Below are 144,179 nucleotides of genomic sequence, written 5' to 3'. Positions count from 1 at the left end.
AGTTTGCTCTGCTCTCTCGGGAAATATCAAGTCTACTGCCTGCTCCACCATCATGCTCGTGTGTGTGTGTGTGTGTGTGTGTGTGTGTGTGTGTACGCAGTGGGGTATGCACGAGCTAGGGTCCAATTAAATTGTTTATAGGTGTAGTCCCAAAAGTTTTCTTCCACTTTTGTTTTCCTTGTCTTTGGAGACATGTCTTGAAAGAAGTTGCTGTGGCCAGTGTTGAAGAGGTTACTGTCTATGTTCTCCTCTAGGATTTTGGTGGATTTCTGTCTTACACTGAGATCTTTCATCCATTTTGAGTTTATTTTTGTGTGTGGTTGAAGAGAATGGTCGTTTTATTCTTCTGTGTATAGCTTTCCAATTTTCCCAGCACCATTTATTGAACAGACTGTCTTTTTCCATCCGATATTTTTCCTGTTTTTTTTCTAAGATTTTTTTGACCATAGAGTTGAAGGTCCATATCTGGACTCTCTACTCTGTTCCATTGGTCTATGTGTCTGTTTTTGGGCCAGTACCATGCTGTCTTGGTGATCACAGCTTTGTAATATAGCCTGAAATCAGGCAACATGATGCCCCCAACTTTGTGATTCTATTTCAACATTTCCTTGGCAGTTTAGGTTCTTCTCTGGTTCCATACAAATTTTAGCATTGTTTGTTCCAGAACTTTCAAAAATGCCACTGGTATTTTGAGCGGAATGGTGTTGAAAATATAGATTGCTCTAGGCAATATGGACATTTTAACAATGTTTACTCTTCTCATCCATAAGCATGGAATATTTTTCCATCTTTTTGTTTCTTCTTCAATTTCTTTCATAAGTGTTCTGTAGTTTCTAGAGTACAGATCCTTTCCCTCTTTGGTTAGGTTTATTCCAAGGTATCTTATGGTTTTTGGTGCTACTGGAAATGGAATCAATTCCCTAATTTCTCTTTCTACAGTTAACATTGTTCATGCATAGGAAAGAAATTGGTTTCTGTGCATTGATTTTGCATCCTGCCACATTATTGAATTGCTGTATGATTTCTGTAATTTGGGGATGGAGTCTTTTGAGTTTTCTACATAAAATATCACATCATCTGCGAAGAGAGAGAGTTTGACTTCTTTGCCAATTTGAATTTCTTTTATTTCTTTTTGTTATTTGACTTCTGCAGCTAGGACTTCTAGTACTATTCTGAACAATATTGGTGAGAACAGGCATCCTTGTCATATTCCTGATCTTAAGGGAAAGGCTCTCAGCTTTTCCCCATTAAGAATGATATTCGTTGTGGGCTTTACATAGATGGTTTTTATGAAATTGAGGAATGTTCCCTCTATCTCTATACTCTGAAGAGATTTAATCAGGAAAGGATGATGCATTTTGTCAAATGCTTTTTCTACATCAATTGAGAGGACCATATGGTTCTCGTCTCTTCTCTTATTAATGTGTTCTATCACACTGATTGATTTGCAAATGTTGAACCACCCTTGTATCCCAGGGATAAATCCCACCTGGTCCTGATAGATAGTCCTTTTAACGTACTGTTGGACCCCATTAGCCAAGACCTTTTTGAGAATTTTGGCATCTGTGCTCATCAGAGATATTGTTCTGTAATTCTTCTTTTTGATGGGGTCTTTGCCTTGTTTGGGGATCAAGGTAATGCTGGCCTCATAGAATGAGTTTGGAAGTTTTCCTTCTGTTTCTATTTTTTGAAACAGCTTCAGGGGAATAGGTATTATTTCTCTTTGAATGTTTTATAGACTTCCCCTGGGAATCCATCAGGTTCTACTCTTGGTTTTGGCTAGGCTTCTGATCACTGCTTTAATCTTGTTACTGGTTATTGGTCTATTCAGATTGTCAATTTCTTCCTGTTTCAGTCTTGGTAGTTTATAGATTTCTAGAAAGGCATCCATTTCTTCCAGTTGCTTAGTTTATCGGCATATAGTTGTTGATAATAATTTCTAGTAATTGTTTCTATTTCCCTGGTGTTAGTCATGATGTCTCCCTTTTCATTCATACTTTTGGGACTTTATCAAGATAATAAGCTTCTGCTCAGCAAAGGAAATGGTCAACAAAACAAAGAAGCAATCCACCGAATGGGAGAAGATATTTGCAAATGATACTACAGATAAAGGGCTGGTATCCAAGATCTACAAAGAACTTCTCAAACTCAACACCCCAAAAATCGAATAATCAAGTCAAAAAGGGGTAGAAGACAAGAACAGACACTTCTCCAAAGAAGACATATGAATGGCTAACAGACACATTAAAAAATGTTCAATATCAATAGCTATCGGGGAAATTCAAATCAAAACCACTTTAGCAGCAATGTCCACAATAGCCAAACTATGGAAAGAGCCTAGATGTCCATCAACAGATGAATGGATAAAGAAGATGTGGTGTGTATACACACAATGGAATACTATGTAGCCATCAAAAAACTTGAAATCTTGCCATTTGCAATGACAAGGATGGAACTAGAGGGTATTATGCTAAGTGAAATAAGTCAATCAGAGAAAGGGAATTATCATATGATCTCTCTGATATGAGGAATTTGAGAGGCAGGGCAGGGGGTCATGGGGGAAAGGAGGGTAAAAAGAAACAAGATGGGACCAGGGAGGGAGACAAACCAAAAGAGACTCAGTCTCATGAAACAAACTCAGGGTTCTTGGAGGAGAGGGGGATGGGAGGGATAGGGTGGCTGGGGGATGGACACTGGGGAAGGTGTGTGCTATGGTGAGTGATGTGAATTGTGTAAGATTAATGATTCACAGACCTGTGAATAAATAATGCATTATATGTTGATGAAACAAATAAAGCATTATATGTTAATAAAATGCCTAGCAGGGACAAAAACTTTTAAAAGATTAAAAAAATAAAAACCACATTGAGATACCACCTTACACCAGTAAGAATGGCAAAAATTGATAAGGCAAGAAGCAACAAATATTAGGGAGGGTGTGGAAACCCTCTTACACTGTTGGTGGGAATGCAAGTTGGTGCAGCCACACTGGAAAACAGTGTGAAGATTCAAAAAGTTAAAAATAGAGCTACCCTATGACCCAGCAATTGCACTACTACAAAGATACAGATATAGTAAAAAGAAGGGCCACATAAACCCCAATGTTCACAGCAGGTATGTCCACAATAGCCATACTGTGGAAGGAGCCAAGATGCCCTTCAACAGATGAATGGATGAAGAAGATGTGGTCTATGGAATATTACTCAGCCATTAAAAAGGAAGAATACCCAACTTTTGCATCAATAAGGATGGGACTGTAGGAGATTTTGCTGAGTGAAATAAGTCAAGCAGAGAAAGACAAAATTATCATATGGTTTTATTTGTGGAACATAAAGAATAACATGGAGGACATTAGGAGAAGGAAGGAGAAAATGAAGGGGGGAGTCAGAGGGGGAGACAAACCATGAGAGACTGTGGACTCCAGGAAAAAAAACTGAGGGTTTTGAAAGGGAGGAGAGTGGGGGGATGGGTTAGCCCAGTGACGGGTATTATGGAGGGCACATATTGCATGGAGCCCTGGGTATTATACACGATGAATTGTAGAACACTACATCAAAAACTAATGCTGTATTATATAGTGACTAATATAACAATAAAACATAAACAAACAAACAGTTTATAGGTGAATAAGATCTCTCCTTCCCCTCCCTGCTACAACTTTATCTGATCCCTCATAAGGGTAAGGTGTAAACGTATGATGTAAAGAACAAAATCAAGATGCAACTGTCTGTTTTTTTTTAATAATACATTGACACTGTTTAAGAAATTAAATCATTTGTATATTTTGAGCTGTCATTCACAGATGGTTTGCTCAAATAATCTGAGGAATTGATATCAGATAAGCCAGGTTTGAATCTTTGGACTTTAAAACAACTTTATGGGACTGTCCTTTCTTTAAAGTTGTATTTTTAATTATTATGCTATGGAAGGTATTAAAGTTGCATCATACAAGGAGCCTGGGTGACTCAGTGCGTTAAGCATCCAATTCTTGGTTTTGGCTCAGGTCATGATTTCAGGGTCCTGAGATCAAGCCGCATATCACCTAATAATGTGATTATTAAGGACCCCACCCCCCACACTCAGCACGGGGTCTGCTTGTTCCTCTTCCCTGCTCCTCACCCCCCACACACTCTCTCTAGAATAAATAAAATATATATATATATTTTTTTAATTGCATCATACATATGCACACACCATACAGAGATAAAGGATACTGACGTGGTAGAAAAACAGAGCTGGAAGTTTGGGAATTTTACCTAAATCATTTTTCTACTTTCTGTCCTGAAAACGGAAGACAAAACCACATAATTTATGGGTTTGTCATATAGATAATATAAAGTGGCATTACATCTGTCACATCCAGGATACAGCACTTGCTATTTTCTCTGTGTGTAGTGTCTTTGTCTTCTACAACCTTCAATACTAAAGCTCTATCATTTTCTCGAGTACAACTAGTTCTCTCTTGCCTTTGCACATGCTGTTCCTTCAAGCTGGAACAGTCTCTCCCCTTCCCTGTGCACAATTAACTTGTACTCTACCTTCAGGATTGAACTTGGGTATAGATCTTCTGTGACATCTTTCTTGACAGCCCTAGACTAGACTGTACACTTCATTTAAATGCTCATTAAGTCCCAACTTCTCATCTCCTGCCCCATTACCCTGTATTCAAATTGCCAGCTAACCTGAATCTTTAATAGGATGAGCTCCTTAAGAAAAGTATGTATCTTGCTGCTATAAACATATGGACTCTGAAAAACAATCTGAGGGGTTTGAAGTGGCGGGGGGGTGGGAGGTTGGGGTACCATGTGGTGGGTATTATAGAGGGCACGGCTTGCATGGAGCACTGGGTGTGGTGAAAAAATAATGAATACTGTTTTTCTGAAAATAAATAAATTGGGGGAAAAAAAAGTATGTATATTGCTCACTATTGTAACTATGTCTGGCAGCCGTGATCTTTCAAGAGTCAGTGCTGATGAGGGAGCATTTCACACTTTTTTTTTCTTAACGAAAGAGAGAGATTCAGTGCAATAATAACAATAACAATAATGTGATTCCTACGTACCCCCTACACCCACTATCGCACTAAGTGCTTTCATGCATTATCTCATTTAATCATTGCAGGATTCCTTGGGAGCAAGTACTACCAGCAACCGTATTGTACTGACCAAGAAACAAAACCCCTCAAAGTCCACATTACTTGCCCAAGGACATGAAGTTGTAGGTGGTAGAATCAGGAAACAAACTCAGGTCGACCTGCCACTGACAGTATTTTTTCTCAATGACAATGTTCCACTGTGCATGTTTCCTGGAGAGTGATTATATTAGTCACATCTCAATTAATATGGAATAAATAAGCATATAGGTGTGTATACATGGTAGGAGCCATAAATGTTCATCTCTTCTGCAATTTCATCTGTACCCATTTTTCCTTGCTTTCTTTTTCAGTTAATTATTATCTAGTGAGCAGGTAAGAAAGGGTAATTTGATACTAAGTCTATCCTTTATTTTGAACACCAGAAATTCAATGTTCCCATTACATCTTAGGGTGTTTTCCTCTCAGTTAAACTATGTCGCACTCACAGGCTGAGCGATGAAGGTAGAATGATCTGTGCTGTGTGTGACTTAGAACACCTGTGCCTCAAAAGCGGGGGGGGGTGGTTATTCATCTTTGTGTCCCTTGCTGTGGCGCTATCCCCACTGTACACAAAGGATAAACCTTGAGGGAATGGGTTATGAAAGAAATCGTGAACTTGACTGGAAGAATTTGTAAAGGCAGTTTAGAAACTGTAAATATCAGTCATCTCATGGCACTGAAAAACAAAATAGAGGGTCTTTCTAAAGATAATATCTAAAAGAAAGCTTCAGGCCATTCTGGCAATCAGTAAAGTCAACTGTGTGGGTAGAAGTAGATAAACCACGTAAAAACTGGACATTCAAGTCAATCGACAAAGATTTGGTAACTTACTAAATACGAGACATCAGATCAGATTTTTACTTTATATCTAAGAAGAATTTTCGTGTCACAAGACAGAACTCACCTTTTTAGTAACTGAATCATTTGCGTATCAGATCAAGAGAAAATAAAGGTTTGTCTTACGTGAAAAGGACAAAACAGTCTTCAGCTCTAACGAAATCCATTTCCCTACAAAACACAGCCGAGGGCTTCCCATTGCCATCATGTTTACACTTCAAGCCAGTTTCCATGCCATAACTCATTCTTCAAATCTTTTTCCCCACCCTCTCTGACTCCCATTACCTCCTCATGCTCCCATCCCACTAAACTTGATGTTTCTCCTCAAATATTACTTTTTTGTGTGCCTCTAGTCTCCAGATCTGAACTGCCTTGCTTCTAACTAGTGACCCTCCATCCTTCAAGACACAGCTCAAACATCATTGCATCTTCTGGTGCCTTCCAGCAGAGCTAACTGAGTCAGCCAGAGCTCTCCAAAGGCTCCCATTTGGGCATCCCTCAGTCTCAGGCTATAGTCATGCCTCTACCCAAATCACAAAAGCCTCATGTCCAGCCATTCTTTCCCACCTGTGTCTGTACCCTTTAAGCAGCCAAGGAAAGGCCCATTTATGTCACAGGAATGTCTGTTGCTTTGAGGTGTAATATGTCTCCTTCGTATTTCCTCCCGCACTAAGCAATGCAAAGAATGATAGAAACATTTAGTTATTTTACTAAACACTTTCTATGTGCTGAACACTGGTTCAACACTGTATATTATATACATAAAACAGTGGATAAAACTCCTGCCTTCGTGGACACTGTCTTCAATGGGCAAAGCATAGCAAAGAAGTTACAAAAGGAAATTAGTTCTAGTTCATGGTGAATATTGAGATGGAAGAAACCAGAGTGTGTAGGGTGGGGGGAGGGGAGAAGTCATGGGGAAACAATGTGAGGGGAGGAGTTGAGGGAAGTTCTGTCCGAGCTAAAGAACCGTGAGCCGACAGCTGAACGGTGAGGAGTCCAGAACCATGTTCGTGCATAAAGAAGGCTCATTCAGATGTCCTGGCATGTGGACAGGCTCAGCAGGATCTTCAAAGAGCACCAAGTCAGGGTGGCTAGACTGGAGTGAGCAAAGAAACATTCTAGATGAAGCTGGACAAACTGGCAGGGAAGAGACTGTAGAAGGCCTTGTCTGCTGGAATAAAGAGCATCACTTTATTCTAAATGCAGTGGAACCCACTGGACAACTTCAAGCCAAGAATGGACGTGGCTGGAATGATGTAGTATTAATATGTATGTGCTAAGCCATGATGTATAGACATATATATATTTAAAGTTCTGGTTATCTACTTGGACAACACTTGCTCACAGGTTTACTTTTCCCCTTCATTCTCCTCTCCACTGGGGGGCTCCAGAGATTGTCAGAAGTATCTGGTCTGGTTTGTCTCCCAAGTAACTTGGTACGGCAGCCTCCTCAGTGTCTCCAACAGCTACGTTTGAGATAGGAACGCTAGCAAGAGAGAATAAACAACTGAATAAATAGAGAATTAACACACAGTCAGCTCTTGGAAACAGGTCTGCTTTTGACAGAATACACGTGAGACAGTAACGAGAATCACTATTTTTCCGAAAAACCTATGGTACGCCAAGCCTTTACGTGATGAGACTCATTAGAACTGATTAGTTTTATTTTAAGCAAGAGTGACTGTACCAACAGAACTAAGATTTATAGAAGAGATTGGAGAAGTACTGGGGCAGAACCTGCTAGCCTGCTGATTAAAATGACGATGTTAACATTTACCAGTCTCTAAAGGTTTACTCTGTGCTGTCTAGCACCATGTTAATTGCATTAATGTATACATTATCTCATTGAGTCCTCCATCAGTCATAGCCAATATGAATGCCCATGATCCACTTTACTGAAATTTGAAAAGGCTCAGGGCCCTTAAGTGACCTGTCTAATATCTCCAAAATATTAAGTGGTGGAGTTGGCTTTTGGGTAAAAGACTGTCTGACTCCAAAGCCCTTTATACTAACCAGGATACTAAAATGAAGAGGCTTCTGGAGACTTCAGTTCTAGTCTCAGCCAGCTTTCTTGCAATTTCCATTTTCCTGATGATAAAATGGTTATCATTATCTCCCAGGAAGAGGTAATAATACCAGTCCAACAAATCTGTAGGGAATGTCCATGCCATGAAGATACCTCGAGTGTTTTGTAAACTACAAGATACTGCTCATAAACAAAGTATTTTTGGCTGGGTGCCTGATTTTTGCCTTAGGAAGAAAAGCCTCTCCAAAAAATGAATTCCTTAAGATGTAATGCTTTTTTTTTTTCCCCAACTTGGTTGCCCTCTTTCAGAACTTGACTCCAATTCCACTTTCAATGTTCATTTAAAGCATCTGTTCCTCTCTCAGACAGGTTCTTCCTAAGGTGTTGACAACATAAGGGAAGTTTCTACCCAGCTCTGCCACCAACTCACTGTGCAGCTTTGGGCAAATCCCTTCCTCAAGACCCCACATGCAAATGAGAGAGCAGGTTTGTTGGAAGTTCAAGGTTATTCCACAATGACTACGGCAGAATGCAGCCCATGGCTGAGATAAAAGCAAGAGAATAGGGGCTAGCTCATACTAGGGTACCAGACCTCTGAAACGTTTGTTTCATGAGTAAGTCATGGGGCTCTTGACCATAAGATGACCGCTGACTTGTTCAAAAATTTCAGCAGATATTTTAAGATGCAGCGGACACCCTTCTAGGAGCTGCTACTAAAAACCTTGAACAAAGCCAATCTGCTTCCTGCGCACCGCGCAACGCTCCAACTAGATAGACCAAAACAGGAGTCTGGAAAAGCCATTTCAGCCACAGATGCGTTTTGTTTGACCAACACAGTTTTGAACACTTTCTAAACTTGCCAATGTTTTTAAATAATAGGAGATTTCACACAGAAGTTCTCGTTGCTAGCTTCTCTTCTAAAATCTGAATGTTTGGCAACACAGAGCTGGCATTTCCACATGGCAGGGAAATGCTGGAGCTGAAGAGAAGCTGTCCCCAGCCCACCCCAGCCTAGACCTACACCCTCCATCTCCGCCCTGCTCCGCGAACGCCCACGATCCCCACCCTTGCCGCGACAGAAAGCAACCAAGTGCCAGCTCTCTGCTGTCTTACGCATGTGCGACAATTGGGTTGTTGGGAAGACAATAAAAAGTTATTTCGATCTTGTTGATTTACTACAAAGGGGAAGTACAGAGAGCAGCAAAGGGAACAGCACAAAGAAAGTTCCAGTGGGATGGCCTTCGTGTCCGTGTCCTCGTTCCCTGACCCCGCCTCCACACGCAGAGGTCGAGGCTGACAAAGGTGCGTGGAAAACAAACGGGGGAGGGGGCTGCGAGCGGGAGACCTAGGTCTGGAAAGAGTTGTACGTAACACTCGGTGAGAATTTTCTTGTCCGTGCCTCAGTTTCCCCAGCAGTCAAACGAGGAAATGTGCTAGACCAGAAACAAAAGATGCTTCCTGTCGGGCCCTGTGAAATTCTCCACCCTCTCTCGGGTTTCCCGCAATATCCGACTTAGTCTTACAGGAAATCACGTCCTTCTCCATCCCAGTCTACGGGACCGTAGCGCCCCCCGCCCCCAGGTCACCCGTCCTCGGCTACGCTGCCGGGGCGTCTGGGAGGGGAAGAGGGTCGTTTCAGGCCATCTGGGGCTCGGTCTGGGAAGTTGGGGCGCGCTCCGCTCGCGGCTGCTCGGGATCGTGCCAAGGAGCCTCGGGATCCCCGCCACCGGCTCGGAGCCGCGCCCGCGTCGCTGTCCCCCGTCTCGCCCTCCCCCGGCGACGCACCGACCCCAGGGGACTGTCGCTCTCCCAGGCAACTGCCCGGCGGTTTCTGGAGAGGGCGGCGACAGGGGACGCCCGCGGGCTGGCCGCTCCCCGATGCCGGCCCCTCCCGGAGGAGCTGCGAGCTCGGGTGGCGCTCGGAGCCCCGGCAGCCGCAGGTGCCGCTCGCCCTGGGCCAGTCCCGCGCAGCCCCGCGCCCACCGCCGCCCGCCGCCCGCCGCCGCCCGCGCCGCCCGCGCCGGGGTAGGTAGGCGTCTTTTCCTTGCTCTCTCCTCGGCTCCGGGAGCCCCTCTGCTAGCCCCTGTGCCCCGGGGCGGAAGACCAGTCCGAGCTTCTTGAACGAGAGGAGAGAGAACCAAGATCGAGGTGAGCGGTGGTCTAGATTTTTATTTCTTTTAAATAAACCTGCATGGTCAGGGCACTGCTGGGAAGCTAGTAAATTAAAGGGGAAGAGAAATAAGACAAAGGCAGGCGGTCAAGACAGTCCCCCACAACCAGATAGGGTTGGGATGGAGCGCAGCTTCCTAGTTACTGTGTACCCCCTCCTTGCCCACCAGCCTCTCACTGACTCAGGTCCGGACCCACACAGAGACGTCAATAAATATTTGTTGGGTGGAGGTAAGCGCCAGGTGTTTCTGACTGTTCTTTACCAGCAGAAACTTCTAAACCAGCAGAAACTACCTTTGGTGGTTGCCTTCATCTCCACAAGGATGCTTTCCCCAAGCCGGAAGGATATGAACATTTTTACACAGAAAAATAAAATGGAGTGTATTCACACTGTGGACTGCTATGCAGCCCTTAAAAAACAGAAATCAGAGCTTCTGAGACCAGCCTGCCTAGATCACAAAGCTATAAGGGGAAATGATCACAGCAAGATGCGAAGTATACTTACTAGTCCATGTCATTTTTAGGTGACTTATCTTAAAACACACAGCATATTGTAAAATCATAGAAAGGGGACTGTAAACCATATACTAGATTTGCTGTTGTGTCTGTCTTTGGGAAGTGTGCAAGGGAAACTTATTTGGCAGGGGGGTCAGGTAGAAATAATGTTTACCTGTAATTTTACTATATAAAAATGAGGAAGCGAGGTGGATGAAATATAGCCAATATAGTAGAGTGGTGTGTTTTTTCATGACATTTTCTTTCTTTCTTTCTTTTTTTTTTTTTTAAAGATTTTTTATTTATTTGCCAGAGAGAGATTGAGCAAGCGAGTACACACAAGCAGGCAGAGAGGCAGGCAGAGGCAGAGAGAGAAGCAGGCTCCCCGCTGAGCAAGGAGCCCGATGCGGGACTCGATCCCAGGACCCTTGGATCATTTTCTTTCTTAACTGTGTTTCTGTTGTGTTTCTGAGTTTAAGAAATTCTGTATTTCAAATGCAAACTAAGTTCGGTGCTCGAGCTACAGCAGTGAATGGAAGAGTTCCATCAAAGTGGCAACTTTCTCATGTCACAACATAGGTGATTCAGTTCCTAAAAGACCACACCTCTTACTTAAGGGGTCTTAGCAACTTAGAAAAGCTCACCAGTTGACAGCCCCCGAAATGCAGGCCGAAGCTCGTACGTTAGCATGAGAGAATGAGTCTGCGGTGAATAATCTGATAACTGGCCAGGTCAGGGGAAAATCTAAAAATGTTCTGTGTCCTTATAAGACACATTTCTTTCTCTCTTAGATTTTCTATGTTCAGGTTGTTGGTTTGCAGGGGTGGTCACTGTCCTCTAGACATCTTCGGGTGATGCTCGTGTCACCCTACAGACTCTGTGCCAGGAGGTCAGGATGGTGTGGGTTTGGCAGAGTAGAGTACTATAGCTCTGCTTGGTCTAAGCGGCAAAACAGGAAAGACATGTCTCCATTTTCCTGCCAGAGGTCGTTTCTTTCTTTCTGGATATGGGGGGAAATCACCTAACTTGGTTATCCCTATGGGGAGAAAGCTGGAAAGACAGTTCTAAACTGGCTTGGATGCATCAGGTCCAATGGAGAAACCATCACATCCACCTCCCCTTTCCCCAAACAGACACAAAAGTGGTTTCCTGTTGACATATTTACTTCCCCCTAAAAAAAATCACTGGATGTTTGCTGAACAAAATTGTCTGCATGTCAGGATGGAACTCCGAAATGTGGCAAATCGTAATCACATTTCTCTCTCTTTCTCTGTCTCGACAACTTGCGAGGTCAATGCTTGGGACATCTTATGCTACAGGAACACAGGCTACTTGACAAAAGCCTGAGGAGTGAAGGAAAATATAAGAATAACAGGATTGGGGCATGTGTGAAAATATGTCTGTAAGGTTTTACGGACAAAATGAAAGAAACTGTGATCCCAATCTACAGTGTTAAAAATCTCAACTCGTTAAGATCAATGTTCTCTTTAGGACCAGTCCTCTCTAATGTGATCTGTGGTTCTGTCCTCCCACTATTCCCTGCTTATTCTGGGCTCTAAATGCAATAATAAAATACAGAGAGCACCCATTCCCTCTCCCTGGCCCACAGTGAAACACTAAGGGCATCATCCCACTTGCTTCTTCCTCAGCCCCTTTTATACTGAAATTAAAAGCTCTTTCTTTCTTTCTTTCTTTCTTTCAAGGACGCATACAGAGTTGAGGTCTTTCTGTCCTCCTGATGTCAATAATTCCCCGGGGTTACTCCGGCCACCTGTTACCACCTGCCCCTCCCCCATACCATTTAATTGGTTGCTTCCTAATTGCTGACTCTTCCTTTGCTCTCCATTTAATGATTCTTTTTAAAGTCCCTGTGGCATTTAGCCAACTGTTGGCTTTTAGTATGAAAAGTAGCATTTCCTTAATGAGTCTGCCTTCCAAATGCAGGCTTTACTTACATTTTCCTAATGGGAAAATGAGCTTTTCTTCCAGACTTGCCTAGGAGCTTCTCAAGTGCTTTTTCGGTAACTCCCATCCTTCTCCCAGGTTCGCTCGGGACCCTTTCTTCAATTCTATCTCTAATCTCTATTTCCGTCATGTGGAAAAAGTCTGAGAGGAAATTAATGAATAGATGTTTTAAAAAAAATTATATATAAGGAAATACAGCTACTATTAAAATCGTATTCTATTCTTTGCAAATTATGTGCCAGGCATTGTGCTAATTGCCTTATGGACATTATCTCATTAATTATATCTTGGGAGTTGTATTTGTCCCATGAGATTTGCTCAGGCCATATAGCTGAAATGAATTTTTAAACATTGTTTTGTATAAAATCTGAATCTTTAGCCCTTTTTTTGTCAGATCTGTGTTTCCACGTGGCAACAAACTTTTAGATCTGAGAGCAGTGACTTCTTTTAGATGGAGCCTGGTTTCTACAGGTGACCAGAGTCCCCTCCAGGCACTGACATCTTCCACCTGGCCCAGTGCATGCACCTGCATTTGTGCCTGACTTGAATAAGGCATGGGAGCTTGTCATTCCTGAGGAAGGCACTGTGGTTTCTGCCATCTTAGAGACAAGGGGTCAAGTTATTGGCCCAAAGCCATTGTTAAGTGTCGGTTTCAGAACCAGAACTCTGGATGCTGCCTCTCCTGACCAATTTCAGGGGAAGTTTTCCAAATGAACAAAACCATAAACGTACATTTCTTCTTACACACATCCCTTTTTGAAGCTTCAGGGTGGCCAACAATCATGGAACAATCATGGAACACTTGTGCTGTGAAAATGCTTTCAGGTATTGTCCCAAATCAAATCACATTTGATTTGGGACAATACCCAAGTTCAGGGGAAGGGGGAAAAAAAGAACATGTTCAGTGAAATTTAGCAGTTTGCTGGTGAGGTAAAGCCCAAACTCAGACCTTGTTCTTTTTATGTTGTAGTACCTTCCACAGTAGGAGGAAAGAGGTGGGAAATGTATTTTTATGACTAAAAAAATAATAAAGTTGTTGCTCAAACATAAAAAAAATGATAACAGATAATATATTCTTAACAATATAGAGAGTCACAATGAAATATTTTTATTACATACTTTTTAAATACAACACTGTTGGACCAGATTTTAAACTTGTTTTCTTACTTAGAGAAATATTTTGCTCCCTTCCTTCTCTGTAAGTCTAAGACCACTACCCATGAGGCCATGTAGGGGGTTCTTCCAGACACCTGATGTTCTCTGTACTTGTGAAATTATCATTTTCAACACAAAAAATTCTGTTCTAGGGGTACAGATCAGGTGAATATTGCAACCACAGTTCTGTGCTGGGTTCCTAGAGCCCACCATATTGTAAAGATACCATTTCTTTTTCTCTTCCAGATACCGAGCTAAGGCTTCCAAATCTCTGTTGAGTGAAGATGAATGCTTCTGCCAGCAGAGTTTAACTGGAGGATCTGGGTGTGGGCTGACTTGACCATGGGAGCCAACACTTCAAGCAAACCACCAGTGTTTGATGAAAATGAAGATGGTAAGAATATGTGATTACTGTATATAAAGTATAGAATTTTGCAGAATTCAAATATAAATACCTTGTTTCATACGTAAATCATAGTCTAAGACTAAAAGGAAGGAAGGAAAGAAGGAACTACAAGAGTAAGCCAGAAAGAAAGAAAGAGAGAGAGAGAGAAAGAAAGGAAGAAAGAGACTAAAAAAGTAAACCTGAGGATCTTAGATGCTAATAGCTGGCTTTTACCTTCCCCTTTCTATGAGCCCTTGGGCAGTTTTCTTAATTACGACTACACCAGTACCCTTTGTCCAAAGGGAGCTGTGGATGGGCACCTGGTGGATAAAAGACCTTGAAATGAAAGGATTTGTTGTTCTCTTGCGTTTCCCTGACAGCTGAAGTTATCCCTACTGCTAGTTGTTATAGAAGATTTCTTGTATTACCAAATTACATCTGAATGGTAATCAATATTCATTCTATTATAGAATGGAGTCATGCAAGTAGGAGCCGTCTGAGCTGCTAACTGGCATGCTTCAGGGTCCTAGACAAATTTCGCAAGACTAGGTCATAGGAAAATTAATCCGTATTATTGGAGGAAAGGGAAATTTCAAGGTCAGGCTCAGCCAGAAAAGAAATAAAAGCAAGGGTTTTCCTGATTCGTTTGCCATCCCACAGTGAGGCATGTCAGAAGAAGACATCTGCCTCCCCCTCTCACCCTTCGTTCCCAGCAAGGAAGCCAGATCAGCCTTGTCAGTAAAAGCATGGGGCAGCTACTGATAGGCTGGCTGGAAAAAAGGCAGTTCTGGTCCCAGCTAGTAAGCTGTTCAGGCCTCTCAGAGGGAGGGAGTTCTCCTGATTAGACCACAGAGGAAAAGAACAATGAACTGAAATTCCAGAATTCTGAGCACTGGTCCTACTCCAAGCTACCAATGGGGCTCAAGAAGTTTATTTATCCTATCTTCAATTTCCTCAGTTAAGTGAAAAGATAGGGCAAACTTGAAGGTTGTTTTTGTTTGTTTGTTTTTGTTTTTTAAGATTTTATTTATTTGAGAGAGAGCACACATATGCATGAGGAGAGGAAGGGAAAGGAAGGGAATCCCAAGTGAACTCTGCACTGAACAAGGAACCTGCCACAGGGCTTAGTCCCACGGCCCTGAGATCAGGACCTGAGCCAAAACCAAGACTCAGTTGCTTAACCAACTGTATTACCCAGCACCCTTTTGAAGGTTGTTTTCAACTCAAAAAGTTTAGTTTGAAGATCCTAACACCACTGTCCAAAAATTATGAAGCAGCATCTAAATCAGCCACAGACATCTACTGTGTTAGAAAGTGAATCTATTGAAACAGAAATTGCAAATGACCACAGCTCAAGCAAGATGGATACGTTCTTCTTTCTCACATAACAAAATGTGTGGCTCCAGAGGGCTGCTGCTTTTCCTTCTCTCCCTCTCCCTAGTGTCACTCTCATGCTCCTGCCCCAGGACACTCCCCACCATGTAGGCATTCCAGCCACAGGGAAGGGGTCAAGGAGGGAGTCTGAGCCCATGCCTCCCAAGCCTCTGATCTGGCTGTTGCTTATCACTCTGGGGGATAAGCCCAGACCCAGTTACAACTCCCAGACTCCCAGACTCCCAGGAAGACTGGGAAACTAAGTTTATTATCTTAATGTGGCCATGAGCCTTCTAAAAATAAGTTCCGTTTTGTTACAAAAGATGGGAAGAACTAGCTGTTTAACAACTAGAAGCTTGCTACCATCTTGGTCTTTGGTTCTTTGGATGGTCTCTTCTAAACACAAATGTCCAACTGCTCAGGATGCCCTGTCCCCAGTCATTCACTATCAAGTCAAAGGTGCATTGTTATTACCTGTACAAAGTATTACAGGGGAACTCCGAATTACCCATTTAGAAAATGGTCTTGGTCAACCGTTTTTCCCACTCTTGTCGCCTGGCTTAGCTTTATCCAGTCATAAAGGCAAAGATCTAAAGACCAGTGATGTTACTTGAGTTTTACGTCTCTAAAATGAAAAGACGAATAGGCTTGATTTCACTTGTTTGGTTCACTCTACTCCCTGTGGATTCTGAGCCCGTGATGTGTGTGAGGCCAGAGAAGAGAGCAGGAAAGAGAAGCCAGATTTATTTACTTATTTGAGAGAGAGAGAGAGAAAAAACATGCACAAGGAAGGGGGAGGGGCAGAGGGACAAAATCTCAGACTCCCTCCTGAGCATGGAACCCAATGCAGGGGTTGATCTCATGACCCTGAGATCATGACCTGAGCCAAAACCAAGAATTTGATGCCCAACTAACTGAGCCACCCAGATACCCCGCATGTCCTTTGTAACTCCTTGTAGGTCACCACCTTTTAGCTGTTCATCCCCCAGCCTGGTGAGATCAGCATACCAGAGTGCCCATAAAGAGAAGAGCTGTACGTAACAGTACAGTCTGTGCCCCCCCAGAGGTGATGCTGTGAGTCCATCCACACACACAGTTGCCAGGCAGAATAAATGAGACAACTTGAGACAGTGTTGAAGTGCCATCAAGGGAATGACTCAGGGATCTTATGGAGAGGGACAGGATGATGGTGGAGAAACTCCTTGAGATAGAGTGTGGTCAGAGTTGGCCTTTCTGAGGAGGTGACATCTGAGGTGAAGTCTGAAAGATGAGAAGAAGCCACTAATGCAATGACATGAGAAGAACAGTTCAGGTACAGGAAACTCAAGTCCAAAGTCCAAATAATGACAAAATCAGAAATAAACAATAGCCAGTATCTTAACACACTCATGCCTATGAGTTTGCATATTATAAAAAGGGAGTGTATTTAATTCACTGTTTATTTACAAGATCACTGAATTTTTGGAGGGAACATATGACATTCTGAGCATTCATATTGTTTAAAAAAAATTTTTTTAATTTTTTTATTTTTTATAAACATATATTTTTATCCCCAGGGGTACAGGTCTGTGAATCGCCAGGTTTACACACTTCACAGCACTCACCAAAGCACATACCCTCCCCAATGTCCATAACCCCACCCCCCTTCTCCAAACCCCCCTCCCCCCAGCAACCCTCAGTTTGTTTTGTGAGATTAAGAGTCACTTATGGTTTGTCTCCCTCCCAATCCCATCTTGTTTCATTTATTCTTCTCCTACCCACTTAAGCCCCCATGTTGCATCACCACTTCCTCATATCAGGGAGATCATATGATAGTTGTCTTTCTCCGCTTGACTTATTTCGCTGAGCATGATACACTCTAGTTAAGCATTCATATTTTTTGATCAGTAAATCTTATAAAGCTGATTTGACTCCTTTCATAGCTCCAGATTGAGTCAAGGTACAATTTTATTTGACTGCTACAAAGCTTCTGACCAAGAAACAAAAACAACAATAAAGCACTGACTAATCAAAGAACATTAATGCCTGCATCATTTTCTATCTCATTTTTATATAAATAATCAAACCGGGCCAGAATCTAGGGCACTTAAATGAGCCAATTAAAAAAAAAAAAAAAGAAGAGCCAATTTAATTATTTTAAAAATATTACTGAAAAGAATCCCAATAAATGATGAAAAAGTATTTAATATTTCCTTCAAAGTGTTTGCTGTTCCCAGTACATAGATTTGAGGAGAAAATGTGAACCAATTTTCCCAAATAATATTTCAAGATTTCTCCTGGAAAAGTGTTTTGATTCACTTTGAAGGTAATTAAATCCATGAAACAAGATGGGATAGGGAGGGAGACAAACCATAAGTGACTCTTAATCTCACAAAACAAACTGTGGGTTGCTGGGGGGAGGGGGGTTGGAAGAAGGGGGTTAGGGTTATGGACATTGGGGAGGGTATGTGCTTTTAGGTAAATTGGAAGGGGAGGTGAACCATGAGAGACTATGGACTCTGAAAAACAATCTGAGGGGTTTGAAGTGGCAGGGGGGGTGGGAGGTTGGGGTACTAGGTGGTGGGTATTATAGAGGGCACGACTTGCATGGAGCACTGGGTGTGGTGAAAAAATAATGAATGCTGTTTTTCTGAAAATAAATAAATTGGAAAAAAAAAAGAATAAGATATTACCTGGTATCTAGTAAAATAAGCTGTTCTTGCTGAAATTCATCCCGACACTTTGTACTTCATGTTTTTCCATCTGATAGTGAACTTGAAAGCATCATTCTATTAGCTATTTATGCTGATCTTTGTTTGATGAAAACAAAGTGGAAGATTTATAGTGCCATTGAGTAGAATAAAGTCTTCTCTGATTACTGTTACCTTTTACAAAGTGGATCTCAAATTATACTAGTTTTGTTTTGTTTTGCTTTGCTTTGTGGCCTACGTTTCATATTTTAGTACAAATCTCAGTTGTAACCTTTTTTGTTTTGATAAAATATGCATAATAAAGTGTATCATTTTAACCATTTTTAAGTTCAGTGGCAATAAGTATATTCAGATCTGGGCAACTGTCAGCATCATCTATCTCTAGAATTTTTTCATTTTCCCAAACTGAAATCTGGTACCCATTAGACAACAACTCCCCTTGCCCACACCCCCGGCCCCCTGCCACCCCAGTCCTTGGTCACCATCTTTCTACTTTATGACTCCATGAATTTGACTATTCCAGGTACCTGACATAAATGGGATCACGTAATATTTGTCCTTTTCTGTCCGGCTTATTTTACTTAGTGTAATGTTTCCAAGGTTTATCTGTATTATAGCATTTATAACAATTCCATTTCCTTTTTAAGGCTGAATATATTCTACTACATGTATGTATCACATTTTGTTTATCCTTTATCAGTGGACATTTGGTTGTTTCGACCTTTGATTATACTATAAATAATACTGCTGTAAAACAAGTGTACAAATATCTGTTGGAGTCCCTGTTTTCAATTCTTTCAGGTGTATTCTTAGGCGTGGAATTGCTGGATCATATGGTAATTCTTTAATTTTTAAAGGAAACACTGCACTGTCTTCCACCTAATTAGGTTTTGTGTTTTGTAGCCGAAGACTGCTTAGCATGGTGGGTGAAAGCCTGGGCTTTACTATTAGAAACACATATACACGGATTTAAATCTCAGCAGCACCATCATCAAACACAAGAGTCAATTTGACTACGGATAAAGTGTTCTGAGGGGACCTGAAATACCATGGGGAAAAAAGACCCAAACCTAAGTAATTACTAATGAATTAACATGGGGCAGGTGGGATGGGGGACCACCTTTCTATTCTGCAAGTTACTGAACCTCTGTAAAGCCTCAGTTTCTTCCTATATAAAATACAAATGATTATCAGGCATCCTTCCTTGGGTCATTGTGAGGTTCAATTAAACAATGTAAGTAAAACACTTAGTGGGGTGTCCCAAATAAGGAAAGCACCCAATTAATGTTAGTTATACCATTATTTACGAGCAGAGTCTCTTAGCATGAGCTCTTTGCTGTACTTCAGCTTCGAAAGAAACAAAATTGATTAGATGCAGCTCTTGTAGATGCCATAGTTAATATGACCCACTCACAATTCTATCAATGAAATTGAAATGACAGAATGGCAGATTTCTTAGATTCTCTGAAAACCTATATAGAAAGCTCTTTAAAAAGAAGCCAGGTTAATGACCTCACAAAAACATAATTTCATCTGGTTTCTCTTTCCTTGTTCCCCTGGGTGATTGTATTTTCATTTGAGGCAAAATAAAAAACTCAGTAGGTTGAAAAATCAATAAACTTCACTTTTTCTAATTTAAGCTCCAAACGGACTAGTTAAATAATCCCATTTGATCAACAGACACAGTGACAAATGCCCTCCCCTCTAACCAACTACCATATGGATGCTCTAGAGAAATAATTAACGATAAAGACATTGTAAGTTGTCTGAAAGTAAAGATTATGCTTGTGATTTTTTTTTTAATGCTTGTAACTTTTTCTTTAAATCTGCTTTATTTCCTCTGTCTGAACAGTGTTTTTGTTTCGTTTTGCTTGGGGTTTTTTGTTTTGTTTTGTTTTGTTTTGGCTTATTAAAAAAATCAGCATTTGAAAAGGCCAGTCATTGAGGTTTTCAAGGTAATTTAGGCAAAGAAACTCTTGAATAGCAGGAGAAGGTAGCTTGTTTACAATTCAGGGTCTAGCAACAGGAGAGGATCTTGCAATCATTGTTAATAGTGTGTGTTTCTAAGCATATACAAAGAATATAGGGGTGACAGAATTGGTGTAGTTAAGCCAAGAGATAATTTTCTGGGGTGTTGTAGCTAAGAAAAGTTGACTTTAGGTTAAAAGTTGCTACAAAGAGCTCATCAGCGCCCTGAGTTTGCAGAGAGAGCCAAATTATTGCATTATTCTTTGGACTTGCTGGAAACTCAGTGTTCTACTTTGATTTGGCAACACTTGTCTCCTAGGATGTGTGACCAGTGCCAGTTTTCCTACAACTTCTTTGGTGGCAGAGGCAATGTGTCCTTCAAAATGTTGGGCCAAAAAAATTGACCACAGATTTGCAGCCCAAAAGAAATGGGAACTTCCTGAATTGATTCCAGCAAAGGATTTTGAAAATCTCCTTTGTTAAAGTCTATGCATTACGTTTTTGTACCCAGTTGGAAAGGCAAACAAATTTCAGTCTTTCCCCTCTAAAACATGGAGTCCTGTGCTCCTATATTATTTACTATTTTATATTTAAAAGATTGGGAGAGTATAAGGAGAATTTCTCTTGTGAGAACTGGCTTCTTAAAAAATTAAGGCATCTTGGATGGTCTGACATGTAGTTAAAGCATTCATCATAAATAACCTCAGCTCCACTGGTTTATAAAAATGGGTACTTATGAGAGCTTTATCTCCCCCATTCTATGGCTTTGGAAGAATCAGGGAGAAACTAGACAGCCAAGAAAACAGACCTCCCAGACAGAGGTAGTGCTCCCGATATGCATGTTTCCTGAATGTTTCCTGAGAAGTGAGTTATGAAAACATATTTAGAAGAATCCACTCTAGCTAATGCAGTAAAGCTACTTCCTGCCTTCAGAGATTCACAATGCTTATTAGCATGTTAAAGACTCTGAAAAGTCCTAGAATATTGAAATCTTGGGATTCTGATATTTTTCCAACTTACTTCAAAATGAAACCATTTCTGTAGAAAACCTTTTAATGCATCGTGACACATCATATTCTGGGGATTTCATCTTGGGAAATGAAAGGTCTTGATTGTATCTCTTCTTTCTCTGTTGAAAACATGATTTGTTCCCATTGATTTCTTTCCCTCTGGTTTAATGACAGCAGAGTATGACAGGGGAAATCTCTTCTGCTACAGAGTGATTATGTTCTGCAGGGTTTTCTCACCATGAGTTCTTCATGGAGCTCAATTCATGTCTCCTCTGGTTAATGAGTTAAAAGCTAGTTAGCTCTGTTTAACTGTAAGATGCTGTGTGTTGCTGGTCCAAGGAGGAACTGGGTTGAGAGACAGTTCATTTCTTCCTTATTGCTTTTTTTTTTTTAAGATTTTATTTATTTATTTGACAGACATAGATCACAAGTAGGCAGAGAGGCAAGCAGAGAGAGAGGAAGAAGCAGGCTCCCTGCTGAGCAGAGAGCCAGATGCAGGACTCCATTCCAGGACCCTGGGATCATGACCTGAGCCTAAGGCAGAGGCTTTAACCCACTGAGCCACCCAGGTGTCCCTCTTTATTGCTTTTTTTAAGAAAGAACATTTTAGTTCAGAGTGTCTTATGAATAAATTGTGGCGAATAGTTGCTCAGTATTAAATAACACTCAAGGCATACTAACTTTATTTTTATCCAAAGCTAGAGACATTTTTCAGTTTTCATCTTGAAACTACCTAGGTTGAACTCACTAGGTCTATAAGCTGGTTTCAGTGTTCAGAACACGTGTTGGTTCTCCAAGCCTACTGTCTTCAGTGAGAAAGGCAGTGAAGGAGGGTCCAACATCTGCTGAGTGGCCCAAGAGGCCCAAGCTCAGTGACCAGTGCGAGTCATCAGTTGACCACTTGAGGGTCTATGCATGATACAAGGGATTCAACTATGCATTGCTGTGTGACCAATGTCATTTGGAAACAGCTGCAAAAAGCCAATATGGAATAATATTCTTGTTAAACTGGGACAGTGAGCCCTGTTCTATGGTGAAAACACCAAAAAACTGACATTGATAGATTTTGAATTCAATAGACCAGCACTTGCCATATTTTATTCCTCTTGAGCTATTTCTTCTCTTTCTGGAGTCATCTTTACAGTAGAAGAACTCATGTTAACCTTGCTTTATACTGGAGTAGCCAGTATTTTTTATTTCTGAGAATTACTTCATAGAGGGGTTGGCAATTTTTTTGTGTGATGGGCCAAATAATAAAGACTTTATGCTTTGCACTTCAGTCTCTGTCACAGCTACTCAGCTCTGCCATTGTGGCATGAAAGTAGCCACAGATAATGAGAAAACAAAAGAAGGTGGCTCTCTTCCAGTAACATTTTATTTATGGGCCCTGTGATTTGAATTTTACATCATTTTCACTTGTCACAAAATATTCTTTTTATTTTTTTTCTGAACATTTAAAAATACAAAAGCCATTCTTAGTTTATAAGCCGTTTAGAAATAGATGGTGGGTTAGATTTGGCCTGCAGGCCCTCCTTTGCTCACCCTTGACCCACTGCATCCTGCAGACATTTATTCACGTGTTCTGAGGCCCCCTCTCATATCCATCCATAGCCCTCTAGCCTTAAACTGAGAAGCCAGGCAAGGGGAATTGTGTCTCTTCTCCATAGATGCTTAAAGTCATGTCTTTTGGCTCATCATTATGAACCAATGGAGAACTTGGGCCAGATAACCAACTGTTTCAATGGATCAAAGGTATTATGTTTCTAATACATATTATTTGAGGGGCACCTGGATGGCTCAGTGGGTTAAGTAAGCCTCTGCCTTTGGCTCAGGTCATGATCTCAGGGTCCTGGGATCAGGCCCTGCATCAGGCTCTCTGCTCAGTGGGGAGCCTGCTTCCTCCCACCTCTTTGCCTGCCTCTCTCCGTCTGCCTCTCTGCATACTTGTGATCTCTGTCTGTCAAATAAATAAATAATTATATATATATAAATTTGAAAGTTATACTGACTAGGTTCAAATAAAAGGGTCCCAGCCTGTAATTCACCTGAGATATCACAGTGGAACTGATTTCCTACCAGGGGCATTTCTTCAACTGAGGGGCATCAAACAACCAGAGCTGTTGATCACCCCGTTCTACCCCATTGTTCTACTTTCTGCTTTGTTCTAAGGAAATAGCCAGTATATTTTTGACTTCTGAGCATAGTCAGGAATTAGGGTTTAGTCAGCAGGAAAGGAAGCCATTGGTGCCCATTGCTTGGTCTTGGCACCAGTAGTGGTAAATCCCAGATGCCCTGGGGCACAGAGTTTCATAAGAAGGAAGTGCTGACTATGCAAACAGATGCCATCATTTGGCCTTGGAGGCTGCTTCTCTGGAGAAGGTCCAAATATATCCTTAGAGGACCTGCCAAGCTCCACATGTATTGGTGACAACCATTTGCTGCCAACCATTTGTTATGATTAAGGGTTAGTGAGCCAACTAAGTAATTGTCATCAGGGGATCAAAAGTGATATGTTCTAGAGCTGACCTTCAACTTTAGCTAGTATCAAGGTATCCTTTATAGGCTAAACCAGTGGCTCCCAGAAGCCCTCTGTGAACCAACACCAACCTATAGTAAGGCTTTTCTTTGTCTTTGATGAAAGGAGAAAAATGGGGGCAATGCAATTAGCTTCTCTGAAAGCTAATACCAATAAACATCTCAGTTCTAAGATTGCATCCTTTCATGTGTGTGTGTAGTGTGTGTGTTTAGTGGTTAAGTGGAAATAGAAATTTTTCTATTGAGTGGAAATAGAAATTCTTCTCCCCTGTGAGAACTCAGTGAAGTGACTTTCCTCTCTAATCCCCAGTTTCCTTGTCTGTAAATGGGAGCTAAAATTTGATCTGCCTCATACAATTTTTTGTAGGAATAGAAATTGATTATCCCAGGGCTGCCTGGAGCATCTGACTTCTGGTCTCAGTTTGGGTCATGATCTCAGGGTCATGAGACTGGACTCCATGTTGGGCTCCACATTCATTGGGGAGTTCTGCTTGAGATTTTCTCTCTCTCTCTCTCTCTCTCTCTCTCAAATAAATAAATAAATTTTTAAAAAAAAATTTTAAGTGACTATCTATAAAAAGCATATAGCATAGTGCCTGGCACATAATAACTGCTCAATAAACATTAGTAATACCATTATCACATTATCATAATCACCTGAAATTTTAATGCTTTTATGTGGCAAGTAAAAAATAAAACCTACCCAGTGTGTGTTTTCCTTTTCTCCTCCTGTTTTAGGGTGATGGGATTTTCAGATCTGTAAAATTCAACTGTATAATTGTAACTTTCAGTAACTTCTTATAGATCACTTACTTAAGTGGCTGAGATGAAAAAAAAAAAATGACCTATTTCCATCAAGATGATATTTAAGTGAAAAATGGTTCCCCAGGCTAGCAGTCTAGGAAGGGATATGGGAAGCTGAGAATTGAGTCAACATTTATTTTCAGTATAAGATAATTGAGAATCACTGATGGTCTGGATGTGGATTAAGATGGAAAGGACAAAATCAAGAATGAATTCTATCTAGGTGTTGACTTGAGTAGGCAGGAAGATGGCTGTGACACTTGGCTGACATAAATGTAGGGCACTGAGGGGTTGGGGACATGTCCAGGCATAATCACAAGTCCTTGTTAGGGTTTTTAAAGCGACCAAGAGGCTCTACATCGTGATGTTGGTTAGGATCCTGGGACTGAGCAGTCAGAGGTACTGGGAAAGTCAAGGGTAGCAGTCTGAAGGTGTGGTTCTCAATTCTATGGGGACTGAGGAGTCTGGGCTAGGAGAATATGTGGAAACAAAAGAGGAGAGGAAGCCCATTATTGAGAAGTCAGGCAGAGGAAAGTCATCAAGCTAAGAAAAGTGAGAAGCAGCAGACAGTAAAGAACAAGAAATGATTTATCCTGAAATTTAAGAGAGAAGAGTATTTTGGGAATGAGGGAGTAGTCATTTCTGTTGAATGTTCCTGTGGGATAGAGGCCAGTGAGAAATAACTATGGGATCAGGCAAGCAGGAGGAGACTAGGGACATGGATGAAAGCAGTTCAGTGGGGATGTGGGGGTATGAGCCAGACTCTGGGGAGTTGGTGGGTGTAGTGAGGCAAGGACATAGACACAGCAAGTGTCAACTCTTTCAATAAGTGTGGTCTAAAGGGGAGCGGAGAAATGAGCCAATAGCTGAAACTGAATATGATGTGAAGGCAGAAATCGTTTTTTAAGAGGAGATACTCAACTGAGCCTACAAGACTAAGCTTTCTACCAAAATAAAGGGAAAAAACTAGGAAATCACGGGAACAAGAACCAGAGCTGGCTCCACCCAAGTGGGACGAGGGCAGGTACACAGCACCTTGCCTCCAGAAGGCTCCCACACCCGGGCTGGAATGCCCTGCATTGCTGTCTCTGAACTCTGACCAATGTGATATCTGAATTTGTATTTGTGAGGTCTGATGAGACGATGGATCCTGCCGTGAGGGCTTAAGGGCTAGGCTCACATGCTGCCCCCTCCCCAGGAAGAGTTCTAGGTCTGTTGATCCTGGTGCCACTCTCCCCCCTGCCACCCTCCATCTATGACAGAAGTCTGGGTACTGATGCAAGGATAGGTGGGGTGAGCACCCCTGTGACGTAGCCAGATGGGGCATGGTGGTGACTATCATTGCCCCAGGCTGGCAGTTTCTCTGGGAGGTGGCCAGTTAGAAACTCTCTCTTGAAGTCTCACCCATCCCCATCTTCCTCTCCATATACTAAATATGTCATGACGTTCGATTTAGAAGCAAGTGATGTGAAATGCACCCACTACCCAGTAACATTCTTGTTAGGAGTAATGGGAGAGACCAACAACCATTATGTACTTTATCATCGACTCAGTGTGCAGTTTACGCATGGCAGGACCAAGGCGTAGGAAGATGAAAGCACTGACCTAAAATCAGAGAGCCACACAACTAGATCCTGAATTTTTTTAAGGAAGCTCTGGGCCCAATGTGGGGCTTGAACTCATGACCCTGAGATCAAGAGTCACATGCTCTACTTAGACAGCCAGGCACCCCTAGATCCTGAATCATGATGTTAAAAGAATCTCATTTCTTTCAGTTATAGGTATTTACCTAGGATGGCCAATCAGAATGAATTTATAAAATCAAATGAACAAATGGAAGGAGATTCTTCTCAGTGAAAAACAGCAAATGTCCAGGGATGCCTGGGTGGCTAAGTAGCTCAGGTCATGATCCCAGGGTCCTGGGATTGAGCCCCAAGTCTGGCTCCATGAGGAGCCTGCTTCTACCTCTCTCTATTCCTCTTCCTCTGCCCCACCTCCCCTTCATGTTTGCTCCCTCTCGCTCTCTCAAAAAAATAAATAAAATCTTACCAAAAAACCCAGCAAATGTCCATTATGTGTCTACTACTGAATCCTGCTCTCAGAGAGGTGCACCACTGCCCCTCACAGTGACCTCTACCTTCACCTCCGCTGGAACTCACATACATATCCCTTAGACCACAAGGTTACTGAAGGGATAGGGTTTCTGTGTATTAAATCTTTCCTTGTCTGGCCATGATTATGCCGTTAATATCTATTCTTGAGCTTTGCTCGTCTTCCTTTGTTCATCAAAGACAACAATTACAGTGACGTTCATGTCTTTCTCAATTCATTTTACCATCACCGTCACTCATTTTTTGACCTATTTATATCAGCCTAATTTATTTGACACCTGGTGGGATAATTTGGATTTACTTTTACAAAATACTGAAGTCATTACCACTTTGATAACTTTCTCATTTTCTGTCCAGGGTATGTGTAAATTACTGGGGAAAATATTCTAAACTCAGACTTTGTTAAGCGTTAACAAGAATTTGTTTAATTCTTACATTCCTAATTGATAACTAGAATTGGCTTACTTTCCTCAGGGGGTTTCCATCCAAGACTATGATTCCAATATTCCCTGTGGTTCACATTTTGTGGAGGTCTTCAACATAAAGAGAAATGAATGTTATTGCAGCTGTTCTTAGGAAGTGTGTGTTTAAATGTGCATTTAAAACCATGTTTTATAACTGTAAAATTAGCACATTAATTATAGAAAGCTTGGAAAATATAATCAGGAAGAAAAAATTACTCATAATGCCTCAACCCATTGGTAACCACTGATAACATTTCAGGGAGTTTCCTTTTGCAGTCTCCATCCTGCATCCTTTCTGACATCCCTCAGCCCTCTACAGTTTTCTTCCTATTTCTTGTTTTCATTGACTTATTTTTGTTGTTGTTGTTGTTCCTATCACTAGGGGAAATAAAAACTCAGTGAGGACAGGAATTGTGTCTGCTTTGTTCAGTTCTATATCATTAATATCTCCTTGTTGAATAAATGAGTACTTTAATAGTCTCATCTTTTTTACCTGTGTGTGTGTGTAGAAAAGCCTTCTGATATATTTGGAATGATGTACTACATACATCCCTATCTTAATTTTCATTTATGTCATGAGTAGCTTATCCCATTTTGTAAAACTTGCTGACTCTTGAAAGTATAATTTAATTTTTTAAAGATTTTATTTATTTATTTGAGAGAAAGAGAGAGAGCATGAACAGGAGGAGGTAAGAAGGAAAGAGAGAAGCAGACCCCATTGAGCAGCCCAATGCAGGACTTGATCCCAGGACCCTGATATCATGACCTGAGCCCAGACAGATGCTTAACCTACTGAGACACCCAGGTGCCCCTTGAAAGTACAATTTAGTGTTCATGAATTTCTGCAACATGGACATATTATGATTCATTGAAACGTACAGTTTTGAACATACCTAGGTTCTAAAATACAAAAGGAATTCTCAGAGTACAGTTGCTTTTTTGTGACATTGAATAATTGTTTAATCTTGAAAAATATTTGGGTGATCAGAAGGAATAGATACTTATTTTGGAGTATTAAATTGCTATTATATGAAATAATATTCAAAGGAGTTTGGTTAATCTATTTAGATGAAGTTTAAATATGAATATTATATAAAAATTAAATAAATGATAAACTTGAATGAGGTGTGAAGGATTTTGCAGCATTTGTTGCAAACTGACTTTTTGAAAGCATTTTTGGATTCTGAGAAAATATCACATAAATGTTGTAATTTAATATATTTTTAAGTATACAACTCAGTGGCATTAAGTACATTCACGGTATGTACAACCATCACCACTATCCTTTCCAGAACTTGATCCCAAAAAGAAACTCTGTACCCATGAAATACTAAGTCCCCCATTCCTTCTCCCTCTCACCCCTGGTAACTCTATTCTGCTTTCTGACTCTATGAAGTTGACTCTTCCAAGCACATTCTGTAGGTACCATCATATGATATTTGTCATCTCGAGCCTGGCTCATTTCCCTGAGCATGAGGTCTTTGAGGTTCGTCAGTGCTGTAGCACGTGTTAGAATATCATCCATCCTTTTTGGTGGCTGTACACTCTTCTATGGTCCATATATACCACATTTTGTTGATCCATTTATCTGTCGATGAACACTTGGGTTATTTGCACCTCTGCGCTATTATAGATAATACTGCATGAACATTGGTGTGCAGGCATCTGTTCAAGTTCCTGCTCTCCTGTGCTTTGGGGTATATACCTAGAAGCGGAGTTGCTGAGAGAGAGCTCTCTCAGTTCAACAATTACAGGTATCTACCATGAAGGACTGTGCTTACCATTATGCAATGGTGGAGAATGAGCTTTCTGTTACCTCCAACATCCTTTTCAAGAAGGAGCTCTGTAGTCATCTCAGGATTTGACCTATACATCACTACTGGACATACCCGAGCTTTGGCTTATCCATTCTGAAGGAGAGAGTGGCTTAGAAGACCAGGAACTATTATTTTATTTTTGTTCAAAATATGCCAACAGGCAATTTTAAGAGTCAGGAGATTGTGTTATAGGTAGAAATGATGCCCAATGAACGATTTCCTCTTGGTCTCCCTCCTCGAGAGCCAAGCTTGGCACCAGGGAGATACCAGACAGTTATAGACCTCTCCTTCAAGAACCTTCAAAACTGTATTCTTGCCCTGTTCGACAAGCTTCTCAAAGTTGCTTCTTGAACAGTGGGAGTCTACTTCCATCTGTTCATCAAGTTCTTGGAATATGTAATTGGAGTTAGAATTAGCCAATCTTTCTCCTGTTTTAACATGTCATCACATTTTTCTCTCCCTGCGTTTTGAGTTGGACATGGAAGGCATGTGTTTAGTCTAGTGGTAACAAGCTTAGATTTTGGAGTCAGAAGCTCCAAATTAGTTTCCTATTATTAGTTTCCTGGGGCGACTGTAACAAGTACCACAAGCTAGATGGCTTAACGCAATAGAACTTCTGACAGTTCTAGAAGCTATAAGTCCTAAATCGAGGTATTGGCAGGGCCATGGCCCATTGACTCTGCTAGGGGAGGATACCTCCTGTCCAGTTCGTGCACTGGTAGCATCCTTTCAGTCTGTCTTCATGTGTTTCTGTGTGTCTGTGTGCAAACTTCCCTCTTCCTACCCAGACACCAGTCATATTGGATGAAGGGTCCACTCCATACTGGATTCATAACCTCATCCTAACTTAAATAATTATATCTGCAACATCATTCCTAAGTAAGGTCACATTCTCAGGTACTAAGGTAATGACTTCGACAAATATATTGAGATTGATCTACTCAAAACCAATACCCTTGATGTAACTGCTAACTCCAGCTCTTACTAGCTCTTTGACGATGAGCACCTTGCCTACTCTCCTTAAGTCTCAGGGTTTTATTTGTGTTTTGGAGCTCATGAGGATTATATGAAATAATTCAAGTAAAATGCCCTGTACAGTGCTTTGTATGCTGAGCAGTGGAAAGTGCTAGCAGATTATCCTTAGATTTGTGATGGGGATTTCTATGTAGGTTCTATGTTAGGATTCTGGTTTAAAGTTAGCATCTTTCTTTTTCTTTTTCTTTTTAAAGACTTTTTTTTAATTTGACAGAGATAGAGAGATCACAAGTAGGCAGAGAGCGCAAGGGGAGTGGGAAGCAGGCTCCCTCTTGAGCAGAGACCCTGAGATCATGACCTGAGCCGAAGGCAAAGGCCTAATCCCGTGAGCCACCCAGGTGCCCCAAAGGTTAGCATCTTTCATTTAAAAGAGATCTAACTGTTCACGTGGCATCCACCAATAGGATTTTGAGGAACTCCAAATGATACCAACATTAGTTCATGTATTTGCATATTCTTTCCTGGAGAAGGCTCCATGTCATCTAAGAATGTGGTTGCACTGATATTCAGCAATCCATTATGCTCTGCGGGGGTGGAAGGTTTATAGGGAACTTTCAGGACAGGAAACTTAAAGCCAAGTTGGAGAGATGGGTGGCTGCCAGGTGGGCTGAGAGAGATTGGGGCTCCAGAATGCTTCTCCAGTATGGTACTTCTGTGGTTATCCTGTTTCACCATAGACAAAAATGGATGCCAAAATACCAACATGGTGATTTACAGAGCAGAGAACTGAGAGCAAGGTTAGTAAACCTGCCCAAGTTCACACATCCAGAAAGAGGCAGAGCTGAAGCATCACCCCGCTTCTGTCTGCCTCCAAAACCCAAGGACAGTGTTTGACATTTGCAAGGTACTTGCTCATCCTTTTCCAATGTGATACTTAAAGTAATTCTGAGATATGAGTAAGAAAGTGATCATCATCCCCTTATTCAGATAAGAATATGAGTCTAAAAATGGTTTTTTAAAAAACACTAGCCAAAGTCACCAAGCTAGTAAGTAGTAAAGAGATGGCTGTCTCTGGTTCCTAATGTTAAGTTCTTTTTTGGGAAAGAAACAGACAAAGAAATAAACAAAAACCCGAGAAACCCCAAGCTCATAATTATTTATTGAGTGCCTATTATATTCTTGATGTATTCCCAGTGTACATTATCTCATTTAATCCCCACCACAGCCCTATGAGGTAGGAATCATTATATCTACCTCATGAATGAGGAAAGAAAAGGCAAGCAAGGCTTCAGGGTAAGTTGATGAGTCAAATAATTTTCTCTACTTCCATCCCCTAAGAACTGGCAGTATCCTGTGCCTCTAGAAGGACAGGTGAAGGGGGAGGTCTAAAATAAGGATTGTTTGGATGGTTGTATGAAAATTGATCCTGCTCTTCCACCACTTTGTTGAAAGAAAGAAAAAAGAAAAGAGAAGAAAAGAAAAAAGAAACAAACAAACAAACAAACTAGTCCTCTCCACCCCACACCACGGTTTATCCTCTGGAGAGGATGGTCTCCTAACTGTGAAGACCGGGTGTGCCAAGCACAGGGGCACCTTGTAGAAAATGGAGGGACTGATCAGGTACATGAGCACATACTGGGTGCTCAGACCTTCAGTCCTCTTTTCCTATTTGGCTCTGATAACACTGGCAGCAGGGGTCTCAGTCTCCAGACAAAAGGATAATAGAGCGTGTGTTTTTTTGTTTTTGTTTTTCTGAAGACTTTGACCAACCTAAGAAGGAAGATGTACAGTTACCAACATGAGAGTTTTCTGAACACAATGTCCTAGCCATAGCTCTCTAGAGTGAAGCTTACTATCGACAAAACTCCCCCACGGGCTCGTAACTTCCAAACAGGACTCTAGGTCTCCACACTTAAATATGAGCAGATAACTGAGGGTTTTCAGACACACAGGAAAGACTTCTCATAGGACAGATAAAGACTATGTTTTCAACAGAAAAAAAAAAATGCAACTCAAGGAAAACTGTCAGAGAGATGTTAAGAAATAACAACTATTGGGGTGCCTAGGTGGGCTCTATTGGTTGAGTGTCTGGCTCTTGATGTTGGCTCCAGTCAGGATGGGATCCAGCCCTGAGTGGGGCTCTGTGCTGAGTGTGGAGCCTGCTGAAGAGTCTCTCCCTCTGCTCCTGCTTGCATGTGTCTGCACTCTTTCCCTCTCTCTTCATGAAAGAAAGAAAGAAAGACTTTTTTTAATAGAAAAAAATAGGATATCAAGAAAGCAAACTTTAGAGAGCAAAAGTTAGCTTTAGGAAAAAAAATATATAGCATGAGTATAAAGATTCAAAGATTTAAAAGATAAATTTAAGGAAATTTTCCATAATGAGTAAGCAGACAGAGAAAGAAAAAAGCAGGACAAATAAAATTTAAAGCCCAGTCTGAGAGTTCCAGTTTCTAAATAATAGAAGGCTCAAAAAGATGGAAAGAAGAGAAGAAACCATGACCACTTAATTTAAGGGAAAAAAGAAAAGCCCTGAACTTAAGAACACATATTTCCAGAATGAATGAGCTGATTCAATGCTCAGCACAATGAATAAAAAAGCTGTATCATTATGAACTTTCAAAGCATTCAATACAAATATACTAACCTGTAGGGTTCCAGAAAGAAAACTGTTGCATCCAAGGATCTGGAATCAAAATAACTTTAGACTTCTCAGCAGTGACACAAAAAGCTAGAAATTAAGTAGGGCAATGCCTTCAAAATTTTGAAGGAAGGTAATTTCCAACCTAGAATTCAATACCCAGCTGACCTCTCATTGAGTATGAAGAGAAGAAATTATTTTTCATATATGCAGGTTTTCAAAAATTAACCTCCCAAGCAATCTTTCTTACAAAGCTATTGGAGGATGTCCTCCACAAAAACAAGGGAGTAAAATAAGAGGGAGGAAGACCGTGCATGCAACGAGCAGGAAATCCATCATTGTAGAGGAATGAAGGAGATCCCCAAGATGGTGGCCAAGGCGAGTCCAGGATGACACCTATGCAGTGAGATCACCCAGAGGAATGAAGGAGATCCCCAAGATGGTGGCCAAGGCGAGTCCAGGATGACACCTATGCAGTGAGATCACCAGTTCAGATTCGGTTAGGTCAGAGGGCTCTGGGAGAGACATTGTCAGAAATATGGAAATGTGATTGATGCTCTTGAACACATTCAAGGGGAATTTAGACAACTGGAGAAGAGTTGGAAATTGAATTAGGAAAAAGGATATAGGAAAATGAACACATGTATAAACAACACTATTATTAATTGCAAGGAAAACAAAAACTGTTCAAGAAAGGAAAAGCCATCATAGAGTTTACTCTATGGCCTGTATCATTTCCATAGTCATAAGAATGGAAATACTGAATGTTGATCTAATTGAAATTATTCCATCAAATGTAAGTACTTTGGAAAGATGGGCTCACGCTAGGATGAGACCCCAAGAGCTGGAAGGTGAGTTAAATCCTCCCCTGCCATCTTGGAGATTTAATAAGTAATACCCAAAACTGAAAAGAAAAAAGAAAATTATGCTATTTAGAAGATAAGGTAGGAACTAGCAAATTCATTAGCTCGAAGAGGTATTAAGTGTCAGCTTCTTGGCTGGGTGGGAGAGATTGGAGAGAGAGACAAGGGTGTGAGAGGACTAAAATCAGTGTTTTATAATAGCCTTTAGAACTCTTTGGCTTCTCAAATTGTGTAGAAATGTAGAGAGATAAAGATACCTAGCTTTGATAAAATTAAAAAATTTTTAAAGAAAAATTAATCAAAATATTAATTCATACTTATCTTCAAACTATTTTTTCTTCTTTCTCCTTAATTTTGCCTACTTAGTTCTGTATTTTTAATTCCAAAATCACATTCGTTTTATATAAAAATAATCTTCTTTGTGAACAAAGAACTGACGTTCAGAAGTATCACGTAAATCTCCCAATTTTTTTTCATCTTATAAGTGGGAGCTAGGATTTTAAGGCAGTTCTGTCTGACTCAGATTGTTTTTTATCATTGATCAAAATATCTATTAAAAATGAAGCAGCACAATTATCATGTAACTATATTCCTCACCCCGCCCCTGCCCCTGGAAGGTCCACAGAGCCTCTTTCCATACCAAACATCAACACTGAATAGCTTTTATCTGTCTACATATTTGCCTATATATCTATTTATTTATCCCCATCTAATTCCAGAAAGATGGAAGACTGGATTGCTAAGGTACTATCAGAAAATAAAATACAAATGAGACAAGGGGCATTTGATCACACAGGTTACGTGTTCTCACAAATGTGGCTGACTGAGTCATACTCAGTTTCCTGAGGGTGTGACTTAGTCCCAAGCTCCTTCTGTTTTTCCAAGGGTCTAGCAGAGTCATGCACATATAGATCCTCGATGGATATTGGTTGGTTTGACTTGCTAGCAGAACTATAGCATCTGGACAAGTGACCTTAGTTTCTTTCCCACTTTGTTGTGACTGTCTTCAAATGGTATTATGTGAGCCTTTCTTTGTGACTGCCTCCATTTGGGAAGATAGTATGATGACTAAACATTCATCTGATGAATGGGAAATTGCAAAATACACAGGAAGAACTATATTTTTAACCAGAGGTTCATTTTTTTTTCCTGTTCTTTTACTTTCTTTCTTGGCAAACCATGCAATGTCCATCCTAAAAAATGGGCAAAGTGACAACAAAACTTGGAAGAGGGACTGATCCCTCCTCTGTTCTGCGAAGGGCTGTGGCAGTCTTTGGTGTCATGTGGGCGCCTTTCTGGTGACAGTGAAATATTCACACTTCTGTTCAAGGGTCATGCAGATATTCTCTGACTCCTGCTGTTAATTATCCTCTAGTCGCTGGGAGGTTATCAACCATGTCCTCACTTAGGACAGTTGGTGGGTGGAAGGTTGCCAAGGTGGAGAATGGCAGGTCCCAATGCTTTTGAGCTCAAAGACCAAGTAAGTCAATCCTTGTGGTTTTAACATGTAAATATAATGTCTGCTGGGAAATCTCAGCATTCAAGTGGAGACTTATTCTACTGCCTGCCTCATTAAAAAGCATTTTGATTCTAGGTTGTTGGTAACACATTTCTTAAGAGTTACCTGTTGTAAATAATGATGTTTTAGGAAATCTACATGAAAGAATAGATCCTTAAAATTTTTCCTCTAAAGCCATCTATAGTTCATAAAACTTTGATGATCGTGCTTCCTTGTTCCCTTCTTCCACTTAATGTGTATTCAGTAGGCCACTCTCTGTGCCCGCCATGGTTCTAGACAGTGTGCATGTAATGATAGATCAGATGAGCCCAATGTCTCCCTTCACAGAGGTTACATTCTCGGCACTGCTTGTCCTATGTGAACACTCAGCATCATTTTCCTAACGTTATGGCAAAGCAAGCAATGTTCTGGGCTGATACTAAAGTAACTTATCTAGTAACCATAACAAAACCAGGAAGAGTGATGGTACACTTATTGAATTTTTACTGTCTGCTAAAAATACTTGATAAGCACCTTTGATGTGGTTTATTTCACCTAGTCCTCATAGGAACCTCGGGGTAATATACAGGATCAAAATGTTGAGGAGAAATAAAGACTCAGAGAGGTAAACTGACTAATAAGTTCATAACTAGTAAGTAGTACAGCCAAAACCCAGACTCACAGTTTCGTGCTCATAACCGTCATATTGTATCATAAACTTTCTAGGACTTATCTGTAACATTAAAATTATGGAACTTAGAGCCACATGAAGATAAGTTCAAGTCTAAGCCCCAACCCTCAAGACTTAACTTTTTTCAGTCTCTGTAACTCATCTGCAAAATAGAATATTACCACTTCGTAGTGTTTTGGTGATAAAATATCTGGACAGTGCCTAAACATGTATATAGATAATAGATGATGAATTTAATTATCAGCTTTGACCTAAGATGTGGTACAGTGCAGACAACAGAGGCCTATTAATTATTTAGAGACACCATTATTAATCTGCTTCAAATTCATGGCGTTGGGGGCAAAGGTGGAAGGGGGAGTTTAAGGGCCATTGAAATAAAATTAAATAATCAACACACACCTATGGAGAGCATCCTCACCCTAAGGTTTAGGTCACTCAGGAAGTGTGGTGTCCCTATCCTCCTCTGCTTGGTAAGCTGTTGAACTCCTACCCATTCTGCAAGGCCCTGCCAAAATGCTGGCCTTCCCTGAAGCTCTTTTTTTCCCCCCCAGTGTTTCTAGATTCATTGTTTATGCACCGCACCCAGTGCTCCATGCCCTTCATAAAACCCACGTGTCCTCCATAATACCCACCACCAGGCTCACCCAACCCCCCCACTCCCCCACCTCCAAAACCCTCAGTTTGTTTCTCAGAGTCCACAGTCTCTCAGGGTTCATCTCCTTCTCCGATTTCCCCAACTCACTTCTCCTGTCCATCTCCCAATGTTCTTCGTGTTATTCCTTATGCTCCACAAGTAAGTGAAACCATATGATGATTGACTTTCTCTGCTTGACTTATCTCACTCAGCATGATCTCTTCCAGTCCCGTCCATATTGATACAAAAGTTGAGTATGCATCCTTTCTGATGGGGGCATAATACTCCACTGTATATATAGACCATATCTTCTTTATCCGTTCATCTGTTGAAGGGCATCCTGGCTCTTTCCAGAGTTTGGCAATTGTGGCCATTGCTGCTATGAATGTTGGGGTATAGATGCTCTTTTATCTTCTCCAGAAGGAGCCACTCCTGTGGCTTTTACTGTACAGAGTAGGAGTTCCTAAATCAAGACCCACAGTCTGCTCCAGGCAGTTTCCATCAAAATCCCCCAGGAAGTTGACTAAAATACAAATTCCCTGGTTCAGCCTCCAGAGCCTGACTTAGAGGAGGCCCCCGAATCTGCATTTTTGAAAGTGTGTTCTGTGTGATTCTAACAGGAAGACACAGCTGGGAAACACTGTGGAACCATGTATGACTCTTAATACATATATATGACTTTATCATGCAGTTAGGCACATGTGTGTTTCATTTCTTTTCCTGGGAAATTATCTTCTTGATACTCCAATGCAATGCAGGTGTAAAAATGAAGAAAATCTAGAGGAAAAAGTCCTAAGAGCAAGTCCTTTTGCAACACCTTGCTCTTCCTAATCATCTCCCCTAGGATGTTTCGCTATGTCGTCTGGACTAGTTGGCTGTCCCTGCTTTCCATCCCATGACACTGTGATCTCCCTACAGCAGGACTTATTTTAGTTGGAACTTTATTCGTTTGGCTAAAAAAGTAAAAATGAAAAATCAAATTACTGGCAGAATATTTGGGATGCCTAATCAGTAACCAAAGTAGGACCTGTATGAATATAGATCCCTACACTTTAAGCCATCAGGACTCCCCCTTTATCTTGTGAGACTACTATATTCGATGTCAGCTTGATTCTTTATTTCCTTTGACGCACTGACCTGTCTCCCCCCCACATACATTTTTTTTTTTTTTTTAAAACATTTGGCCAGTTCTGATCTCATGTTGGGAAAGCCTGGTAATATAGTGGGAAGCATGCATTTCCACACCAGAAAGTCCTACATGAACATGAATATGTAGATTACAGTCATGCTGGTCACAGTCCCAACACTCAGACGGAAGGTTCTGGCTCACGGTGTGGCACAGGGCAGGTGACTGATAAGTGACACATGCGTTAGGGGAGACCAGTGTTGGGAGAGAGTATCTGTGAAAAAGAGAGATCCCTCCTGAAAAGTATGGACACCGTGGAAAGCCAGGTCTTTCCCTGACTCAGTGTTCTCCATCCTTCTTTCTTGGGCATCATTATCTGTGTTGAATGGGCCTCAGCGGTGAACAGTGTTTGAGGACAGCCCTGGAGTCACGTGAGGGGGACTTCCACCCCGGCCCCCCTCGCCTCCTCCGTGGCCTTGGGAAACCTGCATCATTACTCTGCGCAGCAGTTTGCTCATCTCAAAAAATGGCAATACTACTACTACTATTTCAAAGCACTGAGGAAAACTGAGATAGTGCAGGTAACGTGCTTAGCATAATGCCTGATATTCCTTACATAAATGTTAAATCTTAGCCATTAGTGATGATTCTATTGTCCACTAGACCATAAGCCCCATAAAGAAGGCGGCCTTGGCTTTCTCTCTCCCTGGCACTTAGTACAATGCCTGACTCCCACCAAGTCAGCCATCAGTAAATGTCAGTGAACACAGACTGAGTTCACTGAGCAATTTCTATTTGCATCTCTACGCCGCCTCAGTGTCTCTTCTACTATACTAGGGGGTAACCAAATCTCCACGTTCTTCCAGGACGGGAAGGAAGAAGGGGGACTTGTAGCCAGCTAAGCAAGAACTGTTTTCATGGTGAATTACCTTTGCCTTTAGAGAATCACAGCCCAAAGCAGTGACATGTTTAAGCAGCAAATTTGTACATTAAAGTAGCATACCAAAAAGTCAGGCCAGACTTTGGCTTGACTTTTTTTTTTTTTTTAAGATATATATAGTATTATTCTTTGAAGAATTTATCTTGGTACTCCAGAACGTACTGGCTTAATTTGCCATCAGTTAAAGCCGAACAGTACTGGAATCTAACATTGTTTTACATGAGCAAGGCATTTTACCAGCCTAAGCAAAATATGGAGAGCCTGCTTTATGATGATATTCTCCCAAAGCTCTTCAAAAGGATCCACTTTTTTCCTTTAAGATTTAATTAATTAATTTATTTATTTGACAGACAGAGATCACAAGTAGACAGAGAGGCAGGCAGAGGAGAGGGAAGCAGGCTCCCCGCTGAGCAGAGAGCCCCAACAGGGCTGGATCCCAGAACCCTGGGATCATGACCTGAGCCAAAGGCAGAGGCTTTAACCCAGGCGCCACCCAGGCGCCCCAAAAGGATCCACTTCTTTTTACTCCCACTGGCGTGGCCACATACAAGGAAATTAACAATTGTTTTAACTTTCAACTTAAGCAGAGAAAGGTTGCAGAAACTAAAACAGCAGGACAACAATGCCTCGTCAGAATATAAGTACATGCCTTTAACAGTCTTGAAGTAAAAAAAAGCCCTTCGAGGAAAGACATAAACCCAGGGGGCCCCAAAGGAAAAGAATAATACAGTTGACTACAGAAAATTTGACTACGTGAGACGCAAATGTAACACTGTGGTTTTCTACACTATTAAAAATGTTTAAAGTTAAAAGCCAAATGGACAGCCTGGATGAAATATTCCCAAGATTTGCTCAAGAGAGACTTAATTTATGTAACATTTTAAACACACTTGCAAAGCAAAAAGGCTAATAACTCATTAAAAACAGGCATAAATCTATGAATAGGCAGCTCTCTGGAAACAATACACATACAAAGATATGAGGCTTTACTCATCATTTAAAAAATACAAACTAAATCAATAATTAATTTTTTTCTTCACCTGTCAGCTGGTGGATAGAACGTCACTATTCCATACTATTGGTGTGGAGGAGTTTGGTGCAGCATCTTTGAGAGGCGAAATACAGTGTCTATTAAATTGGAAAATTCACAGACTTTTTTTTTTTTTTAACAGCATTTCTACTTTCACAGAGCTAGCTTACAAGCCTTTGCACAAAAGCTGACCAAGGATGTTTGTACTAGTCTTCCACATAACAGGGTATAATTAAACCATCTTTGAAATGCCATCAAAAAGCTAAAAATCGTATGGGACATTCTACACAATATAATATGAAAGAGCTGTTTAAAATAATTAGCTATAGATTTGTACATGATATATGAAGGAACAGGGAGAATGTAACTGTATAGAAAGAGCTTATAATCTATGTTCCTATAGGAATGATAGTATGCTATCAAAAGGGAATACATACACGCTGAAAAATTCTCTTAAAGAATACACAGAATTTGTTCAAAGAGGCTGCCTTCTGGGAATGCAACTAAAAATTTAGAATGGGAAGAAGTCTCAATTTTCTTCGAATAATTGTGTGTTATCATTTGTAATTTTTAGTTGTCATTGGGCCGGACATTATACTTCTGGTGTATAGAAGCTCATCTTCAAGACCACCTGTGAGTCAAGTTTAATTAGCGCCATTTTACAGCTGGGGACACACAGCTGTTGTCCTTGTTCCCTCATCAATAGAAAGATTTACATAAACACCAAGAAGTGCAGTTCTCCACAGTTGTGCATATGGTCATGATTTGGTATTTACTTAGGCAGCCATCGTTTTTTTTAATAGGAAAAAATAAAATATTTTCCAAATATTTTTACCTCAACCATAGAAAAAAAGGTGGCGGGGGGTGGGAAGAGTCTGCTTTACCTTCTATTCTCCCAAATTCCAAGTGGCAGGGGGGTATCACTAACTCTAAAAAGAGTCTCTCCTTTCCTTCTGTTTACTGCAAAGAATGCTGAGACTGGGGAGATGGGAAGAGAAGCCAAACAAAGGAAAGAAAAAGCATCAAGCACCACATGCCACAGTCAGCACGCTTCAGTTTAGGGAAAGACTTGGGGAAAGCGGATTTGACCCATGTGATTCTAAAAGGAGAGGCAAAGAAATCCCACTCTGCTTCCCCTGATTCTGCCTCTGGGATGGCTGGACAGACAGTAGTGACAGCGTAAAGACGGCTATAGAAATAGGGGCTAAGGGGCACCTGGGTACCTGGGTGGCTCGGTGGGTTAAAGCCTCTGCCTTTGGCTCAGGTCATGATCTCAGGGTCCTGGGATTGAGCCCCACATTGGGCTCTCTGCTTATCAGGGAGCCTGCTTCCTCCCCTCTCTCTCTCTGCCTGCCTCTCTGCCTACTTGAAATCTGTCAAATAAATAAGTAAAATCTTAAAAAAAAAAAAAAAAAAAGAAAGAAAGAAAGAATGAAAGAAAGGGGCTAAGAGCCTGGGTCCAGAACCAGAAAGGTGTATACTGAGTTTACCTGACTGCACCTGAGCAGACTTAGATGATTGGTGTCACCTACTTGGGCACTCAGGCTTTGGGTGTGGTTTTGTGATACCAGTCAACCTGCTGTCCCCTTGGTTGCTTTTATTTTCCACGTGACTAACACATTCCAGTCTGCCAGTGAGCTGAGTGTGATGTTAGTATTTCAGTGTTTTCTATGCAAGAGCACCTAAATGCAATTCACGAGCTTCATTCAGTGCTCACACAGGACAAAACTCTGTGGGAAATTTTGAAGGACTCCTTTGGTTTTCAGAGCAGTACCTTTCTAGAGGATATTCACATGTAGTTTGTATGGACTAACCAAGGTTCCACCCTAATTTCTGTCTTCAGAACCTAACCCCAGGGTCATTTAATCACTATACTAGTGATGCCCACAGCAAGTTATTTAATCTCTCTGAGCTGGAGCACCCCTAGCTACACATGCCATAAGGTTGTCATGAGGACAAAATGAGATATAAAAATGAAATGCACACCAGGTCCTGGGTGGCTCAATCGAATAAGCCTCTGCTTTTGGCTCAGGTCATGATCTCAGGGTCCTGGGATCAAGGGCCATGTTGGGCTCCCTGCTGAGCGGGGAGTCTGCTTCTCCCTTTACCTGCCCTATAGCTTGTGCTCTCTCTCTCTCCCAAATAAATTAATAAAATATTTTTTTTAAAAATGAAATGCATACCAAATCACACATAGACAGATCTCTTGTGCATATAGAATTTCTGCGTCGGGTTGATTTGTGGAGAATGTGCACTTACCCCAAAGAAAAACTCAAAAATAAGCCTTTTTGTGGTATTTAGTTTAGATATTTTTAAAAATGTCTGAAGTTGTATCATAACATTAGGACCCATTCAACTCTGGCTGTTAACCTAATACACCTCCGGGCAAGCTTAAAGGACACCAGACTGATAGGATGTTTTCTAAGACTGAGGTGAGCAGCCACGTGTGAAAGCAAGACGCCAAAGCAGATAAGGATATTGAAGGTTTCCGCTTTTCGGTCTGTCTGTTCTTCCACAGGCCATATATACAGGCCAGCTCTGTCAGTGGAAGTGAGAACCAGGCTCTGCTCTCTCAACACTCAACCGCTGCCTCCAAGGCCCCACACAGAGCCAGGGTCTAGCAGTATCTCTAGAAGACCTTTATGTCATCTTGGCACCAGATCTCCTCTCCATGAACCAGAAACAAAGTTGTAGAACAAGATACGGGACAACACACAACAAGTTAACGCAATAAAGGTTAACTGTGCTTGAGATGGGAGGAAACAACACCATCGACTACCAAAAACCCCGGATGTGGAGAAATGACAGACAACCACCATTTTTTCCCATGCTGGCTGATAATATTCATGTGTTATGACAGCAGCTTATGATGGTATTTACTGGGAGTCTGACTTGGGCTATTCTCTAAGACGTGGTAGTAGGAGTACTAGCCAAAGTAGCTGGTACCCGTTCATTTTCTAAGTACTATATGTATGGTAACACATTTCATCTTCCTCTAAATCCAATGGGATGTATATTGTTTCCATACCCATTTCATAGATGAAGAAACAGAACATAGAAGTAAACTGCCAAGATTATACAACTATTAATTGTGGGAGGTGGGATGTGAACTCAGGTAGTATGTCTCCAAAGACAGTACTTTCATCTCAGGGGCTGGCACACTTTTCTGTAAAGAGCCAGCTAGTAAATATTACAGACTTTTAAATGGTTGCATATTTTTGTTGTTTTTAATAATCCTTTAAAAATAAAACAGCAGGACAACAACGCCTGGTCAAAATATAAGTACATGCCTTTAACAGTCTTGAAGTAAAAAAAGCCCTTCTAGGAAAGACATAAACCCAGGGGGCCCCAAAGGAAAAGAATAATACAGTTGACTACAGAAAATTTGACTACGTGAGACGCAAATGTAACACTGTAGTTTTCTACACTATTAAAAATGTTTTATATTAAAAATATAAAAACTGATCTTAGCTTATAGTTAAGACAAAAACAGGCTGCAGGCCCATTGGGACCATAAATAATCAGCTGGTTAATACTATACTCATTGATCAAAGTACACAGAGGATATGCTATTTGATACCCAGCCCATTTGGTAAATCCTATATGCCTCTAATACAAATGGCTTTGCATTGATAAAATAATCCATAATTCTGACTTCATCTCTTTCTCATTTTGTCTGAGTTATGAGGTCTCACTGCATTTTCCATGAGCTTCCCCCTTCTAACTACTGTTTCTGTTGCTGGACATTTAAGAAGGAACAGTAAGTGGAGCCAGGATTATCCTGATTCCAAAACCCAAATTTACAATTTCGTTGTAAAGACACGACCAACAAAAAGACCTATAGACCATTATCTCTGATGACCATAGATGCAGAAATCCTCAACAAAATATTAGTGAATCAAATCTGACAATGTATGTTAAAAATTAATTCACCACAATCTAGTAGGATTTATTCTCTGGATACATTCACAAATCAGTGTGATATATCACATCAATAAGAGAAAGGATAGGGTGCCTGGGTGGCTCAGTGGGTTAAGCCGCTGCCTTCGGCTCAGGTCATGATCCCAGGGTCCTGGGATCGAGTCCCACATCGGGCTCTCTGCTGAGCAGAGAGCCTGCTTTCCTCTCTCTCTCTCTCTCTGCCTGCCTCTCTGCCTACTTGTGATCTCTCTCTGTCAAATAAATAAATAAAATCTTTAAAAAAAAAATAAGAGAAAGGATAAAAGCCATATGATCATTTCAACGGCTGCAGAAAAAAACATTTGACAAAGTACAACATCCATTCATGATAAAAACCCTCAACAAAGTAGGTTTACAGGTTTACAGGGAACATATGTGAATGTAATCAAGCCTTTATATAAAAACCCACAGCTAACATTATACTCAATGGGGAAAAACTGAGAGCTTCTCCTCTAAGGTCAGGAAGAAGACAAAGATGTCCACTCTCACCACTTTCAATCATTGCAGTACTGGAAGTGTTAGCCACTGCAATCAGACAAGAATAAGAAATAAAAGGCATCCAAGGTAAGCAAGAAGTAAAACTTCCACTATTTGCAGATGGTATAATCCTATATATAGAAAAGTAGAGATGACTCTACCAAAAAACTACTAGAACTCATAATTAAATTCAGTAAGGTCACAGGATATAAAATCAATGTACAGAAATACATTGCATTTCTATAGATTAATAATGAAGCAGCAGAAAGAGAAATGTAAAAAACAACTCCATGATAATTGCACCAAAAATAATAAAATAGGAACAAACTAAACTGAAGAAGTGACAAAAAACACTAATTCAAAGGAATAACATGCACCCCTAGGCTTCCTGTAGCATTATTTACAGTAGCCAAGCTATGGAAGCACCCCAAGAGTCCAACGATAGATGAATGGGCAAAGAAGATGTAGTACATATATACAATGGAATATTACTCAGTCATAAAAAGGAACAAAATATGACCATTTGCACCAACTTGGATGGATCTAAAGAGCATAATGTTAAGTGAAATAAGTCAGTCAGAGAAAGATAAATACCGTATGATTTCACTCATATGTGGAATTCTAGGAAGAAAACAAATGAGCAAAGAGAAAAGAGAGACAAGCAAAGAAACAGTCTTTAGAGAAGAAACTGATGGTTCCCAGAAGGGAGGTTGGTGGGGGGCTCAGTGAAATAGGTGAAGGGCATTAAGAGTACACTTACCTTGATGAGGACTGAGTAGGAATTTTGAATCACTGAGTTGTACACCTGAAGATGAATACAACACTGTATGTTACACAGGTGGGGGCTATAAGGATGGAATAAGAGCTCTTCCAGCCACTTCTAATCTGTCATCGGCTTTCTCCCCATGCTGATTATTATATATGGAAGTGACACTAGATAGCACAATATTGGACTGGAGTCTGTTCTCTTTTTAACAGACTAGAAATGCATAAATAAGATGCATTCTTTCTAAAACTTCTGGCCTACTACTTTCCTGGGACCAGACATTAATTAAGGCAGTTACATTAGTAGAACTAGCCACCTGGCATCTAATCTTTTATCACTTTCATGAAAGCTTAAAATGGCTTATAAAGAGACATGGTTCACGAAATGGATTAATATCACAATTGGAACTTCATGCTTTCTGGGTACCTGCTGTATGCTTGAAGATTAAAAATGTCATCACAACATTCTAGTCTAGGCTCCTAGTGGAGAAATCATTGTGTTATGTTACTAGGTTTGGTCAAGATTAAATATTGAACTTGCAAATAAATCCTGGTCATTTTTTTGACACCTCTGTGGTACATAATATAGAACTGTGCCTCATGTAATAAGTGTGAGGAAATCCTTGGTTTGGGTATAGCACTTTGAAACTTAAGAGAAAATTTATGGAAGTGTCTTTCAAGTTATTTTGACCACCATCTGGAAAAAATATACAGCAAATATTTTATCATGATCCAATCCATAGCTACCTACACACATATGTAAAACCAAAATAAAGTTTCAGAAGCAGTTGAGACATTTCTTCCTACAGTTGAAACATTTCTTATTATTTTCTTACATATTCTACTTTGTTTAAATTTTGGATGCGTCTCCTAACACCCAATTTATTTCATAACCCACGAATGGGGCTTGACCCCATTTGAAAAACACTCAGAAAGTTCATGCTCACACTGCTCATGGGCCAAAGGTATGTCTTTCTTGTCTGGTCCCATTTCTCTAGGACCAGATCTCACCATAATCATCAGTGCTCAGTGATGCTCCTCCTGACTTTGCCACTAATGTGAAATCCATTGTTACGTGCTCTTACAGCCCCACGGCTTCTCTCTTTGACATGTGGTGGGAGTTCTAATTGTCCATTAATTTATGACTATTTCATCTATAAGTGTCTCTCTCTATATGGAGCCCTGCCTAGACAACAGGCTCCGTAAAGGTAGATATTCCATTTTTACTTTGCTACGATTATATCTCCCAACTGTGATTAATGAGTAAGAAGCGTTTAAGAAACACTTATAAATAATAAATATAATAAATAAAATCTTTTTTTAAAAAAGAAAGAAAAGAAATGTTTATTGAATAAATGAATGGGCACCCTAAGGTTATCTGGAATGTTGTTTTAAACAGGGTACTCTGGTTTCACTTAATCTTCATTATTTATTAGCAACTGAAAAGCAACTGATAATCCGTCACATTGTTCTTTTTGTTTGTTTTACAGTTAACTTTGACCACTTCGAGATTTTGCGAGCCATTGGGAAAGGCAGCTTTGGGAAGGTGAGAACCCAAATGATTAGCCAACAGCAGGGTTATGTAGCTCAGCGAACAAAGTCTGAGAATGTTCAGATTATTCAGTTACTGGGACCACAAGGAATGATAATTCAGAGAGGTTTTTTAATAAAATGCTCACTACAGGGGCACCTGGGTGGCACAGTGGGTTAAGCCTCTGCCTTCGGCTTGGGTCATGATCCCAGGGTCCTATGATGGAGCCCCACATTGGGCTCTCTGCTCAGCAGGGAGCCTACTTCCCCCCTCTCTCTCTGCCTGCTTCTCTGCCTGCTTGTGATCTCTGTCAAGTAAATAAATAAAATCTTTAAAAAATAAAATAAGGGGCGCCTGGGTGGCTCAGTGGGTTAAAGCCTTTGCCTTCGGCTCAGGGCATGATCTTAGAGTCCTGGGATCGAGCCCTGCATTGGGCTTTCCATTCTGCGGAGAGCCTGCTTCCTCCTCTCTCTGCCTGTTTCTCTGCCTACTTGTGATCTTCGTCTGTCAAATAAATAAATAAAATCTTTAAAAAAAAATAAAAAATAAAATAAAATGCTCACTACAGTTTCAGGTGTGTAGTATAATGGACACCTCTTGTTCTCAGAATTATTTCAGTGTCATGCTCATTAACTCTTTTCAGACTCTCTACTGCAAAATGTTGGACTCAGTTGCTAATTGTACTCAGACCTTTGGTAACATTTATCCTGTCAATGTAAGAGTTAACTCTTTTTTTAAAAAAATATGTTATATTTATTTATGAGAGAAAGAGAAAGAGAGAGCATGAGGAGGGGAAGGGGCAAAGAGTGAGGGAGAAGCAGGCTCCCCACTGAGCAGGGAGCTGCACAGCAGGACCCGACCCCAGGACCCCAGGATCATGCCCTGAGCTGAAGGCAGATGCTTAACCCACTGAGCCACCCAGGTGCTTTTTATGTGGAAAAGAAGCTGCCCAATATCTGCTTCCCCTCCAGTTATACCATGTTTTTATTTTCAAAAATCTACCATGAAAGATAGATCCAGGCTAATTTTTCTGCAAGAAACTTCTAGATTCAAATTCTGATCATTAGTTTCTTGATAGAGACATACTTTGAGAATATTTACATCATACTGAACTCGCCTTTTAAAATCATCTGCAGCCCACTTTATCAGACATCCAGACCCTCTAAAAGAATTCCCAAAACATGGACATCATGGTCAGTGCTTTCTCAGTGCTTTAAGTTATTTTAGGTTCTATCAAGTATGGTGTAAAGAGAAATTCTTGATGCCATGTTGTTCAGCTCCGCAGTTCAGCTGCACGCCTATCAGTCACTCAGATCAGAATAAGCGTGTCATTGGTTGTTGGAAAATTCCTGACAAGGAAGCAGCTCTTTTCTCCAGCATGCTATCTAAACAAAACCCAAAGACCAAAAAACAGGCAGGCTTGTTTGAGAAAGCAGAGATTCACAAACTGACCCGGTACAGGGGTAGAAAATGAGATTTTCTACTCTGAAATCAGAGCTAAGCAGCAACTTTAGCATCAGAGAATTTGCAAGTAGGGAGGCCTCCAGGCCATGCCGTTGAGCACCTCCTGTCCTGTCTCCCACGGCTGTGATCTGTCAGCTACCTGACTGCTCTCCCACTCTGGTTTGTGCCATTAGGTCTGCATTGTGCAGAAGAACGATACCAAGAAGATGTATGCAATGAAGTACATGAACAAACAGAAATGTGTGGAGCGCAACGAAGTGAGGAATGTCTTCAAGGAACTCCAGATCATGCAAGGTCTGGAGCACCCTTTCCTGGTGAATTTGTGGTAAGTGCTTTTATGGGATCTCTGAATGGAGCCATTCCCACCTTCACCCCCAAACACTGGTCCGTAAACCCATCTGGATTTCCAGGTGTGCATGTGCAAAATCTTCAGTTAGGCTTTTCCCGAAAGGCTTTGGTTCTCCTTGGTTTCTTTGATTTCAAATGAAACGAATTGTTGTTTTATTGTCATGAATAAATCTTGCCTTTTTTTTTTTTTTTTTTTTTTTTGGTTTTGGTCACAGTTCCCTGGTCCTTCAGGACCCTACATTTTTTAAAACATGGCAGCTAAATAGGCTGACAAAGAATGAGTTCAGATGTCTTGTCGTTCACTAGATACTTTCCCCCCATTAGTTGTGGGGCAGCAACATCGGGTGCTAAGTAGGTCATCAGCGGCTGAGGGGAGGTTGGTCTTGGGAACGTGTACAGAAAAGCACTTGCTCTCTACAGGGACTGGCAGTGGACATGGATTCCTTGCAGCAGCCTTCTCGAGCGTCCACAAATATACACCTGGGAGTTGGAAAAGGACAGGTGCTGCCTTTCTCACCAAATAGCTTCTAATAGAGCCGGAGCTAAACTCAGATCAGTGACTAGACATTAGGTAACTGTGGTCTCCTCCCCAAGCCAGGATCACAATCCAAGGCTTAGTAAATGGCTAGAAACTGGCTATGTCTCTTACTCCCTGCTCTTTTCTTACGTGTGGAGGGCTGTATGCAGCTCTCTCATTTTCCTCTACATTTTAATGCATCCATTATGTTAAGAGCCTGTTCCTAAAGCTAATTCAGTGTGACTGTTATTTAAATATGCATACCAAGCAGTTTCTACTAGCAAAGGCAAAAAAAAAAAAAAGTCTTTATTCAGAGACTACTAATGGAAAAATACTTGGAATGTCACTGTGTGTTTGGGGACATTTTTCTGGAAGAGTTAATGCATAAAACCTGTCTCCCTCCATTTTTAATTAATGCAGTTCACTTAATATACAGTTCGCTCCAAGACGCTACAACCAGAGTTGAAAAGACGGCTCTGTGTGACCCGGAAATAGGTTCATGCCCTCCTCAGACGCGGTGGAGTCTAACTATGGCCCACGCTCAGTGTGTTTAATCAGTAGCTCAGAGTGGCCTATTCACAGCACTGCCACGCACTGTTACATCCATGCAGCTCTCTTCCCCACCTTTCACAATCACCAGATTGCCTTCTCCCCCCTCTCCACCCTGACAATGACGAGGTTTTCTCAATTCACATCCTCCCTTTGTTCAAAGTCACATTCTCCTTCTTCCAAAGCTCAGCCGACTCACTCTCTCCTTTTAAGACCAGGAACCCTTTAGAAGGACAAACTCCACATTTCCCCCTTTCACACCACTGGTCCCTCATCACTAAATATGTAAAATGGATTTCAGTCTATTCCTGTTTTGCTTTTTTTATAAGGTGGGTGTCTACCGATTTTGCTGTTTGCTAATTTGGTATCAATGCAGGGAATACTTGGTGCGCCACGAATAGGGACTTGGTGACAGCCTGACACAGAGCCTAGCCTTCCTTCCCTCTCACATGGAACCTCACACGACAGTGGGCACCAGTAACAGTGACAGAGGAGGGAGAAGAAACCTGCCCCCACCTTAATTCTAGCATCACATTAACTGAGTGAGGGAGGGCATCCTTCAAGAATAGCAGAAAACTTTCTGTCATTCAAATCTTGAGATAAAAATGGTCAGAGGGGTGCCCGGGTAGCTCAGTGGGTTAAAGCCTCTGCCTTCAGCTCAGGTCATGATCCCACGGTCCTGGGATTGAACCCCCCATCAGGCTCTCTGCTCGGTGGGGAGCCTGCTTCCCACCCCCCTCTCTCTGCCTACTTGTGATCTCTCTGTCAAATAAATAAATAAAATCTTTTTTTAAAAAAATGGTCAGAAAGCATATTGATTCCTTCTAATAAAGACTTTCTGCCTTAGTAAGTACAACATAGGGAATGTAAGTGACTCTTCAACTATTAAGCACTTGCAGTACTTCTGGAGGTGTGACCTGTGAGCAATATTCATAATTTTTTTAAAGATTTTATTCATTTATTCATTTATTTGAGAGACAGCATGAGCAAGGGGAGCAGCAGAGGGAGAGGAAGAAGCAGGCTTCCTGCTGAGTAGGGACCCCCCCCCCATGCAGGGCTCAATCCCAGGACCCTGAGATCATGACCTGAGCCAAAGGCAGATGCTTAACCCACTGAGCCACCCAGGTGCCTGAATCTTTATCATTCTTAACTCACATGGTTATAAGATGGGGTTAATGTGTGTAACTTGGGTTGTTTTTATGAGCAAAATGAGATACAGTGCTATGCTCAACACAGAGCAAGCATCGTATAAATGGGAGTTCTTTTCCTTCCTTGTTCCGTGAAGGTGTAGCATTCCGAACATGTCCATCCCTGCTGGGCCACTGTGGGCACCCCAGACATAAATTCCAGTGGCACTCAACCTCAAAACATCACAGGAAGTTGTGTGTGTTGTGGGGGAGGGCCAAGTCTTCTACTCATTCTCTATAAGAGCTTGTGATTTTTTGTTTTCCACCCTCATTCTGCAAATCAAAGAACAAAGACTCAAAGATTCCCCCCCCTCCATTATGTACAATTTAATCAGGATTCTGTGCCCTCAGTTTAACTAGAGTTATCTTTATATCCCCAAAGTGTCAGGAGCCAATTTTCTTAAGAAGCATCGTATTATTAATAATGTAACAGCAATCCTTTTTAATCCCCGCGTACCTCTTGCATATTCTATCATACTGGTAAGGTCAGTAGGCCTCTCCTGGATACTCCAAATGCCGCTAACTCCTAGGGATGTATTCAGAAAATTCTGGTTTTCAGGCTGAGGAAAAACACAAACTGTTTCTTTTAAGGAGGTTTTACACTAATGTTAAGAAGTTGGTGTGTGTGTGTGTGTGTGTGTGTATAGAGGTGTGAATACATATGTGCTATGTGAAAACTACACACATGGCAGTCAACTGGAAGAACAGAAAAATCACATAGAAAGAAAATTCTCCATAATGCTTCCACCTTGAAACAACCACTTCCAACACATCCATGTGTGCTGGCCAAAGAAATGGCTGCCTCTGGTTTTCCGGTTTTAATCATGCTTAGCCCCATTCGTTCCCTCATTTGTGGCTCTATTTACCGAGCAACACAAACAAGGTGGCATTAGGGTTGCCAGATACGACACAGGACACCCAGTTAGATTTAAATTTCAGAAAAATAACCAATTGTTTATAGTATATGTCCCAAATATTGCGTGGCGCCCATTTGATCTGAAAATAATTCCTTTTCCGAATTTCTAATGTAAGTGGGCATCTTGTATTTTTATTTACTGAATTTGGCAACCCTCACTGTAATGCAGCCCCAGAGTGGGGGGGATGTGGGGATGAGCAGTAGTGGGCAGAGCCCCTGATGGACCCCACATTTCCAGTAACCTTGAGAGGCTGCTATTAATCAATGTATCGAGTGTGAGAGGGCATGAAGGACTAAGTAGAACGGGAGTCTGTGTGTGTGTGTGTGTGTGTGTGTGTGTCTTCACCAGGGCCAGCTGAGTTAAGGGTGAAAGCATATTTTGAATTAAAATTGAACCTCCTTAGCCTCGGGGGACCTGACCCCACTCGGGAACACAATCGTCGGATGTAGGCCGAGTTATAAAGCAAAGGCTGCCTGACAGGGCTGGCATCCAGGAAAAGCAAATAAAATCTCCCTGCGAGTCCCTCCCTGAGGGCTGCTCACAAAGCCTTGGCAACCCAGAGCCTGCAAACAAATCCCTCCCAGTGCTGCCCAGCAGAGCCCGGTTCCCCAGGTGGCTTTTGTTAATTGAGATTAAGCCCGCAGCTGCACACACAGCTCCTCAGGGCGGTCTGCGGCCCCCTCCCTTGTCTCTTGTTCTGGGAACAGAAGGGGCCCACGTGTGGTTTCAGGAAATGGGAAGACAAGATCTTCTGTTGTAAGTGGAAAGGACTACCTGTATCGGGACTGGGAAAGGGGGTCCTTGTCAGACCACTGAACACAGCCTGGAATCAGCCTCCATTATTGAGGACTGCACACCAGTGTTTCTCCATAGAATCATGAACTGTGAGAACTTAAGGTAGCCTCCAGGGCCACAGAAAGAAGAAGGGCTTTCCTGTCATCGGAATCCTGTTACTTCAGAGTTTTGCCTCTGTTGTCTCATTTACTCGTCCTCACAATTTAGGTGGATGGGGATTATGAGTCCGATTTTACACCAGAGAAACGGAGGCTCAGAGAGGCTGAGTCATTTTCCCAGAGCCACACAGCCAGGAACTCACAGAGCCAGGACTCAAACCCAGGAAGTCTGGCTTCAAAAACCCTGCATTTCCTGCTACACTATCCCCACCTCCTATGGACCTCACAAAGGACTCTTACAAATTAGGAAGGAAACGGAACTTGTTTTCTTTATTGTCTTTTACATCCCGCAAGAATACCAACTCTATGAGGCAGGTATGTTTGTATATTTTTTTCACTGCTCCCACAATAATGCCTCGCACACACAGTAAGCATTCAACAGATCTCTGCTGAATGAATGAATGAATGAATGAACGAATAATGGAAAGAATGAATGGAGATGGCACCTCGCTTCAGGTTTTGCTCTTGCCCCATTCTACCATCGCCATTTCCTGCACATTCACAAACATCCCCTATTTAATCAGGCCCATTCCAGGTTTTTGATGAGCCCTGAAGTCAGAGGGACGTGAGTCTGAACCCTTGCTTCACCACTTGGTAACTGTGTGAATGGACCAAACTACATTGTGTATTTGCTTGGTTTCCTCCTCCATAATTGGAGATAACAGCAAGACCCAGGGCAGAAGGTACTACTATGAATAAGGATATGTTTCTAAAACACCTCACACATAGTAGGTGCCTAATAAATGACAAGTGAGCCTGGGTGGCTCAGTCAGTTAAACAGCAGATCTCAGGTAATGACCCCAGGGTCCTACGATGGAGCCCCACATCGGGCTCCCTGCTCAGTGGGGAGCTGCTTCTCCTTTTTCCTCTGCCTGCTGCTCCCCCTGCTTGTGTGCACATGTGCTCTCTCTCTTTCTCTGTTTCTCTGACAAATAAATAAAAATAAATAAAATCTTTAAAAATCTTAAAAAAAATAAAATCTTTAAAAAAATAAATGAGGCTTAATCTTAAAAAATCTTAAAAAAAAAATTAAATCTTAAAAAAAAAAATGAGGCTTAAAACAAAAACTCAGCGAGGCCTCACCCCAAATAGAATATACCCTCAGCCCCTGGAGCAGATTCCTGAGTAGACATGTGCTCCTGCCAGTGAGCTGGCCTGGCCATTAGGAAGTCTTTGGGTTTATTCTAAATTGTAAAAAATTAATTTTTTTAAAAAATGAAATACACATTTTATATAAAATATGAAAATACAGACATTCTAAAGAAAATGAAAAATACCCATATTACGTTATATAGAAATAACAGCTGTATTAGATTTCCTGTTGCTTCTGGAACAAATTACCATAAACTTAGTGGCTTCATACAATGCCTACTGGTGGTACGTGGAGTTAAAGCTATTTTCACAATATAGCTAGCACATGATATTCTTTTGTCCTGTATTTCCATTTGTCCTGAAAGTTCACAAACACACAAAACTAATCAGAGAAATGATTACCTACGGGATACAGGGTTTAATGAGAACATAGCATGCGGGAAACTCTGGGAGCAGCTGAAATACTCTATCCTCATGATTGTGCTGCTGCCCTGTACCAGGGCATAGATTTGTAAATATTCATTAAGTCTATGCTTAATATCTGTGCATTTCACTGTAAATAAATTTTACAAATTCCATAGTAAAAGAATATGAAACAACTTAAAAACCACGAACTTAGCATCATACGCTTATGGAGGTCAGAAGTGCAAAATCAGGAGCACCTCTGATCTCTGTCAAATGAATAAATAAAATAAAACAAAAAGAAGTGCAAAATCAATCTCATTAGGCTGCAAGGAAGCGGTCCTCAGGGCTATGTTCCTTCCAGAGGTCTAGAAAAGAATGTTTTCCTACCTTTTCCTGCTTCTAGAGGCTACCTGCATTCCTTGGTTCAAGGCACCTTCCTCCACCGGCAAAGCCAACCACATGGCTTCTTCCAACCTCTCTCTGACTCCAACTCTCTGCTTCTCTCGTCCATCTTTGAAGCACTCATCTGAGTACCTTGGGCCTCCCTCTTGACCAGATTCTGGCTGGGCTCTTCTCAACCATCTCTTTGCCCAGGCCTCAAACTTGGTCTATAAACACTTGAACAAAATGCTAACATCGTTTATTAAATAGCTCAGGGCCACAACCCTAGGATGACACTAGCTCCCCTTACCCTGCCTGCTTGAGAAAATGCAAGGCTGCCAAGAGAATTTACTGTTTGCTCCAGCTAACACCTGAAGACAGGGCCTATCTCCCTGCCTCTGTGGGAAGGGAGGGGCCTAACTTTGGTAAGTGCCAGTTAACAAACCCAGATGAGTTTCCCATAGAGACTCCATTCAGGCTCTTCGTAACTTTCATTTTGCTGACTACCCGGTCCTGGCTTATCCCCTCTCCACCCTCTCATCCTCCCTGTCAAACACCCGGTCACTTCTGTACTCATCAAAGTTGAGTTCACTTCACACTACGGGATTCCTGTTGCAATAATATATTATTGACTAAAATCAGTTCTTATCTTAGTGTCCAGCTGTGTTATCTTAGGGAGACATGTGATTACGTTAAGGATCTTTAAAAGGAGAGGCTATCCTGAATGATCCAGTGCCATCATTGGAAGAAGTTGTCCTTGGGTATGGCTCTGATGAGCTTGGGTAAGTGGAGAACAATGGACAGCAGTCCCTGAAGAACTTAGCAAAGAACAGTGTTAATTGTGTGACCGATACATAGTAATGGCTGCACACATGGTTGTTGACTGACCAACTGATGGACTAATAGACAGGAAACTGAGTCCTTAAAATGCAGACATTCACTTACTTGTTTACTCATCAGTATGGCCAAGAATTTCTTTCTTGTGTGCATCTGGGTGGCTCAGTAAAACTTCTGCCTACGGCTTAGTCATGATCCCAGGTTCCCTGGATCAAGTCTCACATCAGGCTCCCTGCTTGGCAGGGAGCTCGCTTCTCCCTCACCCTTTGCCTGCCACTTCCTCTGTTTGTGCTCTTTCTGTCAAATAAATAAATAAAATCTAAGAAAAAAAAAAAAGAATTCCTTTCTTGCAAACAACACAGGAAACTATTAGAAAATGCTAAAATCAGGCTAAAAATTTCTTTGGGAAGATATGGAGTGGCTTACAGTCTCAAACGTAAAGCTGGAGTAGCAGGTCTTGAGAAAGTGAAGGACAAAGGCAGTTCTGGGAATCTAGGTAGCAGAAATTAACAGGCCCTTACGGCTGTCTCAGCTGAGATGAATCAGCTCCCATCAATTTTCTAACCTTATGTCATCCACTCAAGGTTCAAAGTCCTGGGAGAGAGTCCAACCGGCCTTGCTCAGAAGAAAGAATAAAATAAAATAAATAGAATAAAAAGAATAAATAGAATAAAATAAAATAAATACAATAAAAACTTCTAGCCTTGGCTAGAAGAAAGAATAAAATAACTCCTGACTCTCAGACTGTTGACCTGAGCCACTAGGTGAATGACTGTGTCATTCACTAAGATGGGGAGATCTGAGGAGGATTGGATTCATTGTGAAAATCAAGAAATCTTTTTTAGCTCTGTTCATTTTGAGCTGCCTCTTAGTCATCCAAATAGAGCTGCTGCATAGGCAGTAAGTCTGAAGCTCAGAAAAGAAATCCAGGGTCCAAGGTGAAGGCAGCAAAACACAAATATGGGAAAAATTGACTTGTAGATGCTATTTAGACCAGGGGCTTGAATGGCAGATCTCTGGAGAGAAGTTAAATAGCAAGAAAAGGGCCAAGGGCTAAAGACCTAGAGCACCCTTATAGTTCCGACAGAGGAAGACTCAGGAAACTGGACCAAAAAGCAACAGCCTGAAGCTAGCCAACAAGATAGGTGTAAACCAGGTAACAGCAGCATCCTAGAAACTAGAGGCTGTTTCACAAAGGAAGGGGTGCGAACTATTGCAAGTGATGCAGAGAGGTCAGGAATAAGGAGAAAACTGAGAGCAAACTTGGCCTTGGGAAGATACAGATACTGTGAACTTGATAAGAGCCAAATCCAAAAAATAAGACAAAGGATCAAAGGGACTGGCTTCAGGAGCACACAAGAAGTGAGTGATGTTATTTTTGAAAGGTGGGGTGCAAAATGGTTTTGTTGTGTTGTGAGATCCATCCATATTTCACGGGTAGCAATAATGTATTATCATTTCTCTCTCATTTTCCATTGTATGAATATCCCATGACTTGTTTACACATCTTTCCACTGATGGGTATTTGGGGGTGTTTCCAGTGTGAGACTTTTACAAATAGTCCTGTTATTAACATTCTTGTTTGTATCTTCTGGTCAGCAGAATCCATATATCTGGGATGGAAACATAGGAATTGAGTCATTGGATCCTGGGATTTATGTAGGTTTAGCTGGTATACAGGTTTCCAAAGAAGTTGTACCAGTTTATACTCACATCGGCAATGTCTGAGAATTCAGGTTGCTGTAAAAACCTCACGAACATTGGGTATTGTCAGTTTCTTCACGTAGGTGTGCCAGTAAAGGGGTAATGGCTTCTCATTGTGGTTTTAGCTTGGATTTCCCTGGTGATTTACGAGTTTGGCCATATTTTTATACAATTATTGGTCACTTTAAATCCTCTTTTATGAAGTGTTGAAGTCTTGTACATCTTTCTACTGGTTGCCTTTTTTCCCTCATTCGTCCATTTTTGAATATAAATTGTTTGCTCTATCTGTGAGTTACTTTACACTCCACAAGGATGTTAATTTTTTATTTTATTTTATTTTGGTGTGGAGTCACTCAAAAAGCTTGAATTTAAGTGTGGCCTAGTTTATCCATCCTTTCCCTTACGGGTAGTACCTTCTGTGTCTTATGTAGGAATCTTTGCCCATACCAGGATGAAAATATTGTACTCTGTTTCCTAGGAGCTTTACTGTTTTAGCTTTGACATGTAGATCTGTAATCCAGGATCAAGATTCACTTTTTCCCCATATGGAAATCAAATTAGCCCAGCGCCATTCACAAAAGTTTCTCCTTTTCCTATTGCGCTGCAGTAACACATATGCTGAGAGTCATCCCACCAAATACGTGTGGATTTGCAGACTTTGTTCTATTGATCTCCTTGTGTGCATTTACACATCTGTCACACTACCTTAATTACTGTAGCTTTCTATGGATAGCAGAATTCAGTAACATAATTCTTCTTCTGGATTATCTTGACTGTGGTTGGCCCTTTGCAATTCTGTATAAATTTCACACTCAGCTAGTTAACTTGTATTTTAAAAGCTGCTGGTATTTGTAGTGGCTTATGCTGAAACTAATTCAGACAGAATTAAGGTCTTTTTAAAATAATAAACCTTCCAATTCGTGAACTTCCTATATACCTTCCTGTATATTTCTCTCTTTGGTTTCACTTTTTATTGTAGAGATCTAGCATATGTATCTTTAGATTTATTCCTGGGTATTTAATATTTTCGATGTGATGATAAATGGTAATTACTTACCCAGATTTTATTCTCCAGTATTTGTTGCTTGTTGAGCAAACTACAGTTGATTCTGAATATTGACTTTGTATCCAGTGAACTTGCTAAATTCTCTGATTATTTCTACAGGTTGGCCTATAGATTATTTTGGATTTTCAATATTTGCAATCATGTTATTAACTAATAATAACAGTTCCTTTTAAACTCATGCTCACTGCATTTGCACTGAGAACAGAGTTGAATACAGTAGACATCCTTGTCTGTCCTGATTTCATGGGAGAGTTTTTCAAGATCTCAAGATAGCACATGATGTTTGCTTTTGGCTCTTTGTAGATATCCTTCACCACAGTAAGGAAGTTTTCCTTCAGTCCTAGTTTGCTGGAAGTTTTTACCATGAATGAGTATTCTATATTGTCAAATGTGTTTTCTTTTTTCTTGAGATCATTTCTATTATGTGGTGAAGTAAATTAATGGATTTGCAAATCTTATAATGAGTTTCCTAAAATAAACCGTACTTGGTCCTGTTCTATTAAAATAAATGCTAGTTGGTCATGTTCTATTATCTTTTAAAAATTATATACAACTGTAAAATCAATAAAAATAATTTTTAAGAGCCACTTAACCTGACAAATGGTAATACTGTAGTGGAACAAAATCACATTATAACTGACTACCCTCCAGTTTGAGATAAAACATACTGCCTCTCCCTGCTTCCATGGAGGAGTTCCCACTGCTTCCATGGAGGAGTATCCCACTGCTGGATATCAGAAATAGAGAGGGACAGAAAAGCCCCAGGAGATGAGGGTCAGAGGCAGAAATATCAAAACATGTCTGAAGATGCAGGTGGTCTGGTTAGACTCTAAATCCCTAGTCAGGTGAAGGAAGTAGGGAGCATGACAAATGGAGAAGCTAGAAGGAGGTCATGAAATTCACAAGTAAGAATCTCTTTGTTGGGTAGCAGTGCTGGGAAGCCCTTCCATGACCCTCGAATTCTGAGACTTAGGTAACCCGGTTGATAAGGAAACATTGCTTTTCTGGCTAGACAGGCAGAGGGTAGATCAGACCCTATGCCCGGGTGAACTTTTTGTCTCTCTCTTTCATCCCCCTTGGAGAAATAGCCAATCAACATGTTTGACTCAGCCCCTCTTGGACCTCTTAGCATCCTTCAGGTGTCCCCAGCCACTTTCAGGATCACACATGGCCATTTGCAATCCCATCAAGGACCCAAAATCATCCCACTGAACTGTCTCTCTGCAGTTGGTCTCCAGGTCCCATGAAGCATGTAAAGTTTTAGGTTCTACCACTTTTTTCCTCTGGACCCCGATAAATTCTATGGGTGAGAGTCTGGTTTAATTGTTCTTCATTATCATCTGAGCTTGTGTGTTGGCTTTTGCTTTTATGTAAGTAGCAAGATGGTGTTATTCCTCTTTGTCTGCTTACTGACTGTGTTATTCTCTGAGGTAGCTATCTCAAGAGGTTCTGTAGAAAATAATAAAGCCAAAATTTCCCCAGAGAAGCTTCATAAAGAACATCTCCAGAGCCAGTACAGATGAGCTGGCAGATCACAAAATTGCATTCAGATCTCTGTCCAGAGAAAGGTCAGGGCTTGGGGAAAATCAACGATTGCATCAGAACATTGGGAAAATAGTCTGCAAGCTGTTATGTGTAATTTTTTAAAAATCACTTGCAATCTTTTTCATTGTGAAAATTGTAGACTTTTGCTCATTTAACTGGAGTCTATAGTTCATGATTCGAAGCAGGCAGGTACCTGTATTACATTGTCTGAGGCTTTCCTGACCCCTCCCCACCTCCACTCCTCTGTCCTCCCCGTCCCCCATGGTCAATCAAAAGTAGGGCCTCTGTCAGCCTCTATTATAGTATCCTGCACTTTCCTTTCACAGCCTCTAGCACCTTTTTTAACTACATATTTGTTGTTCAGATATTTATTTCTATTTCCTCCTGGGTTCCTGGGTTTCCTCATTCAGCTTTAGCACCTTGTACAAGTAAATATACAATAACGTGTATAAAATGGCCACTGACTAAACAAGTGTTCATTAGGTACCGAGCTATATGCCAGGGGTTGCTGATAGAAACAGAGATGAGCAAAATACAAATTCATCAAATCATCAAGCCAAATGAGGATTTCAGGCAAAAAAAAAAATTCTAATGGTTATAATGCAATATAATACAATGCAATCACTTATAGCTAGGTTTCTGGAGTTCTGGCCATTGTTCTATAAAGCAATGGCAGGCTGCTGGGGAAATGTAGAGAGAGAAACACAGAGGGATAATGTTTAATTTATGTCTGGTGAGAAGAGGTTAAGACTCTCAGGTGGAGGGGAGATGAACCTAGACCCAGAGTCTTTATGTCTCCTGAGATGTACATAGAAGTTTCTTGTGGTTAAAAGGAACTTTTCATGAGCATTTATTATGACTATTTTAAGGTAGTTCTCTCAAATTCATTCTAACTACTGCTAAAAAGATCTACATAAATTCTCAATTATCCATGTTGATGAATTTTAGATATGTGTGTGTTTAACCTAAATACATCGTATACATAAGATAGACAAGAGTGGATGAGGTCATTTCTGCATGTTTTGATGATAGCATGGAAGGTGTGTTTTTTCCTTCAAGAACTTTATAAGACTACTTATGAGACAGGGAGAGATCACTTCATAAGTGTCAAATCTTCTTTCTCTACTGCTTGGTTTTTTCTGAAGTTGAAAACTTCTGGAAATTTGGTAACACTCCAGAGAGAGAATATGGAGAAATAGGCACTCTCATAGATGGCTGATGGGAATTCAAAATGATACACACCCTCTGCGGAGATAAATTTGGCAATATAGAGCAAACATTATATATGCCTTGCTTTTTTAAAAAAATTATCTTAGCAAACCTACTTCTGGGAATCCCAAAGTTTTTCTGTTCAGAATACAAAAAGAAATTTACAAAATTTTTTTCCATTACATTATCAGTAAGAGCAAGAAACTGGAAACAACCTATATGTCCTCCAATAAGCAACAAATTGGTGAAACATGTGCCATCCATAAATGCAGCTCTGTGCAACTGAGAGAGGCAATGAGAAATAGATCTATCTACTATTAAGGTCTGCACTCCAGCATATACTGTTAAGTGGGAAAAACAATGTGGCCTCAAATTCATCTACAGATTCTACACAATCCTTGTTAAAATCCCAGCTGGCTTCTTTGCAAACATTGACAAGCTGACCTGAAAATTTACATAGACATTTAAAGATCTGAAATCTAAGAAATTCAAGGGAATTACTAAAACAGTCTAGAAAAAGAAGAATAAAATTGGAGGGTTCACACATCACAATTCGAACATTTACTCCAAAGCTATAGCGATCAAGACAGTGTGGTGCTGGCATAAAGTTAGTCATGGGACAGAACTGAAAATCTAAAAATAAACTCACATTTACAGTCAGTTTGCTTTTGACCAGGGTGCTAAGACAATTCAATGGGAAAATGTCTTTCTAACAAATGGTGTTGGGACAGCTAGATACCCAAATGCAAAAGAATGAAGTCGGACTCCTATCTCACATTCTACACAAAAATGAACTCAAAATGGATATAGACCTAAATCTAAGAGCTAAGACTATAAGACTCTTCTAACAAAAATAGGTGTTGATCTTTGTGACCTTAGATTAGGTGATGATTTCTTGGCTAGGACACCAGAAGCACGATTAACAAAAGAAAACAACAGATAAATTAGACCCCATCAAAATGGAAAACATTTGTCTTTCAAAGACACCATCACCATCAAGAAAGTGAAAAGACTATCCACAGGATGGGAAAGATTATCTGCAAATCATGTATCTGATAAGGAACTTGAATCTAGACTATATAAAGGACTCATTCAATTCAATAACAAAAAAGGGAAATAACTCAATTTTAAAATGGACAAATGGTCTAAAAAGATATTTTTCCAAAAAAGATAAGTGGCCAATAAGCCCATGAAAATGTGTTCAATGTTGCTAGGCACTAGGGAAATGTAAATCAAGACCAAAAGATATACCACTATACACTGATTGGAAAGGCTACTCTTCTTTTTTTATTAATGGGAAATAAAAGTTGTTAGTAAGGTGGTGAAGAAAATGGAACCACTGTGCATTCCCACTAGGAATATAAAATGGTGAAGTCACAGTGGAAAACATTTTGGTGGTTCCTCTTAAAGTTAAATGTGGAATTACCATGCAATCCAGGAATTCCACTTCTAAGCATATACTAAAATAACTGAAAGCAAGGACTCAAATGGGTACTTGTACACTGATGTTCACAGCAACATTATCACAACAATCAAAAGGTAGAAACCAGCCATATATCCATCAACAGAGGAATGGATCAACCAAGCATGGCATATGCATCCACTGGAATCTTAATCAGCCTAGAACAGAATTGAAATTCTGGCACATGCTACGTTATGAATGAACCTGGAAAACATTATGCCAAGTGAGATAAGCCAGATACCAAAGGGCAAACATGGTATGATTTCAATTAGATGAGGTGCCTAGAATACACAAATTCATAGAGACAGAAAATAGAGGTGGAAAAAGAAGGAAGAATGAGGAGTTATTTAATGGGTACAGTGTCTAAAACGAGAACTAATGAGGCACATTCATAATAGTAAGAAAAGAGAGTACATATTGATTTGTGAATTTTGTTAGTAATTCACAATTACTTTGACTTCAAAGTAATGCTGCCTTTGACTTCACTGTGGGTAAATCTAATTGCAAAAGATTTTTGCTTTTCGATGACTGCTGGCAGGGACATCTTAATCAGGTATTATTAACAACATAGTTTGTAGTTATAAAAATAATTATGAGGTCACAAACTCAAGACTGTGACCTCAGCAAAGACCATTAAATAGTTTAGAAGCCACACAGAAGTTGAAAATATATATGAGAAACAATCTTAAAAGCTTCTATGATGGGAGAAGGCTCTCTTCCTAGATAGGCATGACCTTGTACCTTGCTGGGAAAGACACTATAAAAACAGGCACATAGGGCGCCTGGGTGGCTCAGTGGGTTAAGCCGCTGTCTTCAGCTCAGGTCATGATCTCAGTGTCCTGGGATCGAGTCCCACATCGGGCTCTCTGCTCAGTGGGGAGCCTGCTTCCCCCTCTCTCTCTCTCTGCCTGCCTCTCTGCCTACTTGTGATCTCTCTCTGTCAAATAAATAAATAAAATATTTAAAAGAAAACAGGCACATATTCTACTATATTGGGTAAAAACAAAAATTTCTTTTCAATTGTATATTATTTTGTATATGAAAAATAAAATCTTGTTCTTTCAGCTTAAAAAAATGGGTACAGTGTCTGTTGGGGAGGAAGAAAAAATTCTGGAAAGTACCTCGTGGTCATGTTTGTACAACATTGTCAATGCATTTAATGCCACTGAATCGTACACTTAAAGTGGTTAAAATAATAAATTTTATACCATATATATTTTACTATAATAAAAAGTATTTTTAAAGAAGTTACCAATGAAGAGATGGAGGCATTACACGAACAGAAAGAGATAGAATCTCAACTTTTCTCAATATACCTTGCTTTACAGATTTCACTTTGAAAACACAATTATTTTACATAACTATAAAATAGAATTAAATTTTTAAAAGAATTCAAAAAAATGCAACATAAAATGACATAAATTTACCTAAATATATATCCAGTTTATAACATAACCACACAGAAATGTACTATTCCAAGTCACCTTTAAGCAATAACTTTACTGTACATCAGTAAGGTACAGTAAGGTACAGTAAAGGTAAATCAATGACAAAAAAGAATAGCAAAAATAACTTAAAGTGTTTGTAGTAATGGTGTTGTAAAAGGTAGTATTCATGTTGCTGTTCTGAGAGTGTTTTTTATATATGGTGGGATAAAGCTAACAGAACGAAGGATTATTTGGTGAAACTTCCTTGAGAGATTCCCAAATCCCTAAGAACCAGATTTTCAGTATTGAAGAAAGAAATCACTGGAATTACACTGATGAGATTAAGAATTTCTGTTGTCTTGAATGTCAATAGAAAGTGTTATTAGGATCTTCCAATGTATTTCCCTAGAGTTACATTTGTGTGTGCCTGTACACAATGTACATGAACCTATACCACATGTCACCATCTGTTCCCAGCTCTCTCCACTGATAAAACCTACTAACAGTGACAACGCTTCTATCATTCAAATAGTTTGGAGGAGGAATCCTACAAGATAGCCAGGAGTATTTTTTTCATATCAGAAGATCAAAAAGCTATCAAAGCCTACTAGGGTCGCATCAAAATAACACATGATCCAATTTGACTCTGTGTCTACTGGCCAAAGAATGAACATTATGAACAGAACATCAGTAAGGGGGATAACATCAAACCTGTGAGTTTATTCTGTCTAAAAAATAAACAAAACTTATTGTTTGCTTTGGGAGGTGTCTATGAAACCACCAAGTCATTTTGGAAAAATGATAAAGGAATATGGAAGCATTGATTTTACCTTTCTAATGTGAATTCTACATCAGAACAGCCAAGTAACTGGTCAAAGGCGATTTCACTTTCTACAATACTCCAGCTAAAATATAAATTAGAAATGATAGAATTCAAATATCACAACCCCTAAACAATTATTGGAGATAGCCATTTAGGAAATTAATAGCTGATAACACCTTGGAAAGGTAGATTTATTTCTTTTTTGTTTGTTTGTTTTTAAGATTTTATTTATTTATTTGTCAGAGAGAGACACAGTGAGAGAGGGAACAGGCGGGGGAGTAGGAGAGGAAAAGGGAGAAGCAGGCTTCCTTTTGAGCAGGGAGCCCGATGTGGGGCTTAATCCCAGGACCCAGGGATCATGACCTGAGCCGAAGGCAGATGCTTAACAACTGAGCCACCCAGGTGCCCTGATAGATTTATTTCTTATAGACCTTCTGATCAAAGTACACACCACCAACAGCCAAGGAGTGGAAGGAACCAACATGCCCTTCAACAGAATAATGGATAAAAAAGATGTGGTTCATATATACAATGGAATTTTACTCAGCCATCAGAAAGTATGAATATCCACCATTTGCATTGACATGGATGGAACTGGAGGGAATTATGCTAAGTGAAACAAGTCAAGCAGAGAAAGACAATTATTATATGGTTTCACTCATATGTGGAATATAAGGAATAGAACGGAGGACCACAGGGGAAGAGGGAGGGAAAACTGAATGAGAAGAAATCAGAGAGGGAGACAAACTATGAGAGAATCTGGACTCCAGGAAAAAAATTGAGGGTTACAGAAGGGAGGGGGAAGGGGGATGGGGCAGTTGGGTGATAGGTCTTAAGGAGGGTACATGATATGATGAGCACTGGGTGTTATACACAACTAATGAACCACTGAACACTATATCAAAAACTATTGATGTACTGTACATTGGCTCACGGAAGATAATAATTAAAAAAAGGTACACAACACCATCCGTGAAGAAGTCTTGCCCTCCAAAATCAAACCTGAATCTAAGCCATGGGATCTAACCATCAATTTTTTTGAAGTAAAGAAAGTTGTGGAACATGGAGAAAGACATGACAAGAATGCAGTCAACAAAATTCAGACTACAGGAATGCTACAGCAAAATTGACTTGGTTTCTCCAAAAAAAAGTTACTAGGACAAAAAGAGTCAGTCAGGGAAGCTATAAAATAAAAAGAATTTAAAGGCACATAAACCAAGGACGAAGTATGGACCTTGTTTGAATCCATTTATAGTACCTAAATATTCTGTAAAAGTTCTTTTGAAGTAACATTTCTAGAACAACTGGGGAAATGTTAACATCAAATACCTGATAAAAGGGTTGCCTGGGTGGCTCAGTGGGTTAAGCCTCTACCTTTAGCTCAGGTCATGATCTCGAGGTCCTGGGATCGAGCCCCGAATCTGGGCTCTCTGCTCAGCGGGGAGCCTGTTTCCCCCTCTCTCTCTGCCTGCCTCTCTGCCTACTTGTGATCTCTCTTTCTGTCAAATAAATAAATAAATAAAATCTTTAAAAAAACACCTGATAAAAACTACTAGTTTGGATATTTTACATAGATTAGGAACTTACTCAAATGGGTTAGTTCCTTTCCTGATAAGACGACATCAATCTTTTTTTTCCTTTTTTTAAAATTGAAATGTATTTGACATATAACATTGTACAAATTTAAGGTATACAACATGTTAATTTGATACATTTGTATATAGTAATATGATTACCATTGTGGTGATGATTAGCACCTCTGTCTTGTTTTGTAATGATCCTTCCTTTTTACTGGTTAGAATCATTACATTCTAATCTCTTAGAAAATTTGATGATTATAATATTGTGGTCTATATCTACTTGACCATGAAGTAGATCTCTAGGGTTTATTTACTACTTGTTGCAAGGAGACAACATATATTAGACATATGAGGGTTGCAGGAAATATTTTTGTTATGTTTATTAGATCTTTTAATATAAAAATATAATTAAAAAGTAAAATGTAAAATAAAATATAAATAATAGAATTACTTATAACCCTACTATTTAGAAAACTGGTTATTATATTTTCAGAAAATATTTATTCATATATAAGCATATCTGTGAAATATATTTCTTTTCCTTTCATGGTTGTATGTGTATATCCTTTTGAAATATATCCTTTTCTTTAAGATTTATTTATCTATTTCATAGAGAGAGGATGCAGGGTTATGGAGGGAAAGGGCAGAGGGAGAGGGAGAGAGAGAATCTCCAGCAGACTCACCACTAAGCACAGAGCCCATGCACAGGGCTCCATCTCACCACCCTGAGATCAGGTCCTGAGCCAAAACCAAGAATTAGATGCTTAACCAGCTGAGCCACCCAGGCACCCCTGACATATATCCTCTTTATGTACATTGAGCATCTACCCCATAATACATATTATAGTATGACACTGCTCTTTCCCTCAGCTTGTCTTCATAATCTTAGAAATCTTTTCATATCAGAATACAGACCTGCCTCATTTTTTAAAATTGTTGTACTATGAATTTACATTAATTTATTCACATGCTTCCCTATTGCATGTAAATTATTTTTTATTTTATGTGATATAATGAGGCTCCTTGTAAGTACATCTTGTTATGATTTTTCAAATATATCCATAGTGAAACTTCCTGGCAATAAAATTACAGGGTCAAAAGCCATGTGGGTTTTTTGTTTTGTTTCATTTTGTTGTTGAAGAGATATTTCTAAGTTGTCTTCAAAGGGGCTTTGGCCAAATTACCCTCCATCAGAGTGTAAGAGAGTAACCATTTCTCCATGTCCTCACCAACCATGGCTCTCATCAAACCTTGATGCAAGTGTCCTCACTCTGATACACTGAGGAATAGAAGTTGTACATGCTTATTTGGATTGTGAATTCCCTCCCTCTGAATTTATAGCCCAGAGAATTTAGATTGTTGTCTCAAGTTAGTTCCAGTGTTATCCAAGCCGTTAATCTTTCTTTACCTCAGCTTGTCATTCATGCTGTGACATTTCAGTTAAACACACACACACACACACACACACACAGCAACAACAGCTGGGTAGAGTTTTTGTAAATGTTGAAATCAGACTTCCGCATACCTTGGGTTTTCTGTGTTGTCATTGCAAATGAATTAGGTGCATTAATACTGGTGGGTTGTTTTTGTTTTGTTTTGTTTTGTAAGAATTTCACATTGGATGTACTTTGGAAAATTATTACAGAGCCAAAGAGGAGAAATATGATGGGCCACTGCTCCAAAGACAGGTTTTGAAATTCAGATCTGTTCTTAACAATTGGGACAGTATACTCTAACCTCCTCTTGACCCATTCCTGAGGGATCTCTTCTCACATGAGCTAGCACTTCTCCTAAACTGTGAAAAGTCTGCTGTGAGCACACGCTGTTCAGAGTGTGAAAAGCATGGATTAATTGTTCTATCCTTCGAGTGCACAGGACAACATTGGTTCTTAAAAATTCTTCTATGGAGATGTCTGGCTGGCTGAAGATTGGAAATGGCCCACCATTAGGCTGAGAATACCCTAGAGGCATACAAATTGAATTTTGCGAGTTGACTAAACGGGTATTTTTTTTTTTTTTTAAGATTTATTTATTTATTTATTTGACAGACAGAGATCACAAGTAGGCAGAGAGGCAGGCAGAGAGAGAGGAGGAAACAGGCTCCCTGCTGAGCAGAGAGCCCAGTGCAGGGCTCGATCCCAGGACCCTGGGATCATGACCTGAGCCGAAGGCAGAGGCTTCAACCCACTGAGCCACGCAGGCGCCCCTAGAAGGGCATTTAAATAACTATTCTAGTCCCTGGCCAGACTTTATTATAAGCTTTGGATCCTTTTTGTTTTATGAACTGTATTGGTCACTGTTCATACAGTGTGTATGTTAACCGTGTGGATTTAGATGCAATCTTCCTTCACAATTTCCTAACATATGATTCTTGAATAAATATATAACCTCTCTATATCATAATCTTTTTTCCCTTACCCACTGTCCTTTTTTTTAAATAATAACTTTATTAAGGTATATCTTAAATGCCATAAAATTCACCCATTTCAAGGGAACAATGCAATGATTTTATGGAATGGTGCAGTAATCGCTCTAAATCAATTTATATATCTTTTTATTCTCTCAGTGATATTGCTTTTACCCTTGTAGAGTTAATCCCCATTCCTACCCTGAGCCCTAGGCAACTACTGATCCAGTTACTATATCTCTACTTTTGCCTTTTCTGGCAATTTCGTATAAATTAAATCACCAATAAGTCATCTCTTGTGTTTGGCTTCTTTTCATGTAGCTTAATGTTTGCAAGGTTCAGCCATGTTGTAGCCTGTGCTAGGAGTTCATTCCTCTTTAGTGCTGAATAATATTCCACTATGAATATACACATTTTGACCATTCACCAGTGAATGGAAATTTAGCCCTTCTCCAGTTTTTGGTAATTCCGAATAATGTTGCAGTGAGTATTTGTGTACAAGCCTTGGCATGGAACTATGTTTTTATTTCTTTTGGTTAGATAGCTAGGAGTGGAACTGCTAAGTGAAATGGTAATATTATGTTTAACTTTTTGATAGACTCACAAACTGTTTTCCAAAATGATTGCACCACTTACATTTTCACCCACAATGTATCAGAGTTTCCTTTTCTCAGCGTCCTGAACCAACACTTCTTATCACCTCTTACTTATTGTAGCTATTCAGATATGTATGATATTTGTGATTTTAATTTTCACTTTTCTAATTCCTAATGATGCTGCCCATCTTTTCATCTGTATTCTCCTTAGTGAAATATCTATTTGTGTCTCTGCCATTGTTTGATTGAGTTGTCTTATTAACAGTCCTTTTAAATTCTGGACATAATTCTTTATTGACTGTATATTTTGCAGATATTTTCCTCTAGTCTGCTGCTTGCCTTTTCACTCTCTTAAAGGTGTCTTCTGAAGTGTAAAAGTTATGAATTTTGAAAATGTCTAATTCATCAATCTTTAATGGTCTTTGCTTTCATATTATATCCAGGAAATTTTCACCTCTTCTTAGGTCTCAAATATTTTTTTATCTAAAATCTTTGTTTTATTCTAAAAATTTTATTGTATTTGCATTTACATTTATGTCTAGGACCCATTTGAGTTACCTGTTGTATACGATGTGGTCTAGGTTCATCATTTTTGGAAGTGGATAGCTAATTGTCCCAGCACCATTTGTTAAACCAACCCTCCCTCCCCAGCATTTTTGCCAAAAACTAAACAACTGTGAGGATTTATGTCTGGACTCTTTATTCTCTTCCACTGATATGTAGGTCAATATGCCAGTGCCATACTGTCTTAATAACTATAGTTTTATAGGACATTTAGAAATTGGAGAGTCAAAGTGTTTTTATTTTCTTCCTCTTTAAAAATATTTTGGTTATTCTAGATGTTTTGCATTTCCTTAAAAATTTTAGGAGCTGCTTGTCAATTTATGCAAAAACAAAAAGCCTGTTGGGAATTTTTTTTTCCAATTTATTTATTTTCAGAAAAACAGTATTCATTATTTTTTCACCACACCTGTTGGGAATTTGACTAGGGATTCCACTGACTCTGTAGATCAATTTGGTCATAACTGACATCTTAACAATATTTGAGTTTTCCAATCCATGAACATGGAGTAGTCTTTAGTTACTTAGATCTTCTCTAATTTTCCTAAGCAAAGTTTTATAATTTTCTGTGTAGGCATCTTGCACAATTTTCCTAAATTTATTCCTAAGCATTTCATTCTTTTTGAAGCTATAGTGAATGCAAACATATTCTTTATTTCATTTTCATATTGTTCATTGCTTATTTAGAAAAATGTAATTGGTTTTTGTATACTGATCTAGTATCCTGCAACCTTGCTGTTTTATTTATTCTAGTAGGTTTTTTGGGTGGTTTTCTTATGATTCTCTATATGTAGAATTGTGTGTGATTAAAGATAGTTTTGTTTCTTTCCAATATGGATGTCTTTTAGTGATTTATTATTATTATTGTTGTTATTATTTTCTTTTGGCTAATTACACTGGCTGGAGCCTTCAGTACTATATTCAATAGAAGTGGGACCAGGTGATCTTGCTTTGCATCTGATCTTAGAGGGAAAACATTCAGTCTTTCCCCCATTAAGTATGTTGGTCACCATAGGTTTTATCACAGATGCCCTTTAACAGGTTGAAGAAACTCTCCTTTATTCCAAGTTTGTTAAGTTGTTATGAGTTTTATCATGAATAGGGGTTTTATCAAATGCTTTTCTTGTATCTAATGGAATGATATGTTTTGTCCTTTATTTTACTAATATGATGTATTATATTACTTGGTGTCCAGGAGTTAATCTCATTTAGCCATGGTGTAGAATTTGTTAAATATGTTGATGGATTTGGATTGCTAACATTTTTGAGGGTTAAACCTGAATTCTTATGATCAGTAAAAATGGACATACTGCAGTAACAATTAAATACAATACATAATAATTAGTACAATAGTACACATAAAGTACCTAGCATAGTATCTGACACATAGTGAAAAGCTCAATCAGTGAGCATCATCATGTTGCTTATACCATTGGTAGTAAATGTCTTCATATGACATTTCATCTAAATAATGGGAAATAACTGCATAAAATTAATCTGCTTAATACCAGAGCTATATTACATTCATGGGTGGAAGAATAAGGGTAATTAAAATAAGAGTTAACATTTACCCATTGCAAGCTATCTTCCAAGCTCTAGTTTAAGTACTTAATATGTATTAACTCACTTCTCAATAGCCCTATGAGATTTGTGCCATTATAAGTGGGTGTGTTGAGGGCTTATAGAACTTGTTCCAGTTATAAAGACATTAAGGGGAAGAGCTGGAATTTGGACACAAGCAGTCTGGCCCTAAGACCATGTTCTTTACAGCTATGTTATGTGCCATCTTTTATGTTAATTACTTTACAAACTGTATATCTAATATGCTATTTGCCACATGGTGCATAAAATTACTACCAATGTGCAGATAATCTCTCTGAGTTTAAGAGATTTGCTCTAAATTCACATGTGATATTTAAACCCAGACTTATTTGACACTTATTTATTTATTTAAGTAGGCTTCACACCCAATGTGAAGCCCAATGCAGGGCTCAAACTCACAACCATGATCAAGACCTCAGCAAAATCAAGAGTTGGATACCTAACCTACTGAACCAACCAGGCACCCCTGTGTTTATTTTCTAATTGCATTTTTCTTAAGTGTGTGCTTAACTGATTCCTTGATGAATCAATCAATAGACTTTCTCTCCAAAACCTGAGTGCTTTTAGAAGCAGTAACTAGTATTAGTAATTCATTTTCTTTGCTTTTCTAGATGATGATATTAGAACTGACCCTTGCTTAGGCAGAGTCTGAATGAAGATTTGGCACAACAGTTCTGCAGTAGGCTGCAGGTTTTCCTAGGGTCATGATTTTCAAGTTTTTTTTACTGCAACCCATAGGAAGAAATTTTTTTCATCACAATCTAGTAGATATCTAGTAGTCTCACAGAGACACACACATTCGTAAAACCAAAAGTTTTATCGCCTATGTTCTTTTCTGTGCTATTCAATCTATTTTATTTCTTTTTATTAAAAAGTGCTTGTTAGAACCAACCAAAGTAATTTCATAACCCATTAATAGGTTGTAAGCCACAATTTGAAAAATGCTGCATTGGAAATATTTTAGATCTCTTCCAATGCTCAGATTCAGATTTATCTCAAGATGGCTTCCAGGAGACAGCCTTCAAACATGAGTGACTTCTTCAGTCTTAGTTGGTAACCATGCTAATTTATAATAATAGACTCAAAATGGGTAAAAGACCTAAATGTAGACAGGAGAGGAGAGCATAGGCAGTAACTTCTCTAACTTGGCTGCAACAACTTCTTGCTAGACACATTTCCACAGGCCAAGGAAACAAAGGCAAGAATGAACTTTTAGGACTTCATCAAGATTAAAAGCTTTTGCACAGCAAAGGAAACAGTAGACAAACCAAAAGACAACCAAAAGAATGGAAGAAGGTATTTGCAAATGTCTTATCAGATAAAGGGTTAGTATCCAAAATCTATAAAGTACTTACCAAACTCAACATCCAAAGAACAAATAATCCAATCGAGAAATGGACAGAAGACATTTCTCCAAAGAGACATACAAATGGTCAAGAGACACATGAAAAAAATGCTCCACATCACTTGTCATCAAGGAAATACAAATCAAAACCACAATAAAATACCACCTCATACCAGTCAGAATGACTAACATTAACAAGTTTGGAAATGACAGATGTTGGTGAGGATGTGGAAAAAGGGGAACCCTCTTATACTGTTGGTGGGAATGCAAGTTGATACAGCCACTCTGGAAAACAGCACGAAGGTTCCTTAAGAAGTTAAAATAGAGCCACCCTATGACTCAGCAATTGCTCTACTGGGTATTTACTACAAAAATATAAATGTAGTGATCCATAGGGGCAATTGTACCCCAAATTTTATAGCAGCAGTGTCCACAATAGACAAGCTATGGAAAGAGCCTAGATGTCCATCAACAGATGAATGGAAAAAGAAGATGTGGTGTGTACATACACACACACAGAGACACACATGCACGCACAATGAAATACTGTGCAGCCATTAAACATGAAATCTTGCAATTTGCAAGGACATTGATGGAACTAGAGGGTATTATGCTAAGTGAAATAAGTCAATAAGAGAAAGAAAATTATCATATGATCTCATTTGTATGTGGAATTGAAGAGACAAAACAGAGGATCATGAGGGAAGAGGGGAAAAAATAAACCAAGATGAAATCAGAGAGGTTGAGAGGAGCAAGATGGTGGAGAACTAGGAGACCTAATATCAGGTCCCAGGAGTTCAGCTAGATAGTTATCAACCATTCTGAACACCTACAAACTCAACAGGAGACCAAAGAGAAGAAGAGTAACAATTCTAGGAACAGAAAATCAACCACTTTCAGGAAGGTAGGACGTGGGAAGTGAATCTGATGCAATGGGAAAATAGACCACAGTGGGAGGAGCCAGCTCCCAGCAAGCGATGGAGAACTTTAAGATGTCTGCTCCATTGAGGGATGACGCTCTAGAGGCTAAGAGGAGGTGGATCCCTTGTGGGGAAAAGTATGGTCACAGGACCTTCGGGGTCACAGACAGACCAGAGTTACCTAAGTGTGGCAGAACTCCCAGGTATCAGTAGGTAGTTACAGAGATTGAGGTAAGGAGGGGGCTTTCAGCCCAGACATACCTTAAATTGATCCAAGGCACTGTTGGACCACTGCTCTTTGAGCAAGGACCCCACATGTGGCAGATCCGGAGAGACCCTCTCCTTCCTCCTTCGGGAGGTGCAGGAGCCTGCAGCAGGATTCTGCTGGGTGTGGAGACTCCAAACAGGGCTGTGCACCAGAGATAGAAAACCTCAGTCACAGGCCAGGTGAGCTCAGAGTGCAGCTGGAAACCAGGGAGATGGGAGGGATTGAGCACTGAGGAGGGGAGCCCAAGCTCTCAACTCCTCTGGGCCGGAGACTGGGAGGTCTTCCTTCCCATCCTCCAAAGCTCTACGGAAAGTGTTCAGGGAACAAAAGCTCCCGAGAGCGAACCCAAGCAGACTACTTAGTCTGGCCCGTGGCAAGGGTGGTGCAATTCTGCTTCGGGCAAAGACATTTGAGAATCACAACAGGCCCCTCCCCCAGAAGACAGAGCTAGGGGAATGCAACACATAAAATTCATGGCTTTTTCCCCATGATTCTTTAGTCTTTCAAAGTTAAATTTTTTGAATTTTTTTTCTTATTCTTTTAAAATTTTTCTCTTTCCTATCTTAACGTTTTAATCTATTTTATCTTATCAATACTTTTTTAAAAATCTTTTTAAATTTTCATTGTTATAGTCATATTCTATCCCTTCATTGTATTTAGCCTTATTTTTTTGTATACATATAGGTTTTTCTTTCTTTAAAATTTTGGAATACAGTTTCCTCTAACAGATCCAAAAATACCCTAAAACTATCACAAGGCTTTGTTCTAGTCTCCAGCCTATCACATTCTTTCCTTTTTTTTTCTTTTTTCAACCAACTTCTTATCAATTCCTTTTTTAGAATCTTTTTAAATTTTTATCTTTACAGTCATATTCCATCCCTTCATGGAATGTTTATCCTTCTTTTTGTACATATATAAGTTTTTCTTTCTTTAAAATGTTGAGAGACAGTTTCTTCCAACAGACCAAAATCAAGTGTGTGGCTCTGTTCTATTCACCAGTCAAATTTTTAAATATATAAATATAAATATATATATATATATATATATATATATACACACATACATATATATATTTTTTTCCTCCCTTTCTTCTCCCCACTCCCCCAGCTTCCGATTTGGTTAGTTTATATTTTTCTGGGGTCATTGCTACCCTTTTAGTATTTTGTTCTCTCATTCATTTTTTCTTATCTGGAAAAAATGACAAGGCAGAAAAACTCACCTCAAAATAAAGAACAAGAGGCAGTACTGATGGCTGGGGGCCTAATCAATACAGACATTAGTAAGATGTCAGATCTGGAGTTCAGAATGATGATTATCAAGGTACTACTTTGGCTCAAAAAAAGCAGGGAAGACACTACAGAATCCTTTTCAGGAGAAATAAAATCCCTTTCTGGAGAAATAAAAGAACTAAAATCTAACCAAGTCAAAATCAAAAAAGCTTTTAATGAGGTGAAATTAAAAAAATGGTGGCTATTACTGCTAGGATAAATGAGGCAGAAGAGAATTAGTGATACAGAAGACCAAATGATGGAGAATAAAGAAGCTAAGAAAAAGAGAGATAAACAACTACTGGATCACAAGGGAATTTGAGAGATAAGTGATACAATGAGACAAAACAATATTAGAATAATTGGGATCCCAGAAGAAGAAAGAGAGAGAGAGAGGCAGAAGGTATATTGGAGCAAATTATAGTAGAGAATTTCCCTAATTTGGCAAAGGGAACAAGCATCAAAATCCAGGAGGCACAGAAAACCCCCCTCAAAATCAATGGGTCAACATCCCATCATCTAATAGTAAAACTCAAGTCTCAGTGACAAAGAGAAAATCCTGAAAGCAGCTTGGGACAAGGGATTTATAACAGAGAATGGTAGAAATATTAGATTGGCAACAGACTTATCCACAGAGACCTGGCAGGCCAAAAGAACTGGTGTGATATATTTAGAGCAATTAGAGTAAATGAGAAAAATATGCAGCCAAGAATACTATATCCAGCTAGGCTGTCATTGAAAATAGAAGGAGAGATAAAAAGCTTCCAGGACAAACAAAAACTAAAATAATTTGCAAACACCAAACCAGCTCTGCAAGAAATATTGAAAGGGGTCCTCTAAGCAAAGAGAGAGCCTAAAAGTAGTAGACCAGAAAGGAACAGACAATATACAGTAACAGTCACCTTATAGGCAATAGGATGGCACTAAATTCCTTTCAGTAGTTACCCTGAATGTAAATGGACTAAATGCCCAAATCAAAAGACACAGATATAAAAATGGATTAAAAAAAACAAGGCCCATCGATATGCTGCCTGCAGAAAACTCATTTTAGACCCAAGGACACCTCCAGATTTAAAGTGAGGGGGTGGAAAACCATTTTGATTTTGGTTTTGATGGACATCAAAAGAAAGCTAATGGACATTAAAAGAAAGCTAGAGTGGCAATCCTTATATCAGATAAATTAGATTTTAAGCCAAAGACTATAGGAGATGAGGAAGGACATTATATCATACTTAGAGGGTCTGTCCAACAAGAAGATCTAACAATTTAAATATCTATGCCCCTAACATGGGAGCAGCCAATTATATAAACCAATTATTAACAAGTTAATTAACAAATTAACAAATAAAAAATTAACAAATTAATAACAAAATAAAAAAAACTCATCAACAATAATATACAATAATAGTAGAGGACTTTAACACCCACCCCCTCACTGAAATGGACAGATCATCTAAGCAAAAGGACAACAAGGAAATAAACGCTTTAAATGACACACTGGACCAGATGGATATCACAGATATATTTGGAACATTCCATCCCAAAGCAACAGAAAACACATTCTTCTCTAGTCCACATGGAACATTCCCCAGAATAGATCACCTCCTGGGTCACAAATGAGGTCCCAACTGGTACCAAAAGACTGAGATCATTCCCTGCATATTTTCAGGCCACAGTGCTTTGAAACTAGAACTCAATCACAAGAGGAAAGTAGGAAAGAACTCAAATACATGGAGGCTAAAGAGTATCTTACTAAAGAATGAATGGATCAACCAGGAAATTTAAAGAAGAATTTTTTTAAATTCATGGAAACAAATGAAAATGAAAGCACAGCAAAGGCGGTCCTGAGAGGAAAGTATATAGCAATACAAGCCTTTCTCAAGAACACAACCTAACCATACACCTAAAGGAGCTGGAGAAAGAACAGCAAATAAAGCCTAAACCCAGCAGGAGAGGAGAAATAATAAAGATCAGAGCAAAAATCAATGAAATAGAAACCAAAAGGACAGTAGAACAAATCAACAAAACTAGGAGTTGGTTCATTGAAAGAATGAATAAGATTGATAAACCCCTGGCTGGATTATCAAAAAGAAAAGAGAAAGGACCTAAATTAATAAAATCGTGAATGAAAGAGGAGAGATCACAACTAACACTGAAGAAATACAAACACTTATAAGAACATATTATGAGCAACTATACACCAGCAAATTTGACAATCTGGAAGAAATCAATGCATTTCTAGAGACGTATAAAGTACCAAAACTGAACCAGGAAGAAGTAGAAAACCAGAGAAGACCCATAACCAGTAAGGAGATTGAAGCTGTCATCAAAAATCTCACAACAAACAAGAGCCTGGGGCCAGACAGCTTCCCAGAGGAATTCTACCAAACATTTAAAGAATTAATATCTATTCTCCTGAAACTGTTCCAAAAAATAGAAATGGAAGGAAAACTTCTAAACTCATTTTATGAGGCCAGCATTACCTTGATTCCACAACCAAAGACCCCATCAAAATGGAGAATTATAGACCAATATCCTTGATGAATATGGATGCAAAAATTCCCATCAAAATACTACCCAACAGGATCCAATAGTACATTAAAAAGATTATTCACCACAATTAAGTGGGGTTTATTCCTGGGCTACAAGGTCAGCTCAACATCCACAAATCAATCAATGTGATACAATACATTAATAAAGGAAAGAACAAGAACCATATGATAATCTTAATAGATGCTGAAAAAGCATTTGACAAAGTACAGCATCCTTTCTTTTTTTTTTTAAGATTTTATTTTTTTATCTAACAGAGATCACAAGTAGGCAGAGAGGCAGGCGCTGAGAGAGGAGGAAGCAGGCTCCCTGCTGAGCAGAGAGCCCGATGCGGGGCTCGATCCCAGGACCCTGGGATCATGACCTGAGCGGAAGGCAGAGGCTTAACCCACTGAGCCACCCAGGCGCCCCAGTACAGTATCCTTTCTTGATCGAAAGTCTTCACAGTGTAGGGATGGAGGGCACACACCTCAATATCATCAAAGCCATCTATGAAAAACCTACAGCAAATATCATTCTCAGTGGAGAAAAACTGAGAGCTTTCCCCCTAAGTTCAGGAACACAGCAGGGCTGTCCACTGTCACCACTGCTATTCAGCACAGTACTAGAAGTCCTAGTCTCAGCAATCAGACAACAAAAGAAATAAAAGGCATCTGAATTGGCAAAGAAGAAGTCAAACTCTCACTCTTTGCAGATGATATGATACTTTATGTGGAAAACCCAAAAGACTCCACCCCAAAACTGCTAGAATTCATGCAGGAATTCAGCAAAGTGTCTGGATATAAAATTAAGGCACAGAAATTAGCTGCATTTCTATACATCAACAGCAAGACAGAAGAAAGAGAAATTAAGGAGTCAATCCCATTTACAACTGCACCCAAAACCATAAGATACCGAGGAATAAACCTAACCAAAGAAGCAAAGAATCTGTACTCAGAAAACTATAAAGTACTCATGAAAGAAATTGAGAAGACACAAAGAAAGGGAAAAATGTTCATGCTCAAGGAGTGGAAGAACAAATATTGTGAAAATGTCTATCCTACCTAAGGCAATCTATACATTTAATGCAATCCCTATCAAAATACCATCAATTTTTTTCAAAGAAATGGAATAAATAATCCTAAAATTTATATGGAACCAGAAAAGACACCAAATAGCCAGAGGAATATTGAAAAAGAAAACCAAAGTTGGCAGTGTCACAATTCCAGATGTAAAACATCTGGAATTACGAAGCTGTAAACATCAAGACCATATGGTACTGGCACAAAAAGAGACACATAGATCAATGGAACAGAATAGAGAGCCCAGAAGTAGACCATCAACTCTATGGTCAACTAATCTTTGATGAAGCAGGAAAGAATGTACAGTGGAAAAAAGATAGTCTCTTCAACAAATGGTGTTGGGAAAACTGGACAGCCACACGCGGAAGAATGAAACTGGACCATTTCCTTATACCACACACAAAAATAGACTCGAAATGGATGAAAGACCTCAATGTGAGACAAGAATCCATCAAATCCTTGAGGAGAACACTGGGCAGCAAACCCTTCAACCTCTACTGCAGCAACTTCTTCCTAGAAACATCACCAAAGATAAGGGAAGCAAGGGCAAAAATAAACTATTGGGACTTTATCAAGATTAAAAGCTTTTGCTTAACAAAGGAAACAGTCAACAAAACCAAAAAGACAATTGACTGAATGGGAGAAAATATTTGCAATTGTCTTATCAGATAAAGGGCTAGTATCCAAAATCTATAAAGAACTTATCAAGCTCAACACCCAAAGAACAAATAATCCAGTCAAGAAATGGGCAGAAGACATGAACAGACATTTCTGCAAAGAAGACATCCAAAAGGCCAACAAACACATGAAAAAGTGCTCCACATCACTCAGTATTAGGGAAATACAAATCAAAACCACAATGAGATACCACCTTACACTAGTCAGAATGCCTAAAATTAACAAGTGAGGAAACAACAGATGTTGGTGAGGATGCAGAAAAAGGGGAACCCTCCTACACTGTTAATGGGAATACAAGCTGGTGCAGCCACTCTGGAAAACAGTGTGGGGGTTTCTCAAAAAGTTGAAAATAGAGCTACCCTATAACCCAGCAATCTTACTAGTGGGTATTTACCCTAAAGATACAAATATAATGACCTAAAGGGGCACGTGCACCCAAATGTTTATAGCAGCAATGTCCACAATAGTGAAACTATAGAAAGAGCCTAGATGTCCATCAACAGATGAATGGATAAAGAAGATGTGGTATCATTGTATATATGTATATATCAGTGTGTGTGTGTGTGTGTGTGTATCATTGTATATATTATATATAATATATATCATTGTATATATTCCATTATATACAATGTAATACTATGCAGCCATCAAAAACTGAAATCTTGCCATTTGCAAAGACATGGATGGAACTAGAGGGTAGTATGCTGAGTGAAATAAGTCAATTAGAGAAAGACAATTATCATATGATCTCTCTGATAGGAGGAATTTCATAGGCGGGGCACGGGATCACAGTGAGTAGGGAGGGAAAAAGATGAAACAAGACAGGACTGGGTAGGGATACAAACCATAGGAGATGCTTAATCTCAGGAAACAAACCTAGGGTTGCTGCAGGGGTAGGAGGGGAGGGATAGGGTGGCTGGGTTATGAACATTGGGGGAGGGTATGTGCTATGGTGAGTGCCGTGAATTGTGTAAGACTGATGATTCACAGACCTGCACCCCCAGGACAAATAATACTGTACATCAATTAAAAAAAGATGAAATCAGAGAGGGAAACAAACCGTGAGAGACTCTTGACTATAGGAAACAAGCAGGGTTGCTTGAGGCGGGGGAAGTGAGGTCACAGGGTAACAGGGTGATGAGCATTAAGGAGGGCATGTGATGTAATGAGCATTGGGTATTATATAAGACTGATGAATCACTGACCTCTACTTCTGAAACCCATAATATATTATAGTCAATTAACTGAATTTAAATTTAAAAAATAGACCTGGTTGTTCTAAAAAAAAAAAAAAAAAGGAATAAAACCCAAGGAATGTATGTATAGCACATATGCCCAAAGCTTGGGCTTTAACCTTTTCCTTTCTTTAGTTCATTTATTAATTTGCTATTATTATTTTCTGTAGCTACTTGTAGAGGCTACATTTTAGGCAGTGTACTCAGGAGTGAAAGATGAGTAAAAGCAGGCATGCATACTGGTAGCATAGTGGGAATAAAGACAGTTAAGCCAAAAGCACACAAGAAAAATATTTTCAATTTACGCTAAGGTATTATATGTAACAAGGTGACCTGATTTAATATGGAGTGTTAGAAATGTTTCTCTGACAAATGTCACTTGGGCTAAGGGTGAAAGATGAAAAGAACCTGATAGGGGACAGCATCATGAGCATAGGCACGGGCCACGCTACACTGCAGTCTTCTAAGGCTGGAGAGAGCATCAATTACTAGATGAGGGATGGAAGGAAGAGATCTAAAGTTAAGTCTGGAAAAGTAAACAGAGACAGACCATACAGGATCCTATACACCATGGAAAGAGGTAAAAGGGTTTTATGTGGCTGGGTGATATAAAGCTCATGGTGTAAAAATATAAATATGGGGGAGCTTGGGTGGCTCAGTGGGTTAAAGCCTCTGCTTTTGGCTCAGGTCATGGTCCCAGAGTCCTGGGATTGAGCCCCACATCCATCTCTTCTCAGCAGGGAGCCTGCTTCCCCTCCTCTCTCTCTCTCTCTCTGCCTGCCCCTCTGCCTGCTTGTGATCTCTGTCTGTCAAATAAACAAACAAAAAAATAACTATGGTGTGTAGAAAGGACTAGAGAGGTCCAAGATTATCCGGAGAAAGCTATGAGTAGCTACTGCCATGGTCTGGGTCAAACATGGTGGAACAGGGTGGAGTATGTGGTGGTCTTTTGTTGATTATCTCTTATCCTACTGAGAACACTGCAGTGCATTTCATATACAGTGGGACCAGACTTAGTATTTTTGGAGCTGTCAGCTAAGAAAGAAAAGTCATGGAAATGCAACAGTGAGTCTCTGTGATAAATCAACAAGGTATAAGGAAGCTCTTACTCTTTTATCAATAAATAATCAGACTATGGTATGATCTTGCGTATTCTAGTCATCACCAAACTATATTATGGCCACATATTTTACTGGATATAGTTCTGTATAATCAAATACTCATCTTCCCTTTCTCTGAGAGTTTTTAAGATCTGTACAAGGGGCTTCAGATCTGATGTGCTGAAGGAGAAAGATTCTTAACAGCCAAACCTAGCTCCATGATTAAATAAATTTATATTCATGCTGGACAAGGGAAGCATGTTGTCTCTTGCCTGGGCTACATCTTTCTTTGATTAATAATCCCTTGCATGGTAGAACACTGTTTTTAACTTGCCTATGACTGACACCTTTATCTGTCTGTTCTTAGAATAAAAATAGCTTCACTTGAGTCTCATTAAAAAGGTTGTTCATCAGGATGAATTTAATAATACCACTGCCCATCCTTAGAGTTCAGCGGAGATGGGAGAGAAGTCTTCTGGTATGTCACCAGGTTTCTGACCATGACCTGCCTGCAATGGGAGCTAAATGCAGTCAGCAGCTGTCCTGTATGCTAGCTTGGTCTGCAGAGGCAGTTTTCCTTGGCATCTCTTCTTTTTTGGATATCCAAACCTCACCCATATTACCACATCCCATGAGGGATCATTTCTGTTTCATTAGTTGAAAGCAACCTAAGGTACAACAGGTCCCAGGGATGATTACATGTTTATTAGCACATTGTGGCTTACCAAAAGCCCTATAAAACACAACAAATACAATGCACAGTAGTGCAGTAGGAAAGATTGTGAACCAAATAGCCTGAGTCCAGGCCTTTTTTCTGGTACCCATAAAAACCACGGCACAGATGACCAGCCAGTTATCACACTGAGGTGAAGAATGTCATTTCCAGAAGACAATACTAAAAATGTATTCATTGTCAGAATTTTAAAAAGCGCTTCCTGTGTTTCTGTCTAAACTCCCCCAAGGGTTTAGTATCTGTCATCTTCTATGTGAATCAGTCTTCAGTGGTAAACAAAATTGTATTCATTGGACAAGTAAACATCGGGGACTGGTAGTCTTCATCAGAATGTTACTGCCTCAGATTAATGCTTCATTGAATTTCTCTTGTTTCTTTCCCTTGAAAATCCCCACCTTCTCCTTTAGCACAATGATTGTTACAGAGAAGGAAAAATACTAAATATCGTTCTTCGGTCATTGATGTTCTCCATTTCTTTCCTAGGCAAAGAATTTGTCACCGGGAATTAGTTTTCATCCCTGGGCACTGCTTGAGAACACTTAATTCTTTGATTCAAATAAAAGTTTAAAATGCGATCCCAGTGACATTATGTCAAAAGAAACATGTCAAAACAGTGTGGATTCCAAGAGCAATACTGTGCCTAGAAATCCTGTCTTTACTTTAAAGGAAACAAAATAAATCATAGCAGCAGGAATGCATTTTTTATGAGATGCTCTTTGCAAACAGCAGAGTCCAGTTCTGCTGTCCTGTGTCTCATTTCCTCTTCCCATCTCTCCACTCTGTGCTCCCTCAAGCGTGAAGTCCATGCTTGATTGTACATCCTGCTTAAAACTCTTCAATGTCACCCCAACGCCTACAGACTTGTGAACAGGCACCTGTCAGAGGATCTGTAATGTGTTCCTCTCTGGCCCATGCTTCCCCATCGTACCTGTTGTTAGAGCAAACCCAAACTAGTTTCCTTTCTCCACTCACACTGTGTTCTTTGCCATTTCTGTGCTCAGTGCTGGCTATTTTCCTCTATCAAATCCTACTTTTGGACCTGGAGAACTCTTTGGCTCTACCATGTATTAGGTGTTTGACTTTGTGTCAAAGGCTTTGATTTCCTTATTTCTAAAGTGGGAGCTTAAGAGCAGCATTTTGAGGGTCCCCGGGAGTGCAATTTGTAGAGGGCTTCAGCACCTGCCCCAGAGAAGTGGCTCAATGGAGACATCGGTGACACTAACTTCATTTTGTGGTTATTGTCACCATCCTACAAAATGTAACATAGGTCTCACTTGTGCTGAGAAGCTTTCCCTTCCTCCCTATCCCGAAGTAAATTACTTCCTTGTACTATGCACTATTTTTATTACCCTTTCATATGTTTATCTTATCATTAACGTGGTACATGATTTGTTTTAAAGTTGCTGGGCAATGAAGTTGATCATGTGGAAAATGAGAATGAGAATGGTTCAAGGACGCCTCGTAATTTATATTTTATGGATCTCCAGCAATGGTGTGGTTAGGATATGATTGTTAATGGTAAGGGATAAGTGTGGTTTTCTTTAGTAACTAAGCTTTATAGCTTTGTAAGCTAATAGTTATTGAGTGCTTACTAATATGTCAGGCAAGACACTAAATGTAATATCTGTTCTTTACTATGATCAAATGTCATAGATATTCTTATTATTCCCCTTCACACATGTGGAAACTGAAGGTGTAGGGTCATAAACCTAGGGATAGACCATCTGCTCCCAAAGCTTGAACTCTTCGCTCAAGAACACTCTGTTCTGATCTATGAGGTATCATTTGCCTCTGGGACTCTCTAGTGTGCAAATGTATTTAATACACTTTCATTTCTAATTCTATTCCAGGTACTCCTTCCAAGATGAGGAGGATATGTTCATGGTAGTGGACCTCCTGCTGGGTGGGGACCTGCGTTACCACCTGCAGCAGAATGTCCGTTTCCAGGAAGACACCGTGAAACTCTTCATCTGTGAGCTGGCCATGGCCTTGGACTACCTGCAGAGCCAGCGTATCATTCACAGGTCAGTTAGGTCTGAGGGGACAGCCTTGCATGGAATGGACAGGAAAGAATCCACAACCTGGTACATTGAACAAGTTCTTGTTGAACATGACAGGTAATTCTCACTGACACTTGCAAAAGTCCCTTAAGGTAGTCTTATTGTCCCTCTTTTGAGGATTAAAAAAAGAAAATGAGCACACTGAACTTAATTTGCTCAAAGTCACAGTTAGTAAACAATAATACCAGGATCAATGAGTATTGGCACTAGCCAAAGAGAAGGTAACATACAAGAATGTGTCTCCTTCCCTTGTGGAATCCATGCTAAATGAAGACAGAGATATAACACAGTAGCTATAAACCCTAACAAACAATAGACCAAAAAAGGATACTACTTTTATTTGTAAAGATATTGGTAGGTGGGGGAAAAAATGATATTGGTAGGTGGGGAGCCTGGGTGGCTCAGTCAGTTGACTCGTGATTTCGGCTCAGGTTATGATTTTGGGTTGTGGGATCGAGCCCTGTGTCAGGCTCTGCACTCAGCGTGGTATCTGTTTCACATTTTCCCCCTCTCCCTCTCACTCATTCTCAAAGAAATAAAATCTTTTTTTTTTTTTTAAAGATATTGGTAGGGTTTTTTTGCTTAGGTTTTTATTTCAATTCTTATCAGTTAACATATGATATAGTATTGGTTTCAAGAGTAGAATTTGTGTGATGTAAAGATATTGGTAATTTAAATGGTGATTTCCTATATAGTATGTCAATCTCTATAATAACATGGGATAAGTGATCAGAGCAGGTATAGTTAGACCATATTAAGTATGAGAAAACCATGATTTGGAGATATTAAATTATTATCTGGGGTATTTATGAGAATTTGTTATTAAGTTTCTGATTTTAATTTCAGTCCAGTTAACATACAGTCTTGTATTAGTTTCAGGTGTACGATAAAGTGATTCAACAATTCTGTACATTATTATTCAGTGCTCATTAGATAAGTGCCCTCCTCACCTATTTCTCCCATTCCCCCCCACCAGCCTCCCTCTGTGTAACCATCTATTTTCTATAGTTAAGAGTCTGTGTCTTGGTTTCTCTCTCTCTCTCTCTTTCCCTTTGCTTGTTGTTTTGTATCTTAAATTCAATGTATGAGAGCAATCATATAGTATTTGTCTTTCTCTGATGGACTTATTTCTTTTTTTTTTTTTTTAAAGATTTTATTTATTTATTTGACAGAGAGAGATCACAAGTAGGCAGAGAGGCAGGCAGAGAGAGAGAGGAGGAAGCAGGCTCCCTGCTGAGCAGAGAGCCCGATGCGGGACTTGATCCCAGGATCCTGAGATCATGACCTGAGCCGAAGGCAGCAGCTTAACCCACTGAGCCACCCAGGCGCCCTGATGGACTTATTTCACTTAGCATTATATTCTCTAGCTCAATCTATTTCATAGTACTGGGAGTCCTAGCCACACTAAGCAGACAAAAAGAAATAAATAAAAGACAAAAATAAGTAAAAGGCATCCAGATTGGTAAGGAAGAAGTAAAACTTTCAATATTTCTGGATGACATGATGCTATAGAAAAATCCTAAAGACTCCACCAAAAAGTCCTAGAACCAATTCAGTAAAGTCAGTAAACCCAAGTCTCTCTGCACCCAAAGTCCTAACTACTACACCAACTCGAATTCATGACACATATGAAATATAGGCATTAAGTACACATCATTAAGTGAAAAAATCAACACATGTGAGTCTGCCACTGTCTTGTTTCTAATCTCTGAAGAATTTGCTAGGATTTTAAGTATGTTTATGTCTTTACAGTGTAGTAAAAATTTGGCCAAATAAACTATTTGCCAACCACTAGGTTGACTTTTGCCTAAAATTTATCTAGATTAGTACAGAGCCTGTGAGTGAAGATGTAGCATCATAATTTATAGATTCTTTGTGCAGACACTATGGAACAATCTGTGTGTGTGTGTCCTTAACCCTGAATACTTATACGCTCATTGTTTAATTTCCTGTCTTTTGGAAGACTTATTTGTATTGGAAATACAGTCTTCGGGCAACAGATGAACAGAAAGCAGACAGGTTAATTATATAGGATCTTGGAAGTAAATGAACACACCTGGTGTTTTGTCAGTAACTGGGAACCCTGTTCCCATGCAGTCTTTCTCCCGTACTGACTTTCTGGTCCCCACGGTTCTTTCAAAGGAGAAACTTTCCTGTTGGTAGTCTGTGATGTCCCTCTCAGGGTATTCATGCTCACTCAGCGAACCCCAAATTGCCCACCCACAGTCTTCTTGGGTTGCTGACACTCTGGATCTCAAAAAAGAGGCAGGTACCATGAGAAGTCTGCATGGCGACAAGTACCTTTCAACTTTCTTCTTCCCCTATTTGAATCTGGTCCCCAGCCTTTTCTCTCTGGGCTTCATTTTCTCTGCCTTATGCTTAGAAATGTATTCCAAAAGAAATTCAGGAGGGGAAAAAAACTCAGAGAAGTCAACATAATTTTTCCCCTAAGGAGTTTGCTGCCCTTCACGTCTTCCATTGCTCTCTGTTGCTCTCATCATCATTCTGCCACTTAAATAGGAGACCAGGGGTTAACTTTCTGCCCCTTGGCCTTTACACACTCACAATCATTACTTCATGCCCATTCTCTGAAGAGCCTCTGTGTACTGAAGTGTCTCCTAACCACAGCAAATGAATGTGAGGCAAACTCAGCGACATTCTGAGCATGGTGTGAAAATGTGATTTATCTCATTTAATCTGCTCACAACAAGGAGGGTGAAGGTCTCACTGTCCCCATTTTACAGCCTAGAAAACTGGTATAGAAAGATGAGGTAACTCGCCCAAGAGTGCGTGGCTAATAAGCAAGTGAGCCCTCCCTGAAGGACATGCAGACATCTCCGCCACTCTCCACACTGCTGGTACTTGGCATGGTTGTGGCTCTGAGGGGGATGTGGGACAAGGTGAGACATGGCCGCTGCTTGCAAACATGCAGTCTGGCTGCCCAGGTGAAGACGGTCCATGTGGAACCCACGGATGAGAGAACAGCCTACAACTGGATGCTAAATTGTGAGAAATCCTGAAGTACTTCAGACAAGATGACAAGATGACAGTTTGAGGGGACAAAACAAAGTTTCTTGAAAGCTCAGAGGACTTAAAAGGGCTTTAACAACCAGAGCAGAGGGACGCCTGGGTGGTTCAGCGGGTTAAGCCGTTGCCTTTGGCTCAGGTCATGAACTCCGAGTCCTCAGATTGGATCAAGCCCCGCATCAGGCTCTCTGCTCAGCAGGGAGCCTGCTTCCTCCTCTCTCTCTGCCTGCTTGTGATCTCTCTCAATAAATCTCTCTCAAATAAATAAATAAAATCTTAAAAAAAAAAAAAAAAAAAAAAAAACAACCAGAGCAGAAAGAAGAGTCCAGTCTATGTCAGAGGAAGTGTACTCTGAATAAAAGCACTCATTTATCTCCCTGGGTTGCAGAGAATCATCTCTGTTTTTCGTTTTTTTCTTCACATTGACTTTCCTGCCAGCAGTGTCTACTTTAGTTATTTTTTTGAATACTGTAAATCCTGTTTCTTTCATAAATTCCACCCAAGACATAAAGGGGAGGTTGTTTGTTTGTTGTGGACTTTTTTTTTTAATCCACCAAATTTAATTTTTGGTAGTTTCCTAAATACATAGAATATTTAGCTACTTGTCCTCAATTTTAAAAACTTTCTTTTCTACAGTTGTTGTGGAAGACACAGGATTGGACCATACCATTAATTTTGAATTCTGTAATTGTACACTTTTCTTATTAGCAAGATGTCAAATATTTTTCTATGAAGACAGCTTGAAAATCAGTGTCAGTTTCCAAATGATGGCCAGCTTCTAGCTCATTACTTCCCCCTTAACTGACATTAACTTGGTGAGTAAGGATTTTAAAATGTAGACACAGTGATTATTTGCTTTTATGAAGAAAACAGGGAACATGAAACCTGTTACAATCCTTCCTGTGGGGATAGTGATATTTGAATTGCTGATTGCCACGATCTCTCTAGTGACTAATGTGATAGAAAGTAATGATTAGGGCCCAAAGATAAATTTGTATCCACTCCCTGGTCAGATGTTAAAGAAGCCTCAGTTATAAATTCACGCTAATGAGGCCAATTGTACACAACAGTAAAAGAGTAAGTCATCCTGGATCAAAATATCATTTGTGAAGGAATGTTTGATCATTTTTTCCTCTAAGAATTACCCCACTCTCATTGAGATGAGAGTGTATGTATATGTATATATTTATACATATATATATGTATATATATATACATATACATATATATGTATATATTTCCTGCTTTCCAAATCCTACAGGAATGAGATGAAACTCTAATTAGGCAATTTGTAGAGATAACTGCGATACGGTAGAGAGTTGCAAACATTTCATCTCCAGCTGTTTCTGGAATGTATTGAAGGAGGAATAAAAGAAAATGTATGATCGCCCAAAATATAGACAGGATGGTATTTTCATTCATCATCTTTGTCTTCTTGGCTATCATCACAGGGAATGATTACTGATACTTGGGTTCATCTTGGAGCCTTCAGGAAGAAACACATAGGAACTAGTTTTCCCACATTTGCTCTTGGACTGAAGTAGCTACTTGAAAGTAGAGGCTATCATTCTTCCAGAAGTCAGCACTTCAATGGTGAAGAAAAATTTTAGGGATAATGGCTCTACCATAAATATTCATTCAAAAACTGATTGGTGAGCACCTTGTTGCTAGACAGTGTTCTTGGTGCTGATTCCAGTGGGGACAAGGAGAGACAAGTGCCAGAGTTAAGGATATCAGAGTTAAAGATATCACAGCATGAATGGGAGCCAAGGAAACATTTCAGTATCCATATCCTGTGGCACATAGTAGAAATAAAATAGGTGGTTTTTTGCGTATCCCAGCACACACACGCCAACACACACACACTCATTTGCATCTTCACAATGGTTATATTACTGCTTCTCATCTGTAGCCCCTAGATCACAAGATTTTTTATCAAGTGCTGTCTCTCCCTCCCAAACTGAAGCCCTTACAGGTGGCGACCACCTTACTTGTGTTCTTAATCCCAGCATATAATTTAATCCAGTATGGTTGCTGAATAAATCAGTGACTGAACAAATGAACAAGGATAGTCCAGACTTGTGATCCTTGGGTGAATGTAGCAGGTAAAGTGTACTGTGGGTGAGTCTGTCTTAAGCAACTTTTAAAATTTATTCCACACATTCCTACTGTGTGCCCACAGCATTTGGAGCTCTGCTCTGTCTTTCCTCCATGGTGTATTAGTTGTTTATGCTATGTAAGAAATGACCACAAAGTGACTTAAAATAACGTATATCAATTATCTCATGGTTTCCTTCAGATTAGGAGTCTAGGCACATCTTAGATGTTGGCCACAACTGGGTTCTCTTCTGCAGGCTGGCCTGGGCAAGGGTCAACTTCAAGTCTGGTCAGGATGTTGGCAGAATTAATTTCTTTGTGGCTGCAGGACACGTGTTAGCTTGTATTCTCAAATTCAGTGAAGAGAGCAAAACTCTAGAGTGAGTATACTAGAAAGGCAGAGTATATATCCTTGAATATCCATTACCTAATAGAACACAATCACAGGAGTGACATCTCTTCAACTTTGTTACATAATGTTGGTTGGAATCAAGCCATACAATCAACCCATACTCAGTGGCTGGGGATGATACAAGGCATGAACACCAGGAAGTGGGAATCATTTGGGTCACCATCAATCTGTCCCCCATACTTCCTCTAAGGAAGTTGTACTACACCAGATTCTGACATCCTATTTCCTCTATGACCTTAAACATAGCCACAAACTTCCCTGCCAAGGAGGCTAGACTAAATCATCAGGAATGGTTCTTTCACACCTAAGAGTCTAGGATGATTTCCTCTTAGCTCCAGTAGGATGCTCTTCATGTATGAGCTCATTGTTTCTTTGCTCTCTACCACATACCCATTTCTCCCCCAAGAAGGCTATATAACCAAAATGTACTGTATGTGACACCTTTGGGTGGCTCAGTTGGTTGAGTGTCTGCCTTTGGCTCTGGTCACGATCTCAGGGTCCTGGGATTGAGTCACACTTCCTCCTCTACCTTTCACTCCCCCTACTTGTGCACTTGCTCTTTCTCTTTCTCATGAAAAAAATCTTAAAAACAAAGCAAAACAAACTGTACTGTCTAAAGAGCGTGTGAGGGTGAGATGTGATAAACAGCTGTTAGCACACTGGCCAGTTAAGGTCTTATTTACTGTCCAGTTGCAGACCAAAAGTATCTGTTTCATCCAAGGTCTTTAGTTTGTTACAGGCAGAGCTCTCCTGGTTGACATTTCACCTTTTTATCTGACTCACACACACCATACTGTCTTGAAAGTCACACTTCATTTTCCTGAGATGATACTGCAGAGGGGAAAACGAGATCTTTCTGCAGCTGATCATTACAGTCAGCAATTACTGAGTGACAGATGAATGAACTTGCCCACTCAGTGACACCCCCCAGCTTTCTGAAGCCTGTGGGAGTGAGTCATCTGGAGACATGTTTTTCTAATTCCTAGAGGTGCCTCTTCCTTTCTGTTCACCAACATTTTTTAACCATTTAATTTATGCTATGAACCATATATATCATCTTCTTAATGACTTAAGAAGAGCTATTATTTATTGGGAAAATGCCAGTGGCTTCCATGATAATAAACATTTTGTATGTACTGCCTAATTTGAGAGTCAACGGTACCATGACAGGGTTGAATAATTTTACTAATATCATAGTGTACTAAGGCCAGATTCAAAAGTAGGATTATCTGATTCAAAGATAGCCTATGTCTGCTCTTAATACAGCCTCCCTTATTTTCATTCATACAAAAATAATAGGTACCCTCAAGATCAGATGAGCTATTTACTGCTGTTTATCCAAAAGCAGCAGGATTTTGTTGAAATCCTAAATCCAAGTCTCTCAGGAGGTGACCTTATTAAGAAATAGAGTCTTCACAGAGGTAATCAAGTAAAAGTGGTTCATTACGTGGCCCTAGTCCAATGTAACTGGTGTTCTTATCAAAAGAGGATATTTGGGCACAGAGAGAGGACTACGTGAAAGCCACGGGGAGACACCACGTCAAGATGGATGACTGAAGTGTTGCGTCTAGAAGCCAAGGAAGGCCCAAGACTGCCAGCAAACCCACAGGAGCTAGGGAGAAGAAAGAAAGGGCTCTCACATACAGGTTTCAGAGGGAGCACGGCCCTGCTGAAAGATTTTGACATGTACTCTCCAGAACTGGGAGATAACATGTTTCTGGGGTTCTGCAAGCTCCTCAGTTGGTAGTACTTTGTTACAGCAGCCCTAACAAACTAACATAGTATGCTTGTATAGTTTGCTTAGCTGCTAAGACTTCAATCTTCACATGTAGCAGGTGCTCCTCAGGACAGCGTCTGTCTTCACTCTTGATAGGCTGCTTTGAATATATTATGGGATGGGAGACCGAATTAAAAAAAAAAAAACAGCTTGTTAAAATTGCCTGTAAAATGAGGGTAACCTATGAGAATATTCAAGAAGTCAAATCCATTGGCTTTAGTATATGGTAAACCATGTTGTCCAGAGACTGTCTTCGGTGTTTCAGATCTGGCAAGATATTTCAAATATCTGTGGCTTTTTATAACATCTCTCTGGCCCAAGGTGTTTTGTTTTTCTCTAAAACATCTATAAGGGAAGTTGAATCTTTTTCAATATCCCAAAGCAGCATGTCCAATATGAGAAAACTAAAGGTCCAAAAAATGGTAGATTAACTGATTACTTATGCCTTATACGTTCCACTTGATGTCGGCTTCCTTCTTTGCAGTGTACTGATAATATCTGTTGTTGCAGTGGGATCCAGAATGTGGTTTCAGGCCATCATTTTCTGTGGAGTGGTTGAGAAAATGCCCTTTCTTTTTGTTTTGGTCAATCTTCTCTTCAGTAGATCATAAGCCTGGCAAACATTCTATTTTTCTACCTCCCACAGCAGAAGGGCCACTTGAGCCTCAAAAACAAAACGGTGGAGCAGTAATGAGGGTATTAGGTTGATAAGTTCTACCCAGCACCTGCTCCTGAGCTACCAAATAATGAATGAGCATGAATAACACATTGCGAACACAGGAGAATCTGCCTTCTTCGTATTAGGCATCAGGCAGTTTCAAAAAGGAGTTTTGTGAATGCGCTTCTCAACCGAGACCACCCACCTATGAAAACCCACATGAAAAAGGCAGAGAACGGTTCATTTGTAGGTTGACATTTAACTAGCCTGCACTGTGCTTCCAATAATTTCTATAAGGTTCAGGGTTTCATTAATATGCAACCCGCGACTTGGTCCAAATTAAATTTTACCTTACCCCCACACACATTTCAGTACAAAGCTTAAGCTTCATTCTTTCAAGTTTGGTCCCTTGTTTGTGGGTCAGGCACACAGTGCTTGCACAGAGCTTTGAAGAATAAAAACCTGGTTTTTTGTCCTCGTAGAGCTCATGGTTTAGTTGAAGAGATAGACAATGAACAAGGAACCAGATATACAAATTACCGTGTTCATTACAGATTGCCCTCAGTGCTTCTCGGGCAATAAGCAGGGATCTCAGAGAGTACGCATTTGGAGGGAAGCCTACCTGAGGCATTAGTGTGGGCCTCACAGAATCCCCAGATGTAGGTGGCGTCTGGAGCCAGACTTGCTGAACAAGCAGTTCTAAGGTGGAAATCTGTTCTCTCCTGCAGCAGAACAGTGGTCTTTGTGGTGGGAATGTGTCTGAGAAAAGGGGAGAGTGGTTCAAGCAGTGGTAAGAGAGGGGAGCTGGGGCCAGGTCACCTCACCATGTTCAAGCAAATCCTTGAGCTCAACCTTACTTCCCACTTGTACTTGACTAAAAAGATAAAGCCAGGGGCTCCTGGGTGGCTCAGTTGATTGGGCCACTGCCTTTGGCTCAGGTCATGATCCCGGAGTCCTGGGATCAAGTCCTGCATCGGACTCCTTGCTCGGTGGGGAGTCTGCTTCTCCCTCTAACTGCTCTGCCTGCTGCTCCCCCTGCTTGTGTGCTCTCTCTCTCTCTCTCTCTCTGACAAATAAATAAATCTTTAAAAAAAAAAAAAAGATAAAGCCAGTCCAGGAAAGGGAACATATTTGAATCTGTTATCACTTTTGAGGTAAGAGTGGAGGATTTTGCTATTTTCCAGAGAAATGTTAAGCAACTAAGACCGTTACCAGCCTGTAGGATAATAGAGCCCAAGGTTAGCTTAGAAATCAAGTCCTACCTCCATCCAAAGACAGAATTCCTTTCGTAACCTCCCCAACAAGAAACTGTTTTCCTAGCCTTTCAATACGTCAAAGAATGGCCACTCGCAGCCACATAAAGTAGTTCATTTCACCTTCAGACACTGCTGATTTACAGAAAGTTCTTCCTCCTGCTGACTCACAGGCAGCCTCGCGGTTGGTTCTGCTGCTGCCCATGGGAGGCTTACGTCAGACACAGCTTCTGCTTAGTTGTCCCCCACAGGCACTGCTCGTTCACCAGTGGCCTCCAGGATTGTTACTGGTCAGTGCCCTGTTCTGATTAGCCAGTGTTTGTTCCCTGTGATGTATTTTGAATATCACTTCTGGTGATAAGAAGTGAAGTCCTAACTTCTCATAATAATGGGCAACAATAGGATAGCTCCATCCTAGGCTTCTCAGGGCCCCATCTATGAAATAGGGAGAATCACTGTACTGACTTGATAAGGCTGTTGAGGTAACATAGAATACAGCACTTAAAGGCTTATCCTGGTCTCTCACATGTTGCGTTAAGTGAAATCTACCATCATTAGAACGTCACAATGATTCAGTGATAGTTGAAAACGACTATTCATCCCTTAAATACCCTCAGTTTGACATAAGTTTCTCACCATCTAGCCCTTTCTACCTGGACACTTCCTAATCATTTGTTCAATGTTTTCTGACAGTTGAACAACCACTGTGTGCAGACTACTGGACTCAGAGTTTTATCTGCCTCGTCTCACTAAACCTTCAAGGCAACCCTATAGATACTGTTACTGTCTTCAATATACACAATCAGAGGTCTCAGTCCCAGAAGGGTATTTCTCATCTTTTACTGGGGAAGCAAAAGTTTTCCTGAAGGCCCATATGGCAGAATTCCCCTTATGTCTCATTGATCATTCTGAAATGGAACAAATTGCTTTTTGCCCCAAATTGAATATGCCTCTCCTCAATTTGGTTATTTAAAAAAACAAAAAACAAAAAACAAAAAAACCCTCTCATGGCAGTTAATATGTTACAATCAGTAGATGACCACGTTTTGGTCTCTCATACTTTGTAGACAGACACTTTCCCCTCCTCAAACTAGTACATCTCCATCCGTAAAAGCACTTTGGATTGAGGGAAGATCCAGGAGATCTGAGTTCAGGCCAGTCTCCATGGCTAGGGGATTTAGTTCAGGTCCCTGATGCTGTGTCCTTGCTTCCTTGGTTACTGAACAGGGAAACATGACCTAGGTTTCTATCTGTGTGAGTCCAAATTAAGGGAAATAAATAATGGCAGTTAAAGAGCTTTGACCAATGCTTAACAGCAAGGCAGGGAGCCTTGTCATTAAACATTCTGCCTCCAAAGATTGCAAAGTTGGCTGAAAATCTCAAGTGAATGGCATGGTTTTACAGAACCGCGCTTTTTGACAGGGATGTCTGTACTACTGGGTCTATACCATCAAGATAAGCATGAGTCACCTTCTAGAAAAACAGATTTACTCCACAGTAAGACACGTGGAACTTTACATTTAAAGAGACATGGCTATATCGTAGAGTAGGCTGGAAAATATACATTATTTTCAACTCTCTAAGTTGCCCTTTCTTTACCTGCTAGGTATAACATCCACATTAGGGAGCTGTGGTTGGAAGTAAAAGATATGTCCTCTATCAAGTAGCTATCATAACATGGACAATAAATGGCAGCTCAAACCATCCTGTTACTCAGGGATAATATAGCAGTTTGACCATTTTTTCTGCCAGCTCTCCTCAAACACCTCTTCTTGTGTCTCTGTCAGGAATTTCTGATCAGTCTTCACCCTCTTTCCTCTTGAACATGAATGCCCTCCTTTTCAACATGGCAGACACTACTAACTAAGGAGTTGGCTCCATGCTTGGAACCTACTTGCTAAAAATAACCAATTGAGCAATAGTGGAAAGACCATGACATTTAAATTCCATCTGTACCATTTATGAGCTAGGAGACTGTAGAAAAGTCAGGGCCCTTAAGTCTCCTTTTTAAAATTTATTCCATTTATTTATTTATTTAGGCAAATGTGGATAGTACTGCTTTCCTTTGGTATATAAGTGATAAATCAATGAAGGAAGGTGACTTTTCAGGGAGCATCTGTGAGAAGCCTGGATGGTGCACAGAAAGTCAGGGCTCAAAGGGTTGTGAAAGGTCAGCTGAGCAGGTTAGTAGGCCTCTGCTGCACTGCCCACTTGCTGTACCACTGTCAAATGCTTATCTAGCCTCAGTGACAGCATCCACGGCACATTTTAAGATTTCATGGTAGATTATGCCAACTTTGGAAGTACCTAACTATTAAGAAGTTCTTTCTCAGATCCTGATTTGAGAGCTTATTTGTAACTCCTTCAAGTGCTCTCTACTGAAGAACGGTCCTCTTTTTTCACCTAAGGGTCATTAAGATCTGGTCCCTACCACTCTTCCCCATTATCAAAGAAACCTGTCTTGGTTGGGTGAATCTCTGCATAAGCTGCTTGGGTTGTGGGGACTGGAGGAGAGTGAGGTGCTAAGATAGGGTTCTAATGATCTAGCTTGTGTTTTGTGGAGGGTACATACACACTAAATTATTAGGGATAATGGAGGAGAAATTCAGAAGCCACAGGAGAAGACATATGAGAGAAGGAAGGCATGGGGAATGTGCTGGTGTCTTTGGTGATACTACAGGAAAAGAAACACAAATCCAAAAATAAATAACTGGGTAACATTTTCATAGATGGGAGGTTGGTAAAATCACTGTCCTCATCACCTGATTAATATATAATGGTATTGGATCTGTGTCATGAGATCACAAATAAAAGGCATTGCTATCCATGAAAAGCCATTACACCCAAAATGAATATGCAAACATTATATGTTTATATAATGCTTTATAAATAGTAGTATTTATAAATATTATATATGGAATATGTATTATGTATTATATTATTACAGAATATAATGTAATTCATATCCCCTTGAACAAACCTGTGGGAAATGCTGGACTTGAACAACAACAAAACTAAGCAGGCAGAAAGCTGCTCAAAGAGTAAATCTTAAAAATTCTCACCACAGTAAAACACAAAAGAAGAAAAAAACCCACTGTAACTATGTGTGGTGATGGGTACTAACTAGACTGATGGATGTGGTCGTTTCACAATATATATAAGTATCGGATCACTATGTCCTATACCTGAAACTAATATGTCAATTATATCTCAATTTTTAAAAATGAAATTTAAATTAAAAAGAAGAATCAGCCAGTTCATAAAAAAGGATGGACATTGTACCAGACCCGTAATGTAGGTCTGGCCGTCTTCACAGCTGCCTCCTATTCCAAACCATGCATTTCTGCTAACAATTACCTCTTCCACCCTGTCATCCCCACTTCACTTTTTTTCTTAACATACATCTGTTTATGTGACCAATAACCTTTGTGTCACATCTTAAATAGTAAACTATAGAATCGTATGTATTTTTTTCCTTCTCAAGAACTTGGGGGATAAAAACCATTAAAATGTTTCTGTATTAAAAAAAAAAGAAGAAGAAGAAGAAGAACTTGGAGAGGGTCCAGTATAAGAGCACATTATGTAACAAAGAACAAAACCCCAACTGTAGATCTCTCAGAAAGCCACAGACACTGAAGGGCTTGACTATGGTTTGGATGCATGGATTTTCTTGTCCCCTGATCTCACAATACCCCATATAGGATTGCAGGGTGAACAACTTGATCCCAGGGTAGGAGCAGGGAAGGGATGTAATTAGCCTATTAAGTTCTGCTAATGTCTTGTAAAGTCATTCAAGTGAGAATGGCAGACAGATCAGTCCCACCTTGGACCCCACTGCAGGGAGCCTTATATTTCTACGGTGTTATTTATAGTTGCCACAGTGGGCATCTGCTGATTCAGCCTTTTCTGTTTCATTGAATCCAGATGGAAGGAAGAATTTCTACAGAATGTGTGTCCCTAGAACTGCAACTTACCACCCCCCAAATTCTGTAGCCCCTCTCTGAAACTGCAGACTCTAATTGTGCAGAAATCACTTCTTCCTTACACTTACTCTAATATTCACTCAAACTTAATAAAAATGATTGATGTTTTAGTTGACCAACAGTAAATCCAGTGCATCGGGGACAGAGAGAGGGCTTTTTGTTCTGTTTTTCCTCTCTCAAGAAGAAAAGAAATACATGGCTTATTCTTCCAGAAGTCTGAGAAGACAAGGGACCAGATGCATGCATTTCTATGACAAATACTTACTTAAGCCTTTTCTTTGTTCTGGGCACTTCTACGAGCCTGGGAGTTATAGCATTGAGCAATACAGAAAAGATGTCCTTTTTCTAAGAACTTGCATTCCAGTGGGGGTAAAAATAATCATAAGTAAATAAGAAAACGATGTTAAGTGCTGCACGGAACATAAGATGGAAGTCAAGAGGTAAGGACAGTGGGGGAGGCTACTCTAAGTCGAGTGGTCAGGAAAGAACTTGGAGAAGGAGATGATGTTTTAGCAGAGACCTGAAGTGACGGGCAGTGGTGAACCAAGTGAAGATGTAGGAGAGCAGGACTGCAGGCAGAGGGGGCCATTTGTGCAGAGGGGTAAGGCGGACCAGAGCAGCTGGAGCATGGGGTGTGGCAGGGACAGGAGGCTCTCGTGTGGTGCTCAGGGCTGTTTGGGGCTAGCGTACACAGAGGCCATATGATGCCAGCAATGACGGCTTAGATTTTCTTCCCTGGGGGTTGGGAGCCAGATGATGTTGTTCAGGGAAGCTGTGTGTCATGAACACTGCCGCTCCGGAGGCTTTGTGGTCAGTGGATTATCAGGGGGCTATAGGAGAAGCAAGAAGGTACTACTAAAATACTGCAACTGTAAGATATAATGGTAGCAGTGGAAATGGTAATTATAGTTATGTTTATTGTAGCAAAATATATACAAAATAAAATCAGGTTAATGATTTGCAAGTGACAAAGTACCTGAAGTACACTCACGGCTGCTAGGCCGTCATCTCCATCCACCTCCAGAAAGTTTTCATCACCCCAAACTGAAACTCCATACTCATTAGACATCGATTACCCTTCCCTCTTCACCCCAGCCCTTGCTAACCACTATCCTGTTTTCTGTCTCTCTGAATCTGACTATTCTAAGTACCTCGTGTATGTGGAGTCATACCATGTTTGTCCCTGTGTCTGGCATATTTCACTTTGTATAATGTCTTCACAGTTCAACCATGTTGGAGCCTGCATCAGAATACCATTCCTTTTTAAAGCTGGATTCCACTGTCTGTACACACCACATTTTGTTGATCCTTCCCCCATGGATGGATAGTTGGTTTGTTTCTACTTCTTGACTACTGTGAGCAGTCCTGCTACAAATACGGATACACAGTTATCTGTTCAAGGGCCTGCCTTTCAATTCCTTTGGGTATAGATCAATAGAAAGACAATTGTGGGATCATATGTTAATTTCCATATTTAATTTTTTGAGGAACTGCCATACTGTTTTCAATAATTTTACTTCAAAGGTAAAGTTATCAAGAGTTGTTGAAGGACTGGTGTTATGAATTAAAGAAAGAATTAAGGATGATCTCAGGATGGGCCACTGGGTGGCTCAGTTGGTTAAGCATCTGACCCTTGATTTTGTCTCAGGGTCATGAGATCGACTCCTGTGTCAGGCTCCACACTGAACATGGAGGCTGCTTAAGATTTTCTCTCTCCCTCTCCCCCTGCTTGTGTGCACATTTCCTCTCTCTCCCTAAAAAAAAAAAAAAAAAAAAGAATGATCTCAAGATTTTCATTTTTACAATGGGAGAATTATGGGACCATGTACTAGGGTAAGGAATTCTGGAATAAGAGGGTTTGGGTGTTTGTGTGGAATGTGGATAAATATCAGAGCTTCTCTTTAGAACATATTATATTTATCCTGGCTGTTAGACATACAGATGGAAACATCAAGCAGAAAGCTTGATATATTATTAATCTAGAATTCCAGGGTCAGGGATACAGATTTTATACACACACACACACACACACACACACACGTGTGTGTGTGTGTGTGTGTGTGTGTGTGTGTGTATACAGATATATACAGATGTATAAATATTTATAAAATATATATAATATTTAAAATCACAGGACTAAATGAAATAACTTAAGTGGAGAGTAGTTGTATATATAACTGAGATCTGGGGAATCTCATCATTTAAAGGTTGAACCAAGAAGATATCTACAGACAAAGATTGAGGAGGAATCTCTGTGGCAGGAGGAAAACCAGGAGAATGGGGCTTTTTGCAAGCCACAAGAATAAAATAGGTCAGAAGGGAAGGAATGTTCAACCACAGAGAAGTTAAGCATGATAAATAACAGTGCACCCAGTGGATTTGGGAAGCTGGAGGTCATCAATGTACTTGACAGGAAGTTTCAGGAAGTAGAGGGGAGGGAAGCCTGGATAGAATAGCTGAGGAGAAGAATGGAAATGCTGTTTCTAGTTTCTCACCTATTAACCACTCAACCTAGAGTTGTTATTACAAAGGAAAGCAGTAAACTTGGACAACAAGTGGAGGTCACTAGGCATGAGGGAAGTTATTTCCAAGAGACTCAATCATAACATATTTCATACAAGAGAGGTAGAAAGAGAAGGTATAGAAGAAGGAATACCTAGCTGGGAGAAATCTGTGAGAAGGTGAGAAAAGACAAGATCTGGAGCCCCTGGAGAAGAGTTGACTGGGGTAGGTATAGGGACTTTTCATCTAGTATAACTGGAGGAAATGTCATAAGTATGGGTATAGAAATAAGGAGGTTGGTAGACTTCGTGGTAGATCTCTTGTCTTTGTGAAGATGGCTCAGTCTTCAGCTGAGAGGAAGGGGAAGGAATGTGGAAGAGACATGAAGGCAATGGGAAAGTGTGCAGTGCTCCTCTTGGAGAAGGGATCTCCCTATGGCTTGGAACACTGGTGCTGGCTTGAGATGTGTGGCCATGACTTTGAATGAGAAATCAATACTACTGTGACCCATTCTAGGAAAGTTCAAGAGTGTGGTGTAGGTGAAAAGAATGGGGGAGCTGGGTTTAACCAATACTGGAATTCTAATAGGTGAGTATAGTTGAAGGGGGTAAGAGAATTTAAAGATTTGTACAAGGAATTTTTTTTTAAGATTTTATTTATTTATTTGACAGACAGAGATCACAAGCAGGCAGAGAGGCAGGCAGAGAGAGAGGGGGAGGAAGCAGGCTCCCTGCAGAGCAGAGAGCCCTATGTGGGGCTCGATCCCAGGACCCTGGGATCATGACCTGAGCCGAAGGCAGAGGCTTTAAACCAGTGAGCCACCCAAGGGCCCTGTACAAGGAATGTTAACGATGGCTGTGGAAGGGAACTGAGGATATGAGTGAGAGTTGTTATGCATGAATGCAAAGTGACAGAGTTAATAATTGGTGGCCTGAGGGTGCTGCATGTGCCAGCTTGGGAGGTGGATTGGATAGAAGGTGAGGTGCATCAGGGGGTGGGCTGTTGTAACAGCAAAGGAATAATTATAGGACATAGGAGTAAGGAAACAAGAGGGGTCCAGAGACAGAAAAATAACTGTAGGTAACTCGGGGGACTGAGTGCTGGGGGAGTCGACGGAACATCCACAAGACATTGTCATCAGCAAGAATGACGGATAGCAAGAGAGAGGGAACTCATTCGTGACCTGCTGATTACATGCAAGATGTAAGAGTCCTCCGTGTATATCTTAACCAAAGAATTTTGTCAAAAATGCTAAGTGTTGTACTTTTCTGGTGCCTTTTGGTTCATAGATAAACTTCCAAGAGGTTCATAGATTAAAATCGGATTGATGTCCTTGGCTGTGGACAAGGCCTGTGGATGGTATTGCTGAAGATGACCGTACATCAGAAAGTCCTAGAAGTTTCTGTTTGTTTTCAGACAGACAGCTAGGCCTGGCCACAGAGAGTCTGACTGCCCCAGGGCTGAACTAGGACAGAGAACCCAGGGTGTTTAGAGCCCTGCCGGGTGATTCTGAACATAACCATGGGGTTAAACCATAGTATACACATAGTATAAACATAGTTCCCCTTAAGTGAAAGAAACAGCTTAGAAGTTCTCACACACTTAGTATTATTTAACCAGGCTAAAGAGATAAGGAAGTGGTGCTAAATTTCAAACCTAGAAAATGTCTACTTGTTCTATCAGGAATTTTAATATAGTACGAGGGGTTTATTTTCATGCTCTTCTGGTGAATATGTGAATAAACAATGTTAGCATACTACCGTTTACCCTGTAGTGACTTAGAAGTGACCGCATCACATTTTGGGGAAGCTGTGTACTCAGAATTTGTGTTTATACACTTTATTTTTATGTTAAAAGTCCACTTTATTTACTTATTTATTTATTTGACAGATAGAGGTCACAAGTAGGCAGAGAGGCAGGCAGAGAGAGAGGAAGAAGCAGGTTCTCTGCTGAGCAGAGAGCCCGATGCAGGGCTTGATCCCAGGACCCTGGGATCATAACCTGAGCCTAAGGCAGAGGCCTTAACACATTGAGCCATCCAGGTGCCACAAAAGTCCACTTTTTAAATATCTGTCTTATATTTTCCTCTTATTCCTTCTCTGAATTTAGTAGTAAACATGCTCATTTACCACCGTAAACCTTTTGGCATGGTTCCTTATGAACTTTTCTTACCCTCTCCATCTCAGAAAGAACTAGATTTCATTTATATTTCCTTTATTCTAGCACAGTGGTTTATCAAAGTAGTAAGTATTCAATGAATAAACGAATCTTAAGATCGAAGTAAGAAGTATCACACGAGCTCTCTGATCTCTGCATTATTCTTTAAGCTTCCAGGTGGTTTCTGGGAAAGGTAATGGATGTAATGACATGTGGCTTTGATACTTAAGAAAAATGAGACTCGATGATTTCACAGAAAGTTCCCGAACTGTCAAACCCACAGCAAGTCATTTTTCTCATCAAGCCCTCATAAACTCAGGCAAAGAAGTCATTATGCTAATCTTGCCATACCCAAGTGTCTTACCTCCCAGCAAAGCTCCATGGGACCTCCTTTTTGAAAGAAAAAAAAAAATCACTGAGGCCGGTCTCAAAGAAGGAAAAAGAGCCTAATACCTAATACCCGGTTTGCCTTGCATGGTATCTGATGGTGCATCATTAGTGCTCTGGTTTATAGCGTTAGGATTATCCTCCTTGAAGTCACTAGAAATCCTCCTGGTATCATTTAGTCATTCACTGCCTACCAGCCACTGTGAGCCTATGTAACGGAACAGGACATTAACCTAGAAACCATCACTGACCTCAGAAGTTTACGATCCAATTGGAGAAAAAATAAATATAAGCATGATAAATGCTATGATGGATGAAGTACAAGACGCAGGTCACACAGGAGGTGGCAGTGACTCAGAACTGGAAATTCAGAGAAGCCTTCCTGTAGGAAATGGCATTGGAGCTCTGAGTCGAGGGATAAATCTGCTTTTTCTGAGCCCATGGTGAGAGAGCTCTGTTTCAGGCAAAACAACAGCAGAAGGTGAGGGGATGCAGGGAGCATGGTGGGGAGGGGAAAATCCCATGTGCTTCTATGTGGCAGCAGCCCAGGAGCCGGATGATAGAAGGGACTTTATTTCATATGCGTGAGTTTGGACTGCAAAATTCTAGAAACAGTGGAATCCATCAAAGGGTTTGGGGTGGAGTTTGCAATACAGAGAGAGAGTTAGCCATAGAAACAGGCAGTCTGAAACCCTTCAACGCTCTTTTTAGCCAGTTGTACCCTGCACCAGAGAAAAATGAGCCACACATACAGGGGTTCACCGAAGAAGCCAGAATTCATGTTAGGAACCTCACAAGCAAAATAAGAAACTAGTCCAAGTTTATGAGCCTGTCCATGTACCTGCACGTTAGTGTGATGTACACATCATTCTGCTTGTAGGTCCGGGGCTTATTATTCGCTAATATTTTCAAGAAAAGAGGACCCTGACATGCTCGGTCTGTCCAAGACTAAGGTCACCTTATTCTAGGGGCATAAAAGCCACTTGACTGGGCTGAAAATGCATCCCCAAAACCTATTGCAGAATTTTATCTTTAATGGCTTTTGTGAATTTAGGCTGAAGGGCTTTAATGGTGCATTAGGGAAGGACAGTAAAACCCTGGGAAAGCAGAAGCAACAGCCCTTACAAACGGCAGAGCTGTTCTCTGCTTGATGAGTGCTGCTCACACCCATACTTGGTCGTAAGGACTCTGAAAGTGCTGTGGGCTGCTCCTCTACGCATTTACCATCAAACCACTCCCGCAGTGGTTCTTCATGGAAGAAGGTGAGTTTTGTTCTCTCCTCTGGATTTAACAATCTCATTAGTGTCTGCAAGAGGAGTCCCACGCCTTTAACTACCCCAGCAATAATATTTACTAAAGAAACTAGACGCATTAGAACATCATCCTGAAAAAGTTTCCAATTTCTGCAACTTTATAATACAACCATACTAAGTATCATCTTTTCCTCTTATTTTGTAGAGCCTTCAGTCCAGTGACACAGATGAAAAGGATAAGGAGTGTTACTATCTTATGGCAATTTAATTGCCCCGTGCCCCTAGGAGCTATACCCACATGTTTATGGGTCATAGACTACTTAAGAATTTAAGAATGTGAGCTTTCAAAGAGGAAAAAAATGAAACAAGACAAAACCAGAGAGGGAGACAAACCATAAGAGACTCTTAATCTCGGGAAAAAAAAAACTGAGGGTTGCTGGAGGGATGGGGTGGCTGGATGATGGACACTGGGGAGGGTATGTGCTATGGTGAGTGCTGTGAAGTGTGTAAGACTGATGATTCATAGATCTGTATCCCTGAAGCAAATAATATATTATATGTTAATTATTTTAAAATGTGAGCTTTCAAATGAGAGGGACTCAAGCTCAAAGCCCAGTTCTTCCTTTAACTAATTCTCTGACCTTGAGTTAAGGCGCTTAACCTCTTTAAGCCCTTGTTTGCTGATCTAGAAATTGGGGATCTTCATGGTGGCCATGTCCGAGATTCACCATGGGAACTGGAATGATGACAGGCTGGCTCATTGTTTTTACCTTACTTGGAATTCCTGTGCATTTTCACTTTTATCCTGTAGTTCTAGTTTGTTTGATTTTGAGCAACTTTTTCTTTTCTTTTCACTCCCCTAGGGATATGAAGCCTGACAATATTTTGCTCGATGAACATGGTAAGTAAATGATTTGTTTGCAATGAACATGACTTGCACATAGAAAAGCACTTGGGACAAAGGGGATTACCCCAGCGAAGGAGGATTACATGCAGAAAAGGCCCTGCTTGATTCAGTTGAGTTCTATGCACAAACTTGATATGATGGGTGTAAGAGACAAGATGGATAGACTTCTTTATCGTAGCAGGGGTGTTAGTACCCCAGGATACCCTTAAATAAGATGATATTTACAGAATGAGAAAAAGTCACTCCCTTTTCAACTTTGTTAAGCTTCTATTGATTTTTTTTTTTTCCCAAGAAAACCGTCACAGTTTGGTGCTAATTTGCCTTACTATCTTTTTAAAATCATCTCCCTCTTTTAATAAAGCAGAAGCCTCAAGCTCAGAGTAGGAGGCAGGCAAGAGTATCTACGGAATGATTAGCGACACCATTTTGTTCACATCGCATCTACTTTCACGCTTTTTGGGAAAATTTGTTTCCCATTTGCAGAAGAGATACCAAATTTCTGCCCAGAGATTTTTCAATTGAAGAAAGCTCATCAATTTAAAAAAGAAGATGAAGTGGACAACAGTGTATGTGGCAGCCAGATGGGAAAGTGATACAAGGATTTGGCAATAACCATGAAGGTGATCAGTGAATGCCGGAAACCCAAGAAACACAGATTAAGGACTTCCCGAGAGCAAGCTTTCGCCAGCCACGATTACTGTGTGCTGTCTCTTCCCACTGTTTCTTTTAATTGTCTATTTGGATATACTGGTCCATCAAGGCAGAGCCCTAGGACACATGGCCTGCAGGTTATAAATGTTAGAGGGGCACTAAGATCTTTCTGATAGGTTCTGGAAGCTGTTGGATGAGGGAGTCCCAAGTGTGCAGGGCTCCTTATTCATTGGACTTTTACAAAAGGGATTTGCAGTGGGTCTGCCCCTCCAAGTACCTTCCATTGCTCATTACTTATTTACCTTGCTGCATTTTCAACCTGATTTGCCAGACCCCACCGGTGCTCAGAGGGCTAAGAAACACTTTTGTGTATGACCTCTAATTTAGAAGCTCAGGGTCATTATTTATTTATGGACTGTCTAAAAAGATTTTTTCTACTTTCTTCCAGTGCCTAATTCCTTCCTTCCCCTTACTGCTTCTGACACTCAGGAGCAGATGCTCAGAATCTCCAAAATGTGAGCAATAGTGAGACTTGGTGTGAAGGTGACTTTCCAGAGAACACCAGCTGCCCGTGCCTCAGAGAAGAGGCAGAGCCTCTCTCACCTGGGTGCAGATAAACCCTGTGGAGCTTCAGAGTTGTGGGGAGGGCCTCCCCTCACCCACAGAGGCCACCTCTGCTCCATTTAGAAAAAGGTTCTCTGTCTCCCCACCCCAGCCTCATGAAGGTACATGGTTGGTCAGGCAGAACACAATCTGGGGTTCTGTCCCCACCTGCTCCCTTTTCCAGTTGCCTTTGTGTATATTATTCTACCACTTGTTGAGGCCCTGAATGGAAACAGACAGATCCTGTGCCCACAACCTTTTCAAGACTCACCTTTCATTCAGAGAACAATGTTTTTATCTTGGACTTCAAACATGGCTTCGTCTTATTTCCACCATAAAGTCAGCTGATCCTCTCTCATTGGACTTCTTTCTCCTCCTCATTTTCTTGTGAGCTTGGTCATTGTAGATTAGGAGAATGGTCCAGAAATAAATTAATCTTCAAGTTTACCTGCCTTAGAAACTCACCTCACGTAAAGAAGAATTGTGTGATGTTACAGTTAAGAGCATGAATTCTGGGGCCCAGTTGCCTGAGTTCAAGACCCAGTTTCACCCCCTCACGAATCACGAGCTCTGAGAGTTTCCACAGACTATCTATCTAAATCTTTTCTGAATCTGTTTCTTGAGGAACTCAAAGAGTAATTAATTCTTAGAGTCACCATAAAAATGAATAAGCATACTATTTATAAAGTGCTGATTGCAGTGTCTGCCACAAGGAAATCACTCAGAAGATAACTATTAGTATAATTCCATGATGTAGTAGTGACTTTCTTCCTTACAAAAGGAAGCCAAAGCTTCTTCAGCTTGTTTTATGTGGCTGTGTCTATAGCAGGTGGTCAGTGAGAACCAGGCCCTTACTTGTCTCTCTAAAGAATTATTTTAGGGCGCTTGGTTGGCTCAGTCAGTTGAGTGGCTGCCTTCAGCTCAGGGCATGATCCCAGGGTCCTGGAATAGAGACCTGCATCAGGCTCCCTGCTTAGTGGAGAGTCTACTTCTTCTTCTGCCCTCCCCCATCCCATTGTTTGTGCTCGCTCTCTCTCTCAAATAAATAAGTAAAATCTAAAAATAAGAAAAGTTTCTTTAGAAAGAATTATTTTGGTTCCAGAAGGGATATGCCAAAGCTTCTGTGTGCCTTCTTCTTAGCTCTTATGTTTATGCAGTTTTGCTCAGTACTAATACTCAGGCAGCTATGCCTTCAGTGGTCTCTTCTGATTTTCCCTCCTGGGCGCAGGGGCCTAAACCCACTTTGGGAGGCATTTTACTCTTGCTAGGGCTGGGGCTCTGTTGTTCAGGGAGTATGAGCCACCATCCCAGTCAGCCAGAGGGACTGCCCCAGTCTACCCCTGTTACTCAGTGAACTATTTATAATGACCTTTTCACTCTTAAGGTTTTGGGTTTCAACAATGAATTGAGAGGACTTTTTTGTATTATTTTTTCACCCTGAATGCAACTTGAAAATCACTAGTAAGAGAAACATTGTTTTGGAAAGGAACAGATCTGTGAATGGGCTAGAAGCAGACAAATAAAAAAGGTAGAGAGCTATTGTCTAAACATTGTCCTGGGGATCCCTTTCTGAAGAACATAATTTTTAAAGGTTACTCTCTGTTTTCGCAGATTCTGAGAAACCAAGCCTTTTGGGCATTGCTCAGGGACCGTAACTAAGCACTCTTAAATGATACATCCCTGGTAACCCCCAGCTCTGAGCACATTCTGAGAGACGCTCCTGTCCGAATCAACTACCCCACAAATCAAGGGGGGCCTTTTCGAGCGGTCATTGGCATGATTTTCCATGTCTCTTATTTGAAACCCTCATTTGTCCTCTCCGTCCGCATTTATAATGTTTTAGCCTGATGGGCCACCACACGTCCCTTTCGCGTGGGGATTTTAGTACCCTTGAAGGATAACTGCCTATCTCCCACAGGCCTCCTATGCCGGTTCCTCCAAGCGACTCCGTATCACACCACATTGCTCACATTTTAATTCAGCACCATTCGGCAACAGGCGGAAAATTTATTTTATTCTTACTGATTCATACGGGTTTGTATTCATCAGAAAAGACTGAAATTTAAAGGAGCTGAAGCCCTTTGTAAAAATGGAGAATCTTTCCACCATGTCAATGAACATTCAGAGTGGGACTGAAAAAAAGTGTTTTTAATTTAGAGCATACCTGTTCCTGTTCTTCCCAAATGTCTCATTTGCTAGTTCAGAGCCCAGGCTGACATTAGATCTCGGATAGCTCATCGTCAATCGTTGTGATAGATATTTTCATATCCTACCAACTTAAGTACCCTATCCAGTTCTATCAATTCCATAGTGTCTGAATTTTTGTGTTTGTCTTAAATTATTCAGGAAATAAATGCTGCATCCAGAGGAACAATAATGTCTGCCTGGCATATCTCAGGAAACAACAATTATGGCATCATCTATAATTTAGTTTCCTTAATATCATCCCTAGTCCCAGGGAACGGAGAAAGGCAAAAACTCGGTCTGGGGGTAGGAGGAAGTACTAAGCGTGCTACCTGAACAACCTCTTCCTTGCTGAGTCCCATAATGGGCCTAAAAATCTAGTGTGAAGCCTCTTTTTTAAGAAAAAAAATTATGTAGGGGCGCCTGGGTGGTGCAGTCGGTTAAGTGTCCGACTCTTGGTTTTGGCTCAGCTCATGAACTCAGGGTCATGGGATTGAGCCCCATGTCAGGCTCCACACTCAGCATAGACAGAGGGAGACCTCTGCCCCTCCCCTCTGTGCTCTTTCTATCTCTCTCTAAAATAAATAAGTAAATATTTTTATATTGATAGTTGAATTAAAGGACTCCATGCTATTAATTCAGTTTTATTGTGCTGCTGTGTCTCTAGGTACAGAGGTGAAAAGAAAAGACAAAAATGCTTTCCTAGAGAAATAAACCAGGAAATTCTGAGCCTTATATCTGAAAAACCCCACACTAAGGCAGTGGTTCTAAGTGGGGATGGTTTTGCTCTACTTTCTGTCCCCATGCAGGACATCTGGCAAAGTCTGGAGACATTTTTCATGGTCAGGATTCCAGCCAGGAGAGGGAAGTGCTATCAGCCTCTAGAGGGTAGAGGCTAAGGCTGTTACTGAACTTACTTCGAGGCACAAGGCAGCCCCACGGCAAAAAATGACCAGGTGTAAGAGGTTGAGAAATTCACAGAATTTCTGTGACACAAAATGAAACAGAAATTCTGTGTTAGGGCCTCAGCTAATGGTCCTCCATTCCCAAGGCAATTCCCATGTCCCTCAACCAGCTGGTGACCGAAACTAACGCTGTGAGCAGGCACTTGAGTTTATTTTCATGGGGGGAGGGGCAGTAAGGGCGTGCCTGGCAGAGGGAGGACCAGGTGCCAGGTATGGGAGCACTCTGGGCCTGGAACTGCGGTTTAGGGCCAGTATCGACAGACTCCATGGGGTTCTGCTTATGCTGTTTAGCTAAGAGCACTGGACTCCAGGTTCCAGTGGATCCTGGCCCTCACACAATTTCTCCCCACCCATACTGCCTCCCTCCCAAATGGGCAGGGAGACAGACCCTGAGCCAACCGGGAAGGGACTGTTTCCGTGCATCCAGGTCTTCGGTCTTGTGATAAAGCACAAAACGTTTTGGGGAAATTCATAACTCAATAAAGGGGTCCTACACCAAATTCTCAATTCTAATCCCAGCTCTGCTACTTCTGAGCCTGGAGAAATTAACCACAAAGATCTTTTCTGTTAAAGAGGGACTATTTCAAAAAAAAAAAAAAAAAGAGGGACATTTCGGGGCACCTGGGTGGCTCAGTGGGTTAAAGCCTCTGCCTTCAGCTCAGGTCGTGATCTCGGGGTCCTGGGATCAAGCCCCACATTGGGCTCTCTGCTCAGCAGGGAGCCTGCTTCCCCCTCTCTCTCAGCCTGCCTCTGCCTACCTGTAATCTCTATCTGTCAAATAAATAAATAAAATCTTTTTAATAAATAAATAAAAAATAAAGAGGGACTATTTCACCAGGCTACGCTGTTGGAAAATGGCAATTCATCAGATACATGTAAATATGACTGAACGGTAAAAGTCAGCGTTCCATCAACAAATTCAAAAGATATATGATGAGTACTCACTGGGCCAGGATCTTCCACGACTCCAGGTCTTACTTTAAAGGAGGGGTGTCAAGCTTTATTGAGCCTCAGGACCGCCTGGGAGGCTTGTTAAAACACTGGGATCCCACCCTGGTTTCTAATTCGGAAGGCTGGGGGTGGTGCTCAGCAATTGGAGCATTTCTAGCAGGTTCCCAGGTGAAGCCGGGGCTGCTGGTCAGCGGGCCACGCTTGCAGCACCATGGAGCTCAGAAACATCCTCCTCTACCTTTTATTTCTACAAGAGCGTGGATAATCTCAGGATTGAGGCGGCTCCGGACACCCACTCACACTGAAGTAGAGGGTCCCCTGCCCGGCTGCACGTCTGAATCACCTGTGGAGTTTCTGGTTGTTTCTAACACGCATGCCTGGCTCTCCTCCCAATCCCACGGCTAGCTGAGTCTCGGCAGGGTCAAGTCCAGGCACGTGTGTTTGGCAAAAGGGCGCTGGGGTTTCTGATGATGAGAAAGAGCAACAGCTGTACACTTTCTTCCTTCCAAGTGCTGAGCTAAGTTCTTCCACGGTATTATTTGATTTGATCTTCCCCAGTAACTCATAAGAAAACTCCTGTTGCCATCCCAACTGTACAGAGAAGGTGTCACCTTTTAAGGTAACACAGCACGTTCGTGGTTGAACTTGCACTTGAAGCCAGGCAGTCTGACTCCAGAGAACAAGCTCTGCTTAAGGACAGTGTCTCCAGGCTGAGGCTGACCTAATTTGCATCAGAGAACCACTTGAGTATGACACAGAGGAAGGAAGGAAGGAAAGAAAGAAAGAAGGAAAAACAGAGACAAACTATACGATGATAGAAGAGTTATCAAAATCATCTGTTGGTACATTCGGGCAAGAATACCTTCAACTTTCAGCTGGACAAGTGCTACTCTTACTTTATTAAAATGTCATCACATCAGCGACACAAAACACTTCTTTGCACAAAACAAAACCCCAGCAACAAAGGCAGTGAGGTTTGTCTTCAGCAGCTCGCTGGATGCTATCAGGGGGCAGACTGAGAGGTTGGTAGTGGGGAGTGTGGACTGTGAGACACAGAAGAAGAATCAGATGCCATCCCCTCCAGTTGCAGCCGTGTCTCATCAAAACCACAGAGCACGAAAATGGAAATGCCAACACTTTGAGGGCCTCTGAAAGCATTATGAGTTTTGTGCCAACAGCTAACATAACGGGCAGTCTGCCTAGGCTGCTGCTACGGCCCTCTTCCTCCTTCCAGGCAGAAATGCAAGGCCCTACACATTTTGCAGGGGCTGTTTCTTCTGGAACTTCAGTGTTAGACTCACGCTCTATGTCATGAGTGTCAGAACTGAGAGAGACCCTAGAGATGGGCTAGTCCACCTGTTTCTTTTTCTTTTTTCCTTTTCTTTCTTTCTTTTTTTTTTTTTACAGAAAGAAACTTGGGTTCAACACAGAAAAGGGACTGAAAGTCTATGATACATTAGGGGCAGAGCTCGGGGCAGAACTCAGGCCTCTTGGCTCACTGCCCAGGGCTCATTACTAGCCTCTGTATAAATAAAACTTGACTTTCTGGCCCCTGCCTTCCCTTAATATATTATTTTGTTGGGGGTGGGTAGAGGATAACCTAAACTATCCGACAAAAAATATGATATTTCAGACAGAAAAGGAGGAAAAAGGAGTCTTGGTTGGCAAAGAAATAAATACATGTATCCATATTTGTGTCAGCTTTATAGTAGCAATATTTATCTCTGGAAAAAAAAAAAATCCCCTAAGAGACACTTAGAAAAAAACGCTTGGAAATTCGAAGTAGAACACCTCTAGACTGCCTCCCTCTCAATGCCCACAGGTATTATTCGGTTAAAATGTTGCCAACAAAAACTGGTAAGTGGAATTACCAGGGTGTGAGCTCTTAACCACACAGGTTAAAACTTTCTGAGATTGATCTGCAGGTTTACCAGCAGATGCTCAGCTGGTTGGTGACTATGCTAGTCTTGAGGGCAGAATAATTGTGCCGTTGCTGCCTGGACCCCACTTGCAACCGGCACGCAAAAACTGACAAACGAAGCTCCCAGAGGCTCTCAGAAGCATGGCTGTGCCATGGAGCTGAATGGGGCTTAACATTCTATGTGGTGCTTTTGTCTCTCCAGGGCATGTGCACATCACGGACTTCAACATCGCCGCAATGCTGCACGGGGAGATGCGACTCACCACTGTAGCAGGCACCAAGCCTTACATGGGTACGGGCTCTGCGGGCGGCGGTGCTAAGAGCAAGGCTTGGCTTTTTTGTTCTGGCAGACATTTTTTCTGGGGTCAGTCATCCGCAGGCACTCGCCGCGAGGAATGCCAGGTTCCCCTGTGACCTGACCCGAGAAACTTCTGAGTTCATGCGTCTGAGATGAGCCTTGGGAGGCTTTGTTTAGCAAGCGCCCAATCTGACCTTGATTCAGGAGAGCTACCAATGATGCCTCGAAACACTGTTTTAGGAGTTGCTAAGGGCAGCTTCTACCCACTTCCTATCAAAGCGTAGTAGTTGATTGAATAAACATGACTAATTGCTTCTGTGGGCATGGCATGGTATCAAGTGCTGGTGACCTTGTAAGTGAGCAAAATACACAAGGTCTCCAGCTCATAGAGCTTCCCTTCTAGTGAGGGGAGTTTTTAAAAGTAGAATCGGGGGCACCTGGGTGGCTTAATCAGTTGGTTTGGGCTCAGACCATGATCTCGGGGTCACAAAGTCAAGCCCTGCATCCTGCTTCACGTGGAATCTGCATGTCCCTCTCCCTCCCTCTCTGCCCCTCCTCCCACTCATGAGCACTCTCTCTCTTAAATAAATAAGATCTTAAAAATAAAAAATAGAATCAAATAGAAGGTGCAGTAATAAATCGGACAGTGATATGTGACTTAAGTACTACTATACCCATCATTTACATAACCCCACATCACACGCCTAGGGCTGGAAAGTCCACGCAGCACCTCCCAGATGTCATTTTCCCTGTAGTTTCAGCACCATGACAAACCTGTGGGTTCTCCTTATTAAAGATGGGGAACTGGATTTTGCCTGAAGACTCAAAACACACCAGAGGGTGACTAAAAGGCTAAGGTTAGGTGCCAAAACTGTCAACAAGGTCTCCCATTTAATTATGTTAACACTCACAAATTACTACAAATTCTAAGTGCTCCTGTTGGAGTTTCTCTGCGTGGATGCCATTCTGGCACAACTAGCCTTGCCTCCCACCCACCCTGAGAAACGTAAAGGGAGAACTGCTGTCCTTTCCCCAGAGGGATTCAGGAAGAAGGACTTTTCTGCTCTCCCCTCTTAAGATAAGTGATTGAGATCTCGAAGAGAATTCTCTGGAAAGTCTGTGGGTGACTGTGAGGCGAGAGACCCGACTCCATGTTCGATGACCGTCTGGGTCGTCGCCGTATGTGCTGACGGGTCCTGGTACCCACAGAGCGCGAGTTATCCATGGGGTTGGTTGAGGTTGGAGCTAAGCCTACCCAGGGAGCATAACATTAGGAGACAGATGGACAGCAGAGTTTGAGTGTGTGTCGGGGTGAGGGTGTGGATTAGCCCAAGAGCCGGATCCAGCCTGTTAAAGACTCCACCAGTAGCCTGGAGGGAGGGCGGCTCCTATCAGGGAGGCTTACTGGAAACACCACCAATTCCGATAGACACAACTGCATCAGAATCTTGGAGGTGCCCCCAGCACAGGGTGCCTTGAAACCTCTGCAGACGATTCGGCCATGCAGCCAGGGTCGAGGAGCTCTGCCACGCAGGAGGAGTGACGTCAGCTATCAGAAGCAACTTACGAGAGCTCACCCCAGGGCATTCGTGTTATAATCCCTGCCTCCATTACCCCTCTTCCATGACCTAAAATGAATAGTACTCTCTAGGAAAAGGGATGAGGGACATGGCGGACATGGCAGCCAGACTGGCCATCTTCACAGCAGGGTGGCTTAATCTAGCTGCATGGCATGAGAGCGATCTGGATCAGATTTGAGATCAGTCCTTAAATTCATAGGACTGGATTTTAAAGTATCTGCATTAGATGTTTTACTAGGCAAAAAGGATTAAACTGTATTAAGCAAGAGACTGCGAACTATCATTAGGGGAGCCCCCTTCCCAACACAAATGGGAAGCTAGACACTGCATGACTGTTGGCAGATGGGGGGGAAAGCCCCTATTTCTGCTTCTACCTTCATTATTTGAGATGCTTAGAGAAGATAATGTCACTGGTCAAGCCAGCGGAATTAGGGATGTGGAATGAATTGTACTGACTAGATATGGTCGGAGTCATTTATGAGCAAAATAGTTGACCTTGAAATCAAGGGTAAGAGCAAAGTCACTTTTAATAGGTCATTCGCTTCCTCATATAACTAGAGCGAGGGAGAGAAAACCCCTACATACAGGGCTGCCTCACTTCCCAGGAGAAAGAAATCCTCTGGGAAAAAAAATGAGTCTTATTTTAGATGATATTTGAACAACTACAAATTTCCTGGCTTCCTATTACCAGCACGGGTGAATAAATCTCCTTCGTCGCTTCTAAAATAATGGACACATATAATTCAGCCTATTTTCTGCCTAAACCTCACAGTTCTCAGGTGATAAAAGGGAATATCTGAGCCTGCTGGTCTGATGAATTTATTCCGCAGGTTTCCTGGGTTTCCATATTAAGGGCTATTTTCTTGGAGCCAAATCAGAATGAGCATCTGGGTTTTCTAGGCCTGGTTTCCATGGTGAGAGGAGTAAAGGGAGGCTACCCTTCTTTTCTCTCCCCAGTGATTTTAAATACAATATCCGTATAATTTAATTCTCCTCATATTTGGCATTTCGGGTCCTTTCACAACACGGAGCTAGGAAATTGGAGCGCATTCAAGGTTCTCTCCGCTATTTCACCTTCATCCTTATAATTAACAATTACTAATATTTATTGAAAGCTTTCTATGGATCAGACGATGTGTTAAATGCTTAACGTTCATTTACTCATTTATTTTTTTCTCTGCGAGTCTAGGAAGCAGACTATAATTATCACCATTTTACAATGAGAAAATAAGCTAAGTCATTTGCCCAAGATCACAAGACTAATAACTGAAAAAGCTTAGACTTAAAGTAAGCTCTGACTTCAGAAAGTCAAGCTTCTTCCTGAAAGAGAGTTAAAGGAGAAATTTATTAGAAATTATTTGTGGTCCTTAAAAGGTTGTAAATCCATTTAAGTCAGCCAAAGCATTCGAACTGTTTTTTGTTTCAGTACGAATGAGTATCTGTCATCCCTGAACTCTGAATCCAAAGGTTGCCTTTGCCTTTGATTTTTGGCTAAAAGTCTTTCTCAGAGGCGTCTTAGGTAGAAATCTGCCTTTTCTTTTTTAAAAATTATGATCCAAATAATTTGGTAATATCTAGGTAACAGACATTCACCCGCATCCATACCCATTTTATAGCACTCCTGTGGGATACTAATTAGCAGTTATAGAAAAAAAATTTTTTTAAAGATTTTGTTTATTTCGGAGAGCACCTGGGCAGTGGACCTGCACATGTGTGAGTGGGGGGAGGGGAGATGGGGAGGACGGGGAGAAGGAGTCCCAGCAGACTCCCCTCAGAGCACAGAGCCTGACAGAGGGCTCTGTCTCAAGACCCTGAGATCATGACCTGAGCCAAAACCAAGAGGGAATGCTTAACCGAGGGAACCACCCAGGTGCTCCAGAAAGAAAAAAATATTCTAAGAAAGAAAGAAAACAAGGATGAAATACTGGCAACCACAGGAATATATGACACCTACAAGAGGAAGTGCTGAGCGCGTTACACAGCAGTTTCTTGACTCTGAACCACCTCCCTTTCAGCTCCCGCCACCCTCCCCTCCTTCCTCACCCCCACTCCTACCTCTGCCAATACAATCCAGGTCATTTAGAGCTTAACCGATGAAGACATTCTTCTCTTCCCTACTAAAAACAAAGTAAATTCACTATGGAAAAATGTGTAAGATGCTGATAAGCAAGAGGAAGTTACATTAATCCCTCTACTTGTAGCTATTTATGGTTTCCTTCCAGACTTTTTTTCTGTGCATGCACAAACACGCATACATTCTTGTTTAAAAGTTGGATCATACCTAATTTTTGTACCCTAAATTTTCCCTTTATAATGTGATAACAACAGACATCATACAGTGAGCAGTAATTACGGCCCAAAAACACTTTGCTAAGCTTTTAACATTCATCGCGCCATGAAATTCTCAAAGCAACCCCGTGAAAGAGGTTCATAATCACACAGCAAGTAACTGGTGGGGCACAAAGGTAAACCCACGTCTAAAAACAACTCTCAAGCCATAGAACTCATGGGGTGATGGTGATGATGATGTTGAAGGAACAATGGCTGACACAGACTGAGCTCTGCCTACGTGCCAAGCACTGGTCTAAGCGTGTGCATGACGTTCTTTCATGAGGCCAATACTATTGCTATTCCCACTTGAAACATGCAAACTGAGAAATGAAGCACTTTGCTCCAGGTAGAGCTAGGTATACCGCTGTGAGGGTCAGAGCCCCAACTCTTGACTTTCCTAATAAACAGTCTGCTATGCTGGGCGATCTCTCTGTCTCTGGTTTCTAAACCTGCCTCAGCCAGAATTGCAACTTGTTTCTCTCTGACTCCAGAGGCTGGGTCTTGGCGAATGATACTCTGCTTCTTTTCCCATGTCCACATATAGAACTATCATTTTTCATGATCGTATGCTACAGCATTAGAGGACTGCATCAAATTTAACCACTTCTTTATTTTTGAATGTTAGGTTGTGTCTCATTTTGAAACATAAATAAATTTGTAATGAAACTTCTGTTAGCAGAAATAGGTCCTGCAACTTGATTATCTTTCTGATAAACTCCCATTCAAAGAATTCCTGGTCAGTGGGTATGTATGTGTTAATGCATTTTCCTCCTGAAAGTTCACATTGATTTCTGCTCATTTATTCTAGAAGTGTCTGTGAATATTTATTTCCCTGCATTCTTAGCAGGTTGTACAATGAGTATCTTCAATCCTCCTGAAAAGATCATTTAAAAAGGTCCCTCATGATACTAATACTGAAATTCTCTGACTTCTGTAAACTGTCTGTTCATGTTCTTTGCTCATTTTCTATTAGGGTGTGAATATTTTTATCCTATCCTGCTATTTCTTATTGATTGTATAAAAAAATTCTAGAGCCTTATATATTCAGATTATAGTGTATCCTATGTGTTATAAATATGATTTCCTACCTTTTAGTTTGCTGTTGTTCTTAGGCATTTTTTATATAAAGAACTATTTTTTTCTAACATCATCACACCATTAGTCTTTTTTGTGGTTTCTACCTTTTTTATTTCTTTATTTTTTTTAAAGATTTATTGATTCAATCTGAGAGAGAGTGTGTGTGCATGTGAGCAGGGGAGGAGCAGAGGGAGAAGGAGAGAGAGTCTCGAGCAGACTCCGTATAGAGCCCAGGCCTGACGAGGGGCTCAATCCCACAACCCTGAGATCATAACCTGAGCCAAAACCAAAGTCAGTCCCTCAACCAACTGCCACCCAGGTGCCCCCATAGTTTCTACCTTTGATGCTATTCTTAGTAAGACCTACTTTTCTCCAGATTTTGGATATGGTTACCTAATGTTTTTATTACTGTTACACTTTAATTTTTTTTTCCTTATTCTGGTTACATATAATCTTGACTGAAGATACATCATAAGGATCTGACTGAACTTTTTGTTAGACCATTAAACAATTGTCTTGCAATAACATATCAAATAATATCTTTTCCATGTTGATTTACAATATGATCATCAAAAACTAAATATCCTTATATACAGGTCTACATTCTATTGTTTTCAAATCTTAATTATTACAGCTTTATAATATAATACATGAGCACAAATCTGTGTGTTTATTCTTTTTCAGAAGAATTATTATTCACAGATTTTTGAGGTAGAAGAAATATAGAATTTTTTTTGTATATTTCATTATTTCTGTTGTGTCACATTTATGGGTTAGATCTGAGGCCCTTTCTTTCTTGACCAAGAATCTACTATCTAGGAACACCTGGGTGACTCAGTCAGTTAAGCGTCTGACTCTTGGTTTCATTTCAGGTCAGAATCTCAGGGTCATGAGATCAAGCCCCATATCAGGCTCTGTGCTCAGCAAGGATTCTGCTTGTCCCTCTCCCTACCCCTCTACCCTTCCCCTCGCTCTCTCTCTAAAAATGAATAAGATCTTTTAAAACCTTGTAAAACCTGAAAACCAAATGATGGTAATCCAAATAGCCATAGACACATTAAAATGTGGTCAAGCTTATTGGTAATCAGGAGGATGCCTATTGAAACCACAATGAAAGCTCAATCCACACTTACTAGATTAGCAGAATTCAAAGGTCAATTAACACCAAGCGTGGGTAAGGAAGCTGAGCAAAGGAAACTCTGATTTGCTGCTGGTCACCATGTTACTTGGTACTACCCCTTGGTTAAAGAGTTGGTCATTTTCCAGAATGTGTGAAGATGCACATCGTACCCCCAGCAGCTCTCCTTCCAGGAACACACTCTATAGATGTGTGGCCTCTTAGGAGCGTTCATGACAGCATTGTTCCAAATTGAAAATATCCAGATGTTAAGTATTCGCCCAGCACAATGTCCTGTTTATCACTCAGAGTTTTCCGCTGAGATGCCTGTCACCTGTCATCCAGGATACTGGTAAGGGAAAGTGGAAATAAAGCCCATTTCCATTCAGTCCGGGGGGTGCTGTGGGGGGTCAGGGCCATTATCTCCCAAAGCAATGGGGAGCTGTGACTTGAAAATACAATGCAGTGATGCATGGGAGATGAATTCACTGGGGAGTGAGGTTCATACAGTCGGGGTCTGTCCTGGGCATCGGACGTCAACATTCAGATTTCTCAGATTGGATGGTGTCCACACGATTTTACTTGGGACTTGAGCATCCTAGCTAGGTCAAGCCCGTGTGCGGGCCTCACATCACGTCAATTTCCTTTGTCCAGAACCACCCCTTACTGGGACGCTTGGGTTAACTGTGGAAAGCTATCGACAAGTAAAATTCCCACTCCTATGAACAAGTGCCTCTCCTGAACCCAGTTTTTGGAGCACTTTCTAGGCACCAGGCACAGAGCTGAGATTTGGGCATGCATTATCTCATTTAATTTCTCACCTCTCTAGAGATCATCTTATTTTGACTTTGCTGAAGAGGATTCTCAAGTTTAGGCAGCTGACTTGTTCAAGGTCAGAATAAGTGGTAAAGGCAGGTTCTGACCCTAGATGGTGTGGCTCCAGAGCTAATAACTGTCACCATTGCTTGTTGCCTTGACTCCTTGTTGTTTATTTAGTCGACACATTTCTGTTTAGTGACTCTAGATGCCAGGTTCAATATTAGACACTAGAAGTGTAGCAGTGAGCCCACTGCCCTTGCTTTGTGCTTTATCCCTCACGAGCTAGGTATATTCTTGGAAGAGTGTGAAGAAGGTTCATAGGCATCAAAGTGCTTAGAAAATGCATAACTGGGCAGTCACCACAGGGGGTAAAATTGACTGTAGCTTTGCCTTCCTTTGGAGTCCTTTCAAATAACCATGTTACAAAGTGTAAGTTTCTCCACCTAATGTGAAACCTTCTATTTCTCAGAGCGCCCACTCCCTCCTTCACTCTCCCTCACCACCAACAGCAGGCTATAATACTACTCTTGGGTCTTCCAGAAGACTGTGAGATGAAGAGCCGATCCAATATGCCTTGCACCAAATTCTCAGTGTTGTTTGCAGCAGGAATCCAAATATCAGTCCTTTAGCACAAACCCTTCGACTCAAGGCAACAGAGAACATCTTCCCAGCTTTCCTGCTTTTAGGGTCAGCTGAACATTGGAGGCCTTACAGAATCCAATTTTTAATAGTTACGGGATATATATAAGAACAAGAAATTCGGGGCGCCTGGGTGGCTCAGTGGGTTGGGCCGCTGCTTTCGGCTCGGGTCATGATCTCAGGGTCCTGGGATCGAGTCCCACATCGGGTTCTCTGCTCGGCGGGGGGCCTGCTTCCCTTCCTCTCTCTCTGTCTGCCTACTTGTGATCTCTCTCTGTCAAATAAATAAAAAAATCTTAAAAAAAAAAAAAGAACGAGAAATTCGGCCATTTTTGCATGCTGGGAGCAATCTAGCAAGGGATGGTAAGCACCCACAACAGTGTTTAGTCCTTTTACTTACCCAGGTGCTGTGCCTTAGGACAAGCACATTGGGAGCAGAGATCTGTTAACTTTGCACGTTGTAAAACTGACCTAACTTTTCTGTATCGTCAGCACCTGAGATGTTCGACTCCAGAAGAGAAGCCGGCTATTCCTTTGCTGTGGACTGGTGGTCCCTGGGAGTGACAGCGTATGAGCTCCTGAGAGGCCGGGTATGCTAGAATGTGTTGCTCTTTGGTTATTTTTCCAGCAAGTTTCATTTTTAGAATGAAAGAATGGATTTTTTTTTTCTCTCTAAAATTGAGCAGTTTGTTTGCAAGATGAAAACACTGTGTCACGTGATTCTTGGGATTACGGCTCGTATTCACTCTCCCATATGAGGACCTGAGCCTGTGAGTTAACATTAACTACAGATAAAATTAAATGAATGAGTATTATAAACTCCTGGAGAGGGAAGATCAGTGCACCTCACTAAATATCTTGTGGAAATATATTTTTTGTTCAAAGAAAACCAATTTGCAGTCACAATACAGGACTCTAACGTCCACCTAGTTCCCCAAGATGAGCGTCAGCTATTAATACAACACAATTCGTGCCCTGTCTTGTTGGATCACCCTCTATCATTTGGCTCCTGGGTTCTGAGTTCAGGGGCAAATTAGAGTACTTCCCTTTTAAAGAACATATTTCTTAAACAAAAATGCCTAGGAAGAATTTTACCCAGAAAATCCCCCCCCATATTATTTTATGTCTGTGATAGTTCTCTGTGATAGACTGTATTAACATTATCAGATTAACTTTTTCTTTCAATTTTTGGGGTGGGAGAGGTAAAGAAAAGGTACTAACAGATTATTGAATTTAAATCCATTTTGCAAAGTATTGCCCTTTTGAGTTTCTCAGGGTTTATCAATTTTTACCTAATCTCTTTAATATTAGTATTTTCAGATCTTATTTATTTATTTATTTGACAGAGAGAGAGATCACAAGTAGGCAGAGAGGCAGGCAGAGAGAGAGAGGGGGAAGTGGGCTCCCTGCCGAGCAGAGAGCCCAATGTGGGGCTTGATCCCAGGACCCTGAGATCATGACCTGAGCTGAAGGCAGAGGGTTACCCCATGGAAACACCCAGGCACCCCTATCTTTTATATTATTAGATTATAAACTCATTAAGGTGAACCATGTACCTCATAGTTTAGTATTATCCTCAGTATTTAAATCTAAGTAGATACATAACAAGTGTGTACTGAATGAATGGGAGAACAAGGCACTACATCAGCTCTGCAGCATTCTAGCAAAGAATCACCAAGTAGGCTGTAGGTAATTAGGTTTCAAAATCTAGCTAATCACATTTAATTACAACTATCAACACAACTAAACCACAGAGGACAGGCGCTGAACAATGATCTCCTCCACATTTATACATTCTCATTTATAGAAAAATATATGCCTCAAAGACAAATATGCTTGACATCTCCGTGTTTTCTGAACTTCACTGCAATCTTGATGAATGGGTCCCTTAGCTATTAATCTGCTTTGTCTGCCATTGTAAGGGCAAGGTCCATCCCTTCTAGCTTTGAGTTATCCCTTAAGTGTCAGCTTCTGCTAGGTACACACATAGCTTTGCACTAATTGTATGTCCTTAGCTGCAAATTGTTCACTCTTATACTCCTGAAATAAGACCACAATCACAACACCTCATTTTCTCCCATCTAATGCTTTGCTTTTTCCATCTTATTCGTTCTTTGTATTCTTGCTCTTATTTTATATGCTGTGTTAAGAATTGTTTGATATATCCTGTCACTGCACACTGTAATTTATGGCATGCATTCTGTTGATTTAGGGGTGTGTGTGTGTGTGTGTGTGTGTGTGTGTGTAGAGCCATAAACATAAATATTTATGGTTTCTGAAAGTAGATTATAGGCTCCCCTAGTGTGGAAACCACGTCTCTCTCGTTCTTGTATCCCCAGTGCCCAACAGAGGGGATGGAACATCATGGGCATTCAATAAATATTTGGCAAGCGAATAAATATGCAATTCTGGTATTTGATGAATTAACATGGATTTTCAATTTGAGAACTAGAAAAATATGTTATTGTCTAAGACAAAGGCCATTTGGCTATTTTTAATAAATAGATCATGAGGATTCTTTTAAAATATTAAGTTCAGTCACCTGGACTTCTGAAGTAAATGGAAAAAAGTATGCTTAAACCAGTTGCCTGTGGCATTTATCAGTTAACTTATTCATTTATCAAAGCATTTATTCATTTATCAAAGCATTTTATGTTTTGAGGGAGAAACAGTAAGTTTAGAAGCAGCAATGAAATGAAGAAGGAAATTAGAAGAAAGAAAAAGAAAATGTCTGTATCTAACCGTGGAAAATGAAGCATGCCAAACTTCTCTTAATGGTATAAATGTGGAGTGAATCCCGTCTAGTGAGCCACAGTGGCTTTGGCTAGTAAACACTCCATAAGCAGTGATCGTGGTGGTAAGGTATGGAGTATTTCCTTTCTGAGATTGAGTTACACAGGTCAGCTCCGCCATATTGTTACTGAGACGGATGAATTAGCTACAGTCCTTTATTCAGTCTCGTGGGAAGAAAATATGCAGCAGATAGATAAGTTTAGACCTCGTGAAATAAATAAATAAATAAATAAATAAAGTTTGGCAGTCTCCTTTTTAGGGAATCTACTCTAAGCATTTGGTGGTTTCCTGACTAACTTGATGTTGACATATCATGTGTAGAAGTAAGCCTTTCTTCACATGGCCTTTATTAATGACTCATCTTGCTCTTCACTGTTCACATTTATAGCCACCCTTTCTAGCCTGTGTTCAAGAATCATGCAAATCTTTCTCCTGCATTGTGGGTAACATGTGCCAGCTGCCCTGTGAATTTTACATGTACTATGCCATTTAGTTTTTTCCAACAACCTCATGTGGCGGTTTATTTTACAGATAAAGGACAGATGAAGGAACAAACTCCAATCGAGTGCCTCAGTTTGACACTGAAATCCTTTTTTGCCTTTGAAGCTCAAGATCTTAACCACATTACCTTTCTTCTCCCCCAAGCTTTCCTTGAAATTCCCTTAGCTAACAGTGTAATATGAGTTTCAGGTATAGAATTCAGTGATTCATCATTTACATGTAACCACCAGGGCTCATCGTGACAAGTGTCCTCCTTAATGCCCATTCCCCATTTAGCCCGTCTCCCTGCCCACCTCTCCTCTGGTAACAATCACTGTGTTCTCTATAGTTAGGAATCTGTTTTTGAGTTTGCCTCTTCCACCCATAGCCCCACGTTCATTTGTTTTGCTTCTGAAATTCCACATGAATGAAATCATGTAGTATTTATCTTTCTCTGACATTTCGCTTAGCATAATACTCTCTAGCTCCATTCACATCTTTGCAAATGGGAAGATTTCATTCCTTTTTGATGGCTGAGTAATATTCATATGTATATATATATATATATATACACACACATATATATATGAAGTGAGATTGAGATACATATATATGAAGTAAGTTACACATATACATATATATAGTATCAGTTCTTCTATGTCCATTCATCAATCAGTGGACACTTGGGCAGTTTCCATAGTTTGGCTATTATTCATAATGCTGCTATAAACATCATGGAGCATGTATCCATTTGAATTAGTATTTTGGTATCCTTTGGGTAAATACCCAGTAATGCAACTGCGGCATTGTAGGGTGATTCTATTTTTAGTTTTTAGGGGAACTTCCGTACTATTTCCCAGAATGGCTGTACCAGTTTGCCTTCCCACCAACAGAGTAAGAGGGTTCCCTTTCTCCACATCCTTGCCAACACCTGTTGTTTCCTGTCTTATTAATTTTAGTCATTCTGACAGGTGCGAGGTGGTATCTCATTGTGGTTTTGATTTGTATTTCCCTGATGCGGTGTGATGATGAGCACATTTGTATGTGTCTCCTAGTCATCTATAATTACACTACCTTTTAATACTAATTTACAACAGGAAGAATATTAAACTCTTCCATCTCTCCCAATTTTTATTCCATCAGTCTGCAGTCATTTATTAAGTATCTTGAAAAGGCCAGGCACTTGATGAATGTACGTAGCCATATTAACTGTCCCACTGCTGGTTAATCTAATACGGAAATTGTGTTCATTCAACAAACATGCAACGAGCACCTACTAGTTGCTAGGTCCAATGAACACAGATATGAGTAGGGGATGATCTCTGGCCATAAGTAGCTCACAGTTCACACAAAAGATAAAATCTCATAAATCTATTTTATGAAACAGAGAAATTAATATAGGTAAAGGCTGCTCTCTAGTGGGCAGCTGTGAAAAATATAACAAAACCACTGTTTTCTTTACCCCAAAGTTAAAACTATGAAAGAACATGGTTCTCTCAGAGGTAAAAATGCTATACCTCATCATAAAATTCTCCACGCCACTCCACAGAACTAGCAACTCCTAACATTTTGGACTGGAGTTAAACTTTTCTAGGTAATATTCTATCCTGAACTTATTACTGATTCAAAAAGCACTAACAGGTATAGAGTAAAACTCTGGATCTCTTTCTAATCAACATTTAAGTAGCAGTTTTTTTTAAAGTTCCATTTCCTGAACACTTTTCCCATGTTTTATGTAAATACTTACGTAAGCTGCCTTCTAGAACAGCCCCAAATTGGTATCTCAGAGGTGGATTTAGTGTACAGAAATGTTTCATTTGGCCCAGTGGACTTACCAAAGTTTTTAAAAATTCTGAGATTTCACAGGAAACTAGAGATTTCTGGGGTCTTTTTTTTTTTTTTTTTTTAATAAAAGATCTGACAACAGTAGACCACATTTGCACATGAAAACAACAATCAGCTGGAAGGGACCAGAAAATGATACGGAGACTTGAAAATTTAGGTTGGGAACATGGGCAAAACAAAATTTTTTCTTTACCCTATAAAAATGAAGACTCTTCCTTCTTCTCTCCCCCAAGAGACCATACCATATTCGCTCCAGTACCTCCAGCAAGGAAATCACACACATGTTTGAGACAGCTATTGTGACTTATCCCTCTGCCTGGTCACAGGAAATGGTGTCACTACTCAAGAAGGTAAGAAGGAGGACTGCATGACAAAAGGAAGTGGTAAAAAGAAGCATGCCTTCTGGTTTGAGGTGAGAAGTTAGTTTATAATACTGGAGGCAGCCATGATGATACACATTTCTAGAGTGGACTTTGCACCTAACAGCTTGCAAACACATGGCTTCATTCGGGCAACACACATGTCCTCTTGTTGAGCCATGTCTAACTCAGTGTGTCCAAAATGAAGTTCCTGATCGCTCTCTATTTCCTGGACTTGCTATGATGTTCCCTTTCTCAGTGATTGGCTCCCTCCATCCTTCCAGCTATGGAAGCCAGAAACAAAAAGTCACCCATCATCCCCATATCCAATTCACAGCCAAGTTCTATAACCTGATTTTGTAAATATCTCTTGACTCTGTCACTTCTCTTTATCTCTACTGCCATCTCCTCAGTCCTACTGCCTTATAAGGTCTTACCTTAAAACTGGTTTGTCCTAGACACTTTCACACACTCCATTTGGTTCTCCCCTCTGCCTGATACTGATCTGTTCAAAGCAAAATTCATTGTCTTAGTGTTCTCAGAATAAAGACCAAAATAATCTATATGGTATAAAGGTTCTAACTACCACCCAAGCCTTATTTTGGACTTTTGTTCCCCTTTTGACTACACATAGATTTCTTTTTTTCTCTTCTCCTTTTCTTCTACCACCTCACCATCATTTATCAACCTCTTACCACAGGGCCTTTCCTCATGCTCTGCCTGAAATAGTGCCTCTAAATAGAGCTCTTCCAGCTCACTCCTTTAGGTCAGCACTACTCAATGAGATTCAGTGACTGGTTCGAATCCATGAATTGTTCCCTACAGGTCCATGAGAAGTATAGAAATTGAGAGAAGCATTTAGAAACTGTTATAGCAATGGGATACTGCTGATGTTTCTAAGTACATGGTCAGTGGACTCATCTCACTGAACAGGGTATTAACCCAAATCACAAGTTGTATGTGCTGCAGCCCTGCATATTAGCCATGCACAATAAGACCACATACTGATCTTACTGGGTAGGAAATTAAATGGAAAAAATTGGTCCTCCTGCATAGTTTCAGAAACACAGCTCTAGATCTCAGCTGAACTATCACTTTCTCAGGAAGCTTTCTTTTGTCGTAAGCTCACATAGGACCGGGTTTCCTTCTTACCATTTTTTAAGAGTCTCATGCTCTACCGACTGAGCTAGCCAGGTGCCTGTCCTTCTTACCATTTTTTAAAATTTGAATTTATACATTATACGTGTGTGATTCTTGGGTTAATGATTACTGTCGTCTAAGCCTTATGAGAGGGGACCATGTCAGGCTTCTTCACCTGAGGCAGCTAGCCCAGAGCCTGACAGGTGGTAAATCTGGTATTTGAATAAATGAGGTCCATAGTGTCCATCAGATTTTCAGAGTGCCCATGTTCATGGAAATGGCAATTGTAGGAGCAGCTAAGTACTATGCATTGAATGATTATATGGAGGAAAGAATGAGGAACCCCACAGGATGCACTTGGCTTTCTTTGAAGAGGAAAAATCACACAGGTTGTGGCTGGCTTAGGACAAGAGCTTTGAGGGCCTACAGTTTACACCTGTGCCTCCTGCGTTTTGGGTCAAGCTCCCTGTATTGGAATAGGGATATTGATAATGTCAAAGATGAAGAGAGGGGTGATTTTCCATAAGCAAATTGTCCTCAGTTCCAAGAAAGCCCTCCTCACCCCAAAATCACACCCCAATGATCCATGGTTGTAGTCTCCAGGAGCGTTCTCAAGCAGAACTGACATTTCCCACTTGAGCCACAGGACTGATGTGATACTGACTGTGGAGCAGTTCTAGGGGGAGAATCTTTAATCACAGTTCGCAAAACCCCAAACTCTAATGGTAACCTTGGTTACATCTTATACAATATATTTTGATTAATTGTACAAACAGCTGTAACTTTTAGTAGGAAATTAATTTCATTTGTAAAAACACACAAATATTCACTACCTAATAAGGGGAGACCTTCTCTTAGGCACTTTATATACATGGCCTCATTTATTCCTAGCTACAACCACACAAAATAGGCTATTATCCCCTTTTTATAGAGAGTAAACAAAGGTTTAGAGGACAAGCTTGCCCACAGTTAATAAAGTAGAGGAATCAGGAACCAAAGGTATGTTTAACTCAACAGGACCATCTATTTTCACTCACCACACTGCAAAAACCTATTTACAGCTCATTCTATGCATGCATTATCCCATTATTTATGTAGGTATTATCTTTATTACTTGATAGGATTAGGGAGGGAAACACTACCTTGTTTCCTTCAAAAACCTACACTGGAAAACTTTTAGAGGGAGTTGTTATGTATGATTTTTTTGTCCCATGTTGACCTTCATTATAATCTTGGTGTTTGTATTCAATTGACAGCTACTTGAACCTAATCCAGACCAGCGATTTTCTCACTTGTCTGACGTTCAGAACTTCCCGTATATGAATGACATGAACTGGGATGCGGTTTTGCAGAAGAGGCTCATTCCAGGTTTTATTCCTAACGTGAGTCAATCCTAACAAATCCATGACAACCGTCATTCAGTTACACATACAGTCTCATTAGATAACCCCACCCGTGTTTGTTGTAACAGCCCAATTCCTGTCTCACAGATGAGACAACGGAGGCACACACAGGGGAAATGGGCCACCGTAGGTCATGTGGCTAGCAAGTGGCCAAGTGGGATTCTCATCCAGGTCCATCAGCATCTGGAGTTCTGGGTCCTAATCCCTTTTTGTGGTATGCTTCTACTGGAAGGAAGCCCTAATCCTCCGAGGAGTCATTCCCAGGAATCTGCTCATTGAGGAAACAGTGTTTTCTCAGATTTCAAAGATGTAGAAATTTGTTTCCATGGTTCTGTGAGTCACAGCACTGAAAATGTTGGGGTTATTTTTACCACTCACCCCTCTACCTTTGGTGGTTCACTGTCACAGAGCTACATTCATTAGGACTGTAATTCCCACTGGTTGAGTACCTGGCTGTGGGACATCTGTGGCCTCGTTTGGACCACTGGGAAAAGCTGGAGTCAGAAGCTTTGGCCAAGAAATCCTCCTCTGCATCACACCACAGCCATTAGCTATCCACTCTGCCTCAGGAGAGGCTCTATGTAAGATTCTCTGACTTTACCAGATAGATGACTATCTGGGGAGCTTGTTAAAAATGTAGTTTCCTCAGCCTCTGTTCAGAAACACTGACTCTGAAGGTCTGGCCGGGGAACTGGGCAACTGGACAAACAACTCAGGTGATTCTCATCAATATACACGGTCATCAGAGCACACTTTGCGAAACATAATTCCTAAGTTCAAGCTTTGAAAAAATGACTAGAGTTTGATTTCCTTTCACACTCACTGAGGGCTTGTGGGGAGTTTAGAAAACAAACAAAATAGAAAATTGAAGACTGAAAAACAAAGCTGGCCATAAGTTATTTAAAACATGGTAGGAATCGCAGCTCCTTATTCTTGGATGGCTCCATCAGAAGCAGGTGCTGTTCCTGGTATTAGGTTCGGCATCTCTGTAGAATGACCCAGAATCAAAGGAGTGAGCCAACTGGTCTTCCTTGCAGAAAGGCAGGCTGAATTGTGACCCCACCTTTGAACTTGAAGAAATGATTCTGGAGTCCAAACCTCTTCACAAGAAAAAGAAGCGTCTGGCAAAGAAGGAGAAGGAGATGAGGAAATGTGATTCCTCTCAGGTAAGCAGGTGCCCCCCAGATTCAGGGTCACGGGACTGCTTCTGGCGCCCACGGTTGGGGAGCTCCCGGTGGGAGGGCCACTCAGCACCCAGAGCTGCTGTTTTGTGAACACATGGAGTTGCTGAACGCCCAGGCTTCTGGAATGGCAGGCCTGGGCCGCACTGGGGTTCCTAGCAGAGAAGTCACATTTAGCGGTGGACTCTGGTTCTGCCGTGAACGTCATTCAGTTATGGCCCTCCTCAAGCTCTCATTTCAGATTTTACAATTTCCTGGAAGACATTCCAATCAGTAGCTCTGCAAACAAATATTCTCAAAGTCCTTCATGTCTCTAGCCCTCCAGGGACACTCTACACTCTCACAGTCAATTTAGCCAAGGCCACGTGCAACCCTACAAGTATCTGACCTTCACGGACTACAGGTTTCGTCCTTCTTTAGGACCCTTGCTCTTCCCTCTTCCTTCAGTGTTCTACTCTCAGATCTTCACATAGGTGTGTTTGGGGGGGGGGGTTCCTATTGTCCCTTATACCCTAAATGCCATTTGCCGAAGATAAGGTCTCTTCGATACTGTGCTCTCTCTCAGCCCTGATTTTCAATTCCCTCGTGATATTAACATAATTTACAAATCCTTATGTGTTTATTTGTTTCTTTTTCTACCCCACTAAAATGAAGGCTCCTTGTGGGGGAAGCCCAGGTCACACCCACCAGTGTCTTCATACAGCATAGGCTCGATAAACAAGAGGTTCAGTATATTGGAAGGAAAGGAAATTTTGTAACTGGACAGTGAAAATTGGGCATCGCTCTTCTTAGAGTTACAAGGTCATGTTGCCCCACCGGACATCTTCCTGGGGTCCCCTCTTGTCCTAGTTCTTCCCCAACACACAACCCTAAAAGCCTCCCTCCTGATGAGAAAGGTGGTGAGCCACTTACCTGCAGGACAGACCCTAGCATTTTCGAAGACCGCCCAAACAAGGGACGCTGCTTCTTCCAGGCCCCATATCGACCTCAGGATCCTTTACCAAGAAGTGGCTTTGCCCAGGATAAAGACAGGCCCTTCCATCTCTACTTGGGGAAGTGTACAACAGCTTGATCTTTATGTTTTGTTTTTAAAATTTTATTGAGGTAAAATACATATAATATGAAATTTCCCATTTTAACCATTTTTAAGTGTACAATTCACGATGCTATACAGCCACCACCATTCTTTAGTTCGAGAAGTTTTTGGTACTCCAAACCCCATATTTTTCCTTAATCTATTTCAGCAGTGTTCTACAGCTTTTGCAAGTACAAATTTTTCGTGTCCTTCATTAAACTTATTTAGAATTTTATCCTTTTGGATACTATGGAAATGGAATTGTTCATTTCCTTCTTGAATTATTAATTCCTGGTGTATAGAAACAATGGATTTGTCTATGTTGATTCTGTATGCCGCAACTTGGCTGAGCTCATTTCTTAGCTCTACAGCTTCCTTGTGGATTCTGTGGGATTTTCTATCCATTACACCATGTCATCTGCAAATAAGGTTAGTTGTACTCCTCTTTAAAGTTTGGATGCCTTTAATTCTTTTCTTTCCCTGATGGCTCTGGCTAGAAATTCCAGTACACTGTTGAATAGCAATGGCAAATGCAGGTATCTTTGCCTTTTTTCTACTCTTAGGGGGAAATACCTTTTACCGTTGAGTATTGTGTTAGCCATGAATTTTTTTGGAAAAGCCTTTTATCTTGTTGAAAAAGTATTCTATTCCTAGTTTTTTTTAGTGTTTTCATCATGAAGGGTTTTTAATTTTGTCAAATGCCTTTTTCTGGGTCAAATGAGATAATCTTGCACATTTTTCTTTTCTTAGTTCTGTTAATGCAATGTGTTATGTTGGCTGGTTTTCTTATGGTGAACCATTCTCACACTCTGGGGATAAATCCCACTTGGTCATTGTGTATAATCTTTTAATATGCAGTTGGACTTGGTTTGCTACAATGTTGTTGAAGATTCTTTTATCTATATTCATAATGAAAATTGTCCTGTAATTTTCTTCTCTTTTGATGTTTTTAGCTGTTTTGGTATGGAGGTAAAGCTGGGTCCATTGTTTTTTTTGGCGGGGGGGCGGTTTCCAGGCAACTTTGAGAAAGATTGGTGTTGTTTCTTATTTAAACATTTGGTAGAACTCACTGCTAAAGTCATATAGTCCTGGACTTTTCTTTGTTGGAAAGTTTCTTATTACAGATTTTTACTTGTAGATTATTCTTTACTTGTTATAGGTCTGTTGAGATTTTATATTTCTTCTAAAAATTTTGTAGTAATTTGTTTTTTTACAAATTGGTCCATTTCATCTAGATGTTATTTGTTAATATACAGTTGGTCACCCTGTTTTTTTTATTTCTATATGGTAAGTCTGGAAGTCATACCCCTACTTTCATTTGTGATTTTAGTTATTTGCATTTTTTCTTTTTTGTTTCTTTCTATATGGCTAATCATTTGTCAGTCTTATCATCTTTTCAAAGAACCAGTGATTATGTTTGCTATTTTTCTATTCTCTGTTTTATTGATCTTTGCTCTCATCTTTGTTATTTCCTTCATTCTGCTAGCTTTGGGTTTAGCGTGCTTTTCTTTTTCTAATTCATCAAGGTATGAAGTTAGATTATTGATTTGGAATATTTCTTCTTTTCTAAAGTAGACATTTACACCTATAAAATTTCTCTGATTATTGCCTTCACTGCATCCCCTAAGTTTTAGTGTGTTGGGGTTTTTTTGTTTATCTTAAAGTATTTTCTAATTCTTGTGATTTTTTTTGACACAATGGTTGTTTAAGAATGTGTTTAATTTCCATGTATTTGTGAATTTCCCAGTTTTCCTTCTGTTGTTGATTTCTAGCTTCATTTTGTTGTGGTCAGAGATCGTTTGTATGATTTTAAAATTTTAAAATATATTGAGACTGTTTTTTACCTTGACATATGGTTTCCTTCCATGGTTTCTCTTACCTTTCTGAGCATATTTAAGACAGTTGTTCTAAAGTCTCTGGGGGTGCCTGGGTGACTCAGTCCGTTAAGCATCCGTTAATGCTTGGTTTCAGCTCAGGTCGTGATCTTGGGGTTGTGAGATCAAGCCCTGCACTGGGCGGAATCTGCTAGAGATTCTCTCTCCCTCTTTCTCTCTGCCCTTCATGCTCATGCTTCACTCTCACTCTAAAGTAAATAGGGGTGCCTGGGTGGCTCAATGGGTTAAAGCCTCTGCCTTCAGCTCAGGTCGTGATCCCAGGGTCCTGGGATCGAGCCCCACATTGGGCTCTCTGCTCAGCAGGGAGCCTGCTTTCTCCTCTCTCTCTGCTGCCTCTCTGCCTACTTGTGATCTCTGTCAAATAAATAAATAAAATCTTAAAAAATAAAAAAATTAAAAAATAAAGTAAATAAATAAATCTTAAAAAAAAAAGTCTCTGTTTAGTAAATCCAATGTTTGGGCATCCTCAGGTATAATTTCTGTTCCTTTGAATGGACCTTGTGATTTTGTTTTTGAAAACGTGACATTTGAATATTATCATGTAGTAACTCTAGAAATCAGATTCCCTCCTCTTGTAGAGTTGATTGTTGGAGGCAGTACTCATTCTTTTTAAAGTAACTTTTACAAACTACTTTTGCAAACCCCATATTCCTTGTCTTGTGTCATCCCTGCAGCTCCTATTATGTTAGCTTGTGTTTAGCTAATATTTTGACAGAGATTTCCTTGAACACCAGAAGCATTTTTAAGTTGCTTTTTTTTCTTGATTTAGTGTTTCCTTGGTTGTTAAAAAAAACTTTTGATTGCTTTCCAGAATTCTGACAAAGTTAGCTCTGACAGTTTCTGCTTGTTTTTTGTTTCTGTTGATGGGAGCTTGGAGCTGCCTACTCTAATATTCTGTTCTAGTTCCTCTTAATCTGGTACCCTAAGTTTAAAAATAAAAATTATTTTGTTTTACAGTAAAGGTTAGTATTTCCAAGAATAATCAGAAAAGATCATGAATCTCAAAATAGCACTCTATCTACTCTTTGACATCAAGGTTTTTAAAATGTGAGGATCAATCTTGGCAGCTCATTACAGTATTGCCAAGTTCATTCATTCATTTATTCAATACATGATTATGAAGTGCCTGCTATGTCAGGAAATGTCTCAGACTTGCTAGTCATTGCTGCCCTTAGCGGTACACAGTGCTCTGGGACTTATTCACTCACCCTGAGTGAGGGTCCAAGTTAGGCTTTCCAGAAGAGCAAACATCTAATCTGGTTCCTCTTCTGGCCCAAGCCTCTTGAACACAGCAGGAGTATTTCCTACTGTTGGCAACCATTTGCCATTTTGTTTCTTTGAAATAATGAAGGCATTTCTAAATTCTCAGGATATTAAGTCCTGAAATGCCCTTATCCTTTGTTTTCTGTGCAGTTGTCTCTATTCAACCTAGAGGAACCAGATCTGGAACCAGATCTGGCTTGGAAAAGAGGTCAGTGATCCAACCATGATCATTTTAGTGGTAATGCATGGTCTCCTACTACTCCCTCAGTCTGAAAACACTGCTTCCTGGTTAGGAAAAAACAGGCACAACAAACCCATTGGCTTATCTTCTTCTCTAAATTCCATCTGCTTTCTTATTTGGCATTTCATTAAAATAGAAATTTTTATAATGTAGTCTTTTTTTTTTTAAGATTTTATTTATTGATTTGACAGACAAGTAGGCAGAGGCACAGGCAGAGACAGACAGAGGAAAGCAGGCTCCCCGCTGAGCAGAGAGCCTGACTCAGGGCTGAATCCCAGGACACCGGTATCATGACCTGAGCCAAAGGCAGAGGCTATAACACACTGAGCCACCCAGGTGCCCCAAAGCGGAAATTTTTAACATGATTTTTAGCCAAATTAATTGTATTAATAGAGCCATCATTTTCATTTAAAGATGTGCTTAGATATCCCACAAACCTGTTAACCTGTGTTTTATCTGATCTGTTTGTTTTGGTTAAATTGTTTTAAGAGGGGCATGTGACTGGCTCAGTTGGTTAAGCACCAACTCTTGATTTTGGCTCAGGTTGTGAGATTGAGCCCCACATCAGGCTCCATGCTGGGCGTGGAGCCTGCTTGAGATTCTCTCTCCCTCTCATTTTTGCCCCTTCCACCCTCTCTCTCTTTTAAAAAAATTGTTTTTTTTTTTAAAGATTTTATTTATTTATTTGACAGACAGAGATTACAAGTAGGCGGAGAGGCAGGCAGAGAGAGGAGGAAGCAGGCTCCCTGCTGAGCAGAGAGCCAATGTGGGGCTCGATCCCAGGACTCTGGGATCATGACCTGAGCCGAAGGCAGAGGCCTTAACCCACTAAGCCACCCAAATGCCCCTAAAAATTTTGTTTTAAGAGATGCTAGGTAAGAGGGAAGAGATAATTTGCAAGATCTATTTTTCCTATGGACATGTATGTATATCCTAGAAAGCTTTATTAAGGGGAAAAGCCCTACAATACCAATTTTTTGTTTGGGAAAATAAAACCTATTGTAATATTTTACATATATCTTATTTTATATATTTATTTTTATTTATATAATATATACTTGACATACACACATTTATAAATATACAGTTGTATCAATATATATATATCAATAAATATATATATATTTATACATATACTTACATAAACATGTATAACTCTAGTAGAGTTGCTTTATTTTTGTTTTTTAACTTTTTCATGTGGGAAAAGAGGTGAGGGAGTCATGTCTCGGATGCCTTTTCAACTTGTAAAGGTAATCAACGTAGATATTTACACCTTAGGGGAAAGGGATAAATGTAACTACTATCACCAGGCCCACAGGTTATTAAGGAAGGTTATTAAGGAAGCAATCCACTGGACATCGTTGACACACTAGAGAGTAAAATTTATTTCCACAGGGCTTATTAACAACCTCTGAAGTCCACAATTCTTATAAGAGACCTTCTTAGAAATATCTGCTAGTATCTGTTCTTGTGTGTATGGGTGTGTGTGTGTGTGTGTGTGTTATTTTTGTTTGTCTTCATGATGAAGATCTCTTATCTGTAGCTGTAAGGGAGAGGGAACATTCTCTACTTTTCATCTTTACTCATGTAGACGTCTTTCACCCACCATTAGGAGGCTCTGTGTGCTTCGAGACTAAGAAATGGAATCATGTTAATGAGTACAGAGCAGAAAGAGGCAGGCTTAAAATGCTCTAAACTTATAAGGATAAGAAAGGGGTAGAAATATCTTGTTAAAAGACAGAATGTGGGATGTGTAACCATCTGCAATGATGGCTTCTACATGTTGAACAGTCAACGCTAATCCAACCAGCATGATGGCAAAATGATCTTCAATAGACTGCTTAAAATCTGTTAGAGAGTGCCTGTCCCCTCTCTCCAGTAAGAGCTATCATCTCTTGTGAATGCTTCCTACTCTGACTGGATGAGGCAGTGTGTAGTGGTTACTTCCCAAACAGCTATATGATCCTTTTAAATGTAATGACTTAAACATTAACTCATGAATCCTTTGTAAGCGTTGATTCCTTTATATTAAAAAAAAAAAAGGAACAGTAATAGGACCTATATGATCAATCTGAGGAGGAAGTAAGATGATGTTAGGAAGGCATATTAACAAATAACTGTGTTAAGTCATGAATTTGTAAAAGGCTGAAAGCTTATCATATGACCCCTTTGACTTCTCCTCTGGGTCCCTATTGCATTAGTGCTTCTCAACCTTAGCATCACACTTAACCCATATGGGAAAACTTTTTTAGTATACTGGTATCTGGGTCCCACCCAAGATCAGTAACATTTGAATCTGGGAGTGTGGCCTGGGCATCAGTATCTGAAACGTTCTGCAGGTGATTCTATATATGCAGCTAAGGTTGAGATCCACTGCTACAGGATCCAAGATACGACTAAATAAAGCTAAGCATTACAGTTTTCCCTTTCCTCCCGTCTTTTCATTTATAAAATGGAATTGATATCAGCACCCACTTCATAAACTTGTTCTGAGTCAATTAGTACATGTAATGTGTTCGGCAAAATGATTAATTATTATGTTTTACTCTTCCATTCTACATCCTGACTCCTATCTTCTTTCTTTCCCATGTCCTTACTTTTGCTCCTATTTATGTCAGATGCCTCTACTTCTTTGCTTCCAGAATATTCTTCCTTCATTCCTCTCTGCTCATCAACAACTTTCAAGTATAGAACCAAAAAGACAGACACACCACCTAGCTGGTCTGCTGTTGAGGCAAATGATCAAAGTTCTCTTCTACTACCTCCTGAGATTTCCACCTGCTGCAAACCCTTGAGATACTTTTGTTGCCATCTCCATGCATACCAGTGTAATAGCCATCAGCTCTGCTCATTTCTGAGAAGAGGGTTCGAAGAGTTCTAACCAACCTTTTCCTTTTCAGTCACATAAGACCTATTCATCCTTCCACTCTCTTTGCCTCCCTCTCCTTTCCCTCATCATCTCTTTCTGGCTATTGTTGTTGACTTATCCATGTCACTGAACTTCTTAAACTTTTTCACCTAAAGCAGAGGGAAGAGAACATGTTGAACGTGAATGCTTCAAGGACCGGTGTGGGTGGGTGGGGGGCAACTCATGGGGTGGGTGTGGGTGGGTGAGGGGCAACTCGTGGGGTCTGCAGTACCAGATCACAAACTCCTCTCTTAGTGTCTATTTTATATCTTTAAGGAAAACAGAATTCGGTGGTAGAGAAAAAAATTCACATGGATTTCTACATTTTAGTTGATTTTAATCTTGATTTGTAAGGTTAAAATATTTTTTAAATATATCTTTTATGTTATATTTTAAGTAACATTTTATATGTCCATATATGTATATAAATCTTTATATATGTTTATGTAAATGTTTTGTTTATAGTCTATATAAACATATAAACAAACATAAACATATTACACAAATTTACATATATTTTAATACAATGATATATATTCTATATTATGCATAAAATATATACATATATAAACATATGAAATATTTTATATGTAAAATATTGTATAATATATATGTTTCTGTATTTATGTTTTTTGTAATACTTTAAGTTTAAAAAAAAACCATGGCGAACTATTCTCAAAGAAAAAAGAAACCCCAACTTTCAGCTCAATTAACCAAGGTAAAAAGAGAGGACCCAATCAGTAAAATATAAATGAAAGAAAAAACATTACAATGCCTCTCCCTAAGAGCATAGAAATGCTAAGGAGCAAAAGAAATCACTATGAACAACTATATATACAACAAAGAGGACAACCTAGAAAAAATTGGGCTTTTTTTACTAAGAAAAATTCTTAGTAACATACAACCTATCAATTCTGAATCAGGAAGGAAATTAAAGATCTGAAGAGATCAATTACTAGTAAGGAATTTGAGTCCGTAATCAAAAATCTCCCAGCAAAAAAAAAAGGCCAGAACAGATAGTTTCACTGGTGAATTTTACCGAACTTTTACACTTGATCTTAGCCAAAAGGCCGAGAAATGATCTTACCGAACTTTTAAAGATGAATAAACATTAATCCTTCTCAAACTCGTCCAAAAAATCAAAGAGGAGGGGAAATCCTCAAACTCCTTTTATGAGGTTAGCATTACCCTGATTCCAAAGCCAGAAAAAGACATGAAAAGAAAAGGAACCGTCAGGCCAACATCTCTGATGAATACAGATGCAAAAATTCTCAATAAAATACTAGCAAACCAAATTCAGCAATACATTAAAAGGCACATTTACTCAAGTGGGATATATCCCTGGGATGCATAGATGGTTCAACATATGCAAGTCAATAAGTGTGATACATCACATTGATAGAATTGAGAGAGAAAATCATATCATCTCAAGAGACACAGAAAAGGCATCTGACAAAATTCAACATCTATTCATGATTAAAAACTCCTAACAAATTAAGTATAGAAGGAACATACCTTAACAAAGGCCATATATAATGAGCCCACAGCTAATATCATACTCAGTGATGAAATACTGAAAGCTTTTCTTCTAAGATCGGGAACAAGACATGGATCCCCACTCTCATCACTCCTATTCAACAAAGCACTGAAGTCCTAGCCAGAGCAATCAAGCAACAAAAAGACATCAAAATTGGAAAGGAAGAAGTAAAATTGCCTATTTGAAGATGATATGACTTTATATATAGAAAATCATAAAAACTTCACCAAAAAACTCTTAGATCTAATCAATGAATTCAGTGAAATTGCAGGGTACCAAATTACCATATAGTAGCATTTCTATATACTGACAACGAATTATCTGGAAAAAAATCAATACCATTTACAAGAGCATCAAAAAACAGTAAAATACTTAGGAATGAATTCAACCAAGGAGGTGAAAAATATCTGTACTGAAAACCAAAGGAAATCTGATTTTTTGGATATAATACCTAAATTATATCCTAGGATATAATACCTGTATTATAAATGATTTTTTAGATATAATACCTAAAGCACCAGGAATAAAATAAACAAGTAGGACTGCATTAATAAAAAGGCAACAAGACATTGATGAAAGAAATTAAAGACAACACATATAAGTAAAAAGGAATCCTGTATTCATAAATGGAAAAATTAATATTGTTAAAATGTCTGTGCTACCTGAAGCCATCTATAGATTCTGATGGGATTTTTTACAGAAGTAGAACAAAAAAAATCATAGTATCTATATGGCACCACCAAAGACCCCCAAACAGGCAAAGCAACCCTGGGAAAGAAGAACAAAGCAGGAAGTATCATAAGTCCTTGTTTCAAGCTATACTACAAAGTTATATTAATTAAAACAGTATGGTACTTGGAGAGAAACAGACACATAGACCAATGTAATAGAATCAAGGGCCCAGAAATAAACCCATACAAATATCATCAACTAATATTTGACATGGCAGCCAAGAATACTCAATGGAGAAAAGACAGTCTCTTCAATAAATGGTGCTGGGAAAATTGGACATTCCCCTGTAAAAAAAATGAAACCAGATCCTTATATCCTGCAAAAATTAACTCCCTAAAATTAATTCAAAATGGATTAAAGAGTTAAATATAACACCAGAAACCATAAAACTCCTAGAAGCAAAGGTAGGAACAAAGCCCCTTGACAATGGCCTTGGCAATGATTTTTTGGATATAATACCTAAAGCACCAGGACAAAATAAACAAGTAGGAATTCACCAATAAAAAGACAACTTATTAAATAAGAAAAATATTTGCAAATCATATATTTCATAAGGTGTTATTATCCAAAAACATATAAAACTCATAGAACTCAAAAGCAACAAACAAACCAAAAAAACAAACAAGCAAAAACACCAAATAATCCAGTTGAAAAAAGGAGAAAGGATGTGAACAGACATTTTTCCAAAGAAGATATATGAAGGCCCACCGGTACCCAAAAAGGTGCTCAACATTACTAATCAGGGAAATGCACATTGAAACCACACACACCTGATAGAATAGCCATCATCAAAAAGATAAGAAATACCAAGTTTTGTCCAGGATGTGGAGAAAAGGGAACCCTTAAACGCTGTTGGTGGAACTGTAAATTGGTGCAGCCACTATGGAGAACAGTATGGAACTTCCCTCAAAAATTAAAACCAGAACTACCCTATGACCCAGAAATTCCACTTCTGGGGCTATATCGGAAGGAAACACGAATACTGTGTTGAAGACATACCTGCACTCCTGTGTTCACTGTGGCATTATTTACAATAGCTGAGGCATGGAGATATGGATGGGTGGATGGATAAAGGTGTGGTATGCTCACGCACACACATACACACACATGAGTATCAATTCATTCTTTTTTTTTTTTTTCAATTCATTCTTTAAAGAGAAGGAAGTCTTGCCATTTGCAACAACATGGATAGACCTGGAGGGTGTCACACTGAGGGAAATAAGTCAGATAGCATGACAAACACTGTGCAATCTCAGTTGTATGTGGAATCAATCCAACCAACCACCTCATAGGAAAAGAGATCACATTTTGGGAAGCAGACACGGGGGACGGGGTTTGGGTAATTGGGTGAAGGCAGTCAGAAGGTACAAACTTTCAGTTACAAGATAAGTAAACTCCAGGTGTGTGACGTACAACATGACAGCTGCACCTCACACTGGGATATGATCTAGAGGAAGGTGTGAAGACAGTAAACTTTAAGAGTCCTCATCAAATGGAGAAACCATTTTTTCTTTTTTCTTTGTTAATCAACAGGACAGTAGATGGTTAACTGAACTTGTAATTCACAATATATGAAAATCAAGTCATTATGCCATACACCTTAAACTTATACAGGGCTGGGCACCAATTATATCTCAATAAAACCCAGGTGAAAAACAACACTTCTTATAAAGATGTTTCTTGGGACACTATGTATAAGCTACATATATTTATTTATATAAAATATAAATTTTTAAATAGAAATCTTGGGGTAAAACTGCTGCCGAGAAGCTCTATCAGATTGTATTCACCCCATAGTTTCATGTCCCCCATGACTGACACTAGAAACCCTCAGGGTTACAAATACCCCATTTTGAGAACAAGAGTAAGTATAGCAGAATCTCCTTTCTCCCTTTTGTCTTGCTCCCTTCCCCTCCCCTCCTCTGAAATGTCTTCTCCTTTTCATTTGCCTCTTCTATCACCTAAACATTCATTCAGGAAAGAAAATTCTCCAGTACTTGAAGACTTACTATTTCTTAATTCTTAGATTAAAAAAAAATGAGTGAATAAATATCTTTTCATCTGGGAATATTTTTTCTTCAGAAGTCATTTGGAAGTATTTTATTGTAGGCTTGTAAAATATTCGATCTGGGTGGGACACTGTCCTGGGCTTGATGATTATCACCATTTTGAGGGTAAATTTCCTCATTAGGATGGAAAAGTCTTCAAAAGATATTAAAAGCTGGATAATACTGTCAAAGCAAATGTTTTGCCTGTCTGTGGAAAAGTCACAAATAAAGATTTTGCTCACTGTGCATGAGGTACTGTTAATCAACCCCAGCACAGTTGTTGAAGGGAACATTCCCCCAGAACTATGTTTCCAGATGGTTCATTAAATCTAAGTAGAACATCCAAACCTTTTATAGGAGGGCCAGGAGATGACTGGCGAGTAAGCAACCAGCTCAGTAAACCCTCATCCCCACCCACCTCGAAGCCATTGTTTCTTCATGGGCTGAGAGGCAGAGAGACATCAAGCTAATAGGTCATAACCCACATCTTCCTTGCTGTGGGGAACAGAGTTGCCATGTTTTATCCTCTGGCTGTTTCTTCCTTATTTGTGCCCCTACTACTCTGATTGGGGTCTTCTGCCACACATTTTCAGATAGTGTCCTTTTGGAAGATACCCTGCTGCTTTTGAGATTTGAGCCAGTGAACACACAGGGGGTTCCTGGCTGTTTGAGGCTCCCCCCAGTCCACTAACTGCATCTCTTTCTCTCTCTCCCACTCCCACCTGCTCCCCCAGAAGACGTGCCTTCTTCAAGAGCATCTGGAGTCTGTCCAGAAGGAGTTCATCATTTTCAACAGAGAAAAGTAAGTAAGCCTTGGTTCAACAGGAGCCCAGAGGATGATGGATGCTTCAGCCAGACTTACCTGCAGAGCCTTAACTGATTTTTTTTAACACTTTCTAATTTTTTCTCACATAAAAAATGATACATATCCATAATAGAAAGATTGGAAAATTCAGAAGCCTTTTTCCCCCTGTATGAGATTTCAAAAACTGCAATAGGTAAGTTAGCTTAGCATCAAGTTTTGGTCTCAGGGAAGAGCAGAGGAATGGGACCAAAACACTTAAAATTGGTGACATGTTTAAGATGGTTTCCTTGTGTCATGCTGCTTTATAAATTGTGGGGCCTAATTCTGTCATTTCAAAGTTTAAATCACTTCTTTTTCTTTTCAATGATAAGTTCCGGTTGTTTTTCTTTTTTCTTTTCTCTTTTAAGAGTAAAAAGGGACTTTAATAGAAGACCGGCTAATCTAGCCTTGGAACAAACCAAAGACCCCCAAGAGGAGAATGGTCAGAATAAGAAGTGAAGTCCTCCACATCTTCGGCTTGGGACCTTTCCTGCCACCTCAGGCCAGGAATTGCTGACAGTAGTTCTCACCTCTCCACACCTCACACACCTTAGAAAATGTGCACGAATGCCTTTGGGAGGAGGCAGCATGACAGAGACAGAGTTCCGGGTCTCCTGGGACCTCGTTTCACCACAAATTAACTACGTTGCCCTGAGCAAGTCACTTCCTCTATGGTCTTTGCTTTGGGTCATTCACCTAAATGAGAGGGTTATACAAGAGGAGCTCTGTTCTCCCTTTCTACTGTTACCATTCTGTTTTTCCACGCAGCCTTTATCTTTATTTTAAAAGGAATATTTAGATGTAGATTTATTTTTTCACTCATTCTAACTACACTGTGATAAATGGGCAAATGGACACTGATGGGTGGCTGATGACTGTGTAAGGCTCTTCAGAGCTAGAAAATTTCTTAGAGGGGTCAGAGAGCCCCCATCTGACTGAGGAGAGAGAAGGAATTCAATCAGGAAGCAATGAATGGGAACGGATTAGAAGTAACAGATTTCTGAGGTCTTCTAGCGGCATTCTGGAATCAGCACACCCTGTCAGCTCCAGTAAGCCAGCAAGAGCCCAGTAAGCATGTCCTTCCCATGGCCCTGGACAGAGATGAGAAGCTGGGCAGCTGAAACTGGTCATGACTGGTAAACATTGGTGATATTTACGTCACAGAAATGGGCAAATGCTTCAAATCAGGGCTCCCCACCTTCCCAGCCCCCGTAAGCTAGTTGTAAAGCAGTTATCAGCATATCACTCACCTCCTAGCCTTGAGAGTGAATTGTCCTCTTATCAGAGACTCTGTCTGGAGAGATCAGAAAATCTTACTGTCACACTGAGACCATGTCCACCTTTTAGTAATCAAGCTCTCCCTTACCTATACAGGGGTTACAGTCTGAGTAGAATGGGAGGGGAATTTGGAAGAGAGGAAAATTTACGCTTAGAAACCCCTTTAAATTACCCACACCATGGTGGGAATCTTTTCTCAGTGAGCCACCTTCCAGTAATGAAGCGAATCACCATGTGAGGGTTTATTTTGTCTTTTATTTCTGGTCTCATTTTTGGCCAGTATCAGATGAACCAAAATGTGTTTCAGATTATACATGCCTTTATAGACTGGAATAAGAGAACTAGGAGATGTAGTCAGGCAACCTAAACCTCGTCCTTACAGACAGGGCCTTGCCAATATGGCAGAAAGCAGGCAACAGGGAAGAGCAGATCAAGAAACCAGGCAGAAGTAACAGATCCCACACCTGCCACACCAGACATCTAAGGAGGGAAGCAGCACTCGGGCAATTAAACACGGGTAGGAAGCCAATGCTGGATTTTAACTTGGCCTCCAGGATTTCCTCCTCACTGAGTTAACAGGCCCAGAATTTCTGGCAGAACTGTGAATAGTGTGTCTCTACTTTAAGAGCAACCACATTTTTGTTAAGAATTAAAACCAGCTCTTTTCTTCTGTTTGACTTTTTTTTTTTTTTCTACATTTCCCACATACTATTTTTCCCGTGCTGTTTTGTTTTTCTCCGAAAGCTACAAACTACGCACTGGCTCCAACTCCATTTCTGATTATGTATGGAAAGAGCAAGGGGAAGGTGACCCGGGTTCGGTTCCAGGCTGGTCACTCCAGGAGTGTCAGGGACCATTGGCGTGGTTTACCATCTTGCATCTTCCATGTGTTTTGCCTCAAGTCCTGATGTGCTGTGGACGTGTCTCTCCAGTCACCTGGATCCTCCTCTTGCTGTGATCTTGTATGTATCATCGAGGAAAGACTTCAGGAAACACTTGCCATGGGGCCATGGGATCAGGGGGCTGTGCATGGGGAAGGGAGCTGGCCATCTGTGCCATTTCACATCTGTACAATGTGTAACAGTACAGGAACCCCGTAACATCTATGTAGTGTGAGCCCCTAGTTTTTATGTCCAGTGAGTTCCTGTTGTGCCCGAGGCACCTCTGTGGACATTCAGGAACTGTGGACACACAAACCAAACAGCACAGCCTCAGAGCAGTAAGATGGATTCTCAGTCCCAATCAGGTTACAGACCCACAATGTGGTTCCAGTTAGAATGAGAAAGAACCATATCGAAAGCGCCCAACAGCTGACTGTAAGCATCTCCCACCACCACCCATTTTCAACATTAGGACAAAAAGGTTTCCAGAAACCAGAAGGAGGCCTAAATCTGTACCATGATTGCTAGATGTTGGTATTAGCTTCTTTGGTTTTATTCCTTAACTTGGGCCCAGAGTTCCTACCCAAACCAGCCGGAACATGTCTCAGCAATGAGATGACAAGCAAGGCTTGGGGCTCAGAATTTTAGAAAACAGGCCGAGCATTGCCACCCTTTGCCTGGTATTCTCCCATCTCCTTCTAACTGCTTCCTCCCTTCTAAGAGCCCCTGAAAAGTCTAGAAAAGTCTAAGCAAGTCCAGAAATATCCAGGTTATAACAACTCTTACACTATAGCTGGGTCACCCACC

At 40.4% G+C, this 144,179-nt stretch overlaps 1 protein-coding gene across 2 annotated transcripts; it reads left to right on the top strand.

Moving 5' to 3' along the window:
- The first annotated feature begins 47,707 nt into the window (after positions 1 to 47,707).
- STK32A (serine/threonine kinase 32A) lies at positions 47,708 to 143,438 on the top strand. Of its 2 annotated transcripts, none has more exons than XM_044224984.1 (10): positions 47,708 to 47,859; positions 83,711 to 83,884; positions 104,290 to 104,327; positions 111,811 to 111,900; positions 119,962 to 120,059; positions 124,821 to 124,937; positions 127,343 to 127,468; positions 128,527 to 128,655; positions 141,107 to 141,171; positions 141,582 to 143,438. In XM_044224984.1, exons 1-10 carry the CDS (start codon positions 47,741 to 47,743, stop codon positions 141,670 to 141,672), a joined length of 1,047 nt encoding a protein of 348 aa, XP_044080919.1. In that variant the 5' UTR covers positions 47,708 to 47,740; the 3' UTR covers positions 141,673 to 143,438. The 2 variants fall into 2 exon arrangements, with proteins under 2 accessions (XP_044080919.1, XP_044080912.1); XM_044224977.1 differs by having other exon boundaries at positions 141,104 to 141,171.
- Positions 143,439 to 144,179: the final 741 nt, after the last annotated feature.

This window comes from Neovison vison, chromosome 1 (assembly GCF_020171115.1).
Source record: "Neovison vison isolate M4711 chromosome 1, ASM_NN_V1, whole genome shotgun sequence".
In the NCBI taxonomy this organism is placed as follows: Eukaryota; Metazoa; Chordata; class Mammalia; order Carnivora; family Mustelidae; genus Neogale; species Neogale vison.
This window is presented reverse-complemented; position numbering and strand designations above follow the sequence as displayed.

Coding starts and splice junctions, on each gene's coding strand:
- STK32A (XM_044224977.1), top strand. CDS start 47,741: ATGTATGCAATGAAGTACATGAACAAACAGAAATGTGTGGAGCGCAAC. Junction 120,060..124,820: donor ATGAGCTCCTGAGAGGCCGG/GTATGCTAGAAT, acceptor CTCTCCCCCAAG/AGACCATACCATATTCGCTC. Junction 124,938..127,342: donor TGGTGTCACTACTCAAGAAG/GTAAGAAGGAGG, acceptor TTCAATTGACAG/CTACTTGAACCTAATCCAGA.